This window comes from Pezoporus wallicus, unplaced genomic scaffold (assembly GCF_028554395.1).
Source record: "Pezoporus wallicus isolate ANWC-B61680 ecotype Strahan unplaced genomic scaffold, APGP_CSIRO_Pwel_v1 contig_3858, whole genome shotgun sequence".
NCBI lineage: Eukaryota > Metazoa > Chordata > Aves > Psittaciformes > Psittacidae > Pezoporus > Pezoporus wallicus.
Genome location: NW_026638754.1, coordinates 3,035,134 through 3,179,312, shown reverse-complemented (window position 1 = coordinate 3,179,312; position 144,179 = coordinate 3,035,134).

The window sequence follows — 144,179 nt, the reverse complement described above, 5'->3', positions numbered from 1 at the left end:
GCTTTAACTGTAGTGATTCGTAGGTGAGAGTAAACTTCCAGTCCCTCCTAAAACCAACATTCATTTAGTGCTTTTCTATATTCATAGGAGGATACATTTATGTTTTGTGTTCTGTATGGTATCCCAATCTCAAGTGTCAAGCAATGTCTGCCACTGGAAGGTTATTCTCCGCACCAAAAATATGGTTATACATTATCAACAGAAAGGTAACTGTTGTGCAAAACAAATGTTGTTGTCTTTTTAATATGTGTCATACATCATCCACAGACAACGACAACCAAAAAAGGACTGAAAAAGAGCAGATAACAAAACTGTTATTTGGAATAATGTTCACAGGTGTCTCTTCTTTCCTGCTTTTTGTAACACTCATAAATATGGAGGAGCCTGTGTTCATTCTAGGACATTCAGATCTAGGAAATCTCTTGGCCTCAAGTGCTGAAGCATTAGAAAAAAAATTAAGAAAAACATGCTTGGATGCCAAAAAACAGTGGCACTGCTGATCCACAAAGATTTGGTTTAGGATGTTTTATATCAGCCACAGATATATTCTGTTAGCAGTATTTCAGAGTTTTCCAGTCTTTGCAGACAAAATACAGACATCTAGACCCATGGTGAAACTTATAAGCATCAAAAAGTCCAATAGTTTAGAGCTCTAGCTTTCCTTTAACAGAATTTTGCTAACTTCTTGCCTAAACTCTCTGTATTTAACTAACTATCTTAAAAAGTGTAAGGGAAAAGAAACAAGCAAGAAACATTAAACTTGTTTAACAGCAGAAGAAATTATACAGGCCTACCACTGTATTCTTTATTCCTGAAATTTCAAGTTGATGAAGTGCATCACAGGTTGACACAGGCAAAATATGAACATTATCATTCTTCAACTTACTAAAATTGGAACAATGGTGACTGGTGTATTGGCTTTTTTGTTTCAGTTGAGAAAATAAGAGTTGAGTTGAAACAGATGACACTGATGAGTGTTGCTCTGGGCGCATTTGATAATAAGTATGACATGGCTCAAGTTCTTGATTGCTGTCAGTGGCATTTAGAGTTATAGGAATTTGCTGATTTGCTGGAGCAACAAGAAGAAACATTTCTGGATTTTCTCACCAGAGCAGTGAAAATTAAAACCTTCACTATATACATCATTTTCACTGGTGTTCAAATGACACCAGGGACAATTTTTGAGAAGACAGTGAATAGCAAATAGCATGCTTAATAAGATGTGAAAGCCATCATACTGCAAAAGCTTCAGAACTTTGAGCCGGTGGTGCACAGTGCAAACAATGGGGAAGGTGGGGCAGGGAAATAGTATTTTATAGTACACATATGCGTTTTTCCATGTAAACCATTTGAATGCAAGAACTGAACAGATTTCATTAGTTTGGCAAAAGAGAGCATTAGGAAGTTCTGACATCAAATGCTGTTACAGAATTTGATGTTTTCTTCTGGCCATTGGCACCTCTTGTGTGGTTACGATGCCCTGAAACCACACAATGACAGTCTTTCAGGAGTGAGATTTCAAGGCCTTATTGTATCATCACCAGATAACACTTTTAAATTAATTTTCAAGGGAAAAAAAATAAATGAAGTATACAAAATTTTGTTACTGAAAAGGTAGATGTTAAAAATACTAAAAGCTACTAGTGCATGAAGTGATGAAGGTGTTCATTCTGCTCAGGTCAACAGAAATGCTGAAAAAAAGGTTTAACACAGCTGTTGTGTATACCACATCTTCAAAAACAGCATTTTATGGCATTTGGATTACATTTTTGGGAAAATGAAATTTCCTAAAGAATGACAGAACTTGGTTCTGGCCAAATTTAGAAACTATTCCAGAATTTATTTATGGGCTAAAAGACTTCTTGTTTCCCTTCTTATTTTGAAAATAATCTTGCTCCTCTGAAGACAGATTTTTAAGTGAGGTGATATGGATTACTTACCAATTCCTCTGAAGACTCCAATAACAGCAATTAGACTGAGCCAGTGCCAAAACAGACAATATGGCAATATCAGAAGGTGTGTTCCTGTGTTTTGGTTTTTTTTTTTCAGTAGGTAATTTTGTTTACTGCTTAGTTGTAGTTCAAAAAATGCCTGTTGTCAGCTCTGTGTATTTCCTTGTTTCACTGGTTTGCTTTCATTGGCTGGCATAGTAAAGAACTGAGGCTTTCCATGGTGTTTGTAAAATTTATGTTTTCTGCAAAATACAAAGAGCCTTAGAAGAAAACCTGTTAAACTGCACCAAATTATTTCCCAATAATGACATAATTCAGAGTTGCACATCAAAAAGGGGTTGCTCTAAATACAAGAGAGAAAATTTTAATTTCATGTTTAAGTCTTTCATTAGACTCCTAATTGTACTGCCTTTCTAATTTAAAAATAACTTAATGAAAATAAATTTTAAAAGTGTTTTAGAGTATCTGGGTGGATTGTTTACAACTATTATTTTCCAGTTGGATGTCTGATTTGAAAAAACTAATTAATTTTGCTTCATTTCAGTTCTTGACTTGAACATTCAGGCAAGCTGGAGAAACACCATTTGCACTGACACAGACTGTGCTAACAACTGGAAAGCAGTGTCACCCAGGAGCCTTTCACAGTGCATGTCAACATTAACTTTATTGGCCCATCAGTCTTTCAAGTGCTGTCACATATTCACATACCCAACAGACTTACAACACACTAAACAGCTATAGCTCCCGTAATAGTTGCTGCTATGAGACAAGGGTGAAAGAGAAAATTAGGCTTCAGAGACATTGCACCTCCCAGATCACATTTACCTGTGCATTTTACAGGACAGAATCTGTTCAGCATGTACATTTGCAGACATACAGATGTGGTTTTGGCAGCTGTAGGTTCTAAAGAGCCTTTGAAAGTAGTGTTCCATTGCTGCTGTCTGGAGATCTGGGTAATGAAGAAGTGAAGGGAAAGAGGTATGGACCAATGGCATTTACAATAAGGCAGGTACATGATAGGACTGCAACTGAAGGCAGAGACTGTTTAAAAGCTTGACTGATGAAAGTGAGAGAAATCTGGAAAGCTGACACTGAGATGTGACACTAGGAGCCAAAAGTTATCAGAAAAACTGAAAAATACAGTCAGGAATAGCTAAAAGATGTGGACATGAGAAATTAACAACCTCTGAGAATGGGTAGTCAGGAATTCAGCAGATACTTGAAGATAAAAAAGGAAGCTGAGAGAACAGAACCCACTTCAGAATTTAAATATAGGCAGTACAGTGGGGAGGGTGTGGAGCAATGTGAGTAATTAAAATGTTGAATTTAAATCTATAAAATAATTTGGCATAAAATATTAATGAGCGCAAATTCTGTGTGCTTATCTTCTGATTGCCTAGAATTCAGTTGTCACTTACAGAAATCCTTCCATTGCTCTTTTAAAAGCAATGATACATTTTTAAAAAGGAAATTTTGTATGTGGTTTGAATGCTATTTTCAGTTTTCAGTTGGATGTGATTCCAACAGTTTAATGTGGGCATTGTGTCAATAAAGACTGAGAGAAGCCTATTGACCTCTCCATAGAAAGCGGACCACATATTTATTAGCTAATAGTCTGGCATGTTTACACCTGCCATACAATTATAGCATATACACACTGGGCCGTTTGTGATTTTTTTTACCTTGGTCATTGCTTTCAATGCAAAGCAGTATTAGTGACATGGCCAAAGTTTGTCTTTCCAATGGAACATTGTCTCTATTGCTTACTTTATTGATGTATGTGCTTTTAATGCAAAAGTAACTTCAACAGAGATAAAAAGAAAATTTTCAGTTAATCTACAATTACATGATAAAAAGGATCTATGTAAAAGCAATAATTATTTAAATTGAGAATAATGCTGTTTACTCAGTGTTTGTGAACATTACCTCCATTAGTAGAATATTTGTAAAAGAGAGTAATGTTTCTTCAGGAATGTACATCTGCTGAGAGGGAGACAGATCACCCTTCTGTATTTCATCAGAACACAGATTCTCAGGTGGCTGTGTTAATACAGCAAGTAGATAATTTCAATCATTGCACAGGTTTTTTTTTCATAAAGCAAAGCTAAAATGAATTAGATTAACATATTTTCAGAGCTCTACTCTAAATTTCTTTCTTTTAATAATGATAGATTTAATTATTTTAGTTCCCAATCATGCTACCTGAAATCAGAGCTCTAATGTGCTAGACAGTGCACAGATAAGAAACATGCAACAAAATTAAAGACTGTTTGCAGAAGGGGGCTGTATAAAATTTCACATTCTCAGCTGGAACTTCAAGCAGGGCTGTAGGTTTCTTATAATTTCACCTTCCTGGTATCATCAAATTGATCCACTAAAAGTGATATTCTGTGCAGTTCTGCTGTCCTCAACATAAAAAGGACATGGAACTGTTGGAACAAGTCCAGAGGAGGGCCACGAGGGTGATCAGGAGGCTGGAGCAGCTCCCATATGAAGACAGGCTGACAAAGCTGGGGCTATTCAGCCTGGAGAAGAGGAGGCTGCATGGAGACCTCATAGCAGCCTTCCAGTATCTGAAGGGGGACTATAGGGACGCTGTGGAGGGACTCTTCATTAGGGACTGTAGTGACAGGACAAGGAGTTACGGGTTAAAACTTAAACAGGGTAAGTTTAGATTGGATATAAGGAAGAAGTTCTTTACTGTAAGGGTGGTGAGGCACTGGAATGGGTTGCCCAAGGAAGTTGTGAATGCTCCATCCCTGGCAGTGTTCAAGTCCATGTTGGACAGAGCCTTGTGTTTAGTGTGAGGTGTCTCTGCCTATGGCAGGGGGTTTGGAACTAGATGACCTTAAGGTCCTTTCCATCCCTAACTATTCTATGATTCTATGATCTCAGCAGGATGGCCTAATTGCATCTATGTCTTGCAGACTTTCATTGAAAGTCAAAAATTGTTCAGGATCATAAAAGCTATCTTATACTTTTGCACTGCATAAGCTTGAATAAAGAGTACCTGGAATACTGAAAAAGTCACAGGAATTCTACTAAAATATAAATGTTCAGCCATATTAAAATCTGTATAATGATGTGTGAAAGGAAGATCAGGGTAAAACAAATAGTCTCACTTTTACCATTTCTTACCTTGCAAGTGCTTGTTTTGTTTTGTTTAAAATCTTCTGTATGTGTTTTGAAGGAATTTTCCAGATTTTCAGAAGAAAAGTAAATAGTCTAATAAATATCATCATATTAGTATCAACATTCTGAAAATCTTCAGGTCTTATGTGTGGATCTTCCTTGTTTGAGTTTATGAAGTAACTGAAATTGGGAATAAGTTGGCATGCAGTAGGAATGGGAGGAAACAGACTAGGAAACCATCTGGAAAATAATCTATATATTTTTTTTTTAAATATATATGTATATGTATCTTTGATAGGGATTTGCCAAGAACAAATCATGTCAGGCTAATCTAATTGCTTCTTTGGATTCCAGGCTAACAGACTTAACATAGATGAGAAACAGTAGGCTTTTGACAGTCTTCAATAATATTCTAGTAAACAATTAAAGCATATATTTTCTCAAAGAAGCTGTTAAAGGTTGGAGTGAAACTGTCAGGAAACTACACTTGGATCAAATGTGTCGATTTTCCACTGTCAAAGTGGAAAAGTTGCAAGGCGAAGGTGCTCAGTTGCAAATGGAAAGACTAGAGACAGGTGGCTAAGAAAAAGACACAAGCTGTAACTGCACATGTGCGTTTAATGTCATATTCTTATGAGTAGTATCATACAGAGACATATAAATGAAAATAGGGCTTATAAAATATACAGAAAACCCCACTAAGCCCTTATCTGAAGTACCACAGGCACAGTACTTCATGAAAGATTGGACCTATTTGACTTACTTCAGAGAGAAAAAGTGAGTGTGGTAAAGGTTTAAAATCATGACTTACTAAGGTTAGCCCCTTCTCTGTGATTCCTGGGATCTTCCTCATCTTTTACCATATCTCTGTCTTCTCTCCATCCTCCTTAGTAGGTTTCCAGTTCTGTTCAGTATCCATATTCAGGCTGTTTCTGTCACCTCTGCCCTTGTTTGTTTTGTTTTTTTTTTTCTGCCACCAGGCTCTTCTTTCAAATGAGTGGACAGAAATTTCCTATTCTCTGTTTTAGTTGTTGTCACATCTGTATTTGGTTATTATAATCACCCAGATAGGTTATTCCTGTGTACCTGTAACAAAGTGGAGTTACTGAAAGCAGAAGAGAGGTAGTGAGATGGTCAATACATGGTACTGAGGTGGGGAGAAAGGAAAATCTCAGGGCATGTAAAATCTCTGATAGTTTTAACAATTAATAAACCAGTATAAAATATATAGTAGGAAATTACTGTGTAATTGGTAACACAATTTAGAAGGTTCTTATGAGAATAAAAATATCCACTCCCCACTTCCACATTCCAAGTCCATGCTCTCATGATATATGAGTAAAGTATGGCCAGTAAAGGCTGGCCAATTTTTTGCATGTCAAAGAAAAATAAAGAAATGAAATTCAGCCTGAGGCAGATACCTAGCATGAAAAAACCTTAACTCAAACAATTTAAGTTTAGTAACCTTGTAAATAACTGAAAGCCAAAACTTAGAATGGAAAGTGTTGAGTAATCTTGGTAAAAGGCACTCAATGTCACAACCTCTTCCTATAATAATTTTTGTTTAATGTAACTGTATTCTATCCTTCAGCTCACCAACTGGAGGTTCATTTCAGATATCTCTGTCATTCTAAATAAATTTCAATGACAACAATTTTGTGAGAACAGTGGGTGTTTATAAACAGAACTCAGGGAATAACCATGGTAAAAATATTCCTTTTCATCTCCCTGCCGTTGTAAGAATAAGGTGGTTTTTCTTTGATGCCTCAAAGGACAAATGTTATCTTCTTTTTAATGTTGAAAAGTCTACTATTTCTAAATGATGATCCACTGCTGCACTCCCAAGAAAACAAAATTAACAATGAAGTGCCACTCTGACACATAGGGAAAAAGAATTATATCAGATACTATACAGAGAGTACAGATAAATATGGTGAAGAAAATAAGATATCTTCTCTTGTGCATCAGAATCTGTGCAGGGACAGGTAAAGCTAGGTGACTTTATTGCTTATTGTTCACCTGGCACTATGCAGTAGAGAATTTGTACAATTGTGGAGTGGTTTGCTGCCCCTCTCTGAGTGGGGATTCACAGAGAGCGTCGAGCTTTGTGTTCTTCTGAGCAGCAGTAGTGAGATCTGAACATTTCTGGTAACATTTCTGTCTTGGCTAAACTGTCCTATTTGCCTTCTTGTTTGCTGCTCTGAAAAAACATTTTGTCTTGGTTGCAGTCCTGTTCTTGCCTTGTTCTTTTCACTTTTACAACCTGTACCTTATATACTCCAAATTACAACAGCACATGTATCTTACACAAAGAACAAACTGTAAGATGTATTTTTGACAATTTTTTGTTAAGACAGTACAGACAATTAGATGATACCTATAAATCCATTGCAACTTTTACCGAGGTCAATATTTATTTTCTTTGTTACCTTCAGTAACTTGTGTAATACTCTCTTCCCTATGCATTGACTGCCATTCCTTCCTTCTTAACTGTTGCTTTAAAGTTCAGCCATGTAAATATACAGCATTGCAACTGCCAGAAACAATTGTGTCTCACATGGAAGGAGCACAGCTCTAAGTCATACAAGAATATAAAGAGGTTTTGTCTGTTTTTGGCACATCCATCTCCAACATCTGTGGGGAGAGGTTTGGAAACCCAGCCTTTTCCTCAGGAATCACAAATCAGTTCACACCTTTGTGGAGACAGTGTTCTCACAGGAGAATGGATATTTGGTACATGAACTCTGAATAATCCCGAAATATACAGCAAGGCCATGAGAGGCCCGAGGAAGCTTAAGCAAGCAAGATAAGAAGAAGCTGGAATTCACTGAGTTATGAGAACTGTGGACTGTTGGCAAGCTTTCAAGGTGAAGTTCTTACACCTGCGTGTAACCAATTATATGTTAGTTGCTAAGGGTCTTCAAGACATGTATCCAATCATAATGTGCCAAATCACTGTAAGTGCATGTAAGAAATAATATATAAGGAGTTAAGGCTTTGCAATAAATGACTTTGGTCTGATCATACTGATCTCTGACTGAGTCCATATTTTTTCTGCGGCACACCTTAAGATGAAAGTTGACCTTAACAGACTCAGAATAGCACCTTCAGAGGTGGCTGAGTTAATTTTTCATAAGTGGTCCATGGAGATACTCTACTGTCTGAAATACCAGGTTAGGGCTAAGAATGCTGTGTTAAAATTTTCCATATCCTTTAAGAAGGAAGGTACCAGAACAGGCTTTACAGGAAGTGTACCCTTATCCCTTAATCTTTCATATGTGGATTCTGTGTCAAAAGAGATCTTTATCTTCCTATTTTTCCAAATTACCTACATTAAATCACTGTAAGAACTAAAAACCTTTAAAATTCTTTTCGGCATATTTTCAGCAGTAAATTATGGCCACACTAAGTTCAATATCATTAATATCTCTAATATCCTATTTTTTTTAAAGATGATAAACTCTATGGTTTTAATATTCTGCCCTTTTCTCTTAAAATGCTTAACTTCCTTGAGAATAATGTGACGGTTTAAAAAGATGGTGGTACTTGGTTTGGTGAGACTGTTAGTATTTAAACAAGGCTGTAGAAATGGTCATAAATATTATTGCCTGTTTATATTCCTAGATGCAATTTTTAAAATGTGTTTTTAAGGTTTGCATCTTGGAGTGATTAGAAGATTAGGCAGGGAATTATCATTTACTTACTGACGAATGAAGAGGAATTGGACTTGGGTGCCTTGCCATCGAAAATTCTTTGACCTCTGTTTGAATTACAAACTTTGCTAATGTAAAGTGAGAAAAAATGTTGAATATATGAAAGATGTAAAAGGCATCTTGTCATTTACCTTATCATTGGCATGTACATACAAATACACACAGACAGATGTATCTCCATTTTGTGTATGTAATATGCTATTCTAATGCTAATCCACTGAAATGTTTTCTTAAAGTACCTTTGCCAGAAAGAATTCCTGATCATAAAACATGCGGAAACAGAAGTGAATTCTTTTAACTGTACTGGAACTGTACATCCATAAATTGGATTAATGGTTGTCAGGATATTTTACAAAGGCTTTTTTCCTCAGTTGATATATTCATTTGTGAACAGTGGCTTGTGAGATAAACCTATAAAGAGGCTAAGAAGATAAATATATGAAGAAGAAAGTAATACACATTTGTATTCCTATAATCTCACCTGGGAAATAAATGCTTAAATGTAGACATCAAGGCACCTTTGTCCACACCGACTAAAGAATTTCAATTCATATTATGTAGTAAAAATGTTACAATTTGACAAATTAATTTCTTATTTTGCCAGGCTGCTCAGAAAGCAAGAAAAATTTATATGAAAGAAAAAATCATTAAAGCTAATGAAATTTTTTAATATTTTACCTAAGCAGTGTGCAATTTTTTATTATCCTTATCTTTAGACCTTGTTTTTTAATTTTTAAATTGCGTTCTTATGCAATTTAAATTTAATTTGCATTAAGTATTAAATTTAATTTGCATTTTAAACTTCATAACTTGTGCTGTTTTCAGAGGTTTGCTTATTATTATAAGTTTACTGTGTTGGCAGTGGTTTATAGCCAAGATGCTGATCACCTTTCAACAGCAGAGCTCACCAGGTCATGTAAAACACAGCTGTTCTTGTACCTCATCACATATCATCACACCATTAACAGCATGAGAGACCAAATCATTGGATGAAATCTACAAGTCAACAAGAAAAGAAATTTGTGAGCACTGAAAAATTTGAGGCTCCTTATGGCTTTAGTTCAGCATGTAGATAAGCATACAGATTCCAAAGAATCAGAACATCTTCACTTCTTGAGGATATACCTACACTGGTCCCTGAGCTGGACTTGTCTTATCATACCGTGTTAGATACTTGAACTATGCATCCATAGGTTGTACTTTTCTAAATATGCTAGAATTTTGCCATGCAAATATATGCTAAGCTCTCATAGAACATAGGCAGAACTTCTTGATTGTACAGTCTTCCTGGATATCATGAACTTGTCAGAAGGATCTAGAGCTCTTTACATCATCACACCATGGGAAATAAAACCAAACCAGGTTCATAGTCTTGTGTTCAATCTATAGGATACTCAGTGAGCATACAGAGAAGACCATTTACAGGTCTCTTTTTGACAGAGTTTCTCCTATAGTAAAAATAAGCTAAATCTGACTGAAGGTTTTTGAGAACCATCTGAGACCACAGAATGAACTGCAACAAAGATGAAAATCCTTGATGAAATTCATGTTCTCCAAAAAGAAGGCACCTTTCTGTAAAAGTTTGTGAGTTTGGTTTTTTTTTTTTTGTTAGATTGTTTGTTTTCCTCTCCTACTGCAAATTTATAACACTAACTTACATGAGGCAATAATATTGTTAGCCCAAATTAACCATTTCTCCACCTGGAAAGAGAAAAAAAAAAAAAAGAAAACGATAAAGGTTAAGATAAAGATAGTTATGTTGCAGTCCTGCTGGAGTGTGTTCAGTTGTTCTGATGAGTGCTATAAAGTCTGGGTAAAACAGAATAGGAACAGAACTTAACCACCTAGGAAAATAAGGTTAAATCCCATTGACTGCCACTAATATCTAGTAAGTGTTGTCAATAGCTCCCTTGTTAGTCAGATGTCAAGAAATTAACACATCTCTTGGACTCATATGTTAACTAAAAGCCTGTCCTTGACAGTTTTACTCACTAGCCCTTAGTACTATCTTTTTTTCATTTATATTCTTTTTACCTCCCCTATGGATCATTTATGAGGACTGCAAATAGAAGAACTCACACAGATGCACAGTGGAAGCAACTTTTGAATATTTGATGCAAATAACCTTCTAGCGTATTGAAATGGGTACTAGAAATTTAAAACTAGAGTGAGAACCAGAGGACAGAATAATGGTCAAGATGTTGATATGTTTTCCTATTATTAACATTTTCAGCTGAGCTATAAAGTATATGTTGTTTGCATAAACTCAAAGACCTTTGTATAGCTGTATATTTGTGAAACACTCTTCTTAATGGGCAATGAGACATTACAGTCTATAAGCTGATACAAGCAGCTATTATTCTTGGACTGGAGTTTGGTACCACTATTGTTGAACAACACCAGGAATAAAATGTTATTTCTGAACATTCCAGTTCTGCAAATAAAAGACATAGGATTAATTTTTCAATATATAGCTTGAGTAGTAGGAATATGAAGAGGCACTCATAAAATGGAAGAGAAATAAAGGAATTTTACAAAGCTATACAAGAACTGGGATCTCTAAAGTGAGTAACTCTCAAATAATCTTCACCTTTAGGGGAAAAGTAAAAGTGTAAAAAAAAAAAAAAATACTGTTGAGAATCTTCTCTTCAGAACTAACAGTACTAAGACTTAAGAATCTAGCTAACTGATCATTTTGCCTCTTGACACACACAGTACAAAGACGGTAGACTATCAAAGTGACAAGAATTCTGGCTAATCAATATTCATCATTTTGGAAAAGTCAAAAACTATTGTATGTTAGTTCTACCTAAAAATACATAAAAAATCAAAATTTCAAATCAGCAACAATTTTCAAGAATTTTTAAGCTTACATAGATCTGAAACATTTATTCCATATTTGGAGTATTTGGAACTTTCTGGAAAAGAAATCATTGTTTCCGAGGTTTTTGTTTGATCATTTGTTTATCTTCAGAAGTTTTTCATTGGTGCTGTATCCCTTGAGTTGAAATTGCACTCACAATACAAGGTTGGTCAATATTTCTGACAGATTTATGTCTATACGGAAAATGCCACAGCAGATATCCATTGTGATAGGAAAGAAGGTAAACTAATCCTATTTCTTTAATGCTGAAATTATGGAACTTTTCTTCAGGTGGTCTTATTGCAAATAAACATCAGCTTCTTATTCTCAAAATAGATATCGACAGTTTTTGCAGTTAACTGGTCAAATAATAATTGCAGTGCTATAAACACACTGATACAGCGAAAGGAAATAAGTACTCCAGTAAATCATACTAATAGCAATCATTAAAGTTCTTACAAAACTGACCTTTGGAAGACACAAAGCAGTTCTCAAATATTTGGAAAAGATGGTGTAAAAAGTTAAAAATGCATATTTAATGATCTGTGTTAGAAGTTAATGTTGAAATCTATAGCTACTACTGTTAGCCAGTATTATGTCTAGAACTATAAAATATATAGCTATAAGTAAAATCTTTCTTGTCAGCTGTAACTTATCCATTGTTATGAACCAATAGCATGTGCATTTCATCTATTTATCATAACAGTAACCTTTGTAATTCTTTTTACAAAAACCTATGGATAAAGCCATCCTAAATGCAGCACTAATTGAATATTCAGGTATTTAGTTATTGTTGAATTTGCATAAGATTCCCAGTCCTCTTGATGAGAAGCAATATGCCCATTATATTTAGAATAGAGTTGCCTGAAAAGATTGACATGCTTGACAAACTAGATTCTATTAATTTGTAAGTTTTAGATTTTTTAAGGATGTTGAACCCTAGTTCCTGTGCCAAAACTTTACCTTTATGATATGAATTCTGAATTAAGCAATAACAAAAAATGTTGCCCTTAATCATATCACTACAGGGCCTGATAAAAAGGCTTTCTCTGTCTTTTTTTTTCTCCCTTTATATACTGAAAAGCTACAGTAAGGTCTCCACAGAGCCTTCCATTCTCCAGGTTGAACAACCCCAGCTCCCTCAGCCTTTCTTGACAGGAGAGATTTTCCAATCCTCTGATCATTTCTATGGCCCTCCTCTGGACCCACTCCAACAGGTCCATGTCTTTCTCGTATTGATTTAGTACATGGTTTAGTACACCTTCTCAAGAGAAAGAAGCAAGAACCTATTTTACTCCTCACAATAAAAGGTATTACCAAACATCTGAAAAGGTAAATTTCACATGCACTAGCCTAATATTTTTCAGAAACTGCTCCCTGACACTGTGCTTGGGGTAAATGTTCATGCTGCTGTTACTATCTGCAGTTCTTTCTTCATCATTAGTGTGGCCCTATCACCTTTCCCTGCATTTTTTTATACATATAGTAGCCTTAACAGGCTTTTACCTTGTGCTTTAGGTATTCTGCACACATTTTGAATAATTTTGCAAAGTTTTATACTAAATAAACCTTCCTTATATTGCAATCATTCCTATGCCAAATATTGTGTAAAAAAAGAAAAGATACTGTTTGCAGGGGTTTTAGAGTATGAAGTCTAGTCTGCTTTTTTACCATTGACATTCAAATGTATGGGTGCTACTACAAATTCTGCAAGCATTATATTAGGTGTACTTCACACCACTGAAATATATCGCTTTGTATTTTTTGTCCTTTACATGCAAATTCCAGTTTGTCACCATACTTACAAGATGTAAGGATCTTTCTCTAAACCATTTTTTAACTTTTATGTTATCGACTTTTTTTTCTCATATTCTATAAATGTCATCAAAGCTTATGCCATTTTCTATAATCTTAGTTATTACATATATTATTTTGCATTGCAATTTTAGCACATGCTAACACTGTAAAATAACACAGTTTAGTTTTTTCCGAATTAAAAAAAAAAATAAAAAATGAAAATAAAAGAGGTTGTGAATCTTTGCTCCAGTCTGAAGCACCTCATCTTCTTCATTGACTTTTTTCTCTGCAGGTCTGCTTCTCTTGCAGCCGCTGTGCAGCTTTTTTTATCCTTTCTCTTATATGTTTTCCCTATTGGTCCACCACCATTTTTAGTGGACTCAGTTCTGGCCAACAGTGGGTCTGTTTTGGAGCCAGCTAGAACTGGTATCGGAGGTGCTCCTAGTCTCTTCTTACAGAGGCCATGCCTGAGGTCTCCCTAACTTCCAAAACCTTGACACGTTAACCCAGTACATAGAATCATAGAATGATAGAATCGTTAGGGTTGGAAAGGACCTTAAGATCATCTAGTTCCCACCCCCCTGCTGTGGGCAGGGACACCTTACGCTAAATCAGATCACCCAAGGCCTCGTCTAACCTGGTCTTGACACTGCCAGGGATGGAGCATTCACAAACTCCCTGGGGAACCTATTCCAGTGCCTCACCACCCTAACAGGAAAGAATTTCCTTCTTATATCCAATCTAAACTTCCCCTGTTTAAGTTTTAACCCATTACCCCTTGTCCTGTCACTACAGTCTCTAATGAAGAGTCCCTCCACAGCATCCCTATAGGCTCCCTTCAGATACTGGAAGGCTGCTATGAGGTCTCCATGCAGCCTTCTCTTCTCCAGGCTCAACAGCCCCAACTTCCTCAGCCTGTCTTCATACGGGAGGTGCTCCAGTCCCCTGATCATCCTCGTGGCCCTTCTCTGGACTTGTTCCAACAGTTCCATGTCCTTTTTATCTTGAGGACACCAGAACTGCACACAATACTCCAGGTGAAGCCTCACGAGAGCAGAATAGAGGGGCAGGATCACCTCCTTCGACCTGCTGGTCACGCTCCTTTTGATGCAGCCCAGGATACGGTTGGCTTTCTGGGCTGTGAGTGCACACTGCTGTCTCATGTTCATTTTCTCATGGACCAACACCCCCAAGTTCTTCTCTGCAGGGCTGCTCTGAATCTCTTCTCTGCCCAACCTGTAGCTGTGCCTGGGATTGCTCTGACCCAGATGCAGGACCTTGCACTTGGCATGGTTAAACCTCATGAGGTTGGCACCAGTCCACCTCACAAGTGTGTCAAGGTCCCTCTGGATGGCATTCCTTCCCTCCAGCGTATCAACCAAACCACACAGCTTGGTGTCATCGGCAAACTTGCTGAGGGCGCTCTCAATCCCACTGTCCATGTCACCAACAAAGATGTTAAACAAGACCGGTCCCAACACCGATCCCTGAGGGATGCCACTCGTTACTGGTCTCCTACTAGACATTGAGCCATTGACCACAACACTTTGAATGCGGCCATCCAGCCACTTCTTTATCCACCAAGTGGTCCATCCATCAAATTGATGTCTCTCCACTTTAGAGACAAGGATGTCATGTGGGACAGTGTCGAATGCTTTGCAGAAGTCCAGGTAGATGACATCAACTGCTCTACCCCTGTCCATCAGTTCTGTAGCCCCATCATAGAAAGCCACCAAACTGGTCAGGCAGGATTTCCCCTTAGTGAAGCCATGCTGGCTGTCACCAAGCACCTTGTTGATTTTCACGTGCCTTAGCATGCCTTCCAGGAGAATCTGCTCCAAGATTTTGCCAGGCACAGAGGTGAGGCTGACTGGTCTGTAATTCCCTGGGTCATCCATTTTCTCCTTCTTGAAAATGGGGGTTATATTTCCCTTTTTCCAGTCATCGGGAACTTCACCTGACTGCCATGATTTTTCAAATATGGTGGACAGTGGCTTAGCAACTTCATTTGCCAGCTCCTTCAGGACCCGCGGATGGATCTCATCAGGACCCATGGACTTGTGCACGTTCACATTTTTAAGATGGTCTCGAACCAGTTCCTCTCCTACAGTGGGCGCAAGGTTTTCATTCTCACAGTCCCTGCATCTGCTTTCCAAGACTTGGGTGGTTTGGTCAGAGCCTTTGCCAGTGAAGACTGAGGCAAAGAAGTCATTCAGAACCTCAGCCTTCTCCAAATCCAGGGTAGCCAGTTCTGCCGAGAGCTTCCTGAGGGGGCCTACCTTCTCCCTAGTCTGTTTTTTATTTGCTATGTACCTATAGAATCGCTTCCTGTTATTTTTAATACCTCTAGCTAAGTTTAATTCTAACTGAGCCTTAGCTTTCCTAACCTGGTCCTTAGCTTCCCGGACAACATCCCTGTACTCTTCCCATGCCACCTGTCCTTGCTTCCACTTATTATAAGCCTCTTTTTTCAATTGAATTTTCCTCAGGAGCTCCTTATCCGTCCAAGGAGGTCTCCTGGCCCTCCTGCTGCACCTCCTTCTAGTTGGGATGCAACACTCCTGAGGTTGATACTTGGTATACAAGCAGGTGATACTTATCAACCAACACTCTTAGGCCCCTCTGCCCTCTAGGGCTGTATCCCATGGAACCTTCCGAAGCAGGTTCCTGAAGAGAACAAAGTCTGCTCTTTTGAAGTCCAGGGCAGTGAGCTTGCTGCATGCTCTTCTCACTGTCCTGAGGATCTCAAATTCAACCATCTCGCAATCGCTGCATCCAAGGCTGCCCTGGAGCGTCACATTTCCAAGGAGCCCTTTTCTGTTGGTGAGCACGAGGTCAAGCATGGCACCTCTCCTTGTCAGCTCCTCTATTACTTGCAGAAGGAAGTTGTCTTCTGCACAATCGAGGAACCTCCTGGATTGCTTGTGCCGGGCCGTACCGTCCTTCCAGCTGATGTCAGGGTGGTTGAAGTCACCCATGAGAACAAGGGCCTGCGAGCGTGAGGCTTTTCCTATCTGTCTATGGAGTGCTTCATCCGCAGGTTCTCCTTGATCAGGCAGTCTGTAACAGATGCCCACAGTAATGTCTCCCATAGCTATATTCCCTTTAACCCTGACCCACAAACTCTCTGCTAACTGCTCACCTGTCCCCAGACAGAGTTCCATACTCTCCAACCTATACCCAACTTAAGTAGCAACTCCCCATCCCCGCCTGCCACGCCTGTCTTTTCTAAAGAGCCTGTAACCTTCCATTCCAACACTCCAGTCGTAGGAGCCATCCCACCATGTTTCTAGGATGCCTATCATATCATACCCCCGTAGACGTGCACACATCTCTAATTCGTCTTGTTTGTTCCCCATGCTACGGGCATTTGTATAGAGGCATCTGAGCCGAGCTCCAAATGAAGCCATCTCATTGGCTGGAGTGGCTGGGATATCTCTACATTGCTCCAAGCATTTATTATAGGTGCTGGCAACTGACTGGGTGTGTTGGGATGGAATGATGCCCCCCACCCCAACACATCTAGTTTAAAGCCTCCTTGACCAGTCTGGCAAGCCTCCTACCAAAACTGCTCTTTCCCTTCTTTATCATCAGACCAGCTCCACCAGCCCCCACTAGACCTGGCCTACAAACTTGGGTCCCGTGTTCAAGACACCCAAACCCCTGACTATGACACCACCCTTTTAACCATTTATTAACCTGGCTAATCCTCTTAGCTTTTTTTAGGTCTTCCCCTGTACCCTGGAGAATTGATGAAAAGACCACCTGAGCTCCAGGGCCCCTAACCACCTCCCCCAGGGCTCTGTAGTCCTTCTTTATGTTCTCTGGGTTACTGCTATCTATATCCCTAGCACCCACATCTATCACCAGGAGTGGGTAATAGTCCGTGGGACTTACTAGAGCAGGCAGCCTCTCTGCCACATCCCTGATCCGTGCCCCTGGTAGGCAACACACCTCCCTTGAGACGGGGTCTGGCCGGCAGACAAGTGCTTCTGTCCCTTCCAGTGTAGAGTCCCCTACTACTACCACCCGCCGCTTTTTCCTGACAGCACCAGTAGAGATCTTCTTTAGCAGGGCATCAGCCGGCTGTTTCTGGCTGGAGTGCGTTTCCTCATTAGCCCCCTGCAGGACAGCTGAGCGGTTCTGCATGGGGACAGGGGATTTAGGGGGAAGCCCCTTGCTTTTGATTGTCCTTTTCCTTCTTTTTTTGTTGTTTTTTTTTTTTTTTGTCACTAATTCCCAGCTTCCCAGGTTAACGGCCTCCTTCTTTCCTTCATGAGGTAGAGGTGAAGCTTGAGGCCCCTGCACAGTTTGGGCCAGGAGCAAGCATTCCTGCTTCCTCTCAGCTTCCCTGACATCTCGCAGTCTATTGACAGCATCCCGCAGCTCAGCCCCTGCTGCAGGAGGACCTGCACCAGGGAGCACCGAGTGCAGCCCTGCACATTGTGCACCCTCCCCTCAACAGACCAGTGCAGGCACTCTCTACACCCTGAGCTCTGGACTGCAGCCTCCCCTCTCATCGGCTCTGTCTGGGTGCCTACGCTGGCCACCGCCGGGGCAGCCAGAGCAGAGCTCCCAGACCGGGCCCTGATCATACAAAGGGTGCTCACCATCCTGCTCGCCTGCCCGCGCAAACTGCCGTGCAAACTGCCTCGACCCGCTCTGTTTGCCCGCTCTGTCGCGCAAACTGCTTAAACATCTCCTAACTACATCACACTGTGAACTAAAGAATTATCTCATTTCTGTCATATTTGGTCAGATTTCTGCCACTGCAGATTCTTTATGCAATAGGAACAAAGAGTACACTTTCACTCTAATCCTCAATGAATGACCTCTCTTTCCAAACCATAATTTTATAGCTGAAGTCCTCTACATCCTGGTTCTTATCAGCAGGTTTTCCTCTTTGCATTTCATCCATATACTCAGTGCACTCAATAGATATATTCACATGCTCATAGATATTTGGAGAGTTTGTAGAGTAAATGCTAGCCAGTTTGAGCCCAGGTATGTTTGAGATACAAGACCACCATGAAAGCCTTGTTTAAGCCCAGTGCAGTGGAAGCTTTGCCCGTGAGAATAAACAATAACTGAATACATCTTTCTACTCAACTTTTAACTCATAGTTTTCTGTGCAAACTTTTCTAATATAATTCTTAATTGCTGGAAGACCAGATAAGCTGGAATTAAGCATGACACAAATAAAAACAGGAAAGGGAAGAAGAGAGTAGCCTAGAGCTTGTTCAGCTCTTGTAAAGATTGCTGAAAACAATTTAAATTTGCTTCAGTACTGATGTGGAAACTGTCTGGAATAGATGCTTCCCCAGACTCTAATTAGAGAATTAAAAATGGAGGTAATGAAGGTCATTGTTGAAAAGGCATGTTCTTATTGACAACAATATAATTTGTTGCTGCTTTCATACTAAAGTATGCTTAAATGGCTAATTAGAGCATCCAAATAAACACTTTTAGAGTAAAAAGCCTTTCTTTCCTGTAGACACATTTCTCAGGGATGTCTTTAACTCTGACTGTTCTTCAGGGAATTCATGTTTAAACAGTTAGATAATTAACAATCTGTCTAAATATCCCTGATTTTTATTATGCTTAGCTTTTGATTATCTTTAATCCTTATCTTTACTTCATGTCTGTATTCAATACCCTGCTGAATTTTCCTGCAATGAATTTCTACAAAACTGTATCTGCCCAAATATTACAACATAGTAAGTACAAATATTTCTTTGAATTTCAAATAAGTATTTTATTCAACACTTTTATGCTTTTAAAATAAATATTTTAAGAAATATATTTTCACTTGTATACATTTTTTTCCTAAATAGGATTTTATACAATTAAGTATACTCTTATACAAGTGTAAAAGTATACTTCTCTTAATTTTATCACTGGTCCTTCCATATCATCTGGCATTATTATTTTCCCCTTATTATGAGGAATCAGGAATAATACAACAAAATATATATTTGAAATTAGACATAATGAGACATGTGCAAGACCACTAGTTCTAAACAGACTATAAGTGTTAATTTACTTCTTCAAACTATACAGACGTTGCTTAGACTACTTATGAAATAAACTAACATATTTGTGAAAGCAGAATTAGTTTTATACAAACAAGTCTAAGTTTATTGGACAGTTTATTTGTAATGAGTAAATACAGTTCTTTACTACAGTACTTGGCATGTAGCTGTTTAAATCAAAAGAGCTGAGAAAATGGAAATAGCCCTTGAAGTATTTAAATAATTTTATTGCTTTAATTTTTGTTTTATTCCTATCTTCAGTTATTTACTGCATTGATGGTTTTTCTAGGTGAGGGTATTCACATAATTCAGTTTTAGCTATCCAAATTCCTTTTAACAAAGGGGCTCACTGGGCAGCCTGTGGTTTCCTTATGAACGGATGGCAGAAACTGATGTTGCTAGCATCAGGCCACCCATTAAACTCTTCTGAGATGAAAGGTGCTAATTCTGCATGCCTCCCTGTAGAATATTACTTCTCAATGCACTGATTTAACTATGCATGAGAAAACTGAAACCAGCTGTGGGAGGAGGTGGCTTTTTCCCCCTCTTTTATATACTAAGAAACTGTACTATCAATTGGTAGAAGTAAAAAATTCAGTCTCATCTAAGAACTTAAGAGGGAGAAGTGTATCTAGCATTGCATTAAAAGTTTAAATAAATATGTTATTCATGTAGAGGAGAAAAAATTTGTTGTTGAACAGTATATTTAGAGATGAGCTCCTCTGCCTATTTTCCAGTAGAGAGGACAGACCTATGGCTTTGAGTGGAAACATAAAACTGTGTTGTAGACCCCACTACCAAGGCCTTTGATTAGAAAATTAAATAATTGCTTGTTCACTTTTTTCAAACTTTTCCTTTTTTTAAAAAAAAATTCTGCATGCCTCTGCACTTTGAGTTACATATTTTCTCTCTGTTATTATTTCCACAATATAGCCTATGTAAAATTCTGCTGCCAGGGAACTGGTCCACAGTAACTGGTCCACAGTAAGTTAATCATGCATGTTATGCTTCAGCTATACTATGATCCTCCCCCACCTGCCGCTGTCCCTGGAGCGGGTTGCGCCTGGCATGTGCTGGGCGCTTGGCGCCAGTCCTAAGGCGAGCTTAGGGAGGACAGAAACCTCCTGCAGAGCAGAAGGGCAAAAGCTCACTTGATCTTGATTTTCAGTAAGAATACAGACCGTGAAAGCGGGGCCTCACAATCCTTCTGGCTTTTTGGGTTTTAAGAAGGAGGTGTCAGAAAAGTTACCACAGGGGTAACTGGCTTCTGGCGTCCAAATGTTCATAGAGACGTCGCTTTTTGATCCTTCGATGTCAGCTTTTCCTATCATTGTGAAGCAGAATTCACCATTGGATTGTTCACCCGCTAATAGGGAACGTGAGCTGGGATTAGACCGTTGTGAGACAGGTTAGTTTTACCCTACTGATGATGTGTTGTTGCAATAGTAATCCTGCTCAGTACGAGAGGAACTGCAGCTCCAGACCCCTGGTGCATGCACTTGGCTGAGGAGCCACTGGCACGAGGCTACCATCTGCGGGCTTATGACTGAACACCTCTAAGTATCTCGCCTAGACGCTTGTTGTGCTATTGCATCATCGGTCGCTTGTGATTGACCCAGGAGATGACAGTCTTGTTCAAAATGCATGGGTAAAGGTCTTCCCAAATCTTTGTTAGCAAAGACAGGCCTTCCTCATTGGAGACGAAAAACTCGTATCTTCAAATCCGGGCTGATGGAGCTCATCTAGCCTTGTATGGTCTTCCATCAAAGAGAAGGACACTCTTACAAAACCTATGACCTGAGGACTTTGCTGTCACCATCCTACCTAGCTAGGCCATGGCAGTTAAACCTCAGGATTGAAGGGTGAGGCCAGTTCTGCACAAGCTGCTCTTCACCTAAAAAAACCACTGCGCAGGCTGGAAGGGCTCACTCTCACTTGTCTGTATGGATGGGCGAGGGTCGAAACAGTAGGCGACAAGGTGCATGGGAAGCTGCAGATCCAACATTGCATGTGGGCGGAAAAGCGCATGGGTACCTTGAGTTAGCTCAGGAGTTGACAGTCACGGTCGGACACTTCCTGATTGCCTAAGCAGCCTTTTTTCCAACCAGGTTTGCATATCCCACATGCCCTTGGTCATTGTGCTTGTAGTAAGCGTGGTTAAGGCCCTTCCCAAATCTTCGCTCGCAAAGCCAAGCCATCAAATCAATACTATGATCCTGTCTGCTTTTCCACCTTGTCAAAAGTGATTTAGAATTTCACCTTACACTTACCAGTCATTGGGCTTTATTTCTCTGTGAAAGTTTAATTCATATCTGGTCATTCCCTGAAGTGAGTAGCTACATATGTGTTTAATGCTTCCTTGGCATATGGATTAGCTCCCAAACTGACAGGCACTTTAGCACTCATGGTCTGCATTTTAGAATTCATTGCCAAAAATATATCAAAACATTGACTCCTTCTTATCATGAGGAGGAAATGATACTTCCTTAAGACCCATTTACATTGGTTTTAGCTACATATTCTTGGTATATTTTGAAATAAGATGATTTATCAAACAGTATATTGTCTAATTTAGTTTTGACAGCATCTGTAATGAAAGATTATGGCAGATATTTTAAATGGAATAGACTATATTGCTGGGAACATTCACACAATATGTTGTGTACTATGGCATGCTTGCTATTGAATTCTGAACAAGCTATGAGCATGTGAGTGAAATAGCAAAGATTTATAAAAATTTCTTTACAGAAGCAAGTGTGAATGAAGAGAGTGAAAAAAACATTTTACCACATTGAACAGAATCTGTGATTCATATACAGGTTAAAATGGGAGTCAGTACTCGCAATTACAGAGGATTCTTGATTCTGCAGCCATTTCTTAAGGAAATCTGCAAGAAGTCAGACTCGAAAAGAGTTAGCATTTAAGATACGCATTACAGAGATGAGTTTCTGGTGTCAGCCTACAAGTATATATTGAAGAAACTGTTTTCAACAGGCTCATTGAGGGCAAGTAGGGATGGCTTCCAGGAGAAAGCTTTATGTCTGCACTAAGTACTGACAGGACAGCTTTTTACAGGATAAATCAGACTGCATCAAAAAAAGCAGATCTTCTTTCTACAAGACTATGTATTTCAAGGTGTATTTCACCTGTAGGTGAATCAGGCAGCTAATGTCTGTACAATGAAGCCTATTTGGCCATATTGCCACTTGCTCTGGACCTGTGCACCTGGACTTCCTCACATAAAAAAAAAAAAAAAGAAAGAAAGAAAAAGGAGCAGGAATTACAGCAAAGATTATGAGAATAGTGCATGCTGATATCCTGGGTGCTTTAGCTGCTTCAGGTGCTACAGAATTTTCTGGGAGTGTTCCTTAGATTATATTGCCTCACGTACACATTCAAAAAGTCTCAACCTGTGTAAAAGACTAAATGAACAAAACTTTTAGATTTTTAGTCCTCATCAGTCAATTGTTATTTTATTATCCCATAGTTTTGCACAACTTGTTGCAAAAAAACTTATTTGTTGAGAATACTGTCATCAGGTAATTAATCATCAGTAAATTTCATTCATCATCAATAGTCAAAGTGAATTCAGCCAGTTCAGCTCAGAATCATAGACTGGTTTGAGTTGGATCATCTATTTTCAACCCCCTGCCACGGGAGGGAACACCTTCCACTAGACCGGGTTGTCCAAAGCACTATCCAACCTGGCCTTGAACACTGCCAGGGGTGTGGCAGCCACAGCTTCTCTGGGCAACCCGTGCCAGTATCTTACCACCTTCACAGTAAAGAACTTCTTCTTAACATCTAATCTAAATCCTTTTCCTGTCCTGTTATTACATGCTTTCATAAGAAGTCCCTCTCCAGCTTTCTTATAGGCCCCCTCTAGGTATTGGAAAGCTGCTCTAAGCTCTCCCTACAGCCTTCTCTTCTCCAGGCTTTCCTCCTGTCTCCTTAGCAGAGGTGGTAGTCCTCTGGACTTGCTCCAACAGCTCCATGTCCTTCTTCTGTTGCAGAACCAGAGCTGGATGCAGTACGCCAGGTGGGGTCTCACAAGAGTGGAGCAGAGGGTGAGAAGCACCTCCTTCGATGTGCTGGTGATGCATCATTTGATGTAGCCCAGTAATACAGTTGGCTTTCTGAGCTGTGAGTACACATCACCAGGTTATAAAATCATAGAATCATAGAATAGTTAGGGTTGGAAAGGACCTTAAGATCATCAAGTTCCAACCCCCCTGCCATGAGCAGGGACACCTCACACTAAACCATGTCACCAGAGGCTCTGTCTAACCTGGCCTTGAACACCACCAGGGGTGGAACATTCACAGCTTCCTTGGGCAACCCATTCAGTGCCTCACCACCATCACAGTAAACAACTTCCTCCTTATATCCAATCTAAACTTCCCCTGCTTAAGTTTGAACCCATTACCCCTTGTCCTGTCACTACAGTTCCTAATGAAGAGTCCCTCCCCAGCATCCTTATAGACCCCCTTCAGATACTGGAAGGCTGCTATGAGGTCTGCATGCAGCCTTCTCTTCTCCAGGCTGAATAGCCCCAGCTTTGTCAGCCTGTCTTCATACAGGAGGTGCTCCAGTCCCCTGATCATCCTCACGGCCCTCCTCTGGACTTGTTCCAACAGTTCCATGTCTTTTTTATGTTGACACCAGAACTGTACACAGTACTCCAGGTGAGGTCTCACAAGAGCAGAATAGAGGGGCAGGATCACCTTCGACCTGCTGGTCACACTCCTTTTCATGCAAAAGGTCATGTTGAGCTTCTCATCAACCAACACCCCCAAGTCTTTTTACTCAGGGCTGCTCTCTATGCATTCTCCACCCAACCTGTAAGTGCGCCTGTGATTGCCCTGACCCAGGTGCAGGATCTTGCACTTGGCCTTGTTGAACTTCATGATGTTTGCATGGGCCCAATTCTCAAGCCTGTCAAGATCCATCTAGATGGCATCCCATCCGTCCAGCATCTCAGCCGCACCACACAGCTTGGTGTTATCAGCAAACTTGCTGAGGATGCACTTGATCCCACTGTGTTTGCCACTGACAAAGATGTTAAATGGCACTGGACCCAGTACCCACCTGTAAGGAGCTCATCACTGGTCTCCATTTGGACATTGAACTGTTGACTGAAACTCTTTGAGTGCAACCTCCAGGCAATTCTTCATCCATTGAGTTGTCCATCTATCACATCCACATCTGTCCAGTTTAGAGACAAGGGCTTCATAAAGGTCAGTGTCAAAAACACAAGTCCAGGTAGAGGACATCAGTTGCTCTTCCCTTATCCACTGGTGTGTAACCCCATCATAGAAGGCTACCGAATTTGTCAGGCATTATTTTCCCTTAGTGAAGCCACATTTGCTGTCACGAGTCACCCCCTTACTGTCCATGTGCCTTAGCATATTTTCCAGGAGAATCTGCTCCATGATCTTGCTGGACACCTAGGTGAGACTGAACTGTAGTTCCCCAGGTCTTTCTTTTCCCCTTTTAAAATGAGGGTTATATTTCCCCTTTTCCAGCCACTGGGAAATTCACCAGACTGCCGTGACTTCTCAAATACAATGGATAATGTCTTAGCCACTTCATCTGCCAATTCCCTCAGGACCCACAGATGAATTTCATCAGGTCCCATGCACCCTCAGGTTCCTTAGATAGTCTTGAACCTGATCTTCTACAGCACACAGTTCTTTGTTCTCCCACTCTCCTTTACCTTCTGCTACTTGCATGGTGTGGCTGCAGCACTTGCCAGTGAAAACAGAGGCTGAAAAGTCATTGACTCTCTCAGCTTTGTCCATATCCTGGGTAACCAGTTTTCTTGTTTCCCTCCAGAAAAGGCCCACATTTTCCATAGTTTTCTGTTTATCCCCAACGTACCAACAGAAGTTATTCTTGTTACCCTTGACATCCCTGGCCAGATTTAATTCTATCAGGTCTTTAGCTCTTCTAACCTGATTCCTGACTGCTTGGACAATTTCTCTATGGTCCCACCTAGGCTACCTGCCCTTGCTTCCAGCCTCTGTAGGCTTCCTTCCTGTGTTGCATTTCGTCCAGGAGCTATTTTTTCATCCATACAGGTCTTCTGGCGGTTTTGCCTGACTTCCTCTTTGTCAGGATGTATCTTAGGTTCTAACTTCTGAAGTTAGGATTCCTGTCTATAAGGCTTTTGGTATATTTTTCATAATTATGCTTTGTATCCTGTTTCTCTTCACATACACTTTCTTCTAGTTAGACAGTAAATATGAACAACTCAGACATTGCTTAGAAGTATAACTTTACCATAGCATACAAGCAGGTTAATACAAAGCTGACATCATCAACAGAAAGCTCTACTTGCCTTTATTTACAGATTACAGGAGCATACATCTAGTAGCCCTTTTTAAAGTTAAGCATGGTAATCACAGAATTCAAATTAAACTACTGAAATCTGTTATCACACTCATAATGACAAAAGCATATGAAATCTGAAATGTAAATGCCCTATATAACTAAAAAATTCTCAATTTTCATTTATTACCTGCCTAAATGCTCATGAAAACGATAGATGAGCTAACATACCTACCCCCTCTCTCTCATCAAGGTATGCTGCAAAAGCATTTCTCTTTCAAATTGAATCCCTACACTATTAAAGCTCTTATTGATATAAAGTGAATGCGTAGAAGGGAAGCAACCTGAATTTCATAACTGAACAAGAAAATCACGAAGAAGTTGAACATAACTTTTAAGAAGAAAAATAGAAGATTCTACCGGAAATGACAAGCTGCTGATTCTGTGTCTCATTTGAGTGCTATTTATGATGCCTAAATTTATGCCCAGAAAATTTTTGGAATCAGCAAAAAGGTGACAGGAAAGGCTTATTTTCTAGAATGTTTGAACTATTCTGATAATAGATACCAGTCAAAAATATGGCAAAGATGTTTTCAGAATTTAAAAATGGACAAGAAATACGTGAGGTGGAGTTACTAAATCTGTGGAAGTGAGATGCTGTTCTGTTAAATAATTACTGGTCATCATAACATTATGGAAAAGGTTTCAGCATAGCATTTGCAGAAAACAGTTTTGTTGTTCCCCCTTTGCCCCCCTGCACCCAAAGATCAAAGTACATATAAGGATATTAGTCTCTTCACGAACTTATACTGGTGGAAACTTTACACCATTAAAGACAATGCCATTAACATTGCTCAGTCTAAGAGTGCACTATAGTCCTTTAGAGCTTCATCTAATGTGCACTGCTCTGTTACATAGCAGCAGAAGTGAGGTATCAGTTGTTCATGCGCTGCCCCTAGAGGGGATGAGATTTTGGTAGAAGTGAAAAGCAGCAACCTATTTTAGATCAGGAGAGGAACAGTCACAAGTGATGCATTTATGGAAGTGCTTTAGTGGTGTAGAACACAACCCTACTAAGTCTGTCTTGCTTGTTTCAATCTGTTAAGGTAGTCCACTTGTTTTGCTACCTCCTTTTAAATGTAGTCACATCTTCTATCATTTAAACCTAGATATTGTTCACAGCCAGCCTCACTTCTTTCATGCACTCACACAGACCCTCAAATTAATTGAAAAACTGAGCTGTAAATAAGCACTCAGAGTGAGAGCTACAAAACTCTGATCTACATTTTGACCAGATATGCCTTTCCATTTCTAACAGAAAACAATTAACTGACAACTGCACACACCAGCTCCAACTTGATTATATACTTACATATTGTGATAAGAAAACTTGGAAATTTCCATTTAAACATGTGCTTGCAAGTTCATTACTACAACAGATTCCTTCTCTTGTCCATCAAAAGTCAAATAACTTTTTAGAACTGAAACAGGGATGAACCACATCAGGGACACACTGATCTTGCCAAACACCTCCACTTCTGCAGAGATGCCTTAGGGATTTTCACCAGAAAGAATGGCTTACCAGTACAAAGCAGAAAAAGACTAAAGAGATTTTACAGTCGTCTATGAATATGCAGACTTTAAATATTAGTGTTTTAAGCCTTTAAGAGATCTGAAGTGTTCTCTGGTACAATGCATGTAACAATGCAAGACAGAGAAAACAGATAAACTGGTAAAAGAGGATACAAACTTTTTTCACCTGGTTTTATACAGGATTTTTGCCCTCTTAGTTTGCAGCAGCAAGAGATGATTTCAGAGCAAAGTTGTCCTACTGTGGCATTACATGAATCCTTCCAAAACATATTGACAAAAGGATAAAATCTTCTAAATTACTCTGAGTGAAACTTTTATGTAGTCTTAAGAAGTTAGATTAACTTAGGTTTTAACCTGAAATATTTTCTGTTTGGATCAATAAATGGTGAAACAATTAAAAAATGCTGAAAGTGTAATAATATTTTTGGACTAGTTTGACTGTCTAAATGCTGGAAACTTTGCTAAAAGAAGATTCTTCTCTTGTTATTTTTATACCAGTTTTACCATTTTGGGTTATTGCTTTGTTTTGGGGGTTTTCCTGTATTTTTTTTGGGGGGGCACTGTTTTTCTGGGCGAGAGGGGGTGTGTGTTTTGTTGCAGTTTTTTAACAGTTGTGGGTTTTATTGTTTTGGGTTTGTTTGTTTATTTGTTTATTTCTTTGTTTTTCCAAGCAGAAAGGTTTGAGGTTTTGGACAAGTATTTTAATATTTGTCTAAATATGAACACTGCAGTAAATGACAAATGGAGAACACTTTTCCCTCCCTTATAATCTTCTGTAATTTTCAATTTTTTCCCATCCTTTATCATATGTATTATTAGACTCACTTTCATCACAACTTTCATTTCTAATATAAAACTGTCCTTTTGACTACATTGCAAGAATTCTTAATATATTTGCTTTTATTCTCTGACATGTATCCTATCTGTTGCATGCAACTGTTATCATCCCTCAGTTTAGCAATCTGCCTCCTTGTTCTGAAAGACATTTTCCCTGTGAACAACTGTATAAATCTTATGATGCCTTGCAAAATCTAAAAAAGAGTAACTGACTTCTATTAGTAGAGCATCATCATCTATACTATCTTCTTATGAAACATTATTAACCAGCCCTTTCTACATGGGAATTTTGCACCTTATTTCCAAATACTTTTTACCTCAGATATTAAATATGAGGCAATGGCATGTTGTTATTTTGTTAAAATCATTGAATAGGATGGGAGCAGTTAAAGTTTGCATGTGTTACTAATTTGCATGTGCTACTAATTACTACAGATTGCCAGTCTGCAGTAATGCTAGAGTTGGCAGCTGTAGACAGAGCTAGGTATTACTGTAGTATGACAAAACCCAGATGTTCACTTTGCTTTTCTTTTGTCTTTCTTCTTAGCTTGAATATTAAAGGATTTGTGTTCAATCTGCAATTTTCAGCAAATCATTTGCATGTCAATACTGTTAACCATCAGCTACACTGTGATAATTGCTGAAGTCTTATTTTCAGCAAAACACATTTTGCTCCCCTCCACATGCAAACATCCCCCTCCACATATGCTTCTGCTGTCACATATACAAAGGATATCAGTTAATGTAAAATTACCATATGTTCCTAACAGGATGGAATCCTTCCTAGTAATTTTTCACCACATTTTCAATTTTGCCAAATAATATATAACATAAAGAAGAGACATTGTTTTACCTGTTGTGTTAGGTAGATATTAATCTGAATATTCATCTTTATTGTAGGCATACTCCACTTGAACTTACATCCTGAAATAAGAAGAAAATTATATAGTAAAACCAGGGACTAAATTCATTGCATGAGACCTTAATTCTCAGAAAAAAAAATTAAAAAGTGCTCACTATAAGGCAGAATGATAAATTTTCAGTTCATAAGAGCCCGTAGCAGGTAACTCAGAACCACGCTGCTGCTTGCTCACTCCCCCCTTCCTGCCCCACTCTGGGCAGGATGGGGAGGAGAATAGAAAGAATGTAAACCCCACGGGCTGAGATTAAAACAGTCCAGTAACTAAGGTATAATATAAAACTACTAAGAATAATCATAATGATAAGGGAAATAACAAGGGGAGAGAATATAAAACTAAACAGGGAAAAAGGCAAAAAAACCAACAAAACAATAAACACAAGCGATGCACAACACAATTGCTTGCTACCCACTGATCGATACCCAGCCAGATCTGGCCCTTCTGGGTGACTCTCTCCAGTTTATACACCGGGCATGAGGTGCTGTGGTATGGAATACTGCTTTGATTAGTTTGGGCCAGGTGTCCTGTCTTTGCTTCCTCCCTTCTTCTTGTGCCCCTCCTCACTGGCAGAACATGAGACTGAAAAGTCCTTGATCAGAGTAGGTATTACTTAGCAACAACTAAAACATCAGTGTTATCAGCATTGTTCTCAGACTAAAGCCAAAATACAGCACTGCACCAGCTACTAAGTAAGAGAAAAATAACTGTTACAGCTGAGCCCAGGACATAGATATAAACAATTTAAAGGCACTATTGAATGTCATTACTCCATAAACCTGTCATTAAGAAATTAGCTGAGCATCTAAAAAGCTGCTGTCCTGTTAGAAAACTTTTAAGAAGCATTAAGTCACAAAAAGCATATTAATTAATGTTAAATGTGTGTTAGCAGTCAATTGTTCACCTGAAATTTTGTCCGTACACTTATGATATTTATGGCTCAGATTCACACTCTAGCCCTCTCCCAGTGGACAAGCTGAGGCTTGGGGTGGGGATAGTTTACATGCAAGTCCAAGTTACTGAAGGGAACTTCAAAGAGTGATAAATCTTTCATCATGAAATGTCATGACCGAGACTAATGCCCCAACAGTCACGGCTTGACTTCACGAACAAAGATTTGGGAAGGGCTTTACCCATGTTTACTACAAACGCGCTGATGACTAAAAAGGCCAACGTGGGATAGGCAAATCCGGTTGCAAAAAGCACAGCAAAAGGTCTCCTTGGGTGGTATAGGTGGGGTGCGATTCTTTCTACATTGTCTTTTCTCCCTAAGAATAATTCTGCGTGTGTTCTCAAAGGAGACAACAGTGTCATGTATGGTGTGTCTCCAAGTCTCCCGATTGGAGGCGAAGGTAGACCACTGATGGTAGTCAATATGGCCACGGCTGAGGTATTGTTTCAGGGAGTCCTTATATCTCCTCTTTGGGGCACTTCTCTTGTGGCAACCAGTGGCAAGTTCACCGTAAAACACAGTCTTAGGGAGGCGGTGATCCTCCATCCCAGAGACATGCCCTGCCCAGCGCAGCTACAATTTCAGCAATATGGCCTCGATACTGGTGATCTCTGCCTGTTCAAGGACAGTAACATTTGACACATAGTCAGTCCAACGGATGTTTAGAATTGTACGGAAGCAGCGCTGATGAAAGCGTTCGAGGAGTCTCAGGTGTTGGCGGTAGATAACCCATGATTCAGACCCATATAAAAGAGTAGACAGTACAATGGCTCTATAGATGTTAACCTTTGAGGTGTTTATTGCACCAGACTCTTTTATGGAGTTTTCTGAAGGCTCTATATGCCTTTGTTATTCTGTTATCTATCTCTGTGTTGGTCGTGGCATCTGAGGAAATAATTCTTCCCAGATAGCTGAACTGCTGAACTGACTTAAGCTCTGACTTGCCAATGGTAATGTGGGGATGATGATAATCTTCTTGTGGCATAGGTTGGTAGAGAACTATTGTCTTCTTCAAGCTGACTTCCAGCCCCAAAAGCTCAGCTGCCTCTGCAAAGCAAGATGTTAAACGCTGCAGAGCTGCCTTTGTGTTGGCAACAAGGGCGGCATTGTCAGCAAAAAGCAGTCCATGGACAAGGTGATTTAGGGTCTTAGTGTGGGCCTTCAGTCGCCTTAGATTGAACAGGCTCTCATCAGTATGATACTGAATATAAATGTCATTTTGTTCATTGAGGTCTACTGTAGCCCTTTGGAGCATAATGCTGAAGAAGATTGTGAATAAAGTTGGTGCAAGAACGCAACCTTGTTTCACACCATTGGTTATTGGGAAGGGCTCAAAAGAGTGCATCGCCATATCTGACTTGGCAGCGCTGATCCTCATGTAACAGAATAATCATTTTGAGGAACCTGGGGGGACGACCTAATCGCTCCAAGATCAGCCACAGGCCTTTTCTGCTTACAGTGTCAAAAGCTTTGGTGAGGTCAACAAAAGTTACATACATCCCATTATTCTGTTCTCTACACTTTTCTTGCAGTTGTCTGGGAACAAATACCATGTCTGTGATACTTCTATTAGCTCTGAAACCACACTGACTTTCAGGTAGAAGTTTTTCTGCGATAGTGGGTACTAGTCTGTTCAATGGTATTCTTGCAAGGATTTTTCCAGCAATGGAGAGCAGAGTTATACCTCGGTAGCTTGAGCAGTCTGACTTTACACCTTTTTTCTTATACAGGGTGATGATTGTGTCACGAAAATCTGTTGGTAGTTTACCTTGTTCCCAACAGCGCACAACTAGCTCGCGAACATTTCTCTGGTACACTAAGACATAATCAATAAGGTGCCAATGTTTAGATCAAGGATGCATCCAGGTTGTCTTCAGGCTGTCTTTCTGCTGGAAAATAGTGTTGGTGATGGTAAACTGCTGCTCTGCACAAAACTCTAGCAAGAGGCGACCATTATCATTGCAGCTACCAACACCGTGCTTGCCTAGTACTCCATTCCATGCTTCAAAGTTCTTACCTACTCAGACATTGAAGTCACCACGGATTAGGATGTTATCATCTATAGGAACCTTTTGAGTGAGGCAACTCAGGTTGGAGTAGAAATTGTCTTTTTCTGCAGGGTCAGCTTGCAGAGTTGGAGCATATATGCTGAAAAGAACAACAGGTTGCTTATTGCATGGTGGAATATGTAAGGAGATAATACAATTGGAATGACCTATTGGCAAATTTTCAAATTTAGAGATGATGGAGTTTTTAATCATGAAGCCAACTCCAGAAAGATGACTTTCAGTTTTGGATTTGCCTGACCAGTAGAGTGTACAGCCGGCACCATGTTCTTTAAAGCTACCTTCCTCATGAAGGAGAGCTTCACTGAGAGCAGCAATATAGATGTTGAGTTGTGACAGTTCGTGTGCAATTAGCACAGCATGGTGCTCAGGATGCCCACTGTTCACTGTATCAAGCATGGTTCTGATGTTCCAACATGTGAGTGTCAATCTGGACACACCTTTGGAGGCAGGTGTATACCATTTCCTCTTTGTCTTTGATTGACGGCAACAGAAGATGCCTTTTGGCTGTGGCTAGCCAACCAGGTGGAGGGGGAGATGAGCTTTAGTTAGGCCACCTTTTCTAGGCCCTCTTCATATGGAGAAAACAGTGCTCTCCTTGAAAAAAAGGCTGCTTGGTCATTCAGGATATTGCTGAACAAGACTGTCATATCCTAGGTCAATCTTGAGCGACCAATGTCCTGAACCACCTGCATCTAGGGTTGGGCCTGCAGCTTCCAGTGCACCTTATCACCTGCTGTTTTGTCCCTAGCCTGTCATTACAGGGCTTTGCAAGTGTGGGTAAACCCTTCGGGCCTGCACAGTGGATTTTTTAGGTGAGGCACACCCTTTACACCTGAGGTTTATCTGCCAGGGCCCAGCGAGCTTGGACGGTGACAGCAAAGTCCTCAGGTCGTAGGTTTCATTAGAGTGTCCTTCTCTTAGATGGATGGCCTTACAAGGCTAGGCGAGCTCCATCTGCCTGGGTTTGAAGTTAGAGTTGTCCTTCTCCTAGGATGGTTGCCCAAAGGCTAGTGAGCCCATCCTGGCATGGGCATACTTTGTCTGACCCTTCAGTTGAGACCTGTATGGTATGGAAGACCCTACTGGAGGCATGTGCCATCATCAGCATAACTCCCAACCTCACAAGGGCATGCAAGCTCTTTCCCCACGACAAAGGGGTGTCCATGAAAGAAAGCCCAACAGTAGTGAATTGCAGAAACCACAGATGGACCATGTTTACACAGCAAGGAACACTACCATTCCTTAAATCTGTTCTTACAGTTCAGTACAAATCATTCTTTACTTTGGATGGAAAACAAAAACTCACACTGCATTTAATCAATTTTGCAGCACATCCTTTGAAAAAAAGAAGAGTAACCATGCTTGCTCTGCATCTGCTCCCTTCCTTCACCCTTCCTTCCCCACTCCAAGGTCCAGGTAAACAGTTTAAGGTTGCCTTCCACTGAAATTTTTGTTAGTTGCCACTTCTATGGAGCACTGTATGAACACATTGCCCATGTCCTGCTAATAAGCAGAATCTAATTATCAGGTCCTTTCTTCTTATCAGTAGCAGCAGCTTCCAGCTTGGCTAATTACTGGTCTTTTCTAAACCACTCAAACTGTGGAGAAGAAGGTGGAAGGACTGAGGGAACAGAAAAGCAGCAGTTCTTCAGTGCTGAAAGAAACGGAAGAAGGAAGGAATAGAAAAAAAGAACTGCAGTTAAGATTGCTGCTAAATGAATTTGTGCTTGCTGTCCAGCTGAACCTTGTGTCTTCCACCCTCCTGAAATCCTGATATCACTCATCACTTTGTAAAGTAAGTGGTTTATTAATCAAGCAGGCTAATTTGCTTGCTATTACTTGCTTTACTTTACTTGTTACAAGTAATCTTATACCAAGTTGTCCTGAAAACAGTCAGCAGAATCATTAGTCATTCTATAGCCATGTACAAAAAGGAAAGGAAGCTAAACCAAAGGAAGATGTGATCAATTTAATCAGTATGGAAAAAGGCATAGCTTTACTGAGGTGTCTTGAAAATAGGCCTGATTACTACTAAAGCAGCTGGGTTGGTCATGTTTGAAAATGAAAAAAAGATATTTCTGAGTACAGGAATATTCAGGGAACATTTACCATTTCAAATCTCCTCTAAACTGTACTATCTTTTCCCTTGAAACTCAAAATATTGCTGTGAAAAGCTTCATTTGAAAACAGCATTGCATCACAACAGCTTGACATATTCCTGGTGAATCAAAAATTCAGATGAGAACATTCATCAGCTGTCTTCACTGTACTGTTTTATTATTAAAAACAATAATGACAAACAAACCAATTCTTGAGTAAGTAAAATAATTACTTAATATTATCGTCCCTTTGTAATTATTGATATGTGATTGCCGAATTCCAGGTTGCCATCAACAAATGTTAAAAACAATGTTCTTCATACCAGAAAGAGCTTCATAGTGCCCATTCTGTTGTCTCAGAATCAATTCCAGAAATAAGGCTTTCCTTTAATTAACTGTGCCACTTGGGAAGTTGTTCTGCTTCGAAACAAATTCTGATCCCAGAAAATCCAGCTGATTTTCCCACCACTTTTTTGATTCTTCTTTTATCTGATTGTAACCCAACAGATCACAGCTGAGGCTCCTGTACAGACCAGTTCTGACTGAACCAAAATAGAGGGACAAGGTGGCAGCAGTCCATCACTAGTACTACACAGTCATCACAAGCTTTAACATTGCTTAAAGCTGCAGGAGGTCTGTCTATTCTGCTATTGGCCTGCTCTGGTTTTTTTGTTGTTGTTTTTTTTTTTTTTTGTCTGAGGTAATTTTCAGTTTGTTATTGATCATTAATGGCACACAGGAGACAGTAACCTTTAAGTTACTGGGCAGCTGTAAGCAGCAGTACTTATTTTTTCTAAAGCCTTGGCACATCTGAAATAGATGCCATGTCACAATTAATATAACAGTAATGACACCTCTCCAGGGCATTCCAAACCAGTATATTCAAACTTCACATTGTTTAGTGGAACAATTAATGCAATAATTTTGACTCTAATATACCTTCACTTGTAAATCATCAAGCCATTAACCTTAATAGAGCCAACCTGCTGTCATTTATCATGCACATCTAAATTGCTTGATACTGCAATAACAATACTTCACAGTAAGAAATGTTTGAATGCCCCAGTGAAACCTGATAAATACAGCAACCTTTTAATGTGCTGGAGTGTTTTATAAAGAGCACAGTCAAGCTAGATAAATATGAGAAAGAAAATAGGGCCACAAAAGCAGGTAAAGTTAAGCATAACAAAATGGAATGTGATGATGGCAAGCATAGTCCCTGCATTATAAGAAACATCAGAGATATAAAGTGCAGAGGAGGAAAACAGAACATCTTTCCATACAAAAAAAAAAAAGACTAAATTGAATAGCTGGCGTGCATAGACAATATGTGTAAGTATCCCCTTGTGACTGAGTGAAACAGGCATGAAGTCTAAGTATGATTCAGTACCTGAAGTATGCTGTGTTAGTTACAAAGAAATGCAAAGCAATGGTAGTAGATAAGGTAGTAGATCGGTGGCTCGATTTTATTTATCCATGTGAATCAGCCCTATTACAGTAATTTTTGAGAATTTTGGCCAGAAAATTTTGTTCATAAAAGCTACATCACTTAATTATAATGTAGATACACCTTAATTTTTGCCAGGTCAAACTCTCATCTCTACTGAAAATGCTTAATCACAGTGCAGATTTCCTATATCCATTGCTTTCTCATTTATAAACTACTTCTTAATGTGTTTTGTTTGCCAATAATTATTGATTTTTATATTCAAAAAGGATTAAATAGCTCCCAAATGAAATAATAGAAAAGCATAGCAACACATGGGTGAAAGAGCAACTTGAATCCAGTGAAAAATTTAGGGACTGCTTAACAGTATCATAAAGAATAATTCAGAGCTAAACAACAAAAATAAGGTTAAAAAAAAAAAAGTTTCAAAGGGAATTAACAGATTATTACAATTATATATGTCCATTACTTAAAAAAGATGGCACAGGTGAAAATGACTGTACTTCATACTGTTTTGAGGAGAAAGAAAGCTCTGAAATAAAACTAGCTTAATTATACTTTTCATTTTATCTCCCCTAAACATCAACTGTCAGCATTACCTCACTTCATGCTTAAAAGTCTGTACTAGTTATGCACTAACCTGTAAGAAAATCTTTAATTACAGGTTCTAGAGAACCCAGAATGCTATTTAAACTTGCTGTCCCAGATCAACAGCTGGCATATACTGTTGTAGTTTGCTTAAATCAACACAACTTGGGTATCTGACTCACTATTTCCAGAGGGAAATGATCATATAGCTATGAATATCAGCCTGGCATTGTCTCTTGGCTTATAGGAAAGGTCTATAATTGGGCACACTCCCAGTTTAGCTATTTTAAACTTTCTGAGATATTGGCTCAAGTTAAAAGTACAACTGTTACTATCTATAACAGACACTTGGCAAACTTACCTCAATAAAAATAGCAGATTTCATATTTCATGTGAAATGATGATTTGCAGAAGTTCAAGGCAGGATAACCCCATAGTATTCAGTTCCATGCTAGGAGAGAAACTGTTTCCTAACATGAGTTTTACATTACAGGTAAATTACATGCAATAGCCATAAAAATATTTTTATTTATACCCTATTTTATAATATTTAGTGCTCTGCCAGCACCAACCTTCCACACTAGCTGTGATTTCAGTAGTCTATGTGTCGTAGTTAAACAACATGTGAAAAAAATAACAGAGTAATGAATAATGTATCCCCATCACTTATAGTCATCTAAGGAGACTGGATTTTTTTTCCTCAAAGAATCACAGAATCGCACAATGGTTTGGGTTGGAAGAGACCTTAGGAATCATTTTGTTCCAGCTCCCTGCCATGGGAAGCGAGACCTCTCACTAGACAAGGTTGCTCAAAGCACCATCCAACCTGGCCTTGAACATCTCTTATAATCAACAGATTAGAATTTCCTTCACAGAATATGCATATTGGGAAAAAAAAATTAAGACAGGATTTCGTACATAGCCCCTTTTCTTGGCAGTTCCTTGGTTGGTTATCGAAAACTTTAGTGTAGGTACTAAGTCTGCATTGGAGGGTCCACTGAGGTAATGGAATCAAAAAGACCCCTTGGAGGGTTAAATCCATAGTAATTTTGGTTGCTTCGGCCAGCTGTACTATCAACTTTGCAGTTCTGCTTTGACAATGTAACTTAGCATTACCCCAAGTACAAATAAATTGTTTTAGAAAAAGAGACCCCTTCCCTGTGTCTTTCAGTGCATTCATTGAATTTCATCCACAGACTAAGAGAGCTTTCCCTAGCCCAGCATTGGCTAGGTAACAATATTGCAACTAGGTTTGTGTATTTGCCAGTTATGTCATTCTTACAAGTGATTTTCTGCACTTTCAAATGCCCATAAAATAGGATTAGTAGCATATCGCACACCACTTCAGTGGAGTAGGATACAAAAAAACCTGCACATTGATTGGCACACAGCAGTACTGTGCAGGCAGTCCACTTCCGCATGGAAAACGTTGGGGCTTTCTCAAAGCAGAAATGCCTGCTCTGCTAATGCAAACACTTTTTTCTGGATTGGTAGCCAGCTTAATGAGGATCTCAGCATTGTGTGGTACCAGCATGGATAGGTCCAGACATGTCTGAAACTCCTGGAAACACAACCTATCTCTGCTGATTAGAGCATTTGTCCTGGACAGGCCAGAATTATTTCAGGGTGTGAGTCAGAGACATGCTGGCTGTCAAGAGAACATCAAAATTCCAAGAACCCTGGAGCGAAAACTGATGAAGTGCTGCCAGTCTTCCTGCACCAGACAAATGGAGATGGAAATCCCCATTTTCCTGAAAAAAATTAAGATCTTCCAAGGGGTTTCTAATTTAACAGTTGAAGTATTTCAATAAATCTGTTTCCAAACCTGGTCAAAACTTGGAAGACCGGAAGTATAACACTAGAACACGTGTTACACACTTGAACAGGAAGGCTTGGTCTGGAAATTTGTGTTCTAGACATAGGCATACATTCCTGTTCTCTGCCTGTCAAAAACAGAAAATGTAACCACCGATAATTATGTGTTCAAAAGAAAAATGAAAGGCAAGTAAATGCAAAACAACTATAAAATTCAAGTATGAAGGTGTTAAAATGGCAAGAAAAAATCAGAAGTTAATGAACAAATATTCAGGGTTTATAAACATGATAAATATACATCCATTCTACCACATTTTCTCCTACTTTGGGTGTTTATGATGGAAATAAATATTCCTTGTATTCTAATTACCAATGTGCCTCAGAGATAAAATTTCACAACAGCATAGGTGTTATTTAGATGTGATTAGATTTATTTATTTATTTTAATATAAGAACTTTGATCCTTCTTTTTCTCTGCCTGAAAATTTTACTCTTAAGCATTTATTATCATCCATAATTTCCTTTCATTTTCTGATATTGACATGTTTTGTCTTTTTAGGAGTGCATGATACTTCTATTAGCCTGTGCACACCATGGGAATCTACTGTGATATATGCTTTCATTTTATGGTGCAACTGCCATTAGTAAACTCCTAATTCCAAAATTGTTTCTAGCAGTTAATTAAAATTCCCGTGTACTTGTCCTCAAATCTATTTTTTAAAAAGAGGGATGGTGTTAAAGATGACTCTCAATACACTTCTGATAAACTATTAGATAAAAACACTGCTCATGGTTGTTTTCTCAATGACATTAGAATAAAAATAAAAATCATGCAGTCATCACTGAGTCCTAGACTGGTTTGGGTTGGAAGGGACCTTAAAGTCCCAACTCCCCTGCCCTGGGCAAGGACACTTTCCACTAGACCAGGTTGCTCAAATCCCCATCCAACCTGGCTTTGAACAATTCCAGAGATGGGGCTGCCATAAGTTCTCTGCTGTTCCACTGTCTCACAACACATAGTGAAGAATTAATTATTACCACTACAGAATTTAATATTACCACTATATTTATATATTACCACTGGTAATGATATAGTGGTAATTAAATATTATCACTACAGAATTAAATAAATCCACTTCTCAGTAGAGTTAAATGATATACAGCCTTTGACACCATTTCGCACAGCCTTCTCCCAGAAAAACTGACTGCTCATGGCTTGGTCAGGTGTATTCATCACTGCGTAAAAACTAGCTAGATGGCCAGGCCCAAGCAGTTCTTCTGAATGAAGCTAAGTCCTGTTGGTGCCCAGTCACAAGTGGTGCTCACCAGAGCTCAGTATTGGGGCCAGCTCTGTTTAATATCTTTATCAATGATCAGGACGAGAGGACTGAAAGCACCCTCAGTAAGTTTGTAGATGATACCAAGCTGGTCAGGAGTGCTCATCTGCTGGAGGTTAGGAAGGCTCTGCAGAGGGATATAGATAGGCTGGATCAATGGGCAGTGGCCAGTTTTATGAGCTTCAAAAGGGCAAAGTGACAGGTCCTGCACTTGGGGCACAATAACCCCATGTAACATTACAGGCTCGGGGAAGAGTGGCTGGAAAGTTGCTTGATGGAAAAGGACCTCAGGGTGCTGACTGATGGCCACTGAACATAAGACATCTTGTGCCCAGGCAGTCAAGGATGCCAATCACATCCTGGCTTGTATCAGAAATAGTGTGGCCAGCAGGACCAGGGTAGTCCCCCTGTACTCAGCACTGGTGAGGCTGCACCTTGAATGCTGTGTTCAGTTTTGGGACCCTCACTACAAGACCTTGAGGGTCTGGAGCATGTACAAAGAAGTGCAACAAGGCTGGTGAAGGGTCTTGCAAGCAAGACTTATGATTGGCTGAGGGAACTGGGGTTATTTAGCCTGGAGAAGAGAAGCCTCGGGGAGACCTTATTGATCTCTACGACTATGTGAAAGGAGGTTGTAACAAAGTGGGTGTCGGTCTCTTTTTCACAAGTAACAAGTGACAAAAGAAGAAGAAATGGTCTCTAGTTGCGTCAGGTGAGGTTTAGATTAGATATTAGGGGAAAAAAAAATCACTGAAAGGGTTATTAAGCATTGGAACAGGCTGTCCTAGAAAGTGGTTGAATCACTGTCTCTGAAGGCATTTAAAAGATGTGGCACCTGGGAGCACGGTTTAGTGGTGGACTTGGCAGTGCTAGGTTGATTGATGGACTCAAACATCCTTTCCAACCTAAATGATTCTGTGATTCTATTTAGCTGAGAAACAATCTGCAAGATTTCAGTGAAAATACCAGAAATCTAGATTAAGAAGGATGAGAGACTAGAAAACGCTATTTGTCTTAAGTTCAGAGTTTTTGTTGTTTGCTGGAAGAATTATGTCATGGGTCATTTATTTGGATATTAGCCTTTTTACAAGGTTTTATTTCCTAGACATTGATGCTTCAGAGATAGACTATATTCAGGATGATAACTCTGAAAGAAGTACAGGATGGAATATTAGTTTCTGTCCATGGTCTTCTGCCTTTTGTAAGGAAGAATAAATCATGTGAGAGAAAAAAAGTGTAACGTTATGTGAACCTCAGTATTAAAGCAAGCTGTTTTGTGATGGATGCTTGAACACAGCTAAGAACCAGTTTTCCGTGTTAAATGAAACTTTCTGTTCCTAGACTTTAACAGTGATTTAACAGTATGTCACATTGGTAAGTACAAAAGTTCTAATGCACACAACTAATATGAGTACTGACAGCATTCTCTTTAGTATATAGCTAATACATAGTACATAATAATGTACATAATACTAATACATACTACATAACTAGTACATACATACACTTTGGGTTTTAATTAATTTTCTGGGGTGAAAAAAAAAATCGGCAAAATGCATTAATTGTTCTTTGCTGTGCAAATTGAAAAATTATCTGCTTACAGAAAATCTCAAAACTGTAATAGATATTTACAAGTTGAAAAATAATTAATCTTCACAATTTAATTACAAACAAATTGAGTAAAATTCTTCTCAGGAGATAGGAGATTAATTTCAGATTCACAATGAATTTTCAGAATTGTTTGGTTGCTTCTAGAATTTTTTTACCTCAAGATATTCTGACAAATCAAGAAACTACCTCACTTGATAAATATTGTTAATACCTTCACCTGACTCATAACAGATTGATGTAATTGATAGAATTTATACTTAAATACATCCAATATCTGTTTTGATGACTAAGCTTCTTATAACTGTGTTAATGTGTGGCTCTAGAGCCCACCTTCTGTGAATCTATAACAAGGTGGGTCATTTTCTTGAACAAAATCTGATTTGCTCACAGTGCCGAAATTCCAGGAGAGAGAACACAGGTTAAAATCCCATGCTGTCATGGGTCTTAAATTACTTGCTAAGAACATGGCCTGCCAAATACAGGAGAAGGACAAAAAAATTAATTGCATGTACTGTTTTTTGATTACTGTGTGCTGAGCTGAGTTTTTTAGCAGGTTTTTCTTTCAGACCCTTGCTAACAAAAGCCCATTTATTTTCCACTACCCCACACAAATCTGAACCTTTGAGAGAACATGGAAGAGCTCCCTATTGACCTACATTATAAAGCTGAAGTTATACTTTGACTGACTCAGAGGATACAGAATACTTTTGATATAGATATTAATATTGATATCTATACTGATATAGAATTAGAGTTTAGGGAGAACTGATAGGCCCTTCTTTTTCCTGTCTTATGTAGAGTCTGAACAATCAAATCCCTAAAACACAGCTTTATGCAAAATGGGACAAACCTGCAAACATTTTGCATATCCTAAACAGAGTAAAAGTGACAGCATCTTTATTTGTATCAGACTGATGCAGGTGTTTAAGCTATTGAAAATGAGCCAGTTAAAGAGAGCGCAAAAATTTTACCCTAGAATTTTCTTATTTTCCTGTTAAAATGAAAGCATTTTGAAAACAATAGAACTCCAAAATGTATAATACTGTGACAAATTACCAGGCACCACACTCAAATACCTATGCCTACATCCATCATTACTCACTGCAGTGGGCAATTACATAATATATCAGACAGAAAAATAAACACCAAGGAGAGTTCAAAATAGCCTTAGGGAAGCTTTAAAAAATCTGCGAGTTGTTATTTTATACCAGCTTGCTCATTTAATATTCTAGAACACCTACAAAGTCCATGGTCATTTATATTAATTGACTTATATCCATGGCATCTTTCTGAAGGCAATCATGGGATTCAGGGCAGTGATTAAATTAAGTTACAGGCACAAACAGATATCTATAATGAACAGAAAATAAATAGTCCTGATGTTATATTCTGAGCTCTTGCAGACTGCAGAAGAAGGTGGCATGGATACCCTGGATACCTGAAGACTGACAATGTACGGAAAATACTAAAATGTCAGTGATTATTTCAGTCATTCAAATTTTGGAGCACCAGTAACTACTCTTGCTTTCCCATCCAGATCTAGGACTACAGTATGAATGGCTGAAGTGAGCACAGATCCAGATATGTGTGCTCAAAGAAACCCAGAGCTTTCAAAGATTAGCAGCTTTATTCTGTCTTCAAAGAAATCTGTGGTGATATTCTTAAGGCAGTTCTAATGTGAGTGCAATACAGAAATCAGTTTAATATTTAAAACACAAAGTGACAGTTGTAAAGTCAACATGTAAGAGGATTAGCTTCATTTTTCAGTTCTAAATGACATAATCTGAAATCTTAGATACTATGATATTGACACTACATCATTTGCATGTCTATAAGATCTGTATTGATGATTTCATGAGCAATGCTAACTCTAACATGATCCTGAGCCTGTAAAAAATTCTGAAAATTGTAGGGTATTGACCCTTGAAGCATAATCCCAACAAAATCTCTGCCTACATACTCTCTAGAAAAACTCAGTGTTTCTTTGAGATCTTATTTCCCATCTTCATCAACCATTAGAAACCTATTTCTGTAGTATGTACAAAGCAAGTTTTATTGATTTGCTTCTAGTACAGTAACAAGCTGGTCTCAGTAAGATAGTACCAGTTATCTAATGACAAATCCTCTTAAACTTATTTAAATATATATATAATATATATATATATCTCAACAGGGCTGATAAGGGATCAGAAAAATGTAGTTTCTTTACTATTAAGATAAAAATGTTTTTGTCTCCAAAACCAAGAAAACATAAAATTCAACTAAGTATACTTTCTGGAAATGTAGGAACTTTGATCCTGAAAAACATCCTGAGTAAAGACAGAGAGCACAGCATGCATTTTCCATAGCTTGAATGAAAAATTTAGAGATATTGGAAGTGAAAGAAAAGGTTAGAAAATGAATAATGATAAAATGGATTTTTGAGGTTGTTTGGTTTTGAAATAAAAAATTATTTACAGTGGATACTACTCAAGGTGAGAGTCTAGTCTTTAGAACTATATATGAGCCTCAAGAACAAAAGGACACTTTGGTAAGACCCTTTGGTAGTACACCTCAGACTTAACAGACACAGAGATAATGCAACAATGAAACATTTATTGATATCTTAGATTTTCCTCTCTTTTGGCTCTATTTCATTCTATAGTAGATTTTGCAGTCTGATACCCAGTAAGTGTGAGATCCCTGTAGAGACTGAAAAAGCATGTATCTTACCATTTCATTGCCAGAACTCAGACACAAGTTTGTGTCTTATAGGAAAATATATAATTTTGTGCATTATATGTCTGCTGTTCCAGAAATTAGTAACTAGATAAAAAATTAGCAATCAAGCATCAAGGCCCATGGAGAAAAAACCTGAATCTTATTGCAAAGGAGCTAAATGCTCTAAACAACCATCCAGTTGAAGCTTGGTGCCATACCTAAAACATAAAAAAATACTAACAATGTCTTTGGTTTCTTAATAAATCTGCACTCTGCAGTTATATTATGAATATTTTTCCTATAATACAGAATAAAAATTTCAACACATATTACAGCTGACTTCACAGAAAACTTCCAATTGCAGCCATATGAAAGACAATCCCGTTAGCTATTCTTAATTGCTAGGATAAGCATGCATATGATTATATTAGCTGCATTTTTTATGTAAGGGACATAAGACATTGAAATTGAAAATTCATTAACGGGTTATTAATCATTCAAGGATATTTCTTCCATGTTTGTCTGATGAAGGAAAATTTCAAGGACTTGCATTCTACTGTTCATTTAAAATATGATGCTATATCTCCACTGGCCTTCATTTATTTTTGTGCATCATCACTGCTGAGATGAATGAAATTATTTTACCCCTTTCAATTTTAGTCAGATGCAATGGAATAAATCTAATGCCTTAAAATAGTGAAATACACTATTTGGCCTGTTTTACTTGATGCTGTAAGAAGAAGTATAACTATATATATAGGTATATAACTATGCATATATGTATGTTACAACTGTGAAAATTCATTCTCAAGACCTAGACGTGCAGAGAATGGGAGGTTATCTTCCCTCTTTTTTGCTAGAGTTCTAAAACCAATGACCTGAGTTCATTCCACATTCACTTAGGTACTTAATGGAGGCAAATTAAATACCTACTTTCAGAAAGGTTCTCTTAAGGATGGTTGTAGACATCTTGATGGAATGATTCCTCTCCTACACAAGCTGGTTCTTTTTTTTTTTTGAAATTAGTACCTTTTTGCGCTAATGATAGAAGAAGCCTAAGGTTAAGAGTCCCAACTTAGGCAGCCCAGATAAAGACACAAAGTTAGATGAGTGAAGCTAGGTCCATCTAATTCTAGCTAAGAAAGTCTTTGTCAAAATTGCCTCATACTTGCATCACAAAACTGAGAACATTTTTTCAATTCAGGAATGGTTTTAACAAAATTTAAACAGGAGCATGAATAAGGTATTTCCAGTTTGGGGAACATTTTTTAGCTTGAGAATTCCTGACTCTTTTATTAATCTTTCTTTTCTGCCTTAAAAAAAAAAAAAAGAAACCAACAAAAAAAACACACAACAAAAAAACCCCAAGGAAACAAAAACCTGGATGAGAAAAAGCATGGTGCTTTAGCTGTAGAAGTTCTATCATTGCCTCCAGCATACAGCCAGTCAATCAAAAGCCTCTGAGCTGTCAAAGTGACAAAGTGAAAGAAGGAAAAAGAGCTAAAAGGGGAAACATTATCAGGGGATTGAGTGCTTTCTCATTTGGAACTGTGGAGTTCAGAGGAAAGTTTAAATATCTGCAAAGCAGGAAAAGAGGGACAGCACCTCAATAAGATGCTTATATGTACAAGAGAAGATAAAAGTATAAAATCATAGGAAAGGGAACCTTTCTGAAAAGTTCTTCTACAGTACATTTGGTTGACTAGTGTGGAGACAGTGTTCTCACAGGAGAATGGATAATTGGTATATGAACTCTGAATAACCCCGAAAGACACAGCAAGGCCATGAGAGGTCCGAGGAAGCTTAAACAAGCACGACAATAAGCTGGAATTTACCGAGTTGTGAAACCATGGACTGTTGGCAAGCTTTCAAGGTCAAGTTCTCATGAATGTGCCTGACCAATTATATATTAGTTACTAGGGGTCTTAAGGACATATACCTAATCATAATGTGCCAAATCATTGTGAGCAAATGTAAGCAACAGTATATAAGGATTTGATGCTTTGTAATAAATGGCTTTTGGTCTGATCATACTGATCTCTGACTGAATCCATTCCATGGCAGACTAGCTCTGGTTAAAGGCCGACTCCAACATCACAGCCTTTCTTGCTCAACTTTCCAAAGAAAGACCAGTTGACTAGTAGAAGTGTCAAAGTTTTAAGGCCATTTTTAAGTTTCAAAACTGTGTTGTGACCTTCAGATGCAAGGCCCCACATATAAGCAAGAAACCAAATGTTATTACAGATAAAAGCCAAGGTACAGGGATATGTTGCTCAAGTTTTCCCACCCATGCAGTCCTAACTGGAACTCCATTTGCCGTTGATGTTTTAGAAAAGAAAATGTGATGTTAGTTCAGATTGCATGATTGCTGTAAGAGGTGAGTGAATATAAAGAATTTAGGCAAGCACCTCAATTCATTTGAATTTATACTCAAATATACTCAAATCCACATTTTAAACTCATTTCTTGAGCACTGTAAGAAGTCCAACACTTTGTGCTCACATTTGTCCATAACAATCTGCAAGATAGGATAAGTTTTCACATAAAATGCAACCTTTAACCCCTTAAACTGGTAAAGCATTAATTGTAAAGCACATTTCAAGGAAAGAATTTTGCAACTTGACAGCTTTTCGCAAGCACCTTTTGTAGAAAAGTCATGAAAAAAGGAAAAAACAAAACAAAACTCTAAAGGCTAAGGGAAAAATTAAGATCAAATGATACATAGCAAGTCAAGATTCAAGACACTTTTATTTCATAACTATGCAGCAGTGTTTGGGTTCACTACTGAGTGGCTGGAGTTTTATAAAATAGCTCTACTATTTTATAACTTCTCTTACAGATTCTTCTCATAATGTTGTCATGTAAGCTTACAGAATGTAAGCTTATTGCCTTAATCTCATATTTTACATTCCCCCATCTCTTGGTATGTAGAGAGTGAGGGCTATGCAGAGCATACTTTTGCTTTCATGTCTTTAACCTAGTAGTCTAGAAACAGACTTTAACAGAATTAAAAACATTCAAGTAGGAATTTTCTAAGACACTAAACTGCTATCATCTTCCCATACTTGCATTGGTACCCATCAGCATTATGTGCCATAAACTGATAAGGCTTAATTCCAGGGACACAAACAAATTATGATGTCAGCTGTAGCATAAATCTGTGATTATATAAGAGTTTAAAATCTTATTTATTGCTTTCCTCACCTTTCCAAATTTAGGCCTTATAGCATAGGAAAAGAAGGAATGCACTACAAAGGCCAAGAAAATGTCCATAAGTAGTTTCTATTTATTTATTTATTTATTGGAATCTACATCATGTTTGTGTTGTGGTTTGGGTTTTTTTATATATTATCAGAATATTATATCTATTTAAAAATATTTGAAGAATAGTATTGTTTCCATTTGCTTTAAGAATTCTTCCAGAATCACACTATGTGCAAAGATCATTATCATTTAATACATGCCAGATCATTCTGAATTCACATTTGCTTGTAAGGATGTAGAAAACAAGAATGATATCTAAATATTCACTATGTTAAATATATATATTAGGACTTACTCTTTTAGTATAGTTAATGGCTTTTCAATGATTGTATGACTTTCTTCCCTTAAGTACTTAAAAAACAAAACACCAACTAAGAATTATACTTTGGTGTTCACAATGTAAGTTTAAACAAACACCGTTGCATTTTATGTGACTTAAAAAAAAATATTTGTTTAACTTGTATGCAAATTGTTTTTTTTTTGTTTTGCTGTTTCCTCTAGAACATCAGGTGCAATCAAAATACAAATACTTGTACAGGCTAATGTTAGCCAAATTTGAAACTATAGAGACCCATATACAATGAATATCCATGCAGGAAAACCATTTACGTGAGAACAAGCTAAAATTTACAAAATGTCAAGCTCATGACTTGATGCTCCATAACTTTAGGTTCCTGCAAAGAAGTTAGGTGCTCAAGGAGCAGTAATAAGTCTCAAGCTGGGCAGGACTTTAGAGAACTGTTAGACCTGCTCCATAATGCAAGAGACCACTTAAGCAGTCTCTGAAGTGATTGAAGGTCAGAGAAACTGCTCTCAATGAGAAAACTTGCATCTCCTGAGAAAATCTATCATCTCCTGCCTGCTGCAAAGTCAGGAGTTTTCTATAGAAATGGCAAAAGATTAAATTTGCTAAATGTCTCACAATACTTACTCTAGATATCTGCCCCAAAATATCTCTTGGAGGAATCTATTCTTTTTTGTTGACCATGAAGGGTGTCTAGGCAAAACTCTCCCTGGTAAACATTAGATTTGTGAATACACAGCTGTAAACTTATCAAGCTCTTTCTACCCATGGATCTAAGCTGTTATAGAGACACTGTTGAAGTCTTTCTCCAGTGATGTGATACAGTAAGAACTATTCATTCCTTTGATAGGTGGGTGGGTCTGTGTTTTGATACCTAGCAGCTGATAAGCCAGCTGCTTGTCTGTGTCTAGAAAAGGAAAAGTTCCTTTTCCCAAATAATTCTAATTCTGTTACTGATGGACACACTGACAGCATCTAATAATGAAGTGGTTTCTTCTGTAGCACAAGCTTTGCATCTGCTTTGCGGTATTTATTATAAAAATCCCCAATGTGCATATTTGCAGATTTTGTCTTTTATGCAGTCTGTTGGTACACTTAACACTTTTGATTTATTATTTTCAACTTTGATATAGTCTAACTATAGAATATTTTTTTTTCTCTGATTTGAATGTTATTTGGAACCAAAATTTTGCCTGAAATGAATGTTCATTCTTTGAATCACTAAAGAAAAAGTATTTCTTCTATACATTGTCATGTCCTTTTTTTTCCTGCACAAAGCCTTTTTTTTTTTCTTCCTTTCTTTTACAGCAGAAATGAACCCTTGATAAATTAACACTTGTATTGTAGGCAATCTCAAGATAGGAAACATAACAAACACTTATGATTAGGTTTTTGGGATCAAGAGTTGATAAATGAAATTACTTCAGTTTATTTTTAATATTTATGAAGAAGCAAACTCTTTGAATACATACAGTGTAGCAAAAATTAACAAAATGTGAGAGTCATTTGGAACCTAAATTACTAGCCATAATTACAGTGGGACTTTGCATTCACACAACAGGACTAGGAGACTGCAGAGCAGCCCATGGGGCCTTTTATCCTTAGCTAAGTGCTAAAATGTAATCTCACTGCTGAGTTTTACAGTTATTGAATGTATGTTAGCTCAAAGTCTAGAATATTGTTCTCACATGTACTAGTCTTTTGCAAGAAGGATCCTGTCTTTTTCTTTTACATAGATATTTTATGACAGAATTTATTATTTTTATTCACAAATATAACTTCTATTTTTTAGGCAATATTTGCATGCCATTATAGACTTCCTAGGGCAGCAGCAATCAAAAAGAGATTTAAAAAATCCCAAAACATAAGAGCACCAGGTTTTTACATTCAACTGATTATAAATGAGCAAACTATGAAATCATCTTGAGTATGTGTGTGGATTGTCTTGGGTATGTATGATTAATAGTGCACATATACCATTATGATTAGAATATATATGAAACATTCTAAAATATATGCCTTTGTTTTCTCCAGTGGATTGGCAGGAGAAGGAAGAATGAATGCTCTGGTGGGGGGAAGAAACAGGGTATAGAAGGGAATGGAGGAGGAGCAAGTGAAAAGCAAAACCTTTTCCTGCTTCTGAATGTGGACTGCTCCCAAAATCAAAGAAGATGAGAAACTAGTGCTGAGACATTTGACTGCCAGACACTGTCTCAAAGCAGGTATTTTGTTTCCTCAGTCCAGTAAGTCAAGTGTTTTGTATGTAGCTCACAAAGTGCCTCAGTCCTTAAGTCATGAATGTAACTGCAGAGAAGCTGCTACAGGAATCCTTCCACCCATGCCCACTACAAATAAAGGGTATTAACAAGCCATTCCACTTCCACTAAGTCCTACTGTAGACCCTTCACTATGCAAGAACATATTTAACTCTACCTTAGTCCAATATCTTTTCTGAAATATGCATCATATCTGTAGAATATATGTATATGGAGCTACAGTAGAAATGAGAAGCTAATGTTAGATCTCTATAATGGATCATTCCTGAAAATAAATTTAGGGACCTTTATAATTTAGGAAACACTAATGCTGAAAAAAAAACCCAAACCACCAGCCCTTACAGAAAATTTTATAATCTTCTTTAGAAAAATTGCAGCAAATGTTTACATTAAATTTAAATTTTAGTTTGAAAGACTGGTGAGTCTATTCTATATTCCAGTCTCAAAGTATTCTGAACACTTGATCTCCTATCATTACATCTGCAATATACCAAATTATGAGACAGCACAATTAACAACTTTAATCAGTTATAAGCAAAAAGACCATGAAAAATATAAGTAACATGTTAAACAACAAGTAATATTAGTCCTAAAAATTTCCACATTTCTCCAAACAGCTAGGTGACTGAAGATACAGACTTTCTTTTTTTCATGTATTCATGCACTGTTCATGATTCAGTTGTTAAGGTTATAAGTCAACAACTTGTTATGCTGTTGAAAACTAAGAGTGACAAAAATCCAAAAAGGTTGGAATAACCATGGAAGCAAAGAAGCTATAATGTTGCATTTAAAACTTAGACTCTGAAACCCCTCTTTATTTTTGTCTCTGATACAAATTCTCTACATTATATTATTGACAAATTCCACCAAAAAATGTAATTCTTACTGCAAATTAACCATCTTGGTAGCATTATGCAAGCTGTGATTTTAGATTCTCTTTACACAACTGTAAACTATAGTTTAGTAACAGAAGTGCAGATAGCATAATAAGAAAAAGATTGATTATTTAACTGAAGATTTGCTATGGCTTACTATAGTTTCTAGAGGTCATGTTTCTGCTCTGTCATTTGAGATTACTTCCCAAGCACTCAGTAGTCACTATAAAAAAATTCTTACACTGCATTTGGGGTACTTAGTGTTTTGGATTAGATTCCCCTGTAACACCATGCTATATATCACTGGAAATGACACTGACTGTTATTCAGAAGGAAAAAAAAAAGCAAGCCCCAAAACCCCACCAACACCAAAAAAATCCTTTCATTGGAATACAATGGTTCATTACAATACAGGTATTCTTACCTTGTTACTATCCCTTCTAGAAAGCAAAGCTTGGAAAAATGTTATAGATGCAACGAAAAACTCGAGTGACCTCTTTTAACATTACAAAGCTGTTTTGTCTATGAAGTCATATATAGGTTTACGGCCCCAAAGTGCTGTAGGACTGATAGGGAAGAGTAACAAATGCTGAAATAATCAAGTGCTTAGATATTAAAATATTAAAATGAAAAAGAGGTGAACAGTGAGGAAATTTTGAGGCTGTGTTTGTGTTCAGTATTCCTAATATAACTAAGAGTCATCTCTTCTGTCCTTACCTTCTCTGTGCTTTACACAGCTTGCAAATTTCCATGGAATATGTGTTTGGTATTGAAAGAGCTATCAGGAACAATTCTCAGATTAAATTAATTATTTTTCACATTATTGGGTTTTTCCTGAAATTAGGAATGAAGGTAACCTAATGCTATTTTGATAACATTTTTTTAACTATTACTTAAAGATGGTCATTTTAAACTTCATCTTATTTAGACTCTTCCAGGAAACCAAATTCACCAGATCATTTGAGTGGGGTTTTTTTGGTACCTCCTTTGTTTTTCCTGCACAGACAGACAGAATACTCTGAGGAAACAAATGCGATTGTTTATCTCCATCTTCCATGGAGACCAAAGCAATATCTTTTATCATTACTTCTAATATTATACTTCCTTTAGCTGTTTATTGTATCATTACACAGTAGAAGCTCTGAGTGTCATCAAAACTTGACAACCTTCATTAGATTATAACAGCACAAGGATGTAGGTTACATTCTCTAGTTATTTTTAGAGTCGCTTGACTTGCTGAAAGTACCTCATTCATACATCCAGCATGGGATTCATCTGATCTGAAGCAGGCAACTGCAATACAGCCGTCTATGCCTGGGCTAGCCATGTATACTCCCTTTATAGACAATGGAGAGAAACAATCATTTCTAGAATGCAGCTCACTGCCTCTTAATGTAGATTCCCAAATCAGGTCAGATGAATCACACTTTAAAAATTGCTATACCCCTCTGTTGTGTGTTAAGCATCCTGGTGATTGATTCAGATATAGATAAATGATAAGCATTCTTCTCTTTTCAAACATGCCAAAGCTTGTTTGTCTTATTCTTTCCAAGAAAATAACTTATGGATATTATTTGCTAACATTATTTTTAATAATTTTAATAATTTAATAATTATTAAATTACTGATAATTTAATAATTAATAATTTTTATTTTAGCTTTCCTTTCCACATCTGTGTGAGTTAACTACATTTAATTTGTTGACTGATCATTGTGTTAGCTCCAGAGTTCATACAGGGGAAGAAAGAGTTTCAATAGGCAATTTCATTGCCTAATTAAAGACATAAATGGGTATAAATCAATGTGAGTTTAAAAAAGTTCTTTGACTTGCCCTCTCCTGAGACTGCTCCTTTCTGCGGTATAGCGGCTTCCATACATCCTTTCAAAAACTCCTTTCAAAGTTTCCTTTGAAAAGGGAGAGAAAGAAATTATATCATGATGATATCATCTTTTTTAAAAATAGTCTAGAGGTTAGGTACATAACTGGTTAGACTGGATGAGCTCTTTGAAAACTTTAATATTAAAAAGAAGTATTAGGTTATTCTGAAACAGATGGATATCCCTACTTCCTAGAAGAAAACAGCAACAAACAGGTAAAGCTGTTTCTTGTACATTAGCCTATTCTAATTCCTGGCACATGTGATTGAGGAGCCAAAAAGGAAAGGGTTGCGCTGGGACCTGATACAAACAAGGAAGAACTGTTTGGGATGTGCAAGTCAGAGACAGCTTTGATTGCAGTGGTGGAGTTCAAGATCCTAAGAGGGAGTAGGGCAAAAAAGCAAGACTGCAGTGCTGGCTGTCAGGAGTGCAGACTTTGGTCTGTCTCTTCAGGGACCTGATTGAAAGAATTGCATAGGATATAGCCTGAGAGAAATGAGGGGTGCAGGAGAGCTGGTTGATGTTCAAATATCACTTCCTCAAGCAAGAGTCACACTGACAAGCAGGTAATAAAGCAAAGGCAGAATGTGGATTTCATGGAAGGAAGTCCTTTGCTTCTGTGGCCAGAGGAGCCCTTGAGAAAACATACAAACTTGTAGAGGTTATACAGCAGTCAAATGGGCTTTTCAGTTTCTTCTTTGGACTCACCAAGCCCCACTTCAGCTCCCATTTTTTTGGATCTAACCCAGAAAACTTTCTTCAAAGCCTGAAAATGAAAGAAAGTCTTTGAGCACAGTTGTCTCATTAAGCACCAGGCTGCCAGGGTGTAAGTTCAGAAATATTAGTCTGATGTTCTTTCATCTGCATAAATACATTTTTACAGGACATTTGGCCTTATTCATTCCCCCAGTTTTCTAATAAAGATTGAACTTCACAGGAACAGAGAAGGGCAGAGAGTCTGATTGAGAGAAAAGAATAACATTGGAAGAGTAACTCTTTTTCTATAAATTGAATCTCTCTGACTCAGATTGTTATATATATATATGATATCAAGAGCCAAATGATTGACATTACAAAAAGAGAAAAAGACAGTAACACCTCCAGAATACCATAGCATTCACTTGCTATTTTAAATTATATGAACATTCTTGATTTAGTTTAGAAACATACTTAGATTTAAAAGATGTGCACTGAAAATGACCAGAAGTCATAGGTTATACTTTACATTGCATTTCCCTCTCCCTGATTAAAAATATGTTTTCCATCACTATTATAGCCGGCATTTCTAATTGGGCAGAAAACCAGGCAAGAACCACTGGGAACTATTCTTTGGATCTTAGCTTTTTCCTAAAAAAAAAAAATAAAAAACATCTTCAATGAAACATGTATCCATCAATGCAATTCTTTTGCAGTCCCAATCATCCCACTAGTCCTACACTATGACGGTGCATTTATTTGGTAGGAAGCTGGATAATTTTGGTGGACTTGCTCAAAACTCAAATCTTGAAGTGGTTTTTTTTTTCACTTCTTTTAAAATTGTAACTTAAAGAACTGAAACAAATTTAGTTCCCCGATCCTATTTCCTTTTTTTTTACTTTCTCTTTTTGTGGGGCAGGATTTATTTGCCCAATGACAGTAGAAGGGCTAAACATAAAGTTTAAACAGTTCAAAACTGCACTCAATAGGTTAGCTGTGAGGAAAAAAATGAGGTTGAAGAAAATGAGCACTTTTAATGGACTTGGTTTTAACCTCTTTTATATAGTAGTTATGGATTTTTTTCAAAGACTAAAGGCACCTACAACTGACTCTTTCAAATATAAAGAACATAATTAAATCAGACTATGTCTTAAGAGAAGAAAGTGTATCAGCATTCATAAATGCATGATTTACTTGGTGTGTTGTTGCTGGCTGGCAGCCAAGAACCCCCACAGCTGCTCGTTCTCTCCCTTCTGGCTCTGCCCCCAGATCCACATGATGGGGAGAAAGCAAGAAGCAGAGGAGCAAAAAAGCTTATGGTCAAGATGAAGACAGGGAAATCACTCACATATTACTGTCACAGGCAAAACAAAGTCATCTTGGGGAATTTGACTTAATTTACTGCCATTAATGTCAATATTTAGTCACTGATTCAAGTAATGGAAACAAAGAAGACAAACATTTAAAACATTTAGGGAATGTAGCACTGCAAGCTACACTCAGTCCCTTTGTTGAGGTGAAAGGTGGTGCAGGAGTTTGGGTCAGAGTGTGATAGTTTCTTTCTGTTGTTCATCATTTCTCATCCTATTGTTGCACTGCTCCTCACTTCTCACTTTTTCCCTCTGCTCTGGCATGAGTCCTCCAAAGACTGTACTTCCTTTGGGGATTATCCGTGGGCCATTATCCGTCTTGGGGCATTGCCAGTTCTACTGTGGATAACTTCCTACTGATCTGACTGCACTGCTCTTTTTCCTTGGTGTTTTCTCTCTTTTCCTAAATATGTTTTCATAGAGGTGTCATTAATTTGGCAGATGGGCTCAGCCGTGTCCTGTGTTATGTCCGTTGAAACTGACCGAAACCAGCTGTGAAGGTAAATGCCCACTCAGTTAACTATTGCGTAACATGCTCAGACTTTAAGAAACATGAAGGAAGGGTACAGAAAATGATGAAATAAGTAAAGAGGGGACAAGGGGTAGAAAGGATATGAGATAACAAGAATGGTGAATCCATAAAAATCTCAAATTGCAGGTGAACTGTTGCAATTATTCAAAATCTAATGTGAAGCATTTATTTACAAAGGAGCTGACCTGTATTGCTTCAGTGAAATGCTTCAGAGTAGCGTTAAACTCCATAGAAAGATGCCTTAGTCCATGAGATGCTGAAATTGGCAGCTTTTCTATGGTTCATGGAATAACGCCTGCAGAATTTTCTTGTGTAGTGTCCATTTCAGGGCCTACAAGTGAACAGAGATATATGGGCTACAGGTACCGTGCATTGCTGCCCTTGACCTGGAATTCACAGTTCTCTCATTCGTGGCATCACAAACACTTAAAAGTCTTTTCCTCAACATGGAAAAATGTAAAGAATGTCCATTCACTGAATATTTATTGTCTGGCTTGGAAGTGAGGCTGAAGCATGGTGGGTTTGCTTCATTTTGGTTTGACAGGGAAAGAAAAATGTCTACAGCATTTTGTTCCTTGCAAAAATTAAGTTTCTGATTTGCTATTTTAAAATATGGTTGATTGCTTCTTCATTCAGATTTCACCAAGCATAACACTCCCTCACTAGCTAAATCTAATTCCAAATGCCATGTGCTATACCAAGCCCTGCTCAACAATCAGTAAATTGTGATGCAAACATCAAAGGATATGTTCCCTACGCTTAGTTTCCCTGATGCCTCTCAGTTGCGTATATGCTGTCATCATATGTAGTGGGGATCTAATTGAACCAGTGCATACTGGCGGAAAATTACAGTCCTGATGATAGTGAAATAAAAGCTGATATGATTTTGCAGCAGTACCAGCACTATCCAAATCTCGTAATGTTAGAGAAAGCTAATTGCCAGGGTTGATGGAGGATGCTCAATTGTATATTGAAGCCCCTTTAACTTTGCATGTTTGATATCTACTCTTAAAGTGGAACTTTTATATTAGGGACCTCTCAAAACTGCTGGTGCATTATGTGTAGATAAAATTCTTTTATTCAGTGTCATTGGCAATCATCCCAATAGGTCACTGAGCACTCAAGACATTAGTGGATAGTCAGCTGATCAGAGCTAGCCCAGCTAGAGCCACAGCCAGCACGCTTCAGCGACCGCGACGGTCAACAGAGATGAGGAAAATCAGAGGGGATAGCGCAGAGACATTGCGAGTCCCGACATCTCCCGATCACCAGCCCCAGCAGCCCTTGCGAGAGAGTGGCTGACGTGGGGGGGGGCATTCCCACAGTGACGGTGACCACCCCCTGCCCCTTGCCTTGAAAGAGCCTTTGAGAGGACAGCGACCGGTTGCTGCCCACCGGGCGCAGGGAGGAACAAGCAGGGCGTGTTGCTGACCCTGTTGCTGGTGTCCCAGACTGCGGACCAATATGTTTGCTTCCAGAAAGAGAGCTTGCAGTAAGGTGACTGCAGCAACTCAGACAGAGACCCCGTCCCAAACCGTGGCTGTTCAGGTCTCTGGGTGCAGGGAGTGCCAGAGCCTGCTGCTGCCGGGGGAGGGAGGACAGCATTCCACCTGCGTGAGGTGTGAGCAGGTAGAAGATCTGCTTAGCCTGGTGGCAAGACTTAAGGAGGAGGTTGAGACGCTGAGGACCATCAGGGAATGTGAAAGGGAGATCGACTGGTGGAGTAACTCCCTGGCGTGCCAGTCGGAACGGTTCCAGGGAGATACCCCCCAAAAGGGGAAGGACCCCCTGCCTTCTCACACAGAGGGGGATGGCCCGAGGCAGCCCCTGCCCTGTAGCTGTTGCGCAGAGGTAGGGGACCAAAAAGACGACAAGGGGTGGAAGCGAGTTCCAGTTCGGCATCGTGGGAAACCCTCCCCCCTTCCTGCCCTGCTTCCCCAGGTGTCCCTCCCTAATAGGTTTGAGGCCCTGGATCTTGAAGGAGAGGTCAGTGAGAATGTGGGGCAAGGCCAGCCCACAAGGCCACACAGGAAAAGGCGGTCGACTTTGCACCTCAAGACTGCCTCTGTTAAGAAAGAAAGAAGGGTCATTGTAGTAGGGGATTCCCTTCTGAGAGGAACAGAGGGCCCGATATGCAGAGTTGACCCTCATCATAGGGAAGTGTGTAGTCTGCCTGGAGCCCGGATCAGGGATATCACTAGGGCGCTCTCCAACCTGGTGCACCCGACAGACTACTACCCGTTGTTGGTCTTCCAGACAGGTGGGGAGGAAGCTGCTTCCCGCAGTCTGAGGGGGATGAAGAAAGACTACAGGGCCTTGGGGCGGATGGTGAAAGAGTCTGGGGCTCAAGTGATCTTCTCCTCTCTCCTTCCATCTTCCACTGATGATGTGGGAAGGAATGGGAAGATTCATTTCATAAACAATTGGCTTCGAGACTGGTGCTACAGGCAGGGCTTTGGATTCTTTGATAACAGCTGGTTTTATAGGGCACCAGTCTGGACAATGACAAGTGGGAAAGGTTTATCTCACAGAGGCAAAAGGATGCTGGGGCACGAATTAGCAGGGCTCATTTGGAGAGCTTTAAACTAGATTCGAAGGGGTATATGGTTGTAGCTGGGCTTGCCCCAGTGGGGCAGCACTCCAGAATTAATGAAGACTGGGAGGCCTCCTATAATCCTAGGGTGAAATCAGTGTGCTCAGCTCGCTTCCTGGAATGTCTGTACACCAATGCGCGCAGCATGGGCAATAAGCAGGAGGAGTTGGAAACCTGTGTTAAGTCAGGAGACTATGATCTGGTGGCAATTACAGAGACGTGGTGGGACAGCTCACATGACTGGAATATAGTCATGGAGGGCTATGTCCTTTTCAGAAAAGACAGGCCAGCCAGGAAGGGTGGTGGGGTTGCTCTTTATGTACGGGAGCAACTACAATGCACCGAGTTCTGTCCGGGGACAGATGACGAGCGAGTTGAGAGTCTGTGGGTGAGAATTAAGGGGCAGGCTGGCAGGGGCGATACTGTTGTGGGTGTCTGTTACAGGCCACCAGATCAGGGTGAGGAAGTTGATGAGGCCTTCTACAGGCAGCTGAGAGCGGCCTCACAGTCACAGGCTGTGGTCGTCATGGGGGATTTTAACTTCCCTGATGTTTGCTGGAAGGACCACTCGGCAACCCAGCCACAGTCCAGGAGGTTCCTCCAATGTATGGATGATAACTTCCTCCTGCAAATGGTGGATGAGCCGACCAGGAGAGGAGCGCTGCTGGATCTCATCCTCACTAACAAGGAGGATCTGGTTGAAGCAGTAAGGGTAGAGGGCTGCCTTGGTTGCAGCGACCATGAGATGGTGGAGTTCAGGATCTTGTGTGGTAGGACTATTAGAATAGCAAGTAGAATTGCAACCCTGGACTTTAACAGGGCAAACTTTGGCCTTTTCAAGCAATTGCTGGGGGGAATCCCATGGGCAAGGCTGTTTGAAGGTAAAGGGGCCCGAGATAGTTGGTTGGCATTCAAGGATTGCTTTTTCCGAGCTCAAGATCGGAGCATCCCGACACGTAGGAAGTCAAGGAAGAGGGCCAGCAGACCTGCGTGGCTAAATAGGGAATTGCTGGGTATGCTCAAGTGGAAGAGGAGAGTTTACAGGTCATGGAAGGAGGGGCTGGCCATTTGGGAGGAATATAAGGCTGCTGCTAGAGGATGTAGGAAGGCAGCTAGGGTGACTAAGGCCGCCTTAGAATTAAACCTGGCGAGAAGGGTCAAGGACAGCAAAAAGAGCTTTTTCAAATACGTGGCAGATAAAACTAACACCAGAGGCAATGTAGGCCCACTGATGAACGGGATGGGTGCCTTGGTGACAGAAGATAAAGAGATGGCAGAGTTACTGAATGCCTTCTTTGTCTCTGTCTTCTCTGCTGCAGGCAGTCCTGAAGAGCCCTGTACCCCTGAGACCTTAGATGAAGTCAGGTCAACGGAGCGGTTTGCCTTAGTCGATGAGGAATGGGTTAGAGACCAGTTGAGCAATCTGGGCATCCATAAATCCATGGGTCCAGATGGGATGCACCGGCGGGTGCTGAGGGAACTGGCGGAAGTCATTGCTAGACCACTCTCCATCATCTTTACCAAGTCTTGGGAAACAGGAGAGGTGCCTGAGGACTGGAAGAAAGCAAATGTCACTCCAGTCTTCAAAAAGGGCAAGAAGGAGGACCCGGGTAACTATAGACCAGTCAGCCTCACCTCCATCCCTGGGAAAGTGATGGAACACCTTATCCTTGGTGCCATCTTAAGGCATATCAAGGATAAGAGGGTTAGGAGGGGCAGTCAACATGGCTTCACCAAGGGGAAATCATGTTTGACCAATCTCTTAGCCTTTTAGGAGGAAATAACATGGTGGATGGATGATGACTTCAACAAAGCATTTGACACAGTCTGCCACAGCATCCTCACAGCTAAATTGAGGAAGTGTGGACTGGATGATCAGGTAGTGAGGTGGACTGCGAACTGGCTGAAGGAGAGAAGCCAGAGAGTTGTAGTCTATGGGGCTGAGTCTAGTTGGAGGCCTGTAACTAGTGGAGTGCCTCAAGGGTCAGTACTGGGACCGGTATTATTTAATATATTCATCAATGATTTAGATGAGGGAATTGAGTGTACTATCAGCAAGTTTGCTGATGACACTAAGCTGGGAGGAGTGGCTGACACGCCAGAAGGCTGTGCTGCCATCCAGCGAGACCTGGACAGTCTGGAGAGTTGGGCAGGGAATAACTTGATGAAATATAACAAGGGAAAGTGTAGAGTCCTGCATCTGGGCAGGAACAACCCCAGGTTCCAGTATAGGTTGGGGAACGACCTGTTAGAGAGCAGTGTAGGGGAGAGGGACCTGGGGGTCCTAGTGGACAACAGGATGACCATGAGCCAACACCGTGCCCTTGTGGCCAAGAAGACCAATGGCATCCTGGGGTGTATTAGAAGGGGGGTGGTTAGTAGGTCGAGAGAGGTCCTCCTTCCCCTCTACTCTGCCCTGGTGAGACCGCATCTGGAATATTGTGTCCAGTTCTGGGCCCTTCAGTTCAAGAAGGAGAGGGACCTGCTGGAGAGAGTCCAGCACAGGGCAACAAAGATGATTAAGGGAGTGGAGCATCTCCCTTATGAGGAAAGACTGAGGGAGCTGGGTCTCTATAGTTTAGAGACGAGGAGACTGAGGGGTGACCTTATTAGTGTCTATAAATATATAAAGGGGGAGTATCACGAGGATGGAGCCAGGCTGTACTCAGTGGCAAACAATGATAGGACAAGGGGTAATGGATACAAACTGGAACACAAGAGGTTCCACTTAAACTTGAGAAGAAACTTCTTCTCAGTGAGGGTGACGGAACACTGGAACAGGCTGCCCGGGAGGTTGTGGAGTCTCCTTCCCTGGAGACATTCAAAACCCGCCTGGACACATTCCTGTGTAACATTATCTAGGTGTTCCTGCTCCGGCAGGGGGATTGGACTAGATGATCTTTCGAGGTCCCTTCCAATCTCTAGCATACTGTGTGATATTTTTTGAAATCTGAGGATACTTCCAAATTATATTATCATGCCTTTTGTGTTTTCAGGCTTGTATTTCCATAGCTTTCTAGAAATACAACAAGAAGAGATTTTTGTTTCAGATTATTTAGCTTTTCACATTTCATACTTTGCCTAGTGACATAACTAAAATAAAGGTATAAATGCCTCCAAGAATTTTGAAATCCTTAATTTTTACATTGAATTAATCCCTAAACTGGTAGTTCAGCAAACATTTTAAAAATTTCAGTGAGAAAATAAACCAAGTTATATACCTCTGCTCTTTCTGGTAGATTTAGTATCTCACCTTATTCAAAGAGTGAAGTTCTGTAGAATAATAACAAAACAGTGTGTAGTCCCTATATCTGAAACATTTTTCGAATACATTGAATTAAGCTTTGGCGTAGGTTTACAAATCTCTGCTGACATAAGGAGTGGAATAAACATCCAAGGTTAAATTTGAATGGAGACAGAAAATAGTAGCCAATGGTATAAGCTTTTGTGCCGGACCAAAACCAGAGATGGAATTGAGAGAGGAGAAAAAAAAAACAAAATCATCAGCATTACAAGGTTCTTTGTAAGTAAGAATGAGAAGTCTTGGGAGTGTCAAAGTCCATATCTATTAATTTACAGAAGGCTTTATAATACAATTTTTATGATCTATAAACATTGCTAAGCTTAACTCCTGATCCTTTCAAAAGGAACTAATTGTATACATAGTTGCCTAAATTCTTCTGCATCATGGCCAAAGGGCTTCTGAGATAGGCGTGCCGAATGAAATACTGAATACTGGCTACTGAAGCAGCCTTCCAGTATCTGAAGGGGGCCTATAGGGATGCTGGAGAGGGACTCTTCATTGGAGACTGTAGTGACAGGACAAGGGGTAACGGGTTCAAACTTAAAAAGGGGAAGTTTAGACTGGATATAAGGAGGAAGTTTTTTGCTGTAAGGGTGGTGAGGCACTGGAATGGGCTGCCCAAGGAAGTTGTGAATTCTCCATTCCTGGTAGTGTTCAAGGCCATGTTGGACAGAGCCTTGGGTGACGTGGTTTAGTGTGAGGTGTCCATGCCCGTGGCAGAGGGATTGGAACCTGATGATCTTAAGGTCCTTTCCAATCCCTAACTATTCTATGATTCTATGATTCTAATAAGATAAGTGCCAAAATTTCCTTTGTCTAGTGCATTAGCAGAGTTGTATGTCTCTAAATAATGCCTCAGAGCATCTGCTTGCTGGTGAGAAGCTGCCTAGAGATTTCTCAGAGTAAATGCTTAGAACTGGGATTTATCTGAAAAGGTCTTGGGTACCTTTATTCTCTTGAGATCCAGTGTCCCTAAATCTTCTTAAGTCTGAGAATCTGTAAAAATGGAAGAGTTCCTAATAAGAAGAAAATGTAATCTTACCTTTTGCATTATTACCAAGACACAGGCCCCATAGTTTATCTGCTTTTCAGATACTCAAACTTCTCTCTCATTTGTTGAGAAAACGCATTCTCTATCAGACTGCTACACTTTCAACAGCCTTGCTGTGTCTGTGCCACTCTGTGGCAAAGAACACGTGCTGCACAGGGAGAGCTGGAGCCTAGAATATCCCAGAATGCTGGTACATTAAAGAATGACACATCTAGCGAGAAAGATAACCCTGCATAGCCCAGAGATTAGGATACTAAGGAAAGTGTCCTGGGTTCTAAGCCTGTAAAAATAAAGGCCTCCTGTTAATAAAAATGCATATTACATAAAGTACTTCAGAACCAGCTACTGTGAGACATAAAGGTAACTTCTGACTATTAACCCTGTGTTGGTGATTTTCACTTCCAGAGAGAAAAATTAAATGTTTCAAATTTCTTCACAAACCTCCCTTATTTAAAGACTATTTAAACTCTGATGAGGCCTTAAGCTTCTCCCTTGTTTCCCTGTCATTTGAATTTATTGCTACACAATATTCAGGATGGCTTCAGAATCATGGTATCTGACAAAAATTTGCATTCTTCAGATGGTGAACTCCACAAAATCTATTGTAAACCCTTAAATAAAAATTGACCCTGTATCAGAAGCTACACAAGAACCAATTCCATGTGATGTTCATAAAAGCCTCTCAAACATAACCCTCAGCAGAGAGTTGTGTAAAGCTGCTCAAAAGGATATTCATGTACCATGGAAAGCACTTGAACTGTACTGTGTTTGCTCTTGAATCAAGTTGATAGGATGGGACAAAATTACTTTTCTTTGTTCCCATCATATCTAGAGCTGGAAATGTCTCTTGTGCACTTAAAAAACTAACACTACAACTTCCCCTCATTTCTCTGCCAAACCTGGACTAATCAGGTTACTGCACAAAATACTGCAAGCTCATTGCTGCCATGCACCAAGTTAATATGGGCAGAGTTGTAACAACAACTCCAACATTTACCTCAAAAGAACCTATGAAAATGTTCCAGAGTTGTTTAACCATTTTAGAATAGCAAAAACCCAAACCAACCAACCAAACAAAAACCCTCCACCAAAACAAAACAAAACCAAAAACAAAACCAGAAAAAAAAAAAAACAACCAAACCCCCAGAGGTCATGAAAATACATATTCTGTCTATTAGCATTTAAGCACAGTAGTGATGTTCCAAAGATACAGTGGACAAATGTTGTGCTAAGGAGTTTCATCTGCATGTTTGAGAATTCTTTTGAAAGCTTATTGTACAGCTGCACAGTTTAGAAAAGTAATATAATTAAGAAGAGCAACTGAACATTTAGAGTCTGTCTGCTAAACTTTCAAAATTAAGATGCTATAAAAGTGCTTAGAACCTCAAAAATTTAATATTTTGCCAATTACTGAATCAAAGTGACAAAAGCTAAATAGAGTTATTTAGTCTCCTCAACTGACAGGCTAAATTTCTGTCCCATGAAGTCTGAAGCTGCAGAAACACTAACATAACCCGAAAGAATATTAATAAAGAGAATGTCACTGGAGTTTGAGCTAGAGTACTACTGCCAGTGGCAGAAATATTTCAAGATTTTTCTAGTTTGGTGATTTCAGAATTAATACTTCTGTCATTTTAATTAATTTAGTTTGTTGTTGGTTTTTTTTTTATTTACGTGAACACACTTAGCAATAGAAACTCCCTTAAAGCTATACTTCAGTGTCTGTGACTTGCTTAAATGAATTTCTAAATCAGTTTTCTTCATCAGTCTATACTGCATTATAAGTATCAGTTCATTGTTTCTATTCCATTTTCTCATGTGAAATGTTTATGTGGAGTGCTCTGTTGATTTTAAGCAGTTTTGCACCTTTGATTGAATTTTACTTTTGCTCAAAAGTAAATTTTCTTTCCTCTGTTATTAGGGAATAATTAGACTTGTCAGAGACAGAAAAAGGAAGAAAGCTGGAATTTTAGACCTGCCACAGGAAATGGTTAAACGTTTATATTGTCACCCATAAGATGTGTCCACCTTGTGAAAATAGTGGCTAAATGTAGTGACAGAACAGCTGACTAAAGCAAGTCAACCTTCCTAAAGATCAGGCAATCATTCCATATTATTTCCTGTGTTGGCCTTCAATGTAACTGAAGTTAAGCAGGCAGGTTTTATCTGTCCTGTATGAATATTAATCTTGGAGACTTACTGCCATTCTGTAGTCTACAAAATATCTTCTCCCTATTACAGTGGCAAATACTCCTGATATAATCCAAAGCAGACACATACTGTGCAAAAAAATTTGTAAAGTGCTCTGGAATAACTTTGGTTATCTTTTTTTTTTTCCCCCTGTAAGCTTCTTGTTTTCTTTTTTCCCCTTCAGTTTTTACTCAGTATTTTTCTTCAGGGCAATTTGTTTTGCAACTTTTTACTAGACTGATTTCATATTGAAAGTAATGGAACTCTACTGAACTGGTTTCAAAAGTTTCTCATCTATCATACCCATTCCTGTAACTTATCTGTTGAAGTAAGTGTCTCTGCTACTGAGTACACTAGCAGCGCATTGTCAGCTTCAAGAAAACTAATCTTAGTCTTGAATGAACACATCTGGAGATGTACATTAATCTTGGAGAGAAAAGTGTGGATTGTACAAAGAAAGAAATAAACATAAGCACCAGGAAGCCCACCCAATTGTGGTATCTTTCTAAACTGAATTCTTAATTTCTGAAACAGTTTATTTTTACATCAGGATTTATACAAGGTTTGGTTTGGTTCAGCCATCTGGTCACACCTGGGTATCTAATGGCCTGTTACAAGTTGCCAGCTGCCTTGTGATTACCATAGCTGCCTCCTTATCCCTTGGTCAAGGTATCTTTGTCCCGGGCATGCTTTATCTCAGGCTCAGCATAGCAGGTGGCTCACACTGCACTGCACTGCACTGCACTGCACTGCTTTGGGGCACACTTGTGCTCACTGACATTGACCTTTTAGGACAGAAACTGGGGAAGAAGGTATTTAAATCCATTGATGAAGTCCCACCTGTCCACAAGGAAGGCTTCAGAATGAGCCAATGGCAGCTGTTGAAGATTTCAGATGTCTTTAGAAGTTTGGTCATATTCAAGTATCAGTATCTACTCCTTACAGCCACCAGACCAGTGAATTTACTCCACAGGACTTCAATTCTAATTACCTGTTTCAATGTTACCATACCTACTCAGGAAGAAATCTCACTTATAGTAGCTACTCGATAATTGGCTCTAGTAATCCTCTCTGCAGTGTTATCTTTTATTATCCTGTTGTACCTTGACATAAATAGTGAGCTTTGATGCATCTACATTTAGCTATATATCATAGTCCCCTTCATATCAAAGTTCTCTTCTACTTCCTTGTCAGATTCTGGTACAATACATCATTGTAGTAATTTTAACTTGCATTGTGTTTTGTTTTGATTATATGTTTTAATGGTTTTATTTGAAATATATTACAAGTGTGCTGATTTTTGTCCTTTTCCCTTACATTCCTTCCACATTTTTTTTTCTGCATCCTCTTTCCTTTTTTGTATAGTCTCCTGTCCTGGGTTCAGCAGTAGCAGTCATGTTTCCCCTCCTTGGTAGATGGTGCAGTGCAGTGTTTTGACTTTCGGCTTGGGAACAGAGCTGATAGTGATGTTTTGGTTTGGCCAAGGACTTTGTGAGCCTCATGCTCTGCCAGGGAGGAGGGGAAGCCGGGAGGAAGCAGAGACAGGACACCTGACCCAAACTGACCAAAGAGGTATTCCATACCACAGCACATCATGCCCAGGATGTAACTGGGAGTTAGCCGGAAGGGCTGGGTGACTGCGGGGTTGGAGGAGGTATCGGTCGGTGCTTGGTCGGGGGCTTGGGGGGCGAGTTATCAGTCAGCTGGTGCTGAGGTGTTGTATTCTTTTCCCTTGTTATTTCCTTTATCATTATTATCATTAGTGGTAGCAGTAGTGATTTCTGTGTTATACCTTAGTTACTAAACTGTTCTTATCTCAACCCGTAGGAGTTGCATTCTTTTCAATTCTCCTCTCCGTCCCTCCGGGAGTAGGGGGAGGGAAAGAAGGGGGGGAGTGAGTGAACGAGTTACCTGACTGGGTTTAAACCACGACATCTCCCTTGTCTTTTTTCTTCCAGATATGCTTACATTATTCACACACATTCACTAACTTAAATGTCTTTTACCTGCTTATTTAGGAATAGTGCACTTTGGTACACTCTGTGTCCCCCTTATTTTCAATTACTGGCAATAATTTTGCTTGTAGATTCTGATATCATACCATTTTTCAATATAATATTCATTATTGTTCCTTATAGTAATATCTTGCTTAGCTTTCAATTTTTTCAAAATTTGATTTTCTAAGATGAAAAATATTTCACTGGGAAATCCTTTCTGTTGAAAAATGAAGGGTATATATCAAAGATTAGAGGTGGGCATGTAATGGTTAGTTTTTGTGATTAAAAGCTCATTTCCATGAACGTAAAGGAGCCCCCAAAAAACAATAATAGGTGGGAGAACTCCAACAATCTCAATAGAGGAAAGATAGCCCTGGAGGCAGCAGATCCCTGAGTGATTCCAGGGCAGTCTCAGACCATGGCCCCCGGGTGACACCCACCAACCTCCTCTGTCAGTCCACAGGTGTGAGGTGATTACTGCCCTTGGAGATGTGTGAGTCAATATGGGAGGTACTGATGTAATACGGGTCAGGGCAATCCCAGGCACAGCTACAGGTTGGGCAGAGAAGAAATTCAGAGCGGCCCTGCAGAGAAGGACCTGGGGGTGTTGGTCGATGAGAAAATGAACATGAGCCAGCTTCAGTGTGCTCTCACAGCCCAGAAAGCCAACCGTATCCTGGGCTGCATCAAAAGGAGCGTGACCAGCAGGTCGAAGGAGGTGATCCTGCCCCTCTACTCTGCTCTCGTGAGGCCTCACTTGAAGTATTGTGTGCAGTTCTGGTGTCCTCAACATAAAAAGGACATGGAACTGTTGGAACAAGTCCAGAGGAGGGCCACGAGGATGATCAGGGGGCTGGAGCACCTCCCGTATGAAGACAGGCTGAGAAAGTTGGGGCTGTTGAGCCTGGAGAAGAGAAGGCTGCGTGGAGACCTCATAGCAGCCTTCCAGTATCTGAAGGGAGCCTATAGGGATGCTGGAGAGGGACTCTTCATTAGGGACTGTAGTGACAGGACAAGGAGTAATGGGTTCAAACTTAAACAGGAGAAGTTTAGATTGGATATAAGGAAGAAGCTCTTTACTGTGATGGTGGTGAGGCACTGGAATGAGTTGCCCAGGGAGGTTGTGAATTCTCCATTCCTGGTGGTGTTCAAGTCCATGTTGGACAGAGCCTTGGGTGACATGGTTTAGTGTGAGGTGTCCATGCCCATAGCAGGGGGATTGGAACTTGATGATCTTAAGGTCCTTTCCAACCCTAACTATTCTATAATTCTATGTCAGGAAGAGCCTTCTGCAATAGAGCAAGATTTATTGTGGGTTGTTCGGGTAAAGGATTAAAAGCAAGTAAAATGAGAGATCAAAGAAAGATGGAGAGGAACAAGTAAGGCAAAACAAAGGAAAAAGTGGTTAAAAAGGATCAGTCGTGTGCAGTGGGCTTGTAAGCATGGTTCTCTGTCCTGTTTTCTCATTACACTCAATTTCTAATTATTTTCCTGGGTGCAGGGATCTCTGTCCTGTGCGCACATATGTGCCTGTGTATTTGAGTGCAACAGTGGGTGTGGAACCAGGAGTCTCAAGGACCTGTATGTTTGTGGTGGGAGCAACTGGAAAGACCATAACATGTGTGCATGTGAGTGACAGTCTGTAATTGCTGGTGTGCATCAAGGTGGAATAGACCATGAGTAGGATAGGAGGCTCAAGAGCAGGATGTTGGACAAGCGGTGATTCTAGGCTGGATCCTGGTGGGACCAGGGGCTCTGAGAGTTGGCTATCTGGGGGAATGGGTGTTCTATTTGTATTTTATTTGCTTTTTACATACTTAAGAATATATTTTTATTTCCACATTTGTAAGTTATGTGTCTAGTGAAAAAATTCACATATTAGTATAACAAGGAGAGTTAATATACTCATTACTGCAGCAACTTAACTGTATTTATTAAAATTAATTGAGAAACTAATAATTCATTAATGTTCAGAAAGCTCTTCTCAAACTTCAAAAGTATCACCTCCCTCATAACTTTCTAATGCCTCTTGAGACTAAAACCAAAAAATATTCATTACTTCAGTCTCCTTCCTCAAAATTAAAAAAAAAGAAAAACAAAAAACGTTGAGCTTCTGAGCTGAAGGAGCTCTTCTTTAACTGCAATGGCAGCACTTGTTCCAACCTTCTCAAATTTTCAGCTAATTCCACAGAGGAGATGTTAACTGAGATGAGATTACATTATCAATAAACAGCTTCCTATATGGCACCCCTCACTTCCTCACCTTTAATCTGTCTATCCTGTCCACCAAAAGCAGTCTAGAGTCAGCAGCACAGACCTTAGTGGTAAGTATTTTAATCCTAGGAGCTCACACTCAGGCACCTTTGCCACAAAACACAGGAGGAAGGAGAGGGATGTGGACCAAGTCAGCTGCAACCAGGAACCCAGTGCAAGAAGTTGCCTGCTGGGCAGGAAATCTCACAGGTCAGCCTAGCAGATTCACGTCTGGCTTCCTGTTTAACTCATGCCCAGGGAGCATGAGTGATCAGGAGTGCTGCCACCAGGATGTGCAAACTAATGTAAGGCAGTTAATGTGGGGATTGGCATGGGAGGGGGTCCATATTAGCCCCTCCAGCCCATGGCATGTCAGAGGCCTGCAGAATGTACCTCCAGGGGAGTGCCAGGGAGTGGCAGAGTTTACAGATTTTTATACCTGAGGGTGTATAGGTATATACTGCTAAAGGAATTACATCAGACACTGTATATACTTAGTTTAATTTTAGATTTAAGATGAAGAATTTAGAATGCTAAGGGCAGCATGAAGACCAGCTCCAGCTGCTATAGCAAGCAACTGCTTCATCATAATTCTTTTAGCTAGCTTCAAGATAGAGCTTAATCAGCTCGTTAGGGTTGAATTCCACCCCACCCGCCCCTGCAAAGTGTCACTCCTCTGATGGCTAGAAGTGTTATAATTTATAACCTAATTTAATTTACAGGCAGTTTATATTCATCATGTTCTTGCGTCAACATCGTCCTTTACCTTAAATAGTTGTGTTTGTACTTTTCTCCCTGAAGTTTTCGTGTGTAATGTAAGTAGCAGGAAAGTGATTTATCACCTCAGTTATATCTTCCCTTACCCTTTGTTTTGCAGGTAAAAGAAGAAAATCCATTTTTCTTCTTCAAAATAAGCATCCTGTTCCCCACATGTTCATAGAAGCATTAGTATGTTGAATCTACTCCAATGTGAATAAATCTTCTGGAAACATGGGTGGCCAGTACTTGTGTACATCACCAATGCTTTTTACATGAACATATTTTTCCATCTCTTCTGAAAATGCCTTTCCTGGATGCAGTCTGTGATGTCTTTTGCCTTTTTTACATTCTGATCCATCAGCACACAAAGATTTGTTCTTCATTAATTGTAAATGGTTTTGTGTTTGCCCTTGTTTGAACAGCATCCAATAATTTTTTAGACCATATCTTCACTTTCTCAAAAATATCTTGGATTCCAGCTTATTCCAGTGCTCTTGCTACCTTACTAATGCTCTCCAAAATGCCTGCCATGCTTTTTAATTTCTTGATACTTAAAACATATTAAAAATTTTTATTGAAGAGTAGAGCATCAAATCAGATTGCTGTGGAAACCTGCCATTCTCATTGATAATCACTGTCTGAATACAGCTTTCCTATAGCTTTGCAGCCTTTCTTTCTGAAAACTGGACCCTGCTTCCTATCTTTGTTCATGAAATGTCACGTGAAACAATATCAAAAGCCTTACTAACACCAAGATATTTAGCATCCACTGTTCTTCCTGTATTCACAATGCCTGTTACCCAGTCATAAAAGCAAGTAAGATTGGTCTGACACTACCTGATATTAGCAGATACATGTATGTTTACGCATCACATTGTGCTCTTGTAGGGTTTACCAAACTGGTGGTTTATTTATGCCAGCAGTTTTTCTAGGAACTGAAGTTCGGCTAAAGGTTTTTAAATAACCAGATCTCACTTTTTTTTTTTCTTTTTTGCCTGCTTTTAACAGATGGGCACCACATTTTTGCCTCTCATGTTAATGTTAAAAACTGCAAAGTCATTAAATACAGTTTCTACTTCATCTTTACTCCATTAAGGAAATAAACTAGCAGCCAGAACAGATAAATTTAGAACCTAATGCAAAACTACCTCCCTGATGCATAGGGTGATGGGAGAACGGAGTTCAAAAGAAGTAAATTATTTATTCAAGGTCAGATCTTCCAGAAATGAGAGAAACATGGCAAATTGTTGATTGTTTTCCTCAAAATTACTATCCAAAAAGAGTTTGCCGCAGAACATTTTTTCAAAATAGGTGCCAGTATCATATGTACACATGATGTAAAGCTGTGCACCCCTGGAAATGCGAACTATAAATGAAAATTTTAACATCAGCACAAGATTAACAAAAAAAGAGTTGTCGTCAATGGCTCAGTGTCCGGCTGGAGACCAGTAACGAGTGGCATCCCTCAGGGATCGGTGTTGGGACCAGTCTTGTTTAACATCTTTGTCGCTGACATGGACAGTGGGATTGAGTGCGCCCTCAGCAAGTTTGCCCATGACACCAAGCTGTGTGGTTTGGTTGATACGCTGGAGGGAAGGAATGCCATCCAGAGGGACATTGACACGCTTGTGAGGTGGACTGGTGCCAACCTCATGAGGTTTAACCATGCCAAGTGCAAGGTCCTACAGCTGGGTCGGAGCAATCCCAGGCACAGCTACAGGTTGGGCAGAGAAGGGATTCAAAGCAGCCCTGCAGAGAAGGACTTGGGGGTGTTGGTCGATGAGAAAATGAACATGAGCCAGCAGTATGCGCTCACAGCCCAGAAAGCCAACCATATCCTGGGCTGCATCAAAAGGAGCGTGACCAGCAGGTCGAAGGAGGTGATCCTGCCCCTCTACTCTGCTCTCGTGAGGCTTCACCTGGAGTGTGTTGTGTGCAGTTCTGGTGTCCTCAAGATAAAAAGGACATGGAACTGTTGGAACAAGTCCAGAGAAGGGCCACGAGGATGATCAGGGGGCTGGAGCACCTCCTGTATGAAGACAGGCTGAGGAAGTTGGGGCTGTTCAGCCTAGAGAAGAGAAGGCTGCGTGGAGACCTCATAGCAGCCTTCCAGTATCTGAAGGGGGCCTATAGGGATGCTGGGGAAGGACTCTTCATTAGAGACTGTTGTGATAGGACAAGGGGTAACAAGTTCAAACTTAAACAGGGGAAGTTTAGATTGGATATAAGGAGGAAATTCTTTCCTGTTAGGGTGGTGAGGCTCTGGAATAGGTTCCCCAGGGAGGTTGTGAATGCTCCATCCCTGGCAGTGTTCAAGACCAGGTTGGACGAGGCCTTGGGTGATCTGATTTAGCGTAAGGTGTCCCTGCCCACAGCAGGGGGGTGGGAACTAGATGATCTTAAGGTCCTTTCCAACCCTAACGATTCTATGATTCTATGATTCTATGTGCGGATGTGTAAGGGAACAGGTTGTCCAAAAGTGTGGTAAATTTTCCATCCCTTATAGTGTTTAGGGCCAGGTTGAACAGAGCTTTGGGCAACATGGTTTAGTGTGAGGTGTCCCTGCCCATGTCAGGGGGATTGGAGCTAGATGATCTTAAGGTCCATTCCAACGATAACCACTGTATGATACTGTGATTCTATGATTTATATCTATGTATGTGTGTGTAGTGTATATATATATATATATATGTATATATGTGTGTGCTCTGTGTGTTGTGTGCACCTCCTGGGAATACATTTTCCACCTTGCCACTGCTTGGACCTGCGGACATGGAGTGGACACAACCTTGATTTTCATCTAACCATTCTTAAAGCTGAAATTCCTCTTAAAAGCTCCCTGAAAAAATAAACCAAACCAAAAGCCCAAAACCAAACAAACATAAGAAAAACACTGTAATGAAATAATGTTATTTATTGCATTTTTTGTTTAAATTGGTTTTCTTTTTATTAAGTCAGTTAACTGTGGTTACACTACTCTTCTATACATGGTGTCCCCTAAGGCAAAGAAAAGAACTTAATGTAGCTAAAATAACGTCATTTCAACCTCAGACTTGCATTAACAGAGAGCTGTAAAAATATATTTTGTTCCTTATTTTTCTACACCAGTAAGTTTTGGAACCAAATATTACTTGGCTCTCAACACAAACATACCATCTGTTTCTTTCAGCCCTGTGCTAAAGACTGTGCTTTTGTAATTCAAGGAGGGAGAGAAACATTCTTACATTTACTTATTTTTCATAGCTGCGTAAGTCAGTTTGACTTGTAGTGATTTTTTTATTGAATGAGAAAACAAATAGCTTTTTTTTTTCCTTTGAATCTCAAGGATGTCGCATACAATTTGGAAGCCTGAGAGAAGACGTGCTGTAACAAGGAATAGTATATAATTATAGTAGCAGGTACATTCAAATAAAATTGGTGTTTGGTACACCCAGACACATTCACACTGTTCCGAGCTGCATGAACAAGGGCTGATGCTGTCTCAATGGTCTGGAAAAACCAAGAACTTCCCTGGAAGGAAGTTCTTAAAACCTTTCCACATGTTTCAAGTCTCCTTCTGCAAACTATTAGTAAGGGTTTTTTGCCAGATTCAGAAAGATATGGCCTTTAAAGATTTCTAGATTCTTTGCTAACAGTCACTGAGGTAGGCTCTGAATGACAGTCTTGGCTCACTTTAAATTCCCCCTGAGAAATAAAACGTTAGCAAGGGCAAACCTAAACAAGACCTTCCTTTATTAAGCCTATTTGGTAGACCAAATCTTACATATAAAAATGTTCTTAATTATCTCCTCACATCACCTTATCAAATAAATGCATTTTATAACTGAAATTATCATGATCCCTACTATTTTTTTCTGGATGTATGTCCTCTATATAAAAGGTGAGCTACTTAAACAAGCTGGTTGTAGGATCAAGCAACGACAGGAATTACTGAAAACCCTTGTATTACAGCAATTCAGATTATGCAAACTACTGAAATCAGTTGAGAGAATAAAACTTAGAGGTCCATTCAATAACGTTGCAAGGTTAACACTAGCTCTAGATCTCTGACTACGTCTGTTTCACTGAAGACTAAAGGCCTGATTTTGTCCATTATAAAAAATCTGTGGCACGTCTTAAATCATAGAATCATAGAATACTTAGGGTTGGAAAGGACTTTAAGATCATCTAGTTCCAACCCCCCTGCCGTGGACAGGGACACATCCCACTAAACAATGCCACACAAGGCTTTGTTCAACATGGACTTGAACACTGCCAGGGACGGAGCATTCACAGCCTCCCTGGGCAACTCATTCCAGTGCCTCACCACCCTCACAGTAAAGAATTTCTTCCTTATATCTAATCTAAACTTCCCCTGTTTAAGTTTTAACCTGTTACCCCTTGTCCTGTCACTACAGTCCCTAATGAAGAGTTCCTCCCCAGCATCCCTATAGGCCCCCTTCAGATACTGGAAGGCTGCTATGAAGTCTCCATGCAGCCTTCTCTTCTCCAGGCTGAACAGCCTCAACTTTCTCAGCCTATGATTTCCTTTCCCCATTCAGCAAATAATTTTCAGCTTTGTTTTTTTTTTTTTTCAGAGTAGACATCACACACGGTGGTTTTTTTGTTTTTCACATTACTTAATATCATCTTGATAGCCTGTTGTGGGCATCAAGTGCCCATGAAATTAGAATCAGCACAAATACTGTCAGGGAAAAATGAGTGACTGGAAGAGAAAAATCCAAAAGCAAAAAATGCAAAGCAGAGCAAAGAGGACATGATAAAAGACCTGAAATGTGGGGCTAAAGAGAGAGGAAAAAGGAGAAACCCAAAGGTAGCTAAAAGGATTTTTTCCTTAATTTTTTTTTTTTTTTTTGGTGGGGAGGGTTAAAGCATTTTTTTAATAAAAAAATTTCTTGTCCATACTTTAAAGGCTGCCTTCTGAGAATTGTAGCTTCCATGCGCTTCTTTGCCACACCCTGAACTCAGTATTTCATTCCATTTAGACCACAGAAAATTGGAAGGTATAAATTTTTTGTCTCTTTTGTGATGGTCTTGGTGCATCTAGTGATTTAGGGTCTGGAGACATTCTTTTCAGCCGCATGGTTTTCTTATGTCTATATTGGTGTATTGCAACACAAACTCCAGGGCCCAGTGATGTGCTTCAAATGGTTTTGTTCTTGGTGAAATCAGAAAGCATATCACTGAGTTGGGTGCCAAGTGGATCTAAGGTCCTCCAACAGTAAGGTGCTAGTTCATGAATAAATGTCATTGTCAGTAAAGATGCAGTGTGGACAAATAATCCTATAACCATAATAGATTGTGACAAATCAATCTCCAGTCCCCTCGCTAGATTTAAAACCTGTCAGTATTGTAAACTCAACAACTAAGAGTCCAGTGCTGACAAAGTCCATATTTATCTCTTTTTTTTTTTCTCTTTGTATTATTATTATTAAATAGTAATTTTAGGTTCCTTAAAATTAAAAAAGTTACTATGCTACATCAGAAAGTCTTTTTCAAAGAGAAAACAGTCATCTCTGCAGTATCATTAATAGCCTAGTGTTTAGACTTCAGGAGGGTTGTCATAGGTTCAGATCCAGTTATGGATGACATGGTGCTGTGACCCAATTATAAATTTTCCATATTCCATAAAGTGCCTAACCAATAAACTTCTGGGAGTCTATTTTTTAATTTCCTGAGAAACTGAGAAACTTTTGTTAGGAAAAGTGTTATCGAAAACTAAGTATTACAGAGAGAATTTTCACCCTAAGGTATTTAGCACATTATTATCCTCAGTGGCTGAAAATCCAAAAACCTAGACTTAACCTGAAAATGTATTTATTAATTCTTCTTCATTGATGCAGGTTTCAGTTATTTTTTATGTTAATTTTATCACACAAGATTATTAGCGTATTCTGATTTTTCAGGATAAATTCCTACATAATTACCCTTCCTTGGTTTAAAAAATCTAATGTTATTCTTATATACTGTATATATGTACCTAATTTACTTTTTTGGCTCATCTGAGCAGTTTGTGATTCCGCTGTATCACAGCTTATTGTTCAGACACAAACCTTAATTGCCTCATTTTTTAAGCCGTTATTCATGATTGAATTTAAACCAGAGATATGAGTTGCTAGCCATCTTCTGATTTTGTTCAGCTCCCCTCTCTGGAAAAAAAAAAACCCACAATTGATAACTCAATTGCCTACCAGATTTTATGCAAATCTGAATAGATACATTTGCAAAAAATCTGTGAGTACTTGACTTTTTTTTTTACATATTGAGAAAAAATTTTCTCAGTGGACACCACCTTTCTATTGTCTAATTTCAATGGGTGTGTTAAGGGTTGTTACAAACAGGCATAATAAGCTAATTTTTATTGTTCAGTGCAATACAGATACAGTGTTTCTTATCTGTAAATAAAATATAGTAAATCTGTTTCCAAAAAAATTATTTTTTTCATATGTATTTTAAGGAATCAAGCAAATAATCAGTTACTGACTTTCTAATCTCCCAGGATTCCCAGGAGAGGCTTGTTGCAGCTCCATGACAAGGGTGTGTACCTCCATACTGATTCGGAGAAAACTCCAGGAACAAACTTGCCAACAAAGTTTTCAAGCTGACAAGCAGGTACTCTTTATTGCGGCACCTGGAGACACAGGGAATAGCTCCTCCTAACGTGTGTCCCTGGATTGCTACACGAGCCGTACTTACATAGTCCCTGGGCATACATACATATTCATGAGGCTACGTATGGATTACATCATTTTCCAGAAAGTTCCCCGCATGCATACAAAATTGTGGTGGTGGTCTCTGAGGGTCATTTACTTCTTCCAACAATCTTCATCACTTCTGGCAGCCGTTGAAGCACGCGCAGTAGATACTCATAACAGTTTAATTGGTTCGTTAGCACCAGAGACATAATAATCTTCCTGTCCTCCTACTTATCAGTTGGTTTAACTGTAGCCTATCCTGGACACCTGCGGTTCCCAGATACCCCTTATCCCTGTGTCTTGTTCTTCTAGACTGTTTTTCTTAAAACTATGTCAACTATAACGATTTATCTTGTACAAGAATTCTCAGTATGTTCTCTAGCTGTATTCTACTTTTTTTTTCTAAGTAGATAAATTTCTAAGTAGATAGATTGTGAGGCAATACAGGGGCACACATTAGGAGGAGCTATCCCCCGTGTCTCCCGGCGCCGCAATAAAGAATACCTGCTTGTCAGCTCAAAAACTTTGTTGGCAAATTTGTTCCTGAGTTTTCTCTGAATCAATACTGGCAGCAGGGCTGCAAGTTGGTCTCTGTGAGAAGCGGCTGGGGCTCTTTTATGCTGGACACAGCCAGTTTTAGCCAGCACCAATTAATCCTCTGCAGGCCACAGGTGAACCCATCATCCTCTGGGAAAATCTATTTGGGAAAGGGCAAAGCACCAGGCAGAGACAGCAGGAAGGAACAAAAATATTGCAAACCAACAGAAGAAACATCGAAGACAGAGGAGGTGGAGGAATAGCCACTTTGTGGCAGAGCAGATATTCCCTGCTTCCCATGTAAGACCTTCACAGAGAAAGTCTTTCTGAAGCACTGCAGTCAGCAGAGGAACTCGCACTGGAGCAGAGGAAAAGTATGAGAAGGGAATGGCAGAGAAACTGCTAAGTACTGACCATATTGTGCACTTCACCAGTTTTTTTTTCTTGCTGAATGTAACCTGCAGTGATAAAGAGAGCATCTGGAATGAAGAAGCGAAGTTTAGGCTGTGAATGGAAGGAGGAAAGCTTTTGTTTCAGTGTTTGTCATATTTTTTACCATTACTTGAATTGGTAATTAAGCATTTACTTTAGCTGAAAATAAATTAATTTTCCCAAGTAAAATCTTTTTTTGCCCACAACAGTAACTTTACTTGGCTATAACTTTGACAGGCTGAGGAAGTTGGGGCTGTTGAGCCTGGAGAAGAGAAGGCTGCGTGGAGACCTCATAGAAGCCTTCCAGTATCTGAAGGGGGCCTATAAGGATGCTGGAGAGGGACTCTTCATTGGAGACTGTAGTGACAGGACAAGGGGTAACAGGTTCAAACTTAAACAGGGGAAGTTTAGACTGGATATAAGGAGGAAATTCTTTGCTGTTAGGGTGGTGAGGCACTGGAATGGGTTGCCCAGGGAGGTGGTGAATGCTCCATCCCTGGCAGTGTTCAAGACCAGGTTGGATGAGGCCTTGGGTGATATGATTTAGCCTAAGGTGTCCCTGTCCACAGCAGGGGGGTTGGAACTAGATGATCTTAAAGTCTTTTCCAACCCTAATTATTCTATGATTCTATGGCCCATGAACACCTAATTCCTAAATCTTCTTCCTGTTTTCCCTATATGGAGTGAGTGAGGAGCTGGGTGTGAGTTTGGCTGCTAGCCCAGCCTAATCCACCACACTGGTTTATCAGTTTATATATCTGAAGAAGAAAGTACATGATCAATAGCTGTAACTAAGTTGGTTTATGTAAAGGGCTAGGTGAAAGCTTTCAGCTGGAGAATTTTCCTTGCCATCAAAGAACCCCATTTCCATCACTTCCAGTCCCAGTTGCTCCATCAGAGGACTGAAAATTGCCTCCTCTCCACTGACTGCCTGTGGCTGCCTTTATCATCAAAAGTCAGGTGCTGTAACTGGGGGACCTGTTGTGGAGGTTAAACATGACACTGTGCACAAAAAATTTGGATATTCATTTTTTTTGCGACTGGACAGGTTTGAAATTCATTCTTATTCAAAAACAGCTCTCCCCAGCCCTCCCAAAGCACAATGGGTGACATGTCAATTTATGTCAAAGTACTGTACTTTAAAAGAAAATACAGCCTGAAAGCTTTGGTTTATCCTTTAGAGAATATTCACTGAAAGAATATTCGATATTTATTGTTTTCAGAATGTGTATGACACATATTTCCCATTTTTCAGCCTTAATAAAAATATTTTTTTTTTTTGCTGTTGGTGTCTTACTGAAATGTTTCATATTTATATTTAAAACTATATTTTTGCTCAGAGGGACACACACTTTGGCTCACTGATTCTTACAGTATTAAGATCACAACAAATGTCATAAAACAATATGTAAATTGTGATTTCAAAGGCTATTTTATGCATCATTTAAAACAGTCCAGTGTAAATGCAAGTTTCTCAGATATCCTATACAGTCGAGTATTTGAATGTGTAAATCTTCAACAGCTTTCTCAAAACACCTCACTAGAGGATCAATGAAATAAAGGCAAATAAACATCTTGACAGTGATAGAATTTAGAGCTGTGAAGGGGTACAGGAATTTACTAGTTTTGTTGTACATTTGTTAATGGTTCTATGAAGCTTTTACCTAACTTAATATTGACTTTAATCACATCTGAAAGACAATTTCTTTGGAAGTTGTGTTGAAGAAGAAAAGATAGATGCTGTATGCAAGATCAAGTTCAGCAGTAGCTTAAATAATGAAGTTAATCTATGTATTCTAGTGAAATAACTTACACCAAAATGACTGTTACTGTGTTTGCTAAGCAAGTGTAATTCACCTAAATTTGGTGCTCTGAGTAGTAAACATAGTTTTATGACAGTGTAACTTCCACTCTTAAGAGACTGTACTTGCTTATAATGGCTATTGCTTTAAGATTGCAGAGCCATGTTAAATTCTTTTGCATTAATTGTTTTCCTCCCTTTTTCATGGAATGATTGGTTCCATACTTTATCCTCGCAGTATGAAATTACTACAAAAAAAAAACCAAAACAAACAGGTATAGGTAATACAAACCAATTTAATGGGAAAATGTGCCATATCTATCCCTGAGTGATTCCACATGTGATAGGTTGACAGCTTGAGTAAAAACCACTGAACACCATCCTCTGAGTGTGACCTGCTAGACAAATTCCTACCCATCTCACATCCAGCCGGTACTTTGCTGGATAAGCTTTAGGCCAAAATGCTGTTCTGTAAAAGGAAAGGAAAAGGGAGGAGAATTACAGAAGATTAAAAATTATCTGTAGTAAGAAATATCTAACATACCTTGTATTAAAAGTACATGAAAAAATTCATCAGGTATGGTTAGATTAGGCAAAACTAGAAGACAATTTATTTATGTAACATTTATTCTATTCCCTTGAAAATATGAATTACAATGATTTATGTGAGAAGACATAAGAAATAGATAGCAGACCCATCCATGTGTGGATTTAATGGAAAGAGGGAAATGGCTGTTTGTAAAAGCTTGCGTGTAGCCTGGCACAGTGTTTGTATCTGAGTTATCTGGAATGGGTTAGTTTTGTTAGATTTTAACATTTTAATTTAGCTAAAATTTGTATTTCAATAGTATTGAGAAATATTTTGAAATATTATTGAATATAAATATATTTAATACTAAAATATTATTTGAAAATATTAAAAAATATAGCTCTTTTTATTTACTTTCCAAAATTATTGTTGGTTTGTTTTTTTTTTTTACTTCAGAAAGTTGGAAAAATTGTGGACTCTCTTCTCTTGTTCTTTACCTCCTTCCCAATTACCCTTACCTAGCATATAGCTCTCCAGGGAGCACTCCTACATGTAAAATGTTTCAAAGCCTTCCCTGAGAAATTGAAAGGATACTTGTCAGCCTAAAAACTTTTTCTATTCACAGCTATGCTAGATGTGCCCTTACAGAAACTTTTCACCCTCAGTGTCAATATACTTAGTCATTCTTCTACACCCTATTATAAGACCCAAGTTATTCCTACTTCTTAGTAGAGCCACTATTCAAAAATAATGTGCTATAAAGTGCTTAGCATTACTAGCAGCAAGTGGAAGGTCTTTAACCAATACTCTCAAACAATAGCATTTCTATTTCTCATACTTCTTCTTTATTTTGACAGGACACATGTATTTTAGCATATACATGCTACTGAAATTGTAATTAGCATGTAGTTAGCTCTTGTGTTTGAGAGTTGAACTGAAAGTGTTTGGAGTAAATGGAAATTATATCATTAATTTCAATGGACAAAGAGCTAATTTTCATAGAGCAGAGGAAAAGCCAAGACTTACAAAGGTATTAAAATTTAAAGAAATCCTGACTGGTTGTTATGCTTTATCTACTAGGCAGATAGAATTAATTCAATTGCTGTCAATTTGGCAGTTTATAGTGGCTTTTTGCTCACTTCTGGGAAGTAAAAGAAGGAAATAAGTTTTAATGGATGCCTGCTAAATTAGAGGTAGTAATCTGAACGTGAAGTTTGTATTATTTTGGTAATAGCAATCATCTAAGATCTATTACTTATCACCTTTCTGCATGTTGCTTCTATAAGTATTTTTGACATGTGTCCAAGAGCAGTGTGCAAAACGTGAAGCAAAAATTTTTTAAAACCTCGAGAAAATTGATAGTACATATTTACAATGAAATTTTTACTATTATAATACTGAATAAGTTATCTGAATACATACCTCATCAAGTTGGCTTTCACAAATTCAAACACACAATCCTATGTGTTTTTACTTTGGCTAGGGCTGAGCATCTGCAGGCACGTAGACAACATTCTGGGCTGCAGATTCACTGTCAAGTACCCCTTTTCAAAAGGGTAAGACTCTATGTTAGCCGTCTGCACCCTAGCCCTGTCTCCTCCCATGTCTTGTGGTTGTAGCCCCATGTAGTCCCATGAAGTAGTTCTTTCCTGCTTCCAGATTTCCATCAAAATGTAAATTCTGAAGCTGTAGGTTTTGGGGATTTGATTTTTGGGTGCAAGGGCTTTTTTTTGTGTGTTTGATTTTTTTTTAATTAATACTTTCAGGGACAAAACAGTACTGAAATAAAGATGTTTAAAGGATTTCTAAACACCACAGATAACTCACAGATAAGTCCAGGAAGAACGTAGCCTTTTCGAAAAACAATAAAAGCTTCTACTCAACATTCAATCTCAAACTGCCTCAATTTCTCAAGTTCTATTCAGTCCTTTCAAGATCTCGGGGCCTATGCAGAGTCTTTCCTCACACTCTTGTTCTCTATTCTCTTTATAAGTATCAATGTGAAGGCTTGCCTTTTGTGAAGTTCTGGCTTCCTCAGTCAACTAATTATTGAGACTTGAAAGACTTTAAATCCTCCAGCAGGTGTTCTGTTGCTTCCCTGTAATCTTCCCCAAGAGAACTTTGTCTTTAGTTTTCAGTTTAGTCATTGAAATAAGGGGCTGTCATTTCAAAGTTAACAATAACTTTCTGTTATTAGCCCTCTGTTAATAATCTCTTCCAACTCCAGAGAAAAATAACAAACAAGGAAACAAGCACCTGGAAATCATTCTATACCCCATATGAAAACATTTTATCCACAAAAAGCACCTACCCAAAATACGAAATATAGTAGTATATGCAGAGCCAGTCATGTGTAGTCTAAGTAGAAAATTTATTAGAATATGTTTTAAGTTATAACGTAACAATTTTCCAATACATCTCTATGTCAGGAAAATAGAGATACCAAGCTTTCTACCAAACTTGTTCCAAAAACAGTAAAAGGTAAACCACAGAGGAAAAAAAAATCTTTAGGTTTCTTGTTTCTCCGTTACACTGCTTAACACAGGGTAATACAAACTGGCTTCTTACTTCATCTGCCATATACATGGCATTTCTAAAATCCTAATTTTAACTTTAATTAATGGCATGATTTTGTAAACATATAAAGTTGTCATGAATAGTAACAGACACACAATCATAAACACTAGGATTCTTTTTTTAAAAAAAAAAGTAGTCAACCCGGTGAAAGACTGATGATTTTTTTTTAATATATATTTTCAAGTAGAAAAATCATTTAAACCCAAGCTATTCCCATAGGCAGCAGAATGAATGACAGCTGGTCTCCTTAATAAGTCCCTTGTTGCAATACTGGGCTAACTTTGTCTTTTATTTTCTTTTTTAATGTTCCTATGCAAAGAAGTTTTATCAGTACCCCAGAGGTATACACATGTTGATTTTCTTCTTGGAATTATTTGAAGGTCCAAATTCACACCTGCTCTTCTCCATTTTGGTCTCCATCCTCTACTCACCTCCAGATTTCCACAAAATACGTCTAAGATTTCTCACTCTTGATTTGTTTGGATAGTGCCCAGTTAAACTGCATGGGGAGACACATGGGCACAGCAAATCATTATACTTGATTTTCTTAATAAATTAGACATCAAGAATCCACTACTAGTTCTTCCTCAAAATACTGTCACTGTAGGGCTCCAACTTTCAGTTGATGGGGAACAAGAACAAGAACAAGAAGAACTTGCTGTTTGAAAACTGTAACAATTAGTACTGCTTTTTTTTTTACTTTGTAGGTCAGTGAATTTTATTTTTTTTTAAATCCCCACACATTCCCCACGCTTTGGCACTGTTTCAGTTCATTTCCTTAGAAGGCAACAAGATGTTTCAGAAACAGATTTTTAGCAGGATGGCCTGGCATTCCTGATAGCTATGTTAGAAAGTACATGTTAGTGTAGTACACACAATTGTTTCTTCACTGCTTTAATTTTATTTTCTTTGAAATATAGTTGAGTGTAAGAGAACAAGAATTCAACTTAGCTTAATGCTCTCACTTGTTCTGCATGTTCTATTTTGTGCAATACCAATGCAGACTAATATAATAAATGTTACAGCAAGTTGTTTTTTCTAGAAAACCTTGCTAGAATTTGCTGTTGAATCACTTCTCAAAGCAAAGTTTGGATATAACTTTAAAAAAAAAGAAATCAAAGAATTATCTATAGCAGTAGGGGGGTGTTGCTCTGCAGTAAGAGAATTGCTGAGATCTACTTACTCTATTTGAAACAAAATCAGAATCTGACTTCAAATGATCATAAATTGCAATAAGGAAAACTGGAAAAGCCAGAATTTTAACGCAAGTGAGTGAGAACTTGCACACACATTTTTCTAAGCAAGATTTTAACTTCCATCTCCTGTTTGGTTTATACCTTTTCAATACAGGGTACCTTTGAAAATGCATCTGAATCAGTCATCTACAGATTAGCATATTTTGTATTAAGAAACCTACTTAAAGTCTTTCAGACCATTCTCTCTGATTCAAATTCATCTTTACCATACTGCTTTGAGGACAGAATAGCAGAGAAACAATTAATGCTGTATGCCTTTTCCCTTTTTTCTTTCAGTGTTTGAAAGCAAGAAGTCTTGGCCTCTTAGTTAGAAACTTGCTTGTCATTTCTCTGCATCTGTTTTCAGGAATACTGTATGGACTTGTAATCTCTCTAATCTTAAAAGTAATGAGGATTTAAAGGTTTGTTGTACATTTAAAGTCAAGATAGCATGATTTTTTTTTTTTTTCCTTCTGACAAAAAAGGAAACAGAGACATAGAAAATAAGGGAAGATTTTATCTGAGTAGTCCTTTAATCTTCTTCCTTATAGAGAAAATATCCTTAACTATTTCTTTCTCCTCTTTTTATCTCAGGAATAAAGATTGACTGCAGAATCCCACCATTTGAAAGGTATTATGTCTTATTTGAGAAATCATAAGAAACAATCTATGCAATATAACTTTATGGCAATCTATATTCTTAAATGAGGAGTGGGTTAAAGCAATTAATACCTTTTTTTATTTATTTGGAAAGATGATATATTTTCTACTTTTCTTAGGTGGAATAAAGCAGTTAGACTGGGATTGATATAACTCGCCTGCTTAACTGCCCATGAGTATCATTCTCTTCCCATGGAAATCCTGATCTGTCTCACCACACTTTTTAGTATAAATTCTCCACTGGGAGTCCTTTCTTGAACTGAGATTTGTAGGAAAAGGAGGATGGTTTCCATATGGTCATTATCTCACTACACACGCTTTATGCCTTGTCCCTGCAATATCTGACTGTCTAAACATGTGGGTATCATTCCATTAAATAATATCTGGTCAAATATTTCAACAGATAAAAGTTAGTAGGGAGTAAAATTTTTATTTATTTATTATTTATTTATTTATTTAAGGCCTGAGGATGTACAACAAATCTTGCACTGATCTGAAATTGCATATGCAACCTTTCTGGGATACACCTCGTAATCTCAGTTCACATGCTTGTAGATGACTCCATAAACTAAGTGGTAAGAAGGCATAATCAGGAGAGTCACTTTAAAAGTGTATTATTTAACAAAAACAAGTTGTTGCTTCTGAAAGAAACATATGCTGAATGAGTTATCAGATTTAGAAAAATAATCTTTTTTTTTCCCACAATACTGGAATGGTCCTGACCACATATCTTCAACATTCCAGCAGACTTTAGCTGAATCCTTGTCAGGATCTATAACAAATGTCAATTTAAATTAATTTTGCATTCATAAGTAATGAATTTTACCACAAACTGAGTGTAGTCCAACATAAGGTACTCAATGAAGTGCTGATCATTTCTTTGGGAACAGTGAGAGGAAAGCATTGACACAGTAGACATTGTACTTAACACTCAGTCTGTGCAGATTTATTGCATTCTCATAAATGTAAATGACAATTCAGTATAGCTTGCAATAACTGATAAATTTATCTGGCATGCTGGGAAAGCTAAATGTCATAATTTCCATATCCAGTGGGAAAATATTTTTATTTTGTAATACTTTTCGTTTCATTAAATTGTGAAACACTTTCAGTTTTGGTGAAGGACCATGAATAAATGTACTAAACGACAGGATCTAGAGAGTCATAAGTATGTTAACAAATCACTGCCTCTTATCATAATGGCAATAATTTAGGCTTTAAGTAAGTTAGGATGGAAATTATATAAAATGAAAAGAAACCCCTTAAAATCTAGTATTATATGGCTTTATGACTGTCCTGGGTTCAGCAGTAGCAGTCATTTTTCTCCTTAGTAGCTGGTGCAGTGTTGTGTTTTTGACTTTCAGCCTGGGAACAGTGATGATAACACTGATGTTTTTAGTTGTCGCTAAGTAATTTTTAGTCTGACCAAGGGCTTTCTGAGCCTCATTCTCTGCCAGGGAGGAGGGGAAGCCGGGAGGAAGCAGAGACAGGACACCTGACCCAAACTAGCCAAAGAGGTATTCCATACCACAGCACTTCATGCCCAGTATATAAACTGGATGCAGTTACTTGGAAGGGCTAGATCACTGCTTGGGTCAGGCTTGGTATTGTTTGGCAGGTGGTGAGTGGTTGTATTCTCTTCCCCTGTTATTTCCCTTCTCATTATTATTATTGGTGGTAGCAGCAGTGGTTTGTGTTATATCTTAGTTACTGGACTGTTCTTATCTCTACCCGTGGGAGTTACATTCTTTCAATTCTCCTCCCCATCCCTCCAGGAGCGGGAGGAGGAATGAGGGGGAGTGAGCGAACAGCTGCTTGGTTCTGGGCTGCTGACTGGGCTTAAACCACAACAATGCCCCGTTATAGCAGCAGGCATTGATAGAAGAATCAAAGAACTATTTCATGTGCTATCATCTAATCTAATCTAATCTAATCTAATCTAATCTAATCTAATCTAATCCACATAATTTATAATTATTGGTTTCCCATTGGTCACAGTAGGACTGCTTGGTAGACTGCTTTACTGAAGAATGGTTTTCTTCCTGATAGGTGCAAGCCCTGCACTTGTTATTTTTTTGGTTTTCCTTTTTAAATGTGTATTGCCTTCTTTATTTTCATTCTGATATACATTTTAGCACCAATAGGAATATTTACTGCTTTTGTTTGCATACAAAGTAAATAAGTATTTCCAAAATGCAAAAATAAAAACCATAAAAGGATGGTGAGCGTAAAGTAGATTACTGTGGTAGTTTCCTTTCCTCACCCGTGCCAAGACAGAGCATTCAATGGAGTCTAAAACAAAAGAATAGCAGTTCACATGTATTTGGACTTGAAACAAATCTGCAAATGCAGATGATCAATATGGTATAAAATACATAATAGTCTTAAAGAATAAGATGTTTAATGAACCAGGAGGTACTAAAGTTAAAATTAATCACATTGCCATAAGTTTCAGGATAGCACATTTAGAGTTTCATCAGCTCAGTAAGAAAGAAATTAATAATATGGATTAATATATGTTGTAAATAAAAGTCTCAGTGGTAAATACTTGCACCAGTTGTTCTAATAACTTATTTTCTGCAATTAAACAGGCAAATTTTGGAATTTTACACACCCTAAAGTTCTGAATGAGAGTTGTGTACAGGTATATTGCCCTTTGAAAATGACTAAGAGGAAAATAATTTTTAAAAGTACACGAAAGCCATGTTTTTTGCAATTAGTGCAACTTCATCTACTTTTTATAGTATAACCTGTATAATCTGCATTAAAACTATGATGGTGCCTTCTGAATTCAATTTTTTTTGGAACTCCTCTTATGACAAAACAGAAATCAGAGAGCTATAGAAAATGTACAGAAAAGTATGAATTCCACATACTCAAATACTCCAACCTTGTTATTGTAGAATGAACATATTTTGCTGCTATGTGTTTTTTTCTCATGTTCTTCACAACCCATTATGTAAACACAGTTTCAGGTGTTTAGTATGAGCAAACAACTTTCATAGTTCTCTTCTCCCCTCTGGATTTTTTGAGAGAAAGCTAATAATAATTAAGATATTAGTTGCAATTATTCTTCTGGAGTCTGAAGTACATTGCAATGAACTGAAGAGTTACCACTGAGGTCTTTTCTTCTGATTTAAAATCACACATTAGATCTGCTGGTGAAATTGAATTATCTACTTAAATGAAGTTCCAGTTCAGATTCTCTTTAGCACATTTATATTTTATGAGTGTGGAGTGGGACTGAACTTTCTAAGTTTAGTTCACCTAAAGGCAGGGGTTTAGCCTAAGGTATCTGCCCTCAGATCTTTCTATGCTCACAGAAGAGAGAGAGGTGCCCACAGCACATAATTAATTCTGTCTTAGAGCACTAAGGTAAGAGGAATGACAGTGTGATCTATAGATGTGCCCCGGGGAATATTCTGTAATGAGACTAATAACTGAGCAGATCTCACAATACTCAATGAAGAGCTGGAGACTCCTCTTGAAAATGATTCAGAGCATTCAAGTTAAGCTCTGGAGAAACCTCTGCCTTTCCATTGGCTTCAGAGGGATTAAAAAGCCAAAAATGAACTTTTGACAAATCCTCTCATTTTCCACTGGTTTTATAAAGTAGCCTTGGTGAGCAGATTCAAATAGATGCTCTTTTTTTGAAAGTTAAAATTAGGAGACATGAATTCTTACCACAGTTCCTTCTTACAGAAGGTTTGCATTCCAGCCTTTTTTTTCTATGGAAAAAAAGAGATTGCAGAGTTGAGCCAACAACTCTGAGGATACAGAGTTTGCCCACAACCAAACTCTAGTTTATATTTAAATAGAAACTCTGCCTTAAGAGTCTTGTTTAAAAATAATTCAGGAATGCAGCTTTCTGTTCCTTAGGTAGATCAGTGGCACTCCTACACATGGAAAGAAGGCTTATTTTGAAAACTGGGAATGCTGTGGAGCGAAAAGTAACATTTCAAATTAAATTATAAGAAAATTTTCTTCATGGAGGAAAAGAAACACCATTCTCTCTTCCTCCATTGATTTAAGCATCAGAATCTTACAACATCCTTGCAGTTGTGCCCTATAAGCCCATTTCTTTTGGAATTGTCAATTTCCCTACTATCTTTTTATTTATTTGAAATTTGTAATTACCAGGAAATAAGTTGAAGACTACCTTGATATTTTAGGGATTTCAAAAGAAATTGAATTTATCTCACTCTGTGATAACTTCATTCTCTGAGGTTGCATTTTTTAATATTATTGGAAAGAAAACCAAGAAAACAGTTTAATAGAAGAACTACAAATAAAGAAAAAAAGAATGGCAAAAGAGAGGAAAGGTAATTATCAATAGAAGAAAAAATGTAAAATATTGCTTAAAACATACTTTGAAAAATGTTCATAGTCACTCAAAGGACAAAGTGGTTTTTACTCCACTAGCAAACGGGTCATCTGAGAGAGTGACACTTTCTTTGGTTAATAAAAAGACAGAAATAGGTGTCAGAAATTCTGTACGTGTGAAAAAAAAGATAAAATAAGACAACCCTTACTCAAGTCCAGAATGGTACCATGAAACTGAACAAGGTTTGATCATCTAGTCATGTTAATATGCACTAATATAACACTTTTATGTTCTTTGTGTGGTAGTTATATAATTTAAACTCTTTACCTAGCAAGATTCAGATTTCAGAACAAAAGGTGAACAAAAGTCAACATGACAGCTGTCTTTACATCTTCCATAAATTTTGTATTTGTACTCTATTAAAAAATCAGGGAGTGGGAGTTGGACTGATTCTAATATGGCTTAATGAAATCAATGAATTCAGATAATTGCTTTATTTTATGACATTTTTTTGAGGGTTTTTCAAATAATTTATATTGCATCTTGCTGTTCTTTTCTGGTTTTATGCTCTATAATCTATCCTCATAGTTTTCTCTTCAGGAGTTCTGCACTACATGTTTTTTGTTTGTTTGCATTAACTCAGCAGGTAGGTCTCCAAACTATGCATAAGCAAAATTTGTATAACATTTAAAGCACAGTTGGATATGGTCCGTCTTCACTTTTAGATGATACAGTTCCATTTTATATGACTGTAACAATAATTCTCCCCCCTTTTTTTTTTTTTGGTGGCGGTGGTGGTTTTATGTGAAAAGAGAGAGAAAAGGCGCTGCAGAACAGCATTATTGAAAAGATTAAATAAGGGAGTTGTGATAAATATGACTGCATAAATTTTTTCTTGGGGGCATTAGGTTGCACACTATTGTATCTCAGTAGAGGAGCTACCTCCTGTAGAGAAGGAGGCTTCTGGAAAGATACTGTTGTAGAAACTGTAGTTTTTCTGTGCAGAAATAATATAGGCAGTTTTAGTCTCATTAGACAGTACAAAATTATGAATCCTTGCACACAAAAGAGATTTCGTAAGCTTTTGTATTCAGAATTGTTTTGGTTCTGTGCAGTTTAAAAAATGGGCTGAATTCCAGTGGCAGTTACCTAGTAGAACATGGGCTTCTACAGATCCTTCTCTCCATTTCTTCCCATCCCTGACTCCAGGCCTCTTCTTTTTAAAGTGAACAGTTAATGATGCAATTTCTATATTTTCTTTCCCCAAGCAAATTTAACAAATGTTTTATATGACGTTCATTTTTAAATGCATTTGTACAGCACAGTAAATAAATACTTTAAAAAATCACTTAAAAAAACACCTCCTCCCCAACCCCTCCATTCAGTTACTTAAGAATGGCCTTTCATAATCTGTATGTTTCCTTGAAGCACTGGTAAAAGACAGTAGTATAATTATTAAAGTTCTTTGATGTCTTGGTACTTGGAGTTTATATTGGTTGTTGCCTAACAGAAAAATGACAAACTTGGCATCTTCCTTTGTGAAAGATTAAATATTTCCACCAGTAGAATATGGTCATCAGCTCTTAGAATCTAATGAGAAGAGTAACATAATGTCATTCATTCCTATTTGTGAAAATCAATCTTCATTGCAGATGTGCACTTCTTTTGCACAGAGAGACAGCAGGGACCAGAAAACAGAGGCAGCTAATTGTACTGGGTTGTGCTGTGTTGTTTTTTTTTCCCCTAATTAGGAATTAGGCTTTCCAATACACTTCTTACAAGCTCTCTTGTACACACATTACCTAGATTGTGCTGTTTGTTAGAGTGAGTAGGATTCCTCTCAATTTAGCCATATGAATATTTAATCTGAAGTAGTAGAGGACAGAAATAAAGAAATCTGGACAGATACTTAGAATCATAGAATCACAGAATCAACTAGATTGGAAAAGATCTTTAAGATTCTCAAGTCCAACCATTACACCAGGACTGACAAGACCACCATTAAACCATATCACTGGGAGCCTCATCTACATGTTTTTTGAACACTTTCAGGGATGGTGATTCTACAGCTGCCTTGGGCAGCCTGTGCCAATAACTGATCACCTTCTCAATGAAGAAATTTTTCCTAATACCCAACCTAAACCTCCCCTGGTTGCAGCTTGAGGCTGTTACCTCTTGTCCTATCACTTGTAACCTGGGAGAAGATATCGACCCCACCTCACTACACCATCCTTTCAGGTAGCTGTAGAGAGCCATAAGGACCCCCCAAGCCTTCTCTTCTCCAGACTAAACAACCCCAGTTCCCTCAGCCATTCCTCATCAGACTTGTGCTCCAGGCTCTTCACCAGCTCAGTTGCCCTTTCCTAGACCTGCTCCAGCACCTTAATATCTTTCTTGTAGTGAAAGGCCTGGAACTAAGCAGCAGATTCGAGGTGCAGCTTCACCAGTGCAAAGTACAGGGGGATGATCATTTTCCTGGCCCTGCTGGCCACATTATTTCTGATACAGGCCAGGATGCTGTTGGCTGCCTTGGTTCCCTGGGCACAAGCTGGCTCATGTTCAGTCACTGTCAGTCAGCACCTCAGGTCCTTTTCTGCTAAGCAGCTTTCCAGCAACTGCTCCGTAAGCCTCTAGTGTTGCATGTGGTTGTTGTGGCCCAAATGCAGGATCCAGCACTTTGCCTTGTTGAACCTCATACCATTGGCCACAGTCCATGAATCTTGTCTATCCAGGTCCTCCAGCAGATCAACACTCCCACCCAACTTGGTGTTATCTACAAATTTACTGAAGGTGCACTCAATCCCCTCATCCAGATAATCAGTGAAGATATTAAACAACAGTGGCCCTAACACCAAGCCCTGAGAGACACCACTAGTGATTGGATGCTTAGAATTTTCTAAATGGAATACTTGGAATCCCTTTTTGGTGATGTGCATGCTTTCATTCGATATAGATTAAACAATGTAATTTTCAGACAGCTAGAATTTTCTGGTTCTGATATAACTTTGATTTTGGACTTTTTTTTAATGAACTCATTAAAAATATAATCAGATTAAATTTGGCTGTCAAAGTATAGATGATATATATTTAAGACAGATTGTTTTGGGACAATATCTTGCATTAAAGTGTTACCTGCTGTTAATCATACTTGCAAATCTTATTATCATTTATGATCGGCAGTTGTTGAAAACCAAAATCCACTTTTAGGTGACTAGCAAACAGCTTTCTAACTTAGAGTGTATTTGTGTAGGACAAGCTGTGGTCCAAATGATATTTTTGTCTTGAAGTCGTTTAAGAGCTTGAATCCTTTATGTAGACCATAAATAGTAGCACTAAATGCTTTCTTGTGATGTGGCCATGAAGGGGTCAGTTCACACATCTATTCGTTTCAAATTGCTTCCACTGACATCAGACCTGTCCTTTCCTCACCAGAGAGGCAGATGAAAAAGAATAATGAATGAACTAAAAATAGAGGACTGAATCTATTTGAGGATGACCTGATAGAAAGTCATAGAGACAAAAGGCAGAGGAAACCATCTGGATATTTTCTGAGCAGTAACCTGATATGACATCTTGCCACTGTTGAAGACATGGAGTCTTTCTACTCTCCTCACTGTCCTCAGAATTTCCCCTTTCTTTACTCAGGTTTTGAGTGCTTCTTCACATTATTTTTCTCCCCACTGCTGCTAGCTTGATCTTTACTCCTTAAATTGCAAATGTAAATGAATATAATTAAATAGGAGTATGATTTTTCTTAATAAGAATAGATACAAGATTTTAAATTCATCAGGGTGCAAATATATGATCCTTCAAAGAAAAAAGCAGTAGTGACAAATCTATAAATGAAATATATAAATGAAACATAACTCACTGTTACTGAGATTAGGGCAGTGTGGAAGGGCAAAAACAATCATGGCAAAGGGGCAGAAAGGCTTGAATTCAAATATGATGTATTTTGGAAATTATAAATAAATCTGAAGCAAGGAAAGAAGCTTAAGAGGTTAGAATCTGATTTATCTTTTATGGCATTATTTAATCCTTCAAATGGTAAGAAGAAAGGGAGAAGTTAATTTTTACTTATGGCATAAAGCATTCCAAAAAGTTAGTGAAAAAGGGACAAGCCTCCTGCATAATTTCGGTTCATAACAGTTATATATTGGAGAGGTTCTGATTTCCAACAGGAATTATAACTCAGGACTTTGAGCCTTCATTACACACAGATTTCTGGCAAGTATGTGAATAAGATGTGAAACTGAGAGAAAGAACAGGAAGAAGAGGACAGGAACTCCTGTTTCAGAATGTGTTTGGGCTGCTGTCAGAAATTATCTGTTAATAAATTTCTTTTGTTGCTAGTAACATTAAATACTCTCAGGCTGAGTGTATGGTCTGAGTAGTGACCAAAATTAAATTGCACCAGACCCCAAAAAACTGGTCATGAAATAACATCTGAGAAGTATCAGGGGAATTGGTCTGAATGTGGCAGCCCAGCAGAGGGGAGACTGCCATGTCTCCCTGGCCTTGGGTTCATGCTGAGCAAAGGTGAAAGATCACTTCTTTCTACTCAGTGCAGCCCAGGATGCTGCTGGCTTACACTGCCATGTAAGGAGGCATAGTCTTCTTTCTGTTAAATCCACAATTAAGCATGCTTGTTATATGTCACATCCTTCAGCAAAAAAAAAACCAAAAAAAAAACCAAACCCCAAATGGCAGATAGCTCATGTGGGGAAGGGGATAAAGATAGAAAAGAAACCTGAACATACTGTCCAGGGTACCATTCTGTCTCAGGTCTTCATTTTTAGCATTCCTTTTCAATCAGCATTATTCTTATAGCTCCACTTTTGCTGTATTCTCAAAAAATATTTGATGGCAAATTCATTCATGTATGTTACTTAAATCTAGGAATCAAAATGAGAATAATCTAAGAGCATTAAAAGATAGATCCCTCAAGGTTTAAAATGTAGCTAAAAGTGCACAGCTATCATCTTGCACTACAGTGTTCCAGCATACCGCAAGTCTAAGCACTCATTGGGAAAAATGTCAGACAAAAGCCTTCATAATTGTTAGAAGAATAGGACAAGGTTTTCTAAATTAATACTTTTAAGTGTGCACATGTCTTTATGGTAACTGCAAGGCTATGAAGCAATTCCAGCGCAACCAAGTTTTTCCTCCAAGCACTAATATTTCTCATGTGACTTCTACAGGAATAAACTGGGCCAGAAGTGTCAGCTTAAGTGTGTGAGACTAACATGGGAAATTAAAGAAATATAAAACCTCTCAAACCATGGAAAAGAAAGACTGGCTCTCAGGCAAGGCATTTGGTCTTTAATTTTGCTTTGCTGTGCATCCAGGGAAAACAGTATATTTTTAACTTGGCTCTGAAGAATTTTTCAGCAGCAGCAAGCTGCTACTACTGCTTCTGAACACCTACATAATGATCACAATAATGAAAAAAAGCACAGGATCTATTCTCCCCTCTTCTAGAGAATTCAATTTCTCTGACAGCAGGGAAGTGTTGAATCAGCTGTAGAGTTAGCAGAAGCTTAAATGTCTGACTCAGAGCAGAAAGTTGCTATTAGCTACTTGACAACTAAAGAAAGAGAGAGCACCCCTTCAACACCCAAGCCCTTCAGTTTCTAGAAATTGGTCCCACTGGAAGCATGCACTTGATATTAAAAGATGACCTCTGCTCCATACTTTTGAGGGAATAAAGAAGAAAACAAAGCAACTGCTCAGGCAGTGCACTTGGAGAAAAAAATATATTCTGGTCCAAAATGAGTTAACAAGCTTAATTGTGGAGATAAACATTGAAGGATCTGAGCATAGTCTAAACTAGTGTAATTTTCCCATCTGTCTGCACTTTAATATTTCTATAATTTATTTCTCAAATTTATTATGGTTTCATTCTCATTTATAATTTCTTTGGTTATGATGCTTTTATAGAACTGGGGATGAAAAAGACTTGAAATCTAGGAAAGTAATTTACACTGGCAGGGTTTGAGATGAGATTTTGTCACACTTTTAGAAAACTGTGGGAAAAAGAATATCAGAAAAATACTAATTTATTAGCAATTATATAGAAGTTCATAATACATGCACACTTTTCAGACAGAGAAGCAAAAATGTGTTTCCAAAAGAAGTGAAAAGACTGTCAGCTAGATCTTTAAAAAGTATACTTGAAATCCTGGTTGTAAACATACTTTGAGAAACAATGTAGAATTTTTCACCTTAATTTCACTGAGACTTGAATTTCTTGTGGACTATTCATGAACTGCATGACCACAAGGAAGTAAAGGACTCTGAGGTATAATGCATTTAAACTCACGCATCTTGCCATCATGAATGAAGAAGGTGTGTTGTAAATCAAATCATGTGGTAGCCAAGTTCAGCAAATCACTCTGACTGTCCTTCAGTTTGTGCAAACATTAAGGCTGATGTTTCACAGTAATGGGATTATCAAAAACGGATATCAAGGTTATGCAAATATGTAACCATCCAGGTCTGCCCAAAATTCTCTTTATTTACAAGAGACTATTGAACCTTAAACTAGTACAAATCATAACTGTATATAGTTCCCTGCTTTCAGAAATTCTTACTTAGGTATCCTCAGGCAAATCTGACATTGGGAAGACTTTGCCTGAGTAAAGACTGTGTCAAGCACTGTAAGAAAGCAAACTTTTGTGTTCTGTATTGTCACTAAGAATTAGTGAATGTTACTGACATTCACCCCCACTAAAAGGCGTTAGCTTGCCAGTATACTGTGCTAAAATGAAAAGAATAAAATAATGCACTCTTAGTAAACCCAGACTTCTAAACCTATACTACAATAAAGAAAAGATAAATAGCAATAATGTCCACATATAGTCAACAAGAAAAGTATCTTTGACTGATATAAAAAGCAATCTTGTTTTGAGAAAAGGAGCCTGATGCAGTGCAATTATTATAATGTTGTCCTTATTAATTACTACTAAAGACTTCTTTTCAATTACACATATAGCCTCCATATCAGCAAAACTGCAATATATTGGTTATTTCTCTTGTGGATAAATTTCTGAAAAACATTGGTAACATAGCAGCCATATTTTTAGATTTTTATTAACTTCATAAATGTGGCAAATTTCTTAGTTAGATAAATTTTAAAAAACAGGACAAATAAAAGTACAAGTGACATCCCCTTCAGAAGCCAGGGCTTTGTGTTTGGTTTGTCCATGTAATTGTAATAAATCTTTGGGGGGTTTATTTAGATTTTTAAAGGTTTTTTTTCTTTTCTTTTGACTTAACCCCCCTCTCCTCCAATGTTATGATCTTTTACATTAAGTAACTCAAGTGTAGAATAAGGATTAATCACTGGATATTTTATTTTATTTTTTTATTTTTTAATCTGTCCCTAAGGAACAACAAAGAGGGAATAGTAGGGCAGTACACTCTTTAATCTGCATACAGGTTTTAAACATGCTGAGACAGAACAGTTTGACTGTTGGCATCACTGCTTGGCTTAGCAATTACACAGTAGTAATTCTCAGGATGACACTGGTGCGCTTTGGCAGAGCTGTGTATCGCTGAGACCTGGAGACATTGCAGAGGACATGACCTTGATATGGATCACCTCATTGTTCATTGTAGGAGCTAATATATACAAGCAGAGGTGGTAGCCTATGTGTTAGATGTGTAATTGTTTAGCTGAATGATGGTGGTGTTATGTCCACAACTACTCTATGATGCATATGGTTAAAATTAAGAACAGCATAACAAATAGGCACATATAGAGCATAGTGAGAAGAAAAGTTTTTAAGTTCCAGTCAGCAGCAGTTTTATTTTACTGGTTAGATATGCAATATAAAGCAGGGAATATGATCCATGTTTTAAAGATTGAGAGGAATGTCAAAAGATGAAAGCCTGTGGTAGACCATTTTGGATGGATAGCATGGAATTTGTAAGAATTGCGTGTCTATTTCTCCGTTCTTCAGCTGGCAACTAAATCAACAAGAGACCATTCAATCACAGAAAAAAAAAAAAAAGAAAAAATGATATTAAAAATTGTAATTGGAGACATAATCCTAAAGATGAAGAAAGTGGGAAAGGCAGAGAAGGAAGTATCTTACCAGTATGCTTGTACATATAATGCTACATTCTAAACTCAGGTATTTTTGGTACATGAAACAGAAAGACTGAGGAAGTTACAGTAATCACAGTTCACAGTGACTGGCACAGAAAAGACTTCTGAAGAGACTCAGAGCTGGGGTTTAGCAAGTAAAAATCATACCATGAGAATGACTGAGTGATGTGTTCCAAACCATACATTTGTAAAGGAAGAAGCATATTAATTTCAATATGTCTGTCTGTGCTTATAGCATTTTTTATGACGGGATTGTTAAAGCTCCATGTTTACAACCAGATTACAATCCCTATTACTTTTCATATTTGAAGTAATTTTGTAGGATATTTTTTTTGCTTGTATCTTTTAACTTCCACTAGTTTGGAAACTGCAGCTGAATAAGAAATTGTCAATACATGGTCCATGTTGTATTTTGATCCTGATGACCGTATTCTCTGGTGATAGGATCATAACACAAAGGATATTTCTTTTTAGACAAAACCATACTGTTAAAGTAACATTTTTAGCATAGATATGTAAAACACTTTTGTGTTTGGGAACCTCTATCAGTTTCTAAACTATTGATCTTACCAAGAAAAATAAATGCAAATATATTTTAGAACACAATTAGATTACTTTGATTCTAATATACTTACAATTGTATAAAACATTCTAGCAGTGTCCAAATATCTGTACATATTCATCTTTCACCTACCATTTCATTATTTTTACATGCATATTATTGCTTTCTTTCACTTAAACAGAACTTCTTGTCTGTCAGTCTTTTTATTTAATCATTGTTTTTTAGTGATATATACCCTTATCACACTGCAGAGTACTTACCGTGAGAGCCCAAAATGGAGTTTTTTAATCAAAAGAGGTTCTTACTTGTCTCGCTGTTTATCTTGTAACATGCATACACATGCATGGATAAATCCAAATAGACACGTATAAATATTTGTCTCCGTGGTGTCTTTTGTTTAGCAAACTATGCTTTTCTCTAAGAAACTGAGGTTACAGGCTTGAAATGGGTTTATAGGATGCCTGCGTAGCCGTATATGCAAAGTTATACATATAATATTGCAATAGGTTTTGCACATAAGAATTTTCATAGATTAAATTTTGATCTTTTTGTTAATATCTCAACAAAAAGTATTGTTTTCTCTGTTCATGCAAGATTCCACTGAGACGTAATACAGCATGTCATTCAGATGCCCCTTTATCAGCAGAATGCAGTTTGATTAAGCTTGAAAGCTATTTCTTCTAATAGGAGACTAAAGAAAAAGTGAAAACAAACCATGATTTTTGGTTCAACTCCCAGATTATATAAATTAAATATCTAAATTGTGGTTAAAATATCAGCCGATTATGAGTTGGATGAATTTCAAAGATACGCATTCTTTGAATATAGCTAGCTAATTCTTCTGCAGAAATGCAGATTGCTTTCAGTCTGTTATGTAGATTATGGGATCTTTGGGACTCAATTCAGAATGGGCATTTGCAAAATGTTTATGAGTTTCTATATCACATCATTGACTATTATATTTATGCATATTTTATTTAAATGCAGTGGGAATGCAGAAGCTAGAACTGTAAGTTCTCACTAGTAAGATTCTAGCCCTGTTTTGAAATACTCTGAAAGCTGTAGGGATTTTCATGCATGTGCAAATTCGCTGGTTTCAATCAATTTCTTTTTAGCAGTCTGCAAAAATCAGTGCTGGATCTCATTGTACTGTAGTCTGAATTTGTTATTATAACCCCCTCAAGTCAATAACAGTGACACTGCTTTACATTTTATACATATTTGTGGCTTTACACCAGTGATTTTATGTTTATCTTTATTCAAAGGAAATGGAACATATATTTTAATCTTATCTACTTTCTTTAATGTGAAAAAACTCCAAATATTTCAAAGAGGTCGGGGGAGTTTCAATTTAAATGACGGGGACTATGATTTTTAAATTTGACATTAAAACAGTTTTCAAAGCTTTGAAAAATAAGTTTTCTAAATTTAAACAGGGAGCAGTACAAATTCTCAGATCTTCCTTAAAGGTACAGGAAGTTCTATAGGTTGCCTCAGAAATCTAAGTCTAATTTAAATTATCCTTATATTTCATCAAATTATCAGCATTCTAATCTATAACCACACATCTATTGCCACCAAATAATCATGACGAGCATTGAGTAGCCACTGAAAAATCACTTTTTTGGTTCTAACAATGAGGAAATGTGTCTGGATGAAAATCAAATAAATGCAACAAAAACCAAAAAGCCTGTTAGTAATATGTCATCATTCCACTGCAACGGTTACTCATGGTAAGGTAATGAGGTTTCATCTTAAAAATAAAGCATCTGTTTCCCTTCTCATTATTCACCAGCAAATAAAAATGAAGATTTTAATACTAAATTAGTGAAAGAGATGGTTGAGTCTAAGAATAAGGGGGGCATTATACTAAAAATAGATTCTGAATCATATAACAAATGAGGAAATATAGTTTTCAATATAGTATTTTCACTATTAAAAAAAAGAATGCACCACTTAAAGCAAAAATGAAGAGGGTTTTAAAGGTACTGCTTTCTACAAGAAAATGCGTATCTACTACAGCCGTTACAATAGAGCAATATCTGATTTTTATTTAAAAACTTTGAAACATCTTGATAAAGAGAATGGTTTTTGTAATACTCTAAGAAAGACATGCAGTATTAAAAACCTAATGAAGAGGAACAGAAATAGATGTGGAGAACAGGTGCCTCATTTTAGGCAAGTGATGTTAGAAAATGAAATTATTAAGTACTGCTACAGTGGTGTCTAAGGCAAGCTATAAAAAGGTTTATGCTAAAGAAAGATGTTTCATGGAAGAAATATTGACTATCATACTTAAACACTTTAGATCCTAAAATGAAACAAATATGGAAGTATATTCTTTCCTATTCTAGTGACAAGAATTGTGGAACAGTAAAATGAACTGCTGCTAGTCTTACTAAGTTAAGCTAAAAGTTTTGCTTTCACTGTAAGGAAAAAAAGTGGTTATCCAGGAGAAACTTCTTAATTTAATAAAGTAAAGGAAATGAAATCATTTAAGCAAAGCTCTGTCCAGAAAATTGGGAAAACCGTCCATATTCCTGGGAGCATCATATAGTACAAGCTGGCATAAACATTTGAACAGCAACTGATTTGCTGGAAAAAGAAATTTTAGCAACAGTCACCATAAATTCAATTGTAGCACAGGAAACAGACAAAACCAATAAGGTCCAAAACCAGACAATATTTTTTGGGAGTTCTTGTGTTTACTTTTAGAATGTCAACGTCAGTGTACAAATTGGGAGTATGAGAAAGTCCCTTTCCTAAACAGTTAATGCAGGCTAAATACATAAGGTAGCAAAGTATCATATCTACCCCTACTGTACTGTTAGGAATTGGAGGCACATCAGAGTTAAGGTCATTATCCAGACAACTCAAACCCCAAGCCAGAGCTGTTGCACCTGAGGTGATATCTCCAGTGGTGGAGATGCCTCTTCCAGAGAAGAATGAGTGCTGGCTCTTTCCATCCCTCCTAAGAAAGCTGTCCTGTGCCTGGCAGAAATGCAAAAACCACGTTGCCAAACATGGTTAACAAGGTTTAGCAGAGAAAAGCTGCCCTAAGCTTCAGAGCCATTTCCATTTCACGCCCCACTTCTATCAATGCTTGGATGACATTAAATCCATAAATAAATAACAGGCACTCCTACTAAAATCCAAACTAAACAAGTGCTACAGAACCCCCCAAACCCAACCAAACATAAAAAAACAAACAGGAGTTTTGTTTTTCACTACAATAATATACCAAAATCCCCCTCAAAGTCCATTTTTCACAAAATCCTCTGGCTTCTGTGAACTTACTGCTTCTTGACCTTCTTTCTCACTGCGAAAGAACTAAGGCAAGTAAGAAGAAATATAACTTCTCAGCTGCAAAAGAAGGTTAAACCTCCCTTCCTGACCTTTGACAAAACCATTTCATTGAAATATTTTCAGAATATCCATTGTGCTTTTTTCTATAAATTCTAGAGCTGGTTATAAAAAAAAAAAAAAAAGAGAGAAAAAAGAAAAAATTCTTAATTTGAAAATATGTTGCCTCCAGAGGCCAGATATAAGCCAAGAAGATGAATCTAGGGCAAGTGCTTTCTCTGTGAGTGCTGATCCTGAATAGCTTTACCTTGTGATGCTTTGTGTGAGATGATGCGACTCAGCATGAGCTCATGAGTGATCAAGAGTTTAATCACACAGAACAGTATGCACAAAAATAAATTGGAGCAAATGAAAAGAAGTATTAAGTGCAGCAATCAAGATCTGTGATTTGAGTCTGCCTTGATTATGACTGCTTAATGTTTCAAAAGTATTTTTTTTTCATTCCAGATGAAGTAAACATGTAAGTTTCTTTGTTAGAAAGTCAGTGAATTCTGGAAAGTCTGTGAACCATACTCATGTGAAATATGTTAAGATTTCATGTTCATTTACTTCTAAGGAATCTCATACAATGTGAACAATTATATTTCAGACTTCTGGTTTCTGTTGTAGCAATTAAATTGATCTGCTTATCTCTCAGATTTACATAGGATTGAAGTTCTCATTAGACCCAAATGGCAAAAAATTATTTACTACATTGACTTGAAAGAACACAATATTTGGGAAGTTTTGGAATAATCTCCCTCTTAGTCCTTTATGTATACTTTCAAGGAAAACAAGTTGAAGGAAGGAGGAGGGAGAGGGGAATGGTCTAGTTGTGCATGTGGGCCTGAAGGGGGAGAGATTGCGTCATGTTTGGGACTGCTTTGGGGATTCCCAGCCATGATAATATCATTATACAATGGAATTAAGAGGCATTTTTTTTTTCTTCCAGAAGCAAATTAACTTAGACTGAACCACAAGAGTTTTACAACACTACAAATCTGTAATTTTAGAAATAAAACTTTAAAAATTATTTGAAAGTTAAATATAGGAATTGAAATCTGAAAACTGATGGAAAAAGATTTTGGAGAAATAGAAATACTTTATTTCTAATTCAAAATACTTTATTTCTGATCTTTTTCATGTCCATATTCACTATCTCTTGAGATACTGAGGTATACAGAGGCATATAAATGTAAATACTATTTCAGTAATCTGATATAGAGTTGAACATTAACATTATTTTTCCTGCTCACAAAATTCCACTGAAAATTATCAGGCACTGCTATTGATTGTCATCTTTATTCACATTGATTGTAGTCTTTATTTATATTTTCTATTGAAGCGATGGAAAATTCCTATCAACTAACTGAAATATTCCAGAAATTGATTTTTGGCACATTATTACTGAAGAGGAACTTGGGAACAGGGTTTCAAGGTTTCTGATGATGCACGAAGAAGGTGAAGAATCTTGCATGTAGGCGTACAGCAGGACCTACCACCTTCTCTACATACCATATCCACAGCTTCCTCTGCAAGAAAGAGCTGCCAGAAACTTTGACCCAAGCTGCAATGTTCAGAAAGTTGGAGCTTTCAGGAGGAACGGGAAAATTTGGTTTTCTTCTGTATCAGATTTTTACATCTAAGGATGAATACTGAATGCATATACTGCCTCAGGAAGACACTTAAATAGTTGATCTTTCAACGAGATTATATGATTTCTTGAGGTCATAAACTATTCAATTCCCCTTTCCTCCTATGTCCGCATGCATTTTTGTCAGGTAAAATAATGAACATACCGATTGTACTTTTTCTATTGTAACTCACAATTCTATGATTCTTAGAGCCCTATAAAGCATAGTTTAGCAAGACTCCCCATCTGAGTTGGAGGATTTGTAAATAAATCAGGTACAGAACTTTAGTAAAACTGATAAAATTACTGTAATGTTTTATGGGAACCTTAAAAATATTTCATAGACTTTCTGATGACTTTTCCTGGTACAGGTTATGAAAAATGTTTAAAATGTGATTTTAAAATATAGACAGACTATAAGTAGTTTTGGAGAAGGTTTCTCATTAAAAGGACAATATTTGTTCATTCAAATATAAATATTTATAATTTCTTTAAAAACCCCACAGGTGATTATGACATTTGAAAACAAGAAAGAGCTTTTTGTGAAGTTTTAAAATAACTTTTTCAGTATATTAAGTCAATTATTCAGTTCTCTGCTCAGCATGGCTATTTAAAGCAATTTTATTTCACATAACAGATATTTAACATATACATTCCTTTTTAAAATTCCCAAGCATCTAAGTACTTTGAAGAGTTAGATAAGAAAAAGAAACTAACTAACTAAATCAAATCATAGACTCACAGACTCATAGACTCATAGACTCATAGAATCATAGAATAGTTAAGATTGGAAAGGACCTGAAGATCATCTGGTTCCAACCCCTCTGCCATGGGCAGGGATGCCTCACAGTAAACCATGTCACACAAGACTCTGTCCACCCTGTCCTTGAACACCGCCAGGGATGGAGCATTCACAACTTCCCTGGGCAACCCATTCCAGTGCCTCACCACCCTCACAGTAAAGAACTTCTTCCTTATATCCAATCTAAACTTCCCCTGTTTAAGTTTGAACTTGTTACCCCTTGTCCTATCACTATAGTCCCTAATGAAGAGTCCCTCCTCAGCATTCCTATAGGACCCCTTCAGATACTAGAAGTCTGCTATGAGGTCTATATCTTATTAAAGGATAAGCAAAAAATCTTACTGAAGTGTAAGAAAAGCCTGACTCTGGATAAACATTTTCGTTTTCAGCTATAAATGTAGCTTTAAGAAGCAATAGCATCACTATGTTAATATAGACATCTTAAAAATTATTCGTATGCCCTGGCATATCTAAAGCACCTATAAAGGGAGACCTATGACACAGGGATCAAACCCATACTGAAGCTGCATCTGGAGGCCAGAATTACATTGTGTGGCATATGGATCAGTACTGACAAATGTTCAGGCGACTGAGCCCCTCTCTTCCCCTCAAATTTCTATTTACTATAATAAGTACTTAGACTCCTGATAAAGATGCAGCTACCTAGATACCCAGATTTTTTTCTCTGAATAAGAGTCCTACCATTTGTCTTCAGGCTTGTCCTGGGTTCAGCAGTAGCAGTCATGTTTCTCCTCCTTGGTAGCTGGTGCAGTGCAGTGTTTTGACTTTCGGCTCGGGAACAGAGCTGATAGAGATGTTTTGGTTTGGCCAAGGACTTTGTGAGCCTCATGCTCTGCCAGGGAGGAGGGGAAGCCGGGAGGAAGCAGAGACAGGACACCTGACTCAAACTGACCAAAGAGCTATTCCATACCACAGCACGTCATGCCCTGGATGTAACTGGGAGTTAGCCGGAAGGGCTGGGAGACTGCAGGGTTGGAGGAGGTATCGGTTGGAGCTTGGTCGGGCTTGGGGGGCGAGTTATCGGTCAGCGGGTGGTGAGGTGTTGTATTCTGTTCCCTTGTTATTTCCTTTATCATTATTATCATTGGTGGTAGCAGTAGTGATGTGTGTTATACCTTAGTTACTAAACTGTTCTTATCTCAACCCGTGGGAGTTGCATTCTTTTGATTCTCCTCTCCGTCCCTCCGAGAGCAGGGGGAGGGCAAGAAAGGGGGGGAAGTGAGCGAATGAATTACCTGACTGGGTTTAAACCACGACAAGGCTACATTTATAAAGAGCTATATTTTTTTTTCTAGTTCATTATCCTAACTTGAATTAAGAAATGCTATTTTTTTCTACTATGCTTTAGTATCATGAAAATAAATTGTTCAGTTGAGTTTGAACACACTTGGTGTTAACTCAAAATGAAGTTGAGGACAACAATCGTCAGCACATGAAATCAGTTACAAGGAATAGCACTGTAAACCTAGTTGTGTACTAAGTCTTCAGACAAATGAGTTGTGATTAAAGGGTCATAGCTTTACTGGAGGGAGCTGAGTAAGGCTATAGCATCCAGCCAGAAGTTTAATCGATTAACCAGATTTCTAAAAATAATCTGATCTTTTCCTTTTAATTGGTAAGATAATCCTGAGATATACAAAATATACTTGGTCTGTGTCATGGATATGAGCCTAGGCTTATGAGGGTTTTAAAGATAGAAATATGTTGGAATTTGATTTTTATGTTTGGCTTAGCACTAGAAAGATGTTGGTCTTTAACTACAACAGAAGATATGTCACATGGCTGCGTGCAGTAGTTCAGAATTTTAGAAATCTTCACAGTCTTCATTCAGGTCCCTGTGTTAATCACTCAGCTGACTAGTATAATTGTGTATTTTAATTTCTGACAACACAGCCCTTAAAATAATTAACTCAAAATAACTTTTTAAAAGTATAATTTAGTATGCTGAACAAAAATATGTTGAGACAATTACTATGTAGAACATTTCTGAATCTGATTGCCCTGCAAATTAAACAGTAAATGTAGCGACAAATTTGTGATGTTTAGAAAGAGAATAGGTGAAATTCTTTTTTAAAATCTGGATGCAATTATTTCTGTATAATTCTATAATTATTATTTAATGAAGAGACTCTTCACTTTTCCATTTCAAAGACTGTTTTTATATAGTCTATCTCTGCAGTAAACAGCCACTAATGAAGTGCGGCATAAAATATATTGCATAAAACCACCTGATGCTCTCTATTGTGTTCTAGATACAAAACGTACTCCACCCATGCTAGCACAAAATGAAAGGGAAGCAAAATCATACAACTACAACATTAGAAGGGACCTTGAAAAATCACCTGGGTCATCATCTTACAGTGAAGCTATCCTAACAGGTATTTTTCTAACCTGTTCTTGAAAACCACTGTGGAAGCAGTTTTATAACATCCCATGGCAGTCTGGTCCATTGCCTCATAATATGAAAAAGAAAATTAATATCCTATCTATAGGCTTTTACACATGGAACTTATTTTACTTGTGCATTCCTACTGTCTTCATTACTTCTTCATAGCAAACCTTTATAATTAGAAGACTATGTCTTCCTACTTCCTGCCACCACCAAAAGAAAAAATTGATTACTTTTTGCTGTACCCTAACATTCTTGCCACATATGTCGTAATCTTGTAGACTCTTTAATTTCTTAAATTGTAGTGCATAAAACTGACTGTAGTATGGCAACCAAGGATCACCAGTGCTAAGTAGAGCTGAATAATTGTATTCCCTGCTGCAGAGGCTTGAAAGAAAAGTTTTGTCTAACAGTGCTAAACATCCAGTTGTCTGCTTCGCTCCACTGCCCCGTTATGGTCAGGTAAGGGTACATTTTGTCCACATCTCAGCCTTTCACACATGCAGACTTCTTTGGTTTAGTTTAAATATAGTTTTATTGATAACTTACATTAGGATTTTCACTTTAGAAGATGGGTTATTTTTTTTTTCGTTTCCATTCCTCTGAGGTTTTTCTTATTCATCACATTTTCTAAAAGTACCATTAATGTTTCAAATTCTGCCATAAACACCCTGAGGTGATTTTGATAAGCACTTGTAACAACTACCTCACAAAAGCCTTCTTTGACTTGCTCTGTCTAGAATCAGATCTGCATCACCAACCAGCTTCTTGTTAAACATTGTATTTTCAATCTAATTTCAACTTAAATTTTAAAAAAGAAAGAACTGAAAGTTTCAGCTTAATGATCTTTTGTTCCATTTTTCCAGTAAGTCTTGGACCTGTATTTCTTTTAGTCTTAGAACCTGATCTTTTTTTTTTTTTTTTTTATTTTATTTCTCTTGCCAATTGAAGCTCATACACTCTGTTGCATTTCTGGATTTATCCTTACAAATACGTGCTCTTTCTTTCTACTTACTCAATTATATGACCCATAGTCATAGGACCCATCTATATTCTTTTGCTTTTCAAATAACTAAAGGTAGCCTGATGTAGTTAAAATCATCTCTAACCATACTTTCCATCTACTTTTTGTATTTGCTATTGTGCATTAATATGGCTTGTTTCAGTAACAGATTTGCTATATTCCTTTATCTCTCACATCATCTTCATGAATGACCTATTATATGAGTTTCCTAAGTTCCTGTCAAAGCTTTCCTTTTTAAAGTACATTATTTTCAGTTCTTCTGTCACACTTGTCTCCCTTAGTATAGTTCACATCATCATTTTGTGATTACTTTCACCTTTGGCATCTCAATCAATTCTCCCTTTTTAGGAGAGAATTTAAATTTAAATTACATTTAAATTAGCTGGTCCCCTTCTATCCTCCTAAACAAAGCTTGTTCTCAGCATATTACATAAGCATGATTGTCAGTCTACAGCCTGTCATATTTGTCCAACAAATATTTGGCTAAAATTCTGTGCTGTCACTACAGTCTAACTTTTAAATAGCCTAAGAAATGCTTTATCAAACTCTTCAACAAAGGTCTATATGGGTTACTGCTATTATTCCATTCTTCTTGTTTTCTCTTTTAGCAGGACAAAGAGTATTAGTCTCTCAACTCCTAATAAACCCCAGACATTTACAGAGTATTTCTTCCCTTACCTGTCTTTCTGGAATATCAACACTTCAAATAAAAAAATTCTTCTCCTGAATTTCTGTGATACTAATCACGTCATATGAAGAGTTTTACTGATATTTCTGGGTCTCCAATCAATTTCATGTTCTTCTGTTGTATTTCTAATATCCAACACCTTGGTATTCTACAACACGCTTAAGCTTGCTCCAGCTTTACTATAGTAGCAGCTGGTACACTGACAAACTCACATTAGTAATCTCAGTTAAAGGCTGCTGTTATCATTAAGCTTGGATGACTTGTAGAAGCTCTACAAAAGGTGACTAAGAAAAGGAAATTTGCTTAGGCTATTCTGCTATTTATACGGGTCATATTTCTAGTGGGGACACCATCTCCACTGGAAATTTTTTAGTTGAGAACCACTTCATATTTAAACAAGTCTTTTATCTTGGATGGAGTTAAACCATTGATAAAAAATCCAGGCAAGCACATACTTAGCTCTCACAGCACAAAAGAAGCACAAAGATGCTTGCTGGGGAAGATGTTTAGTGGAGGTGACCTGAACTATCAGACAACATTTCTTGCACTTTGTGACAAATATATGTTTTCAGTGCATAGAATGATTGAAGAACAATTTGGATGATATTCTTAGATTATGTAAATTATCATTCCTCAGTTTACTTCATGGATGATATTACACCATTTCAAAACCTGTTGCCTTTTTTTTTTTTTTTTGTCATATTACATGTAAAGGTTTGCAATGGTGTTGCACGGTAGCTGCTCATTTAAATGAAATATTTTGCCTGCATATAATGTAGTTGTGGACAGTGGTGGCCAGGACTGCTGTTTACAGATTTGAGTCAGCTCAAATTAAATCTGACAGATGCCCATTATGTGCAATATATCAACTCTCAGTCACAAGCAGGAAAGGAAAATACTCTTCAATAGCATCCTGGGAGATATGTCTGTTGATAGAATACGACTGGAATATCAGAAATGAGCTGAAAATATTTTACAACTAAAGTGCTTCCAAGAATGATTTAACAGTAATACTTTAGAAGAAGCATAATTTCTATTTTTTGCCAAAGTAAAATACAGAAATTACTGCCTAAACTAACTGGATAACTCAGCATCATCTTTGTGGGCACTCACAAGATGCTCTTAAGTGAGTGCTCACTGATGTGAGAAAAAAGGTCATCCTAGATGTGTCATCTAAGATATTTCACAAATCAAAGGAACACAGTAAGTAGCTAATTCTGTTGCTGCCAGAAACCTTGGCTGTGTATAGCTGTATTTCCTGAAGTGGAAAGCAAGAAGCAGATTATAATTGTTGCATACAAAATCTATTTTCTCTTTGTGCAGAAGACTGGAGAAATAATCTGTGCTTGCTTTATACTTGCCTCAATAAACTTATTCAAAGGAGTATCACAGAACCTGTGCAGGTGTTCATATTCAGTTCTATCAATTTCTGTCCCTTTTCCTCATCCTCTAACCACTTGCACATATGCAGAAGTCATAGTCTCAGAATGGCAACTTTTCCTCCACTTGGCTGTTTGTGTTGTAAAGCAGCAGGTTCTGGGGAGGAAAGAAGGTATATCCAGTCTCTTGCATACTTCAGTAAATAAAAAATGTGGACATGAAATGTGTCTGAGACAGAAGTGACCAAGGATCCTGAAGCTTGGGTAAAGGAGGAGAGAAAATTATTAGTGCAATTACACTATTGTGTTCTCGAAGAGATAAGAGGTAGCAGTCTGTAATATTAATAATTAAATAATTTCAAGCACTGACAACAGGTCAAGCTGTACCATAGGAAATACGTGCTACCTACAGAAAGAACAAAACAAAACAACCCCCCCCAAAAAAAAAACCACCCCAAACAAGGGGAAAAAAAAACCAAACAACAAACCAAAGCATAAACTATCTATTTCTGCAATCATTAACAGTTTGAAACAATAGTTAAGAAACAAGTTACAAACAAATTGCAGAATCTGTTCTTTGAAACATGCAGCCAGTTCAGGTCTGTAATAATGGGAGCAATTACAGTTTGCTGTGTTCACATAGCTATGGTTAAGATTGTGGCAGCGTTTCTATTGTATTCCATGGGCTTATAACTTGGCTGTACATGCTGAGAGTTTTTGCTGGTTTTGTTTTGCATCAAAGCTCATTTTTCTTATGCAAATTTAACTCGCAACTTATTTAACCTTATTAAATACAGAGGTTTAGAAACAAGCTAAGATACAGTCAGGGTCTGACTCTAGTCAAAGTGTGCTTTGAGCATATGTAGTAAGAGGTGAAAAGTTTGGTTTAGACAATGGTAACTGAGACTGAGGGAAAGTTTTTGTATGTATCAATGCATTTGTACTTAAGAAAGTAAAGTATGTGCAATTCCACTTTACACACTTTAAAACTGTAACATACACTAAAAAGTATTTTAAAATCAGCTGAAGAAAGACTAAAAGACTTGGCTGAGCCAAGCCTTTATGCAGGTGTCTAAAGCAGAACCATAAGCATCTTTCTAAAATGCTGTTATTTGAGGAAGAATGTATAGCAATTAATGACTGATGGAGGTACAGATTTTCCAGGTAGAAGATAGCAGATGGTTGGTTAAGAAAGCTAAAATTTGTCTTTCCCTCACTTTAGTAGCTCTGACTGACACTCAGTATGTTTTCTCCATTACACAGCACAACAGTAGTGATGGGGCTGTTCTTCTGTTGTGGCTGTAGAAAGCCCTGTGATTAACTGCAAGACTTGTATAATGGAATTGTAAATTAGGATATTCTAAACCACACATTTTAGGATACAGGTAATAGCTGTTTCATCCAAAATCCACATTGACAAAATGTCTATGAAAATTTTTAAGGTATTAGATTGTATTAAAAATGCCTTAGTAGTAGCATTCTGCACAGTATTTATTTTGGCCAGGATTGGTACAAGCATAAAAATTTACATTTGTATTGTTGCTTTTATCCTATGGGATCTCTGAGTTGTTTACATGCATTAGCAGTGTTTGTTTTAGTGGTTGTTTATTTTAGTTTAAAAAGAACCTAATCACATGTTTACATTACATTAATTTTGCACTTTGAGACATTTTTGGTATGCCTTGCCATTGCTAAAAATAACCAGTGCAAATTAATTTCATTTTATTGCTGTTATTTCCCTTAAGTAACTGCTGCAAAATAGTTTAAATCAAATACTTTCAGCTCTACAATAACTCATTTTAGTTTCATGCTAGCAACAGCAGCAGTGGTAGCAGCAGTTGTTGCTACATGCTAAGAAGAGTGTGAGACTGGTGAAGTCTCTGGAGGCTGCTTGTCCCCACAGCCAGTTCAGACCATGGCAAACTGCATATAACTTGCTTCTGGGGAGTGCCAGCGAGCAGGAGCTCCATGAACAGGTCATACAAATAAAAGAGGTGCCTGAGAGGAGCAGCATGGCAGTTTTCTTGGCAGTTTTCTTAGCATTTTGTGCAAGAAGGGTAGTTCACTGCACCAGTTGTCAGCAGCTGCTTGCTCTGCTGACCCACAGGCTTAGGCAGCAGCCTTGACGGTCACCTCAGCTAGCTGTGCAAACCTACCCAGCACCTTGATGTCTCCAGGGGATTAGAAAGGCTTACTAGGCAGTGATTTGAGTTCTCTGGAAGCACGGTAGGAGAGACAGGTGAGGGCTGTGCTCTGCAGCAGCCAGGAGCCATTTACTTAGCCAGGCTAGCTTGGGACAATTGGAGGTGGCCATCCAGACAAAGCTTCCTATCAGGCAAGCCGCTGCCCAGGTGGGGGACTGCAAATCACCCCATGCTTCTGGGCAAAGGAGAGTGAAAGCTCCGCCTGTGCAAGATCTGCTCTGGTAGAATCACTCAGGCAAACTGGAGGAGGCCACACCAGCTGCACACACTAAAAGAAGTAAAGGGAAATGGGGAGTGGTAATAGTGGGTGACTTTCTGCTGAGAGGCACCTAGGCACCCTTCTGCCAGCTGGACATACAGCCAAGGGAAGTTTGCTGCTTGGTCACAAGCTGAGATCTGGGATGTCTTAGGAAGACTGACACAACCAGTTCAAAACACAGACTACTGTCCCCTACTTCTTTTCTGTGTGGGCATCAACAGCATGGTAAAACCACAGAGTGTAGATTTAGACTGGACATAAAGAAAAAAGTGTTTTATGATGAGAATAGTGAGGTACTGGAACATGGTTCACAGAGATGCTGTGGCTGCCCCATTACCTGATGTAGTGAAAGATGTCCCTGCTTACAGCAGGAGATTTGAAATTAGGTGGTCTTTAAAGGTCCCTTCCAACCCGTTAAGGGTTCTATGGTTGTATGCTTAAAAGCACTTTAGAGCTAACATTGCTAGGAAACACCTGCATATAGTCACAGATCTGTAAAAGAATATCACGTATTTCTTGGGGCTTTATGCAGGAAACCTAATTTTTTCCTGAATCATATTGTGGTTTAAGGTTGGTAGTGCTCCTATTTAAATAGCAGAGTTTCAGAACTCACATGAGAAGAAAATTTCAGGTATAATTCTATTCACCATATCTGAAACAGCACATTCTTCATGACACTGATTTCTACCAGTGCCCTTCTTACTGAAGTCTACTTTCTGTTCCCACTAGATCCCATTTTGATCATCTTAAATGTTAAAGAGAGCTGCTGAGATTTTAATCTTTGCCTAATTTAGATGATTAGTCTCCAGTTGCTTCATGTGATATTTGTCTTTCTTCCATCACTGTGGAATAGTTCAAATACATCATATATGCAAAGAATATGGTATTTTATTCTGTAAAGAAGTTTATTTCAGTTACAATGTTCTACTGAGATTAGTTAGATTGATGTGCTGTACTGTTTATGATGCTATCTGCAAGTTTTAGAAGGAAAGCTCCGATGGTGTCCATGCTGTAAAGAAGCAGGACAGAAAGTTCCCTACACACAAAAAAAAAAAAAAAAGCCCCTGTAGTTGTAACTCACAAAAGTAGTACCATAAGTATTCAGTTCTTTGGGAGTGACTGGGATTGATTCTGCTTAGTTTCCACATGAGGAATATTATCTTGTATACACAGACACTATCCTCCTCCTGTCCATCTGCATAGGAGAGCTTTTTGCCTTTACTAACCTCATACATTTCTTGAATCTTTAGGTATTCATCAAGGAGACATGTCTCCTACCACTAAAAGCTGCTGCCCCTCCTTCTAACAGTCATCAGTGTTGCAGTCTATGAAAACTGGAACCAAAAACCTAGAACCCATGTAGGAACCAAAAATACAAACCCATGGTCTCCCTTTGGACTACTGACATAACCCTAGAGATCTGACTGTCGGGCTGTTCCTTCAATAACTTATGTCAAGATGGAAGCTTGACAAAACCATCTATGAGTAAAATCATTATATATATATATAGGCTATTCATTGTCAAAATGTTATAATTTAACATGAGGTTGCCAGTGGGTGCCACTAATCTGTCAGATGGTCAAAGAAATAAAATAGATATTTGAACATATAAAGGTTGATGAATATTTTGTTATTTAAGCTATAGAATCTTGTAAACACATTTAAAGATATCAATATTGTTCAGCACAAATTTAATGAAGCTCTAGTGTGACTTTTACCAACCTTCCTTATGAGAATTTCTTACAGTGAATGTCAGAAGACATTAAATAAGTTTTTTAAAAGAGAACATCTTTGGCAGGATCAAGTTAATTGCCCTAAGATGTGATTTCACACTCTGATTTGATGGCTGGATTCTTTATGTTCTTCTCATGGAAGTACTCCTCCTTTGTTCAGAAACACATTATTATAATGTACATATTTATCTTGATGTGGCCAAGAGACACATTTTGAAGGAATTTTATCTTTCAGTAATGTCAGATTCTTTAAAAGACCACAACATAATTGCTTGATTTTCTTGCAAACTGTCATGGATATCGGAAAACCAAAGAAGGCAAGTTCGTTTCAGTTAAAACCAGGTTGGAACACAAATTTAAAAAAATGCAAAGAAATTTGGACTTAAAAACTTGCTTTTACTACTAAACTGAACCCTAATACAGCTATTATGTTTTACTATGGGTCCCTGTAATGAAGCTGGATATTAGTTCTGCTTAACCAGGATATCTGATTAATTGGTATGAACTGGATAATGACTTGATTTCTCATGGATTTAATATCTGCTGTTACAGGAAAGAGTGGCTTCTTGTCAGCCAACAGCATTAACTTTCACTGAATAGTGGTTAAAGGTCATAAAACAGCACTTAGTTTGATTTATATTATTAATCAAAACCATATGCGTTTTACAAAGGTCTCAGGATCTTGCATTTGGTATCTGCAGTCTGATGTGAATCCATCAGCCTTTAAAACTTTCCACACCTTGAGGAACTGCACTTGGATACTGTTGGCATTCTCTTCAGAATACACACCTTAAATGTACTCAGGAAAATTTGCAAGCAAAAGCAAAGCTTGCTTAATTTCATATAAAAGTTAAAATTATAAACAATTGATGAAGTCAGTAAGGCTTTACAAGGACAAGGTCTTGGTGGCAAATTGGAAGATTTAGGCCTGAAGGTCACTATTCCATTTGAACTAACCAGTTACATCAATGCTAAAATTTCCATTGACCTATGCAGAACATTTTATATCGTTAAAAGGCTCAATTAACTTTAGGCCCATTTATTAAGATAGAAGGCATTTTTACTGAATTATAAAGAACATAAAGTTTGTCCTGTACTTTTGTCCTATACTTTTCCCTGAAGTCACACTAACATTTCTCAAAAAAATATTGTAAGTAATTAAAAAACTTCTGCTCCATGACTTAACAACAGAGATAATTGAGTAATAAGCCAATGGTTAGATAATACTGCTGAATCACAAAGCTCTGAATTCAATAGGCAGCTGTTCTTAGGAAAAGAAAAATTCACATGACATAATAGGAATTTAAAACAAAACCCTCAAAAGTTACAGAAAGGAAGGAATAATTACTGCTAGCCTGTCATCAGAGAGGAAATCTTCAACATGAAAATTAATAATTTTAAACATTCTTTTGCCTTTCACTATAATGATATCTGTAGTTTTCCCTCAGCTTGAAATGTAAAATATTAATTTAATCATGATGATCTAGGATAAGATTCTAAATGGAATATGGTGAAGAAAGAACTGTCACTCTGACTTTGCAACTTCATTTCTTAAGCAAGAATCCCATATCTTTATCTCAGATTTTTTTATGAAATTGTGCATGGGTTGAGTGGTTTGCTTTATAGAAAAAGTTGTATAACTGGAATGTGCAATAGGGAAAATAAAAGGAATTTCCATCTGCATTATCCAGCAGAATAAACAGTATGTTCAGTGAGACATTTCAATTCTAATATTAAGATAATAATACCATTTCAAAACATCAAACATTAATTGCCTAATGCATTGCACTGAGAGAAAGGTATAGACCTGTTGATTGTTTAAAGTCATTACCTATGTTTCAGTTCTTGCTCAGAAAATGTGTGGTTGTCCAGAAACCTTTAAATGGTAATACTACACTTTAGTCCCTACTTAGGAAAACAGGCAGTAGCATAGATTTAGGTATGATTTTTTTAGGAAGGATGTGATGTTTCTGCAGTTAAACAGTTATTTAAAAAAAAAGAAACAAGGAATATTTTGAAAACTTCAGTGCAAATATTAATAGTAAATTTACTGGAAGCATTACATTCCAGTGCTAATAAGAATAAAGCTAGTACAATTTTGAAGCCACCTGCTCAGAAAATGGTTTATGACATGATGTCAGTTATGTCACTTTTCGTTTCAGTAATTAGGCAGACAAAAGGAAAAGAAGAAAAGCAATTTCCTTTACAAATTTTGAATTTGTAAGGGTTTCTTTTTTCTAGAAGGTAAGTACAGCTGACAAGACGAACTGAGTATCTGAGTTCTAAGAAATTTATTGCCAAAATAATTACATTATATTTCTGAGCAATAAGTTTCTTTTTGTAATACTGTCATTTCTCTAGTCAGGGGAAGATTACTGATCCTTTTGAATGTGTGTTTAGTCTGTCTTATCTACCTATTCACTTGTTTGACCCACACCAATGTAAGCAGGCTTTGATGGTGTCTGAAGTTTTACATTTAAACTTATCATAAATTAAATCAACATAGAAACATGAATAATGAGATTTGAGGAACAGATTATGTGAAAAGATGAAAAGTTCCTGCTCTAAATTAGTCATTGCTATATAAAGCTGAAAAAAGCAAACTGAAGGGTTAAAGCAGAAAATGTACCGGGTTTGGGTGGGGTGGAGTTAATTTTCTTCACATCAGCCCATATGATGCTTTTTTACTGGTGACCAGAACAGGGTTGATAACAATACGGAATGATACTTGTAGAGTGTCAAGGCTTTGTGTTTCTCACTCTGTCCCCAGCAAGAAGGCTGGGAGTGGGCAAGAGGTTGGGAGTAGGCACAGATGGGACAGCTGACCAAAACTGAAGGATTTGGCTGCAACCATAGGGCAACATTATAGGTGACTTTTAAAAGATATGGTTGTGATGGAAACTAGATTTATAGAAATTTTATTATGCTTAATTCCACTGACAAATACAAGTTAAAGCAATGGTTTGAACAACCAAACGTATGCCACTAAAAAAATAAAGGAACTTGCTTCAGCTTTGAAGTATTTGGAGCATTGGTTGTCCATACTACCTAAATTTTAACTGTGTTGGGTTTACTGGCACTTTCCAAGAAGATTCCCAAGCAGAATTCTGGGAATAGCATGTGCCAGAGGCCATTAGCAACAGACAGCCTGGATGTTTCTGTACTGTTTTTTTTTTCCCTCTGTTCTGTGTAATCCTTCAGCACTATCCATTTCCACATTCAAACAGAAAAACATGTATGGAGCTAATGTTTCCATACGCTACTTACCCTAAGCATGAAAAGTCATTTTGCATTGCAATATATAAAATAGCAATATGAAGTTTTATCAGGTTGACGTGTTTGCAGAAAGAACTGAAAAACTCTGACAGCATGAACACTTTTAGCTTCCAAGCTGTGCTTTCCATAGGAATGAATAGTATATCTTTAGAACTAAATGTGCAATGTAGACTAATACATTATTTATCAGGTAACTTTAGACAAAACCTAGCTATTTATTGTTTGCTTCCATTCTTCATGTTACAACTGCTTCATTTATCTTTGCATAGACCAGCCCTAAAAGTAAATTTGGTTTTATTGTTCCTACTGGCTACAGATGTAATGCTACTACTGTCTATACTCAGGTGACCTCTATACTCCAGTGACCTCTATACCCCGGTAACCAACATCAAGTGGCTTAAGTTGATTTCATCTATACTGCAAATAGGGATATAGCACTGAGTGTGAGCCAGTCCCCTGTGGGACCTGAGTAGGCCTGATTGGCTTCACAAAATCTTTTGGTTTATTCTGAATTAGACCTAGAATGTGATCCAAAATGTAGAACCAGATGATCTGGGCTCAAGTGTGTACTGTCTGTATAGACGAGGTGACTTGCCACTTCTTTATTCAACAACCCTTCCACATTATATTTCTGCAAGCCAGTGGGACTTAGTCATGCTAGTCATAGTAAAATATTACATACAGCAGAACAACCCTAAATAACAGTGCTTGCAATTAAACCACTACAAAGCTGAGAAACTTCAGACTGTCCTTGAATGTTTCAGAGGACATTCACATTTTTACCTTCCTTTGTACTTTCATAAAACAAAAAGCATTGAGACCTTTCCTAAACTTTCTTTCTTTATGTATGTTTTTCTTTCTTTCATAGTGTAGCGCTCACATTTTGCTATGTAATTGCAACTTAAGCCAGCAGTTGGTACATTTCTTAAAGCAACATGTCTGTAGACAGTACAAAGGGGAAAAGCACAAATATTTTGCTCTTTTCAAAAACTGTATGCAAGTCTCTCTTTGTCTTGTACCTTATATGCAATGTCTTGGTGGAAAGTGAACCATATTTTTGCTTTGCTGTTTGCAAATGTTTTATTATCCTTCCCCTTTCTCAGGTTCTAGCTTTACTTTACCACTACCTGTCAGCTTGTATAAAGTGACTGCAGATAAGCCACAGAAACACTGCAGTGATCCTAGATCACACATCTAAGTGTCACTGCCCCTTTTCTATAGGTGCCCAATTGATATGTGATGTGCCTGGTTCTGATTTAGTAATGCAGGTGATTAAAAAATTCACTGTTCATATAGCTATTTTACTGATTTGGAACAGAAGAGCATTCATACACCTGATTTAAATGTCAATTGCTTCAGTAACAGAATAAATGCGGTTTCTTGCAAAGAAACTCCTTGGGAGCTGAGTACTCTGAATAATAATATATTATTATGATTGTGATGATTATTATTATTATTTCAAGTGGTTGTTTACTTAAAGGTCTTTATTCCAATTGATGTCCTGCTGTCATTTCTTTCTGTTGAATTTTTTTTTAATAGTAAGTGCTTCAAATTATTAACAGAGGTTTTGAGCACAACCAGTAGGAAATTTCTAGGAGAGGGGAGAATTGAACTATCAAACCTAGATCAGGATAAAAAGGCATGCTTGTCTCCACTCAGGTTTGACAGATATGAACTCTAAAGCCCAGTGACTGCACTCACAGGAAAGAAAAAGGAGGAAGCAGTAATTTCCCAGATTACCTGACACCAAAGTATTTTAGGAGTGCCTGAAATATGGGTGACCCTTGCACAAATCTTTGTTTTACTGAATTTGAGCTGGAAGTAGGCTCCAGAAGCCCTCCAGTCTCCTATAAAATGGCAGTGTTTCTCATTCTTTAGTCCTGAACCTGGTGCACCATGTACAGTAATTTAAATATTGATTTGGAGCATGGACTTTAATTGAATTATTTCACATGAATGCATAATCACTACTGAATTGCAGTATTTGCCTGTCCTGGTGAATATTTAAGTTCTAGAAAATGAAGTAACATCAACTGGAAACACTGAGAGCAAATTGTTCCAGGAACACACGAAACAGTGGTTAGGGTACTCTTATTATGAAAGACTGCATTTCAAATTCCTGCATTAAATTAGATAGAAGCCAGATGGACATGAAGATGACTCTAGGATGGGCATGAAGACAACTGTCATGCAGCTTCAGAGGAATGCAGGAACCAGTGGGCTACTTGAATAACTGGAGAGGGTTTGTATGACAGGTATTTTTAGAAAGAAGAACAGATCAAGGGTTTGCCAATATGGAAATCTGGAAGAACCTAAATGGTTTGGTGTCTTCAGGACTCTGTTTGTAAAATAGATGCAGAGCAGAAGGAGTGCAAGCACATAGGACATTTTATGAGTGGAAAGTCAAATGTTCATAGAGGGGGGAGATTGCTAAGCTGAGTATTATTTGGGTTAAAGATAAAGTGGAAGTCAAGTACATGAGTTGATTCATTAATTAAATTGAAGATCACCAACTATGTCGTAAGTTTACCCCTAACATACGTCATATTTCAATGTAGAAGCTAGAAAGTTTGAGTAGACCTCTGTGGAAATACCACGAAAAAATATCCTGACAAAAATGCCAACAAAGAAATTATAATTTAAAATTTAATCTACATAAGGTGCCAGTAATAAAGCATAATGTACAAGAACTCATCAGAAGGATAAAACATACTGTAAGTACCAACCAAACTAGCTACAAGATGCCTTAAACCCCATTTCTATCGTCCTTAAAACATTGTTCTAAAGATCTAAAATAAATAATTTTGATTATGTCAGAAAAAAAATAGATACTAAACTCTCTTGATCTAGCAGCAAGACTGTTGTATCGGTAGCTCATGGGCATTTGTCTACATGCTGGACTGATACCATCTTTTCTACATACACAGACTCTGGAGCAGAACTTCAGCAATTGTCTATTTCAAGCCAGTTAGTACTGAAAAGTGAATGTTTCCCAAGTGATATTCTAAAACACGTGATGTTGCTTAATATAATTTTCATCTATAAATATATATTAAAAAAAAAAAAAGACCTAAAACTGTTTTGAAAAAAAGACGGCCTTAGACATGAACCACTTCAGATACTCTGGATTTCTATAACTGTGACAATGACTACTGAACCTCATAATTTTCTCAGCAGTTTGATACATATTGTTTTGTCTGTGAGCCAAGTTAAAAGGCATATTTACATTTTCTGTTTTTCCTGAATCATAGAATCATAGAATAGAATAGGGTTGGAAAGGACCTTAAGATCACCTATTTCCAACCCCCCTGCCATGGGCAGGGACACCTCCCATAAAACATGCCATCCAAGGCTCTGTCCAACCTGGCCTTTAACACATCCAGGGATGGAGCATTCACAGCCTCCCTGAGGAGCCCACTCCAGTGCCTCACCACCCTTACAGTAAAGAATTTCTTCCTTATATCCAATCTAAACTTCCCCTGTTTAAATTTTAACCCATTACCCCTTGTCCTATCACTACAGTCCCTAATGAAGAGTCCCTCCCCAGAATCCTTGTAGGCCCCCTTCAGATACTGGAAGGCTGATATGAGGTCTCCACGCAGCCTTCTCTTCTCCAGGCTGAACAGCCCCAACTGTCTCAGCCTGTCTTCATACGGCAAGAGCTCCAGCCTCCTGATCATCCTCACGGTCCTCCTCTGGACTTGTTCCAACAGTTCCATGTCCTTTTCATGTTGAGGACACCAGAACTGCACACAATACTCCAGGTGAGGTCTCACAAGAGCAGAGTGGAGGGGCAGGATCACCTCCTTCGACCTGCTGGTCACACTCCTTTGGATGCAGCCCAGGACACAGTTGGCTTTCTGGGCAGTGAGCGCACACAGCTGGCTCATGTTAAGTTTCTCATTGATCAACACCCCCAAGTCCTTCTCCACAGGGCTGCTCTGAATCTCTTCTCTGCCCAACCTGTAGCTGTGCCTGGGATTGCTCTGACCCAGGTGTAGGACCTTGCACTTGGCATGGTTAAACTTCATGAGGTTGGCATCAGCCCACCTCACAAGCTTGTCAAGGTCCCTCTGAATGGCATTCCTTCCCTTCAGAGTATCAACTGAACCACACAGCTTGGTGTCATTGGCAAACTTACTGAGGGCACACTCAATCCCACTGTCCATGTCACTGACAAAGATGTTAAACAAGACCGGTCCCAACACCGATCCCTGAGGGACACCACTCGTTACTGGTCTCCAACTGGACATTCAGCCATTTACCAAAACTCTTTGCGTGTGGCCATCCAGCCAGTTCTTTATGCACCGAGTGGTCCATCCATCAAATCAATGTCGCTCCACTTTAGAGACAAGGATGTCATGTGGGACAGTGTCGAATGCTTTGCACAAGTCCAGGTAGATGACATCAACTGCTCTACCCCTGTCCATCAGTTCCATAGCCCCATCACAGAAGGCCACCAAATTGGCCAGGCAGGATTTCCCTTTAGTGAAGCCATGCTGGCTGTCACCAAGCACCTTGTTGTTTTTCATGTGCCTTAGCATGTCTTCCAGGAGAATCTGCTCCAAGATTTTGCCAGGCACAGAGGTGAGACTGAGTGGTCTGTAATTTCCCAGATCATCCATTTTCCCCTTCTTGAAAATAGGGGTTATCCTTTTTTCAGTCATTGGGAACTTCACTTGACTGCCATGATTTTTCAAATATGATAGAATCATTGAACATACTTACTTTTTCACCCATTTGTCACAGATACCTTTTTCTGTTCTAGTGTATATAACTCTCAAATATTCTGAATCAGAAATAAGGTTCTCAGCTGTATTTTAAACTTTAAAGGTTAATTTCAATATCAAAGCCATAGTGGAATGATAAACAGCAGCATATTGATCAGCAGCTTAGGTAAAGTGTTCCTAAAAAATAGCTTCATCATTTACTACATTAGTCGGTAGTCTTCCTGACACTATGAACAGCAGATCAGTATCTTCCAATAGACAAAATCTGCATCCTACATAAGTTCTTCATAAGGGAGGTAGTGTCCAGGAGACAGGTCAGAAGCAGGAGATGACAGGGAAGACCTTCATTTCCCAGTGGCCAACCACAGAGTTTAGACGAGTGTATAACTGAGCTTTGAAAACTAGCAAGATCGTTCTCAGTAAGTGCCATTGTACTGGGTTTGGATTGCCCAACAGCCTGCTTTCCAGGCATAGGGTACTGCTTTAGCATAGGAAACACAGCTAAACCACTAGTATGCCTCTGATCTCAGGTCAGAGAAGATGAACATTGTGCTCCATAGGCTAGAGTGTTTCTGAAGATTTTGGAGCTTCAAGGTCTGAAGAGCTTGAAGCTATTGCACTGTAATGCCATATTGCTTCTAACCTCTGTGGCTTGCTTTGACACAGAGGAGGAGTAAGTTGTGCTATATTAACACCATGATGATGTTAAGGTAATGAACTTGTAGTCAATGCCTTGTGCTAAGATCAGAAATTAGGTGTACTGCTATCAAAGTGAATGACAATTCAGACTTCAGTGTGAAGAGGTGGATAAAAGTGGTGGATTAACTGAGATATTTGAATTACATTTCAACTGCAATATTCAGGAGACCAAAAGCTCTTCATCAACACTAAATAAAGCCCTTATATTCAGGGATGTAGGCTGTGCAATTAAAATTTAGAACTCATACAATCTCATCCTTCCACTTTTATTTGATGGAAAATATTACAAATCTCTAAATGGGAAGGAAAGGGAAAAAGCGTTCAAAGTGATCGGGTGATTAGGACAATTATCCAGGAACACTGAAGTTCAGATCTGCAATCTAAGTCTAAAAGAAGCAGTATCTGAACTTCCACCTCTTACATCCAAAGTGAATAGTACAACCATATTTACTTGTTATGCTGGAATTGCTTATACTCTTATTTCAAGTGTAACTGCCTGAAGGATGTTATTTTTAACATTTGGCGTGCATCTGTTTATTCTGTACTTCATCCAGTGCCGTGGCTGTAAAATCATTACTCATTCCAATATTAATGTAATGTTTACATAATAAATAAAAATAGGTAAATTATCTTTTTTTATGGAAGGCAAAACTACAGTAGAATGACCTATTGGCTAAAATATGCCTCAAGCATTTATATTCTAATGTAGTGAAACTTGAGAAAAGCAGGTTTATGAACTGTGCTGTTTACATTCCTTGATTCTACTACAGGATGTCAGCTTACACTTCAATTTACAGACAAGCACAATAGAAACTGCAACAAGGCCCTTTCTGCTTTCTTCCAATGTGGGCCGAATACTAATGCCATAATAGAACTGAACAAGAAGAAACAGTTGTCTTGAAAACCCTCAGAAGCATGTTACAATGTTACCTTGGTGGTATTACAGATAAGTCTCACTATTCATTTGCTTGCATTCTTCTGTAAATCGAATCTCTCCACTCCAAAAAGCAAATAAAGTTAAAAGGACATGAAAAAAATGAATCTGTTGTCTGACATTTTTTAGAAGTTGGAAAAAAAAATATTAAATCATAATTCTCTTTCTTTTCCACAGTGAAATGCTTTGAGAACATTTGGAAATCAATTTATACTTTTTGTTTGTGAGTAGATTACCTTTCTGATTAAAGACTCTTCTTGTTTCCTCCTGACTGTTCAATTCTATAAGTCAGGGACTGCATTTGGACTTGTGGAGAGCATACTGAAAATTGGCATTTGCTGCCTAATCAGGATTTGTGAATGCTGAGACTATGTAATCATTGGACAGCAGGTTAAAAGATTCAGCTTTGAAATAGGTAAGAATATACCAGAAAGAAGAGGAGGAAGAATAATATAAAAATATTTTGGTGAAAAGGTTTGTCAGTTATTTTCATTTTTACTGTAAGGGGGAAACTGCTGGAGAATGAGTGACTCAGGTCTATTCAACATCCGGCTCAAAACAAGATAGCACAATCAAATAATCGTTGAATTTTGGAAATCACCAGAGAGGGAGATTCTGCTGCCTCTCTGTGCAGCCTCTCCCAGTGCTTGACCCCTGTCACAGTGTATTCAGTGAGAATTTTTCTTCCTATTGACTGTGGCTACTAGCTGTTGATCTTTTGCTGTACATGTCCAAGAGAGAAATCTGGCTTTGGAGTCTCTACAACTCGCCTCTAGCTAATGAGACTGAAATTAGATTCCTTTTTAATTACCTTTGTTTTCTCCATGTCAAGCAAATATTGTTCTTCAGCCCTTCCTAATACATCATGTTCTTCAGCCTCTCTAACCACCTCCATGATTCTCCACTACAGTGTTAATATCCCTCTTTTACAAGGGGTTCAAAATCAGACACAGTAATCCAGATGCACACACCGAATTCGCAGTCACTGAATGGAGAATAACCATCTGCTTCAATCTGCTAACTACACTCTTGCTAATATAGAACAGTAGGCATTTAGTCTTCATTGTTGGAAGGGTATCTTGTTGGCCTATAGATTCCCAGGTCCTTTGCCAAAGACATGAAACCCAGCCAGTCTGTCCCCAGCCTGGGCTGATGATGGATTTATTACATTCCAAGTACAAAACCTTCTATTTTTGTTTATTGAACTTTATGGGTTTCTTATTAGCCCATTTTTCCGGCTTGTTGAGATTCCTCAACAGGAGCTGCCCAGCCCTCTGGCATGTCAACATTGCCCCAAGATTTGAAGTCATGCACGAACCTGATTGATAGGGGTGAATCCTCATCAATGCCTCTGTCAAAGTTGCTAAATAGGATCAGCCCTTTTATAAATTTCTCAGAAACATGACTTATAATTGATCTGTAGGTATACTTCTACTCATTGACTACTACCCTTTGAGTCTGACTTACAGAGTTTTTTTTACCCAGCTTATAGTTCATTGATCTAATCTTTACCTCTTCAGTTTGACTACCAAGACTCTGTGGAAGACCATATGGAAACCTTGATATAACCAAGGTAAATGCAGTGCACTGCACTCCCTCCAACCACAGAGCCATAATGTATTCATAGCAAGGAAAACACAATTTGGCCTCTGAAATCTATGTTGGCTATACCCAGTCACTATTTCTTTTCCTTCATATGCCTAGAAAAAGCTTCCACAAGGATTAGCTCTATAATTCTGCCAGGTAGTGAGGTTGATTCCTCCATCTGCCTAATTAAATTATTTTGGAGTCGCTTACTGTCTTACTGTTGCTTTCCTCTAGGATAGGAAATCAAGTAATCAAGATTAAATAACCTAAATTTGGGTGTCTGTATGTCAACTAGCTAGCTTTCCTATTATAGCCAATGAAGGGAGGATTTGGATACCTGAATAGGAATCTAGCATCACTGGAGAAGTCCTAGAATACCTCAGACATCCCCATATGGATAGAAGATACGACCCATGACCTGCGGAAGAACCATGCTTTCCCACATGAGAAGCTGGAGACCAGGGAAGATATTTCAACAAATCTCAAATGGCAAAAAATACATGTGCATAACAAATCAAATCCTGCTATGGACAAGAACTTTTAGATCTGAGTCACCCTCTTGGCTCTGCTATTGTTTTTAACTTGATCTCTATGGGTTCTGATAGGAGCTTGGGTAAACACTCTATTTCCCCTTTTATAATAACATGACTACTGTACCTTTCAGAGGGTTGTTTTGGGGTGTGTTTAGTTAGTTTGTTTGGTTTTGTTAGGTTTTGGTGGTGTTGTTTGTTTTGAGCATTTTTGTTGGCTTTTTGTTTGTTTTTCCCTTTTCCACATTATTTTTTATTTTTTTTGCAGTTTACATTTTGGACTTAAACATGCACACCACCACCACCACTACCATGATTTAGAAACATAGGTGAGTCCTGAAGAATGTCCTTGAAAATGGAAGCATGAGAAAATGATATGCTACTAAATGGAACAACACAACAGCCATTCCTGCATCTTCTACAATATACTGAAGTTTGCAAATTGTCTTACTCTGGACAATGGCTAATGTTGCCAAAGGCTGCATCTTGTCTGTACAACTGTACTGTAAAAAAAATCAAAAAAACCAAAAACAGATAAGAATAACTATTCTGAAAATTGTACTACACTACTTATTGTACTACACTACTTAGATCATTCCTAATAATGAACTCCTTTTCTTATAGCAAATGATAATTTGCATTATGTTTTTGTCAAATCAAAACAGGGATTTAAAGAAAAAAAAATAACACCACTGTATAGAAGTCACTGTTTATTTTAGAAAGTGTAGTTCTACAAGAAAAGGATAGTGATTTCTAGCCTAAATGAAAGTCTTTGGTTTTGACTGAAAAGAATGAACAAGATGATGATTTAAAAAGAAAATAAGAGCAAGAAAACAATAGCATGAAAATTATTCAGAATTTTTTGTCAGTTTCTGTGAAGACAGGAACTTCCAACAGTCTTTGAAATGCTGGCAATTTAGCAAGATATAGTAAAATGTCGCCTGAATAATAACAACAGGGGAAAAAAAAAAAAAATTAGTGTTCCTGCATGCCAGCTACTAAGATTTTATTCAAATTACTGAATAACATGGAACTCTTCAAGCAAGCATGATTAGCAATGCTTATGAATGTGGAGAGGGAAGTACCTTTCTGAATCATGCAAAATGCATGATGTTTTTGTTGAGCTCATTGTGATAGCAAATAATGAAATGCCATTTCTACGATAATTAGCAGCTAGACAGACAACTTCAGTTTCATTCCATTTTATAGTGAAGATGATATAGTGCAATAAATACATCTATATGTCGTGTCATCCCTCTAAACTCCTCAATATACCCCTTTGCACAATTAATGTTGTCTATAGTAGACTAAATACCAAAATTCTGTTTTGAGGCTGTAACTCTGGTTCACTGCTAAATCTCTTTGCCTTCATATCACAGGTTTAGACTCAGGTTTAGTCAAATTATATTTATGCATATGCTCTATTTCGAGATTAAATACGATTGTATTTCTATGATTATAGGTGTATGATTCTATGATTCTATTCTATGATTCTATGATTTCTTGCATAGGAAAAACACTCAAGCAAGAGGCTTTAAAAGGAAGAAGATGGTTAGTATTTGGGACTGTTTTTAACATAAAAACTGTCTTAGTGCTTTCCCAGTGTAACACTGTATTTTGCAGACTTCTAACAATAATAGTCCTAAGAAGCTCAACAAAAACATCAATATCACTGCAACTAACACCTCAGTAATTCAGAGAGATTGTTCTAACTCAGTTGATGGAGATGGAGAAACACGAATAAAGAAATGCTTCTCCTCTCCATCCCTTTGGGAATGGGGGGAGGGCAAGAAGGGGGGGAGTGAGTGAATGAGGTGCCTGACTGGTTTTAAACCATGACACGTGTTTTTGTGGGGTTTTATTTGTTTGGCTGTGTTGGTTTATTTTTGGTTTTGTTTTCCAGAAAGGTTTCAGGTATTCTACTTTCTGTTTTCCTCAGTGGACAATATCAAATACTAGAAAATAGGATGCAACTTAAAAAATGCACATATTTTGGGGCTTTATATTAGTATTTAAAAAGATTTCTTCTAAATATCTAATGGAGTTTAGTTTGTCCTTCAAATAATTTATAGTTTCAAGGAAAAAGTGCTCCTTTAAGAACTGAAGGTAAAGTATAGTGATTCTCTGTAGGTCAGTACTGGAGTCAGTGCTGCGAGATCGGTAAGGGTCATGAAGAGACAGTTCATATGCATTTCAGTTTGTATCCATAATGTTTTGCTCAACAGAACATACAGAGAGATCAAAGGAAATGTAGTCAGAGATATAAATCTAGTATTTTTTCTTTTCTTGCAGAAGACTTAAATGCTGACTATTTTCTTTGAAGAAGTTTCTAATACTGCAAAAGGGAACTACAGAAAAAAAATACTTTGAGTAGGAAAACCATTACATATTTTTCTTGAAAATGTTAATCTCTAAAAATATCTTCTGAGAGTAGACAAGCTACATATCTTTGTTCCTAGTCTATTTTGTATTTGATTAAATACAATAAATTGTTGCATTAAAAATAATTACATAAACTTGATATATACTTGTGTAATGGTTTGACCTTGGCTGGAGGCCAGGTGCCCACCAAGTCCACCAAGCTCGCACTTGGCTTGGGATGCTTGGGCTTCCCATGGGATTACAGCCTCCTTTTGTCATCCATTTGCTCCTCTGTGGGGTACTCTATGGGCTGCAGGTGGATATCTGCTCCATTGTGGACCTCTATGGCCTGCGGGGGCACAGCTTGACTTACCATGGTCTGCACCATGGCCTGCAGGGGAATCTCTGTTCTGGTGCCTGGACACCTTCTACCACATCCTTCTTCTCTGAAGGAGTCTGCAGAGTGGCTTCTTTCACATACTCTCACTCCTCTCTTCGGCTGCAATTGTGTTGCATGGGTTTTTTCCCCCCATCTTAACTGTGTTACCCCAGAGGTGCTACCACCATTGCTAACGGGCAGCAGTGGGTCTGTCTTGGAGCTGACTGACACTGGCTCTATCAGACATAGGGGAAGCTTCTAGCATCTTCTTATAGAAGACACCCCTTCATTATCAGAGCCTTGCCATGCAAAACCCAATACAACTTGAACTAAAAATGTAAGCCAGATGTTCATTTTATCTATTTAAACTGCTTGCTGTACATATTAATTAAAATATATTTCAAGGTCTAAAGGGTGGTATTGCGGTTTTTCTGGTGATCACAAATTAAAAAATGCTGGAACTTCAAAGATTCTTGAGGCTGGTGGCTGGAAGGAAGCAAAGCATTTAACCTCCTGAAACTTCACTTCATCCAAACAGGAAATTAACATAAAGGCAGAACCTGCGTTCCTCTGACTAAGCTGCTCTTTGTCCTTTTCTCTAATGTGCTGTGTTTCAGGACAGCAAGCTGAAGTGTACCTTATTGACTGAAGTATCTGAGCATTTATGGAGTTTTCTTGAATTTTCTAAAGGTTAAGTAGAATCTAATGCATAAAGTAAAAAGTTTAACGATTTTTCTGTATGCATAATTTTGTTTATCCATATATAATCTAAGTTGGAATAAAGACTGATATGTTAACAAGGATCATACTAAATATGTTCTTGAAATTTATAATTTTGATAGTAAAATGTTTTATTGTGGAACTGCAGCTTTAAAATGTTATATCGGAATTTAATATAGTGCTGTTAATCTGCATAGCAGAGACTATGTGACATAGTGGAGGTGAGCTCCATCACAGAAGATACAGAAGTTAGGTGTTAAGGCTTCAGCATGAAATTTATCTAACCAAGCTTCAGATATCTGCCAAACAGACATCTGTGCTTACCATCACTGTGCAATGTCTACCTCCTTATGCCCAGTGGAAAGAAACTGATATTTTTATAATATTACTCACATAACCTGTTTGAAATAACTCCTTTAGAATGGCACGATACATATACAAGAAGGGCTTTTTCCCTTCAAAACTTAAAAAAGTTTTGTGGGGTTTTTGAGGAATGTTTCTGTGGTTGCAGTATTTTGGAGAGTGAAGGCCTTTTGGAAGATTTGTGGATCCTTCTTAAATAAATATCAATGATAAAGCTATTGGTGACTACGAAAAATGGGACTGGATGACTAGTGCTGTTTCATTTGTAACATCTATGCAAGTAAATAAAACTGCGCCAGAGTGTGAGTGTGTAATAGCTTGTGACTGTCCACACTGTTTAAATTTTAGCACAGTCCCTGGCATTGTTTGTGCCAAACAACAATCTCCCAGATAACTGCTGCATTGTCCAGGTAATTGCATGTGCCAGCAACCATTCAGTTTGGATCTGGCCATCCTATTTTGAGGGGAAAAAATGTGCCAAGTGATACACCATGCCATTTAACTTCAAGGCCAGAGAATGTCCCTAGAATGTTTAAATTTCTGCTGTAGGCATTCCCTTTCAGTTCTACCTGTCTATAAGATTTGGGGGCATATAAAATCATGAAGGTTCTATTTTCACTAAACCATTTCAGTACAGTTCTTCCTAGGAACTTCAAGAAATCTAAGGTCTATGTGTAATGCCACATAAACTTTACAGGAACTTCTTAACCAATTTCATAGGGTTCCTGTGGGTCTCTGAAGAGGAAACATGCACTTCTTATGCAGATGAAGCTTCATAGATTCCACTGAGAGTTCTGACAAAAGATGTGAAAAATAATTAGCTCACTAGTGATTTTCTGTGATATAATTAAAGTTTATATAATTGAAACCCTGCAGCTCTAAGCAACTTCAGACTCTAAAGTTGTACTTGAAACACTGTAAAGAAGTAAGACATGTAAACGATGTCTCAGGGGAACATATTTTAAAGGGAATGGGGACAATAAAGACAGTCCAAAATACGACTGTAGGTTACGGGGTTTTGCTTGGGGGGGTTTGTTGTTGTTTTGGTTTGTTTTGTTTTTTTCCAAATAGCAAAATACATCAAACAGCAAAAGAGAAAGAAGAGGAAAAATGACTTCAAGGTTACCCAAGAGGAAGTAAAACATTTGGGGAATATTTTTTTTTCACCAGGAAAGAAAGAGAATATTGTGAGAAACCTGGAAATCTCTCAAGCTGGGTTTGTAAAAAAAAAAACCCAATAATAAATTTTTATCATAAGTGCACAAACTTATAAAAAGCAGTGGTCTTTTAAAGGGGAATGAAAAATGAATATACAGAAGATGTTAAATTATTAAGCAAAACATTATGCTATTTTATGAAGGTAAACACTACACACATTACTATGTTATCTATAAAATATATCATAAAGAAATAAAAAAATAACCTAGCAAAAACTATGGCCTACCATGGTCCTGGTTAACTGTCTGAAGCCATGATTAACCTCCAAGAAAGTCTAGACTGCATGATATAAATTACCTCTGTAATTGACTGTCATTCCATACATTGCTTTTATTATTAATGTATATCAGAATTTCATGGATTAATGTTTCAATTTGAAAATTGCCAATCTTTTATCTTAATGTACCATCAGCCAAATGCATAGAGATCAAGGTAGTCTTGCAGTAAAGTAAGATGTCTTCAGAGAAGCAAATTTACTATGGTTTCTTAAATAGTGATATGATAGGAATGAGAAGGAGAATGAACACAGAATTCTCAAAATCATCACAAGCAGTTCCCTGGTCACAAGAAGATCCAGCATGATCTTAATCCACTTCTTTCTTTTGTTTGTGTACTTCCCCATAGAAAGGTTCTGGCACATATAGTGATATATATTTAATTTCCAAAATAAGTTAATCATCAATGTGAAGTCATATGTTCTTTCATTTCCATAGCACCCTAGATCTTAAGCACCTGCCTCTGTTCTTTGTGTTTAACAAACATTTAATATTTAACACACATTACTTTCTTGAGATTACTAAAACAGTAATGAAGATGCTTGAGGTGGGTTGATCATGGCCAGCTGTCAGATGTCCACCCAGCTGCTCTCTTACTCTCCATTCTCAACAGGATGGGGAAAGAAAATAGGATGAAAAAGATCATGGGTTAAGATAAAGACAGGGAGTTACTGTCACAGGCAAAACAGACTAGGAAAAAATAAAAACACCTTACACCCATACATGCCCCTTTTTATTCATTCCCACCTCCTCTACCTTCCTCCTTTCTAGCCCCTGGCAGCATGGAGGAGATGGAGAATGGGGAGTTGCAGTCATTTTATAACAGGTCTTTGCTGCTTCTTCCTCCTCACACTTCCTGCCTCCTGCTGTGGGCATCCTTACTCCCGTATGGGATCTCCATGGGGAGCAGGTCTTTCAGGCAATATCCACCTGCTCTGACATGAGGCAGTCCATGGGCTGCAGTGTGGATCTCTGCTCTGGAGTCGTCCTCCATATACTGCAGGGAAATCTCTGCTCCAGTGGTTGGAACACCTTCTCCACTGAGGCTTCTCTGGCCTTGGTGTTCGCTCTGCTTTTTCTTATTCTTTTTGTAGTCCCCTCTCTTCTCTCTATAATTTTTTTTTCCCCTTCTCAAATATGTTACCACAGCAAGGCCACCAGCTTGGCCAAGAGTCTTAGCTGTGCCCTGCTGTGGGTGTTATGAAAGGGAGAGGCCAATGACAGTAATCTGCCAAAGGCAGTGATCACAGGGATCTTGCCAAAGGTCATTTGTTCCTTGAAAAGCTTATCTTGAGGTAGTACTCAGACATTATGATAATGGTCATAGACTAGACTGAAAAACAGTGAAGAACAGAAACACAAGAGTTATACCTTTTTATGAAGAATGTCAGTTTTGAAAAATGGGATGCTAAGTGATCTGGTTTCATATTTGTAGGTAAGATCTTGAATATGCAAAGCACAACTTTGAATGTTAACATTTGTAAGCAATAAGAAAAAACCCAGACACATTTCTGACATTCTAAAAAAAATTCATTACCTTTGGCAGTGGTAAATTTATCACTGGTATCACACAAACATGAACAGAGAAATTCCATAACGGATTAGCCAAGTGGGGCTATTGTAGCAGACAGGTTAATGCAAACAAAACAAACACCACCACCACGCCAAAAGAAAGAAAACTCATACAAACATTGCTTGTGAAACCTAAGTTTTTAGGGTTTGTGGACCATATTGCTGAGGTGAGTAGCTCGAGAGAGGACGCCTTCAACACCAGAGCGGGGGGGAGATCAGCGTCCAGGAGCCTCAACTCAGAGCGGCGAGAGCCACCGAGAGAGCCTCAAGTCCTCGACAGGACCTGCCCAGCAGCCGGCAGCTCAGCTGACGAGAGCGAGCAGCTGACTCACACGGGGCGGAGCCTAAAGCAGCGGCACCAGCCCTGAGTGGGTAAAAACCTGCGCCAGGGGGCGCGGGCGACCAGGAGTGCGGCGAAGCGGTTTGCGCGGGCAGGCGAGCGGGATGGTGAGAGCTCGGCGTATGATCAGGGCCCGGTCCGGGAGCTCTGCTTTGGCTGCCCCGGCGGTGGCCAGCGCAGGCACCCAGACAGAGCCAATGAGAGGGGAGGCTGCAGTGCAGAGCTCGGGGTGTAGAGAGGAGAGTGCCTGCACTGGTCTGGTGAGGGGAGGGTGCACAATGGGCAGGGCTGCACTCGGTGCTCCCTGGTGCAGGTCCTCCTGCAGCAGGGGCTGAGCTGCGGGATGCTGTCAATAGGCTGCGAGATGTCAGGGAAGCTGAGAGGAAGCAGGAATGCTTGCTCCCGGCCCAAACTGTGCAGGGGCCTCGAGCTTCACCTCTACCTCATGAAGGAAAGAAGGAGGCCGTTAACCCAGGAAGCTGGGAATTAGTGACAAAAAAAAAAAAAAAAACAACAAGAAAAGGAAAAGGACAACCAAAAGCGAGGGGCTTCCCCCTAAATCCCCTGTCCCCACGCGCAGAACCGCTTTGCTGTCCTGCAGGGGGCTAATGAGGAAGCGCACTCGAGCCAGAAAACAGCCGGCTGATGCCCTGCTAAAGAAGATCTCTACTGGTGCTGCCAGGAAAAAGCGGTGGGTCGTAGTAGCAGGGGACTCTACATTGAAAGGGACAGAAGCACTCGTCTGCCGGCCAGACCCCGTCTCAAGGGAGGTGTGTTGCCTACCAGGGGCACGGATGTGGCAGAGAGGCTGCCTGCTCTAGTAAGTCCCATAGACTATTACCCACTCCTGGTGATACATGTGGGTGCCAGGGATATAGATAGCAGTAACCCAGAGAACATAAAGAAGGACTACAGAGCCCTGGGAGAGGTGGTTAGGGGCTCTGGAGCTCAGGTGGTCTTTTCATCAATTCTCCAGGGTACAGGGGAAGACCTAAAAAAAGCTAAGAGGATTGGCCAGGTTAATAAATGGTTAAAAGGGTGATGTCATAGTCAGGGGTTTGGGTGTCTTGAACACGGGACCCAAGTTTGTAGGCCAGGTCTGGTGGGGGCTGGTGGAGCTGGTCTGATGATAAAGAAGGGAAAGAGCAGTTTTGGTAGGAGGCTTGCCAGACTGGTCAAGGAGGCTTTAAACTAGATGTGTTGGGGGAGGAGGGCATCATTCCATCCCAACACACCCAGTCAGTTGCCAGAACGTATAATAAATGCTTGGAGCAATGTAGAGATATCCCAGCCACTCCAGCCAATGAGATGGCTTCATTTGGAGCTCAGCTCAGATGCCTCTATACAAATGCCCGTAGCATGGGGAACAAACAAGACGAATTAGAGATGTGTGCACGTCTACGGGGGTATGATATGATAGGCATCCTAGAAACATGGTGGGATGGCTCCTACGACTGGAGTGTTGGAATAGAAGGTTACAGGCTCTTTAGAAAAGACAGGCGTGGCAGGCGGGGATGGGGAGTTGCTACTTATGTTGGGGATAGGCTGGAGAGTATGGAACTCTGTCTGGGGACAGGTGAGCAGTTAACAGAGAGTTTGTGGGTCAGGGTTAAAGGGAATATAGCTATGGGAGACATTACTGTGGGCATCTGTTACAGACCGCCTGATCAAGGAGAACCTGTGGATGAAGCACTCCATAGGTAGGAAAAGCCTCATGCTCACAGGCCCTTGTTCTCATGGGGGACTTCAACCACCCTGATATCTGTTGGAAGGACGGTACGGCCTGGCACAAGCAATCCAGGAGGTTCCTCAATTGTGTGGAAGACAACTTCCTTCTGCAAGTAATAGAGGAGCTGACAAGGAGAGGTGCCATGCTTGATCTCATGCTCACCAACAGAAAAGGGCTCGTTGGAAATGTGACACTCCAGGGCAGCCTTGGATGCAGCGATTACGAGATGGTTGAATTTGAGATGCTCAGGACAGTGAGAAGAGCATGCAGCAAGCTCACTGCCCTGGACTTCAAAAGAGCCAACTTTGGCCTCTTCAGGAACCTGCTTAGTAAGGTTCCATGGGATACAGCCCTAGAGGGCAGGGGGGCCCAAGACTGTCGGTTGATATTCAAGGATCACCTGCTACAAGCTCAGGAGTGTTGCATCCCAACCAGAAGGAAGTGCAGCAGGAGGGCCAGGAGACCTCCTTGGATGGATCAGGGAGCTGGAGCACTCCCGTATGAAGACAGGCTCAGAAAGTTGGGGCTGTTGAGCCTGGAGAAGAGAAGGCTGCATGGAGACCTCATAGCAGCCTTCCAGTATCTGAAGGGGGCCTATAGAGATGCTGGGGAGGGACTCTTCATTAGAGAATGTAGTGAAAGGACAAGGGGTAATGGGTTAAATCTTAAACAGGGGAAGTTGAGATTGGATATAAGGAAGAAATTCTTTCCTGTTAGGGTGGTGAGGCACTGGAATAGGTTGCCCAGGGAGGTTGTGATTGCTCCATCCCTGGCAGTGCTCAAGACCGGGTTGGACGAGGCCTTGGGTGATATGATTTAGCATAAGGTGTCCCTGCCCACGGCAGGGGGGTTGGAACTAGATGATCTTGTCCTTTCCAGTCCTAACTGTTTTATGATTCTATGATTCTATATGTCAGTCTTTAAGAAATTTAAAGGTTGCAGAAGAGAGTTGATGTTGACTGTTTAAACAATGTTGTTGTAGAGAAAATCTGTTACGTGGAGAAAGAATCCTATTTTGAGTTCCATGAGACCCAGTTCAGCACTCTGGTTTTGTTCAGCAAAACAATTAAGCATGTGCTTAATTCACACTGATTACCTATGTAAACAGTTAGAGTGCTTATAAGTAAACATGATCTCTAGCCCTTTGCTGAACATGGATAGATTTAAATATGTGTCTTTTCAGCTGGAGCACAAATGAAGTGTTACAGCAAAAAGGAATCTCTCTATCCCAAACAAAGGCAGAAAATACAGCCCATCTGACTGACATCTCTCATACTGTTCTTTGACCATGTATTATAAGTTTTGCTCCCTTCAGCTTTTATTTTTGATACCCATATATATATTTCCAGATCCTCTGTTAAGGATCACAGAGCAGTAATTCAACACATTTGGGTTTCTGTTTTGTTTTTTTTTTTTTTTTTTTTTTTTTTTTAAGGAAACATAATGACTTTCAGTCATTTAATTTTTGTCTTTATCACCAAAAATTTTGCTTACCAGAAAATTCATGCTTGTATATGTACCATTTGGTTTTCATTATCCCAGACTCTATGAGCCCAATGCATGCCAAGGGGAGGATCTGAACTGTTGCCCACAGAGCCAGGCTGAGAAGCTTTGCAATGCACTCTCCACTGCATCTGATTCCTGAAGAGGTTGTCAGACCTGAGAGAGTACCACAAAACTGGATGAAGACTGCAATGACCATGTGGTCCTCTGCCCAAACAAATGAGTTTTCACAGAACTGATTGCACCAAAATATCTGAGCTGGGTTTCTCTGGTGCCAAATCAAGTTTGACAGGGTTTATTAGCTTACAGTCAAGGCGATGGTAACATAGCTATTTTACTTTTGCTTGAACTCTCAGCTTGCGGATCATGCCTGAAATAATAAATCCTATAGAATTGACATGGTTCCTCATAACACCAGCTTGGCTATCTGTACCCATTATACATTGCTTTGTTATGCTCTGTTTTGAAGCATGATAATCCACCATTTTAAAGGGACAATTGAATCTCTTCAACTATAGTTCACAGAGTTACTGATCAGGCAGAAACAAGTAACTGCTTATAAGAAAACAAATGCTTATTTGTAGAAAAGGGCTCTAATTCACTTAATTCCTCTTCCTTTTATTTTTTTTCCCCTTCAATGAGCCAGGCTGAGAAAAAAATGAACATCTTTGTTGTTAGACATTCTAGAACCTGAAGCAAATAGTTACTTTCTCTTGCACAGTCAAAGGTGCACGTAACAAGTTTGGTTCTTACTTTTAGTCTGCCATTATGTACCTAGACTCTGAATTCCCTAAGTCAGTAATTTAGCCAGTGTATCTTCTGACATGAGTGTCATAGTTTAAAACCAGGCAGAGGGCTTGTTCACTCACTCCCCCCCTTCTTTCCCTCCTCCTACTCCCGGAGGGATGGAGAGGAGAATCGAAAAGAATGCAACTCCCATGGGTTGAGATAAGAACAGTTTAGTAACTAAGATATAACAGAAATCACTACTGCTACCACCAATACCAATAATGATAAAGGAAATAACAAGGGAAGAGAATACAACACCTCAGCACCAGCTGACTGATAACTCGCCCCCCCCAAGCCCGACCAAGCACCAACCAATACCTCCTCCAACCCTGCAGACTCCCAGCCCTTCCGGCTCACTCCCAGTTACATCCTGGGCATGACGTGCTGTGGTATGGAATACCTCTTTGGTCAGTTTGGGTCAGGTGTCCTGTCTCTGCTTCCTCCTGGCTTCCCCTCCTCCCTGGCAGAGCATGAGGCTCACAAAGTCCTTGGCCAAACAGACCTATCAGCTCTGTTCCCGAGCCAAAAGTCAAAACACTGCACTGCACCGCAGCAGCAAGAAGGAGAAAAATGACTGCTACTGCTGAACCCAGGACAATGAGTTATAGCTTACTACTGTTTACCTGAAGCAGAGCAGTTGATATCATCTACCTGGACTTACACAAAGTGTTTGACACTGTCCTGCATGACATCCTTGTCTCTAAACTGGAGAGACATAAATTCGACAGATGGACCACTGGGTGGATAAAGAAAGTTCTTTACTGTAAGAATGCTGAGGTACTGGAATGGGTTGCCCAAACAAGTGGTAAATGCTCCATCCCTGGTAGTGTTCAGGGCCAGGTTGGACAGAGCCTTGGGTGACATGGTATAGTGTGAGATGTCACTGCCCATGGCAGGGGGGTCAGAACTAGATGATCTTAAGGTCCTTTTCAACCCTAACTCTTCTATGATTCTATGATTCTAAATTAAGTTCTCCTATGAATAAAATAGGCATATAAATGTTTATTGTTTATTGGCTTTAGCATTCTTAATTTCCATCAAATACTGATTTGTCACCTGATTTACAGTTACAGGATATACTGAGAGACATTTGCCACCTGACAATCTGAGAAGTCTATACCTGCATATCTTTATAAGACATCAACATACTACATGTACAGAGACCACAGAAATTAAGAAAACTTGAAAAGTAGTAATAACTCCTACAGTGTGTAAAATTACACTTTTCAAAACAAAACAAGTCATTTCTATCTCTGATATGTGGTCTTGCCAAGAGATATATTAGTGATTTATCTACATAACTTATTTATATCAATGCCAATCAAAGAGTTCTTGAATTTTGCTTGAATATTGTTTTACTTTGGTAAATAATAAATGGATGTAATGATCTTTTCCTGCATGTTTGTTTTAAGAAAAAGTGTAAAGCCAGATATTTTACACCTTTATGAATATGTGAGTTATCCTAGATACACAACTGCATGTCTCATGGAAAATACTATGAAAATAAAATAACCACAGCACAAAACTGAAGCTTGGTTGCTATGATTAAACTAAGCATTTATAGTAGCTGGTGTCTTCTTATCTATAAAATTTTTACTAATGTCTATAACAATGAGATTTTTTTCTACCTGTGCTAAGCAAAAATGAAATAACTATTTGGCAGAACATGAAGACCTTCAGATGGATTTTACCAACCAATGATATTTTCATTAAAATAATTAGTAAAACAACTGCGACTGTAGAGTTGACTATGTACCAACAGGTCTCAAATCACAGAATTAACTGAAAACTTCATCAATCTTCTTTAACTTCTTATTCATATAAGTAACAATTCCGTATTGGGCATTTGAAGACGATGTCTTATATATAAGAAGGCAAATTAATGTTTAATTTTAATTCTTTATTTAAAATAGGTTTTGTTGTGGGGTTTTTAAATTATGTAATGACATGATATAGGATAGCTTCCCTTTAACTGCAGTTATTTTTTTTTTCTTTTCATTTGGAATCTAAAGCATGTGTCCTGGGTTCAGCAGTAGCAGTCATTTTTTCTCCTTCTTAGTAGCTGATGAAGCGCTGTGGTGACTTTCGGCCTGGGAACAGCGCTGATAACACCAAGGGCTGCTGGGTTCGGGCTGCGTATTAATCACTCGGTGGGTGGTGAGGGGTTGTATTCTCTTCCCTTTTTATTTCCCTTATCATTATTATTATTGGTGGTAGCAGTAGAGGTTTGTGTTATACCTTAGTTACTGCACTGTTCTTATCTCAACCTGTGGGAGTTACATTCTGTCAGTTCTCCTCCCCATCCCTCAGGGAGCGGGGGAAAGAAATGCAGGGAGTGAGAGTGACTGTGTGATTTATGACTGAGCTTAAACCACGACAGCATGTTACCAACTAAATACCTGCCTTACTTTTCTTCTTCAATATTTAACCCCTGAGCATAGAGACAGTCCCATGAGCATTCTGGAAGCAGAGAAGATAGGGTGGAGGGCAGTGGCAATTCTGGAAAATCACAATAGGAAATGATATGTACCTGCTACAGTGTGCTAATAAGGAGCTTTCATACTTGCCTGAGCTTCCACTAGTAAACTCTCAGATGTTTAAGGATTGATTTCCAATAGGAGAGCTCAGAAAGCACTGGCAATTTCACCTCTAAGACAGGCACAGGTGACCTCCAAGAGTTAAGGAAGTATGATTAAGATTCAGCTGTAGTTTCTCTATTGCCCTTGTGCTGAGCAACAATTTTATAGAATTCTAGAATCACAGAATACTTAGCGTTGGAAAAGACCTTAAGACTATCTAGTTCCAAATCCCCTGCCATGGGCAGGGACACCTCACACTAAGACATGTCATCCAGGACTCTGTCCAACCTGGCCTTTAACACGTCCAGGGATGGAGCATTCACAACCTCCCTGAGGAACCCATTCTGGTGCCTCACCACCCTCACGGTAAAGAACTTCCTCCTTATATCCAATCTAAACTTCCCCTGTTTAAATTTTAACCCATTACCCCTTGTCCTATCACTACAGTCCCTAATGAAGAGTCCCTCCCCAGTATCCATATAGGCTCCCTTCAGGAACTGGAAGGTTGCTATGAGGTCTCCATGCAGCCTTCTTTTCTCCAGGCTCAACAGCCCCAGCTTTCTCAGCCTGTCCTCATATGGGAGGTGCTCCAGTCCCCTGATCATCCTTGTGGCCCTCCTCTGCACTTGTTCCAACAGTTCCATGTCCTTTTCATGTTGAGGACACCAGAACTGCACACAATACTCCAGGTGAGGTCTCATGAGAGCAGAGTGGAGGGACAGGGTCACCTCCTTCGACCTGCTGGTCACACTCCTTTTGATGCAGCCCAGGATACAGTTGGCTTTCTGGGCTGTGAGCACACACTGCAGGCTCATGTTAAGTTTCTCGTTGATCAGCCCCCCAAAGTCCTTCTCTGCAGGGCTGCTCTGAAACTCTTCTCCACTCGGCCTGTAGCTGTGCCTGGGATTGCACTGATCCACGTGTAGGACCTTGCATGAAGGTGGCATTAGTCCACCTCACAAATGTGTCAAGGGCCCTCTGGATGGCATTCCTTCCCTCCAGCCTATCAACAGAACCACACAGCTTGGCGTCATCAGCAAACTGATGACAAAAATGTTGAACAAGACCGGTCCCCACACCTATCCCTGAGGGACACCACTCATTACTGGTCTGCAACTAGACATTGAGTGATTGACCACAACTCTTTGTGTGCAGCCATCCAGTCAGTTTTTATCCACTGAGTAGTCCATCCATCAAATTGATGTCACTCCACTTTAGAGACAAGGATGTCATGTGGGACAGTGTCGAATGCTTTGCACAAGTCCAGGTAGATGACATCAACTGCTCTACCCCTGTCCCATCAGTTCTGTAGCCCCATCATAGAAGCTCACCAAATTGGTCAGGCAGGATTTCCCCTTAGTGAAGCCATGCTGGCTGTCACCAACCACCTTGTTGTTTTTCATGTGCCTTAGCATGCCTTCCAGGAGAATCTGCTCCAGGCACAGAGGTGAGACTGACTGGTCTGTAATTCCCCAGGTCATCCATTTTCTTTTTCTTAGAAATGGGGGTTATATTACTCTTTTTCTAGTCGTTGGGAACTTCACTTGACTGCCATGATTTTTCAAATATTATGGATAGTGGCTTAGCAACTTCATTCACCAGCTCCTTCAGGACCCGTGGATGGATCTCATCAGGTCCCTTGGACTTGTGCACATTCAGGTTCCTAAGATGATCTCGAGCCTGTTCTCCTACAGTGGGACTAAGGTTTTTATTCTCCCTATCCCTGCATTTGTGTTCCAAGGCTTGAGTGGCGTTACTAAAGCATATTTCAGTGAAGACTGAGGCAAGGAAGTCATTAAGAATCTCAGCCTTCTCCAAATCCAGGGTAGCCAGTTCTCCCATGTTTCCATGTTTCCTTAGTTTCTGAAGAGAGCCCACGTTATTCCTATCCTGTCTTTTGTTTTTGACACATCTATAGAAGCCCTTCCTGTTATCTTTCACATCCCTGGCCAGGCTCAATTCTAACTGTGCCTTAGTTTTCCTGACCTGATCCCTAGCTTCCTGGACAATGTCTCTGTATTCTTCCCAGGCTGCCTGTCCTTGCTTCTACCTTCTGTAAGCTTTTATTTTCCTTTGAAGCTTTCTCAACAGTTACTTATTTAACCATGGAGGCCTCCTGGCCCTCCTGCCACGTTTCCTTCTAGTTAGGACACAATGCTCCTGACCTTGAAGTAGGTGATCCTTGAATATTAGCCAGCATTCTTGCCCCCCTCCCCTGCCCTTTAGTGATTTATCCCAGGGAACCATACTGATCAGGTTCCTGAAGAAGCCAAAATCTGTCTCTTGCAGTCCAGGGCAGTGAGCTTGCTGTGTGCCCTTCTCACTGTCCTGCGGATCTCCACCATCTCGTGATCACCACAAGCAAGGCTGCCTTGGAGTGAGCACGAGGTCAAATATGGCATCTCTGCTTGTTGGCTCCTCTATCAATTGCAAGAGGAAGTTCTCTTCCACACAGTCAAGGAACCTCTTGGGTTGCTTGTGCCAGGCTGTACTGTCCTTCTGTTCTTGGTTCAGCTTTAAACCATGACACCCTCCAACAGATACCACAGTAGTTGAGGTCCCACATGAGGACAAGGTCCTGTGAGAGCAAGGCTGCTCTTATCTGCATATATATAGCTTCATCCACAGAGTCCTCTTGATCAGGCAGCCTGTAGCGGATGCCCACAGTAATGTCTCCCACTGCAGTTCTCCTTCTGACCCTGACCCACAAATTCTCTGTTGTCTCATGACCCATCCCCGGGAAGAGTTCCATACACCCCAGCCTGTCATTGATGTAAGTAGCTACACGCCCTCCCCATCAGCATGGCCTGTCTTTCCTAAAGAGCCTTTAACCTTCCATTACAACACTCCAGTTGCAGGAGTCATTCCACCATGTTTTCATGATGTCAGTGATGTCAAATCCTCATAGATGCACACACATCTTTTATTATTATTATTATTATTATTATTATTATTATTATTATTATTGCCTCAGCTGGCCTTACAAAACTATTTTTTTGCCTTTTATCCACTCAGCAGGTCCACTTCTTTAGCCCACTTATTCTTTGTTGACACGGGAGTCATGGACAATGCAGAGACAATCAATGTGATCAAGCGATTGCCCAATTTATTACAAAGCCTTAACTCCTTATATACTATTTCTTACATGCAGTTACAGTGACTTGGCATATTATGATTGGATACATGTCTTGAAGACCCTTAGTGACTAACATATAATTGGTTAAGCACAGGTGTGAGAACTTGACCTTGAAAGCTTGCCAACAGTCCACAGTTCTCATTAACTCTGTGAATTCCATCTGCTTCTTATCTTGCTTGCTTTAGCTTCTTTGGGCCTCTCATGGCCTTGCTGTATCTTTCAGGATTATTCAGAGTTTATGTACTAATTATGCATTCTCCTGTGAGAACACTGTCTCCACATCTCCCCGTTTTTGTTTTATATATGTTTTGGGTGACCCTACTTGAGCAGGGGATTTGGGCTAGATTATATCTCCAACATATGCCAACTACAGGCTGCTGGGCCTGCCCCTTTTGTCTGCTGTATGGCTCTCTGATAACAGGGGAGGCCATCCTTCACATCAAGGTCTGGCATGGCATGTGTCCCCACCGCTCCACGCCTGCTGGGTTGCAGCCAACAGCAGAGCTAAAGGTTCTTCTTGGTGGCAAACACAGAGGCCAACCCAGTCTTGCCTTTGACTGTGGTCGCAGGCATTTTGTCAGCCTCAGTCCTTGCACTTTGTTGTCAATGCAGAGTTTCACCTGCTTCATCCAGTAACAAGTCGCTACTATGGCAAGGCACACACAAATTTACATTAGCAGAGTAACTATTACAGGGTGCAGCAGCATGTTGAAGATGCTGATGGCAGCGAGGGACTAGCCAAAGAAGTTTCTTAACAGTGGAATTCTCCCCCCCTCTTAATTTGTTCCATCACCTGCTTTATAACACTACCATTGTATTAGAACCTTTCCAGCTTTTGCCTTAGCATTTTTCAGCAGCTACTGCAAATTTCCATACTCTAACATCTCTTTTACAAGTGACAAATCCATACAATACAAGGTGTAGTTCCTCATTAACAACTGGTTAGTAAATACAAGTGGTTTTATACACAAAATCACAGCCTCTAATAATAGCTACTTTACAAGCACACATATTCAGGATGTTACTTTTCAGTTGTCCCCAAGTGATGTTTTGCAATCATTAGTTTTTCTCTTCCTCTATCTCATTCTGCTTGGGGTATTCATGGTCAGCTCCTGTAGCTGAGGCATCAGGATTTTCCATCCATCTGTCCAGCTCATGACAAGGCTTGACAAACATTGCAGGCAGTCGCCATGGACCTGTAGGCAGGGGGACACAAATATACCCCTCCTCCAGGTTATCAGTTCTTGAGAAGCAGACAGGTTAAACTGCACACTGTTAACAGTCAAGGAGTTTGCTGTATCATTGCCTCATTTTTATTATTTTTTTTTTTTTTCTGCCACCCTGATGCTGCTTAGGTGATGGCTCATAAAGCTTGTGGTTGCAGTACCCCTCTCGCTTTTTCAGTTAGCAGTTCTTATTTCAACCGATCTATCTATTCCTCCAAGTCTTGGATTCACCCCCAGGTTACCTTAAACATACTAAGCAAGGCTCCTACCATGCACCCACTGTGTTGCAGGTGCTCTTTAGGCTTTGTCTGTGGTGTCTCTACAAACTGCCTCAATACCTCAATAGATTGAGAGGTTGGGTTTTGTGTTGGTTTTTTTGTTTGTTTTGTTGGTTGGTTGGTTGGTTTTTTGTTGGTTTTGTTGTTTGTTTTTTTTCACTCCTTGGCTCTGGCGTCCATCCTGACCGTTCCGCTGGTGGAGCACCGGGAGCTGAATTGGAGGTCAGCATTTTTTTTTTTTTTCCCAGAAGGCGCTCACCCTGCTTTGCACAGCTACAAACGCCAGCCTGCTCGGCAGCAGCTATAAAAGCCTGCCTGCTTGGCAGCATCTACAGCTGCCTGCCTGCTTCAGCAGCAACCATAAATACCTACCGGCAACTGCACTTTTGCATTAACCCTTTCTTGCCTGAAATGTTAAACCACTACCGGTTAAAAACTTTTACATGAACCCAACAACAAAAAATACACAGAACACCGTCTACCCTCAACACACACACACACACATATGGGATCCCTCAAGCACACGCCACACAACTACAATATTTGAAGCACAAAATACAGACAATCATTACTCCCACTACGGTCCCACGTACAGAACGTGGCACAAGGACCTGTGGAGACTAACAGGAAACCATCTCCGAGAAGCATCATTGCAGTGCGATGTGGCAGGCTCATCCTTAGCGGGCGTCCCCACAGAGGCTCTGCCTCCCCCACGTCATATAAGGCTTGGGCTTTTATACTGACCAAAATGCACACTCATTCCGACACAGGTGGCCAGCCTATGTTGGAAGAAGTGGCCAGCAATATCTTTAAAGGTCTCCAAAGGTTGATAGAAACCTGGACATACTTATATTTACCAACTTCTAGTACATGAGTATCACAGAGAAACTGTATTAAATGAGTTGTATATGGGCTCCCAAGTCCACGGTCTGTCACAGTATGCCCAATACCCCTGATAAGAGCATAAGAGAGACCTTCTCACCACCAGAAAATCACACGATACATCTGTATCCCATGCTGATCTTGCTTCCCTGGAGGTCTGGAGGTTTGGGGAGGGGGGGGGGGGGTGTGGTGGTTTTTTCTTTTCTGTTTTTTTTTACTTTAACGTAAAAAAAAAGGTTGCTCACTTCACTTTAAGAAAGGCTGAAAACATCCATAAAATGGATGTCCTGAGCTCAAATTTCAATTCATTCAATCACTGACAAGGGGGGTGTCCTGGGGTGATGCTGACTCTTTCCAGGGTTTCACCCATCGAGCTGGCACCTGCCGCAAACCAGAATCTGTAATTTACACACATATAACCTCAACCTGTTAGTTTTACTTCCACAGGACCTTTCCAAATGCTGGTTTCCAAATCCTTGTGCTGGACAAGAATACCCAGAGTTTGAGTTATATAACCTGAACCTAATGCCTGACCATGTATTATAGCAGGGGAGTCATTAAAGTCTCCTGTCAATCACAAAAAAAATCATAACATATACAGCTTGAGTATAAGAGGATTTTAACCCATATGTGGTCACCACTTGTCAGGCCTCCTTAACTGTTTTGAGCTCAAAAGCTTCCCACTCTTTAACCCCCTGCTGTGTAGTAAACACAGGATATGCAGAGAGGCCCATTGCAAAAAATTCACCAGTAATAATCGCATCTTGGATTAACCTGTGCCAACAGTGCGCAGGATTTGTGCCCACCTCTCCCACCCCCACCCCCTGTTTGCCTTCTTTAAGGAAGGGGTTTTATGGAGGATAAGGTGGAGGCACCAATGGAGATGTCTCAATCCGAGTCTCGAGGGCTTCAAGCTTTTCCATCAATTGTTGCAGCTGAGCGTCTCCAAGGCCAGTGAGTAGTTGCTGATGAGCTGAGCAGACCGACCGGGGAGACGAAGAGTCAGAG